The sequence below is a fragment of the Neovison vison genome, chromosome X, assembly GCF_020171115.1.
Source record: "Neovison vison isolate M4711 chromosome X, ASM_NN_V1, whole genome shotgun sequence".
NCBI classification, from domain to species: Eukaryota; Metazoa; Chordata; class Mammalia; order Carnivora; family Mustelidae; genus Neogale; species Neogale vison.
This window is the reverse complement of record NC_058105.1, coordinates 130,783,913-130,923,749: the sequence shown is the minus strand read 5'-3', so window position 1 is coordinate 130,923,749 and position 139,837 is coordinate 130,783,913. Positions and strand designations below refer to the sequence as shown.

Below are 139,837 nucleotides of genomic sequence, written 5' to 3'. Positions count from 1 at the left end.
CAAAGTTGGGGCAAGGCCAGTGGGTAACATCCCTGGCCTTGCTGGCCCCACACTCCCTCTTTGTAGAACCTTTAGTGTAATTCCCAAAGAAATGGGTTGTTTATGGTACAACATAGGATGAATGAGACAGCCTGAGGGGACCTGGACCCAGTGTGGTTTTTTGGGAAGAGATTGCCCAATTTGTGAAGTATGGAGTCCTCTAGAAAATGGTAACTTTGCTATAGAAAGGAATGAAGCTCTAACACCTGGTACCATGTGGATGAACCTTGAAAACATCCCCAGGGAGAGCAGGCACACACAAAAACCCACATCATGTGTGATCCCCCTGATACGCAATGCCCAGAACAAACAAATCCGCACAGACAGAAACTGGATGAATGGGGTAGAAGTTGGTAACCACTGGGTGTACCAGTGGGGACGTGGGTGGGAAGTGACAGCTGATAAGGACAGGGTCCCCTCTTGGGAAGATGACATATTTATGGGCTGGTTGTGGCTGGACATCAGGAAAGCACTAAAGTCCACTAGATCACAATATACCTTAAAATAGTGCACGTTTGGGGGTACCTAGATGGCTTAGTCAGTAGAGCATGTGCGCTTGATCTCAGGGTCATGAGTTTGAGCCTACGTTGGGAATGGAGCCTATTTAAAATAAAAATTAAGAAATAAATTTATTAAATAAATTTAATAAATAAACTAAAACGGTACCTTTTTTTGTGATGAGAATTTCATGTCCATCCTTTAAAAAAAAAAAGAGATAATGTTGTACTCAAGTATACCTACAAAAACATGCCCATAACCTAAGGAAACAGTTTGATTGACCTTTGCAGATGGAGAATACGGCTGACAGAACCCAGGTCAAGTACCACAATCTGGCCAGCTCCCCAGTGCCTGGCTGCTTCCCCTATTTCATCCCAACACCCAATCGGCCGGGCCCCAATCCCATGACCTTTTTCAAAAGGTCAAGTCCCAGACAAAACCGTGAAACCCCTCAACAGACATAGCTCAGAATCCTAATAAGGAAATACTTAGGTCGATGTTGTTCCTTGTTTCTTGGTCACATGCTCTCCAGATAGAATCTGCTCCCTATGCTGTAACTCACAGGAGAAACTCCTACAGGTGATACGTAGACACTGTGGGCACAAGCCCAGGAAATTCATGAAGACCAGAAGAAGGCGTAGGGAGGGATCCTGCAGAAGCAGCTTTTCAGAAAAATTATTCTTTAGAGTGGTTTTAGGTTTATGGAAAATTCAAATGGAAAGTACAGGGAATTTCCATATATGCTCACACACACACACACGTTTCCCCTATTGTTAAGATGTTGCATTCGTGTGCTACATTTGTTACAGTGGATGAACCGGTAAGGGATACATTATCATTCAAACATTGACTTTTATCAGTGAACTTTTAATGTGATGTGATTATTACATTGACACTTAATTATTAACTAAGCAGTTCATAGTAATATTAGGGTTCTCTCTGGCAGTGTCCATTCTACGGGTTTCAACAAATGTGCAATGACGTGGATCCATCATGATAGTATCATACTATATGTCTTCACCACCCTAAAAATCCTCCGTGCTCCACTCACTCATCCGTCCCCCCACCAAACCCCTGGTGACCGCTGGTCTTTTTACTGTCTCCATGGTTTTGCCTTTTTCAGAACATCCGAGAGTTGGAGTCATACAGGATGGACACTTTGGCTTGGCTTCTTTCATTTAGTGATGTGCATTGAAGCTTCCTCCATGTTTTTTCTTCGCTTGAAAGCTCTTTTGGCTTTAGTGCAGAATAGGATTCCATTGTCTGGATGGGCCACCGTTTGTTAATCCATCCACCTGCTGAAGGAGAGTGTGGTTGCTTCCATGTTTTGGGAATCGTAAATGAAGCTGTTATAAACAGCCGTAGGTAGGAGATAGATTGATGGATGGATGGATGGATGGATAGATAGATAGATAGATAGATAGAATGGATAGATGATGGGTAGCTAGTTAGATAGATAGATGATAGTTGGATACATAGATATAAATGGATGGATGGATGGATGGATGGATGGATGGATGGATGGATGGATGGATAGATGGATGGATGGATGGATGGCTGAATAGATGGATGGATGGATAGATGGATGGATGGATGGATGGATGGATGGATGGATAGATGGATGGATGGATGGATGGATGGCTGAATAGATGGATGGATGGATAGATGGATGGATGGATGGATGGATGGATGGATGGATAGATGGATGGATGGATGGATGGCTGAATAGATGGATGGATGGATGGATGGATGGATGGATGGATGGATAGATGAATGGATGGATGGATGGATGGATGGATGGATGGATAGATGGATGGATGGATGGATAGATGAATGGATGGATGGATGGATGGATGGATGGATGGATGGATAGATGGATGGATGAATGGATGGATGGATGGATAGATGAATGGATGGATGGATGGATGGATGGATGGATGAATAGATGGATGGGTGGATGGATGAATAGATGGATGGATGGATGGATTGATGGATGGATAGATGAATGGATGGATGGATGGATGGATAGATGGATGGATGGATAGATGGATGGATGGATGGATGGATGGATGGATGGATAGATGGATGGATGGATGGATGAATAGACGGATGGATGGATGAATAGATGGATGGATGGATGGATGGATGGATGGATAGATGGATGGATGGATGATAAATTGGCATGCAGACAGGTACATAGATAAATGCGTGGATGGATGGATGGATAGGTAGACAGATGATAGATTAGATAGATAGATAGATAGATGATAGATAAATAGATAGATAGAGAGATAGAGTCTCTCATACTATGTTGGGACTTCTCAGTCTCAGCAGGGCCAATGTATTGGCCCTGATGTGGGGCATCCTGAGCACTGTAGGGTGCTAAGCAGCATCTCTTGTCTCCACCCACCACATGCCAATAGCGCCCTACCGTTGTGACAACCAAAAATATCCCCAGTCATTGCCAAGTGTCCCCTGATGTGAGGGGCAGAGGCTGGCCTACCTGGGCACAGGACAGGACAGACAGTGAGGCCAGGGGCCAGTGGTTGGAGGATCATATTGATTATAGGTATGGTTGACATCTACTACTGGTAGAGTTGAGGTGGATCATCCTCTATATGGTGGGTGGGCCTCATCCAGTAAGATAAAAGTCTCAGTTGCAAAAATAGAGGTGTCTAGATACAGATATTAATGCTTCTTCAAGGCTGCAAAACAAAAATCCTGCCCGAGTTTCCAGCCCGTCAGGTTACCCTAGCGATTTCAGACTTGCCAGACCCACAACTTTATGAACCAATTTCTTTAAACACACACACACACACATCTGTGTATTTACATGCATATATAAAATACATATATAAACATGTATATACATGTATGTATACACACACAGTTGATTCTCTGAACTCTTGCTTTCCTCTTGGCGTCTGAGTGACACAGATCAAACCACTTAGTTTGTATCTGCCTCAGTTTCCCCTCAAGTAACGGCGGCGTTGACAGTCATGCCGACACCCCAGGAACGTTAGCACTCAGCTTCAAGCACATGGAGATGTCTCACGGAGTCCTAGCTGTTGTTCTCTTTGTCCTTCCTCCTTCTAGAGAACTTCAGAGGCCATGGTGGGTGAAGCTGTCTTGGGTAGAGCATTCAGACAATAAATAAAATCCTCTTCTCCTTAGATCAGAGACCATCATTAGCAAATGAATTTTCAATTTTCTGGGATTTGCTGCAGAAACAGAAGAAGACGAGAGAAACCGATGACCTCTTTTCTTGGGGGAGTTTTAGCTGTTTCACGTCTACTCGCTGGGGAAGGAAACCATCCACCACACAGAAGCGATTGGTTCAACAAATCCAGAGATGTCACAAAATCTAGGATGCTCACCCACGCTGGGGCGGACAAGCAGCTTAGGGAAAGTACCAGCTGACTGCCTAAGCATGTCTTACCTGTGGACAGTATGCCCTCATGGGACAGAGAGATCGATGCCCAAAAGTACTCAACTGTGGGGGCTGCCCAACCTGACCCACTCATGCAGGAGAATCACAGGGGTGCCATCAGCAAAATACATGCAGGACCCTGTGGACGTGACCCATGCAGCACCACCTAGATGGGGAACTGCACACCCCTCCTAGCATGTGGACAGGAGAGAGTTGACCTCCGATGAGACTTAAAATAGCCCATTGAGTCAAAGACATGTTCTCTTTTAAGATAAGGTCTAGCAACTGCACGCCTAGGTGTAGATCTCCCCAGAATTGAAATTGGAGAGTCCAAGAGATGTTTGAAGCCCATATTCACAGCACCACTATCCACGGAACAACATAAATGTTCATCCACGAGTTCATGGGTAAACAGAACATGGTCCGTACACACAGTGGAATATGACACAGCTTTGAAGAAGGACGTTCTGCACCCGCTATAATGTGGATGGACCCAAGGACATGGTGCTGAGAGACATGAGCCAAACACAGAAGGACAAATTCTATGTGATTCCACATATGGGGGGTTCCTAGAGGAGTCCCATCCACAGAGACAGAGACAGAGTAGATGCTGGGGCCTGGGACTGGGGATGGGGTTGGGGAGATCGCGTTTCATGGGGACAGAGCTTCAGTTGGGGAAGATGGAAGGTTCTGAAGACGATGGTGGAGATGGCCACACAACAGTGCCACTGAGCTGTGCGCTTAAAAATGGTGAACATGGTAAATGTTATGCTTCCTATTTTATCACAACTAAAAATGAACGAATTTTTAACATACATTTTCTTCCTCTGAAATGGGAAGAGGGCTTTCTTTCGGGCAGAGGACCAAACGTGGGAAGGAAGGGACACCGACAATGGGAAGACCCACTACACCTTCTCAAAGTCACTCCCAAGGAGACATGCCTTCGCCAAAAAGGATACGCATCGTGGCCTCTAGGGACGGCCCTGGCAGTGACTTCAGACCATCCTCCTTGTAGTAATATTGGCCAAAATAAGACATTCCAACCCATTTTGCCATGATGTGTTTTCACGGCCACGTGTGCCCAACTTCTCCTTGTGTGTTTGGTGTGGCCCTTTGGGATGGGATTTGGGGGGAGCTGGTCTAGGGATAGGTTTTCAGGGGAGCTGGACTGGGGACAGGTAGGGTGGGTTGTTTGTACCATGTGTCAAGGCCACATTGAGCTCAGCGGTCACTGGTCATGCAGACAGTGTGAGTGTCTCAGAGGGATGTCCCCACCGGTGATGGTCCTAAGTCTGGTGCACAATAGGAAGGTGGACCGCAGGCTCTGGGTAAAATGTGGATCCAGAACGTGGATCCCGGTGGGTTGTGCCTTTCACCTGCCCCCAAACGCTGCTTCTCCAAGGACCCTCCCCCCAACAATTTTGGAAAAGTGAGGGCTTGTAGGGCTCTGAGATGGACAGGGAACCCCGCCGAGCCTAAATTCCCTTCTTCCTGGATATTTGGGGTCCTCAGTGGTAATCTCTGATTTCCGTTTTGACAACAGCAGCTTACAGGAAATATGGTTTTGTTTTCCACTGTTGGTCGTCCCCTGGAGCACCCCTAATTCTGTGTCCGTGCCTTTATGAGAACTTTGCAATGGAACCTGGAGTGTGCATGAAGGATGGAGATTTCCAGTGACCCTGAGGGTCTCTGCGGGGAGTGATGGAAATTGGGGCTGAGTTAGAGGTTTCTGGGCTCTGTGGGGAAGGAGATTTGGGGTGAGTCTGGGGTCTCCGGGGTGTCTGGGATGAATGATGGAAAATTGCGATGAGCCTGGGGTTCTTTGGGGTGAGTGATGGACATTCAGTGTGACTTAGAGGTTCTGGGCTCTGGGGGGAGGGGATTTGGGATGAGTCTGGGGTCTCTGGGGTGAGTGGTGGAATTCAGGGGGTTTCTGGGTTCCCTGGGGTGCGTGATGGAAATCCGGGGTGAGTCTAGGGGTTTCTGAAGTGGGCGGAGGGTACGGAGTAGTGGAAATGCAGGGGAACCCGTCCTGCCTCCCCGAGAGCTGCCTCTTCGCCCCGGGGAAGATCAGAGTCGTGATTTGCAAGAAAGTGCAGAGGTAGCCAGCCCGCTTGCCGGAAGCACAGGCTGCTAGAGATCTGTGCCCTGATAAGGAAATCTGCATGCGTGAGGGGGTCTCCCCCACCTGCCCCGGGGAGCAGGAAGTGGGGGGAGGGGTGTAAAGCCCAGAACCTTGCGGAGGACCCGCCCCACAGCTCCGAGCTGGCCCCTAGCTGGTCCCACACCCCCACCACCTGCCCATGTCCTCAGCCGGAAGGGACACATGGGGGGGGGCCGTGGCCACTTGGGGGGACGGCTGGTCACGCCCGTGGGTCTTCCGCGGTCTCTCCCGTGAGCACACGTCGTTATGAAACGTCCGTTCCCTTCTTTCTTGCTCATCCGCGTCCTGCCTGGTTCATTCTCCAGCTACAAAAACCTTAGACAGAACATTTTCCCTCCCCAGGAGGGAGACCTTTTTTTTGGGGGGGGGATGCAGGCGTGGGGAGCCAGCAGTGGGAATTTGGGGGTGATTCTGGGGTCTTCAGGGTGAGCGATGACCATTTGGGGTGAACCTGTGTGTCTCTGGGCTGAGTTATGGGAGGCCGGGGTGATCCTGGGGTGTCCGGGGAATGGGGTGAATTCGGGACGCGTGGGGGTTCTTGGGGGTAAGTGAGGACCCTGTCAGGGTGAATGATGGGGATTTGGGGTGAGCCTGTCCTGAGGGCCCCCCTGTGAAACCTTAGCTGAGGAGACCCCCCCCCTTCCCTCCGGACAGGGCTGGGGGACCGACGTGGACCGCAGCCCCGGAGGTCTTGCCGCGGTGGGGGCCGGGGCCGGGCGGTTTCCTCACAACCAGGGTCTCCTCGTACATCCCGATCTTGTCCCCACCCGAGGTTTTGCTCGGGACCTGCAGCACCGCCAAGGTGTGGGGCTTGGGGGTGATTTCCACTGGGAGATAAGGCCGGGAGATGAGAATGTTCATCTCCGATGTTTCAAAAAAGAAAACTTGCCGAAGAAGGTCTGCGCCTTCCAGGGGAGAAGAAAAACGATTTTATGGCCGAGAGCATCCCGCAGGGACGGGACCGGGTACAGGTGCATGTCAGGAAGGACGGGGGTCCGGGAGGTGTGCTCGGGCTCCAAGTTTGCACGGAACTTGTCCCCGGGTCTTGGGATGGGGTGGGGGTAATAAACGCCCCAGCCTCTTCCAGGAGGACTCAGGCTAAAGATCAGACCCCCCAGGACATCAGGGTCCCACCGTTTCTAGGCTCACATCCCAGGACAAACCCTGGGCATTGCCAGTGTCCTGAGACACCTTCCCGGTCCGGCGTGACCCCTGCTGTCCCCGTGATAGTTCGGGTTCAGTGAGCCGGACGCATCCCAGGTCTCCAAATCCCGGAAGGCTGCTTCCATTCCTGACCTTCCTGATGGGGCACCTGTGCTGTCCTTTGACAAGGACCTCACAGCTGCTGCAGGCAGAATGCCCCTTCCCCGGGGACCACAGCCCTGTCTGGGGCTGGACTGACCGGACGCAGAGAGAGCTACTGACCCCTAGTGACCGAAAGTTCCCAACGGACGCAAGGCCCTGAAGTCGAGGTGGACGGGCCCAGGTCGCTGCCCCCTGGTTGAGGAGCTCTGTGCACGGACAGGTCCTCCTGACTCTTGTCCACGACCTGACGGCAAAGTGTCTAGAACTCAGGACATGCCCAGGCAGCAGCTGCAGAAAACCCGGTGGTGGCTCTGGTGGCCGGGAGCCGAGCCATAAACGGCCCTCAACAATGTCCCCCCGGGGGCTTGAATTCTGTCCCCCAAATGGTGCCTTGGAATTTGAACCTGCGATACTTAGGAATGTGCTCTTATTTGCAGACGTGATGGAGTTAGCATGACATCGGGTGTGTCCCTAAATCTAAGGACAGGGGTCCTGATAAGGGACAGAAGTGGGGACACAGACACAGAGGAGAGGCCACGTGAGGACGGCGGCCACCGGCCCCGGGATGTCTGGAGCCCCAGAAGGTGGAAGAGGCAGGAAAGTCCCTCCCCAGAGGCCCGAGGAGGGAGCTCAGTCCTGCCCCGCCTGGATCTCAGACTCGGGTCCCCAGAGCTGGGGGAGGAAGCATTCCTGCGGGTTTATTTGTCTGGGGTCATGGTCCTTACGTGAAACATGCCCAAATCCCCCAACGTGCAGAGTCCCTGTCTTAGCTTCCGGACGCCTCTTGTCCGTGAGCACAAAGTATGACCATGAGGCGGCAGCAGAGCCTCCTGGAAAGAAGACAAGTGGGTCCCGGTGGCGTTTTTTTTGCCTCAAATGCGGCTGTTTAGGTGACGGAAGACACAGACCAGCCCCGGCCCGTGTTTGTCCCGCGGAGCATTTCACACAGTCTCGGGAAGAGGTTCTGACTGAGCAGGACGACTCTGGGGACGGATCTCATCTGCTAGAACCCGAACCCCAAACCTCTTTCTGGGGAGGGATGGGAGTGTCCAATTTCTCCCCCACAGACGCAGGGATCCGGCATTCAGTCCCGTGAACCTTTCCAAATTGGTGTCTTTCCAGCGTTTACCGCCGCTCGGGGGCAAACAGCATCGCAAGTGTGGAAGGAGGCTCTCGGGGGAGACCGAAACGTTCCCAGAGACCCACAACGCTGTTCCCCAAAGTGAGGGGAACCGTTCCACCTGTGGAGGGCACCAAAAAGAGGGTTTCGAGGTCAGTCACAGTGGGGTGTGAGCCGCCTACCTCTGAGTACAGGGGTGCAGAGGGAACCTCGGGAAGGGGATTTCGGGATCGGGGGTATTGGGGTTCTCTGTGCACTTCTGAAGACAGCCTGGCCTGAATCCCGGTCTTAGGAGCCCCGTCCCACCGGATGGAGGGCGCCCCCCCCCCATGACGTCCTCTTCACTCGTGACATCTGCAAAAACCCTCTTTCCATATAGGGTCACAGTCCTAGGGACCAGGGTGTAGGATTTCAGCAGGAACTCAGGGGTTATTACGAAACCCACACAGGGGAACGTCGGCCGGAGCATCCGTGAGGCCGCGTCCAGCGGCTGAAGGAGCCTAGAGCTTCTCCCCATCTCCTCCCCAACAACTGTGTGCTCCGAAGTAGAAAAGCCGCTGGCTGCCCCCCGTTCTACCTCCGAGCGGGACGGCCAGGCTGTCTTTGGGAACTTTTGGTCACTAGGGGTCAGTAGCTGCCTCTGAAAGTCTGGGGCAGGTCGGCTGAGTTCACCACGAAAATGAACGCTTAAATCGGAGGGGGTCCGGGGGGAAGAAGGCGTGAGTGTGGCAGGTCTGTCCCTGCAGCCGGGAGACCCTGCCGTGTGGAGGGGGCCTGGAGGCCTGCAGGTGAGCAGGTGCAGGAGCGGATTGCAAGCCAGGACAAGCCAAGGGAGCAGATGGACGAGCGGATGATGACCGCCAGCGGGAGGACGCACGACACCCAGGGAACCGTCCCAGCGGGGTCCCCAGGAGGCTCACGAGGAGACCTGGGGTCTAGCATGACCGGACAGGCTGAGCTGGGTCCCCGGGGCCGTCCCTCCTGGAGGGCCCCCCTTAGAGTCCAGGGGATGACCCCAGCAGGCTGTGACGTGCTTTCCCATCTTGCAGGATGTGGACAGTTAGAAGAAACCCTCAAAGAGCATCCTTGTCGCCTGGGACAGGCATTAACCTCCAGCTGGAAGGAACAACGTCCCCTTCTCCGCTGGGTGCTGCAGTGCATGGTGACAGCGTTTGGCTCCGTTTCAGGTTTCTGATGGCCCGGCTGGCTTGTCTGGGCCGCGAATGTGCACTCCACCTCCCGTCTGTCTTGGTTCCAAAATATGGTGGGCATCGCTGTGACCCGATTTCCCTGTGTCTGTGGATTCATCTCCTGGGTCTTCTCCCGGGGGCTGAGACGTCTCCGTGCCTTCTCTAAAATGTGACAGAGAAAGAGAAGGGAGGGTCACACAGGGGAAGGCTGAAGACCAGGAGAACTCATCCTTTCCCAGCTTGGTAGACCAGTGGTCTGAGATCCAGGCGGGGCACGACTGAGCTCCCTCCAGAAGCTCCACAGGAGGGTCCTTCCTGCCTCTTCCAGCCTCTGGAGCTCCAGGCGTCCCTGGGCTGGTGGCCGCACCCCTCCCATCTCTGCCTCCGTCCTCCCGTGGCTTGTCCTCTGCATCTGCGGGTCTCCTTCTGTGTCCTACAAGGACACTTGCCGTTGGACTCATCTCATCTCAGATCCTGCCTCCATCACATCTGCAAACCCCTGTCTCCAAAGAAGGCCCCCTTCCGAGGTTCGCAGGTGGACATGAATTTGGGGAGATGCTCCTCAACGCCCTGCGGAGACCCTGCTGGGTCTTCAACACACGGGACCCCCCAGCCCCTGCCGTCCGTTGGCTCCGGAGCTGATGCTGAAACAGCCCATCCACGGCTGCATCCACGGCTACGCAGAAGGTGTGTGTAAAAGCCTCTTGACACAGATCATGTTCCAATCTGGTGGTTTTCGGGGGACAGACAGCAGGCGCTTCCCCAGATTCTCTGTCTCGCGATGCTCCAGGGTACACGTTTTCCTTCTGCCTCCCGGTGTATCTTGGGCTCTGGAGGCTCTCCCAACCCACAGAAACTGGCCTCGGCTCACCTGCCTGTCATCATGCCAAGTAGTTTGTTATTAAAGATTCACTGATGTGGGCCGAAGGTGTGGCCTGGACGCAGATCCCAGGGACACCAAGGTCCCCCACGCTGCACCCGTTAGGGCTTCCTGTCTGCTCCCTCCCTGCCCTCTCTCCAGAAGCAGGGACCTGGGCTCTGTGCATACAGCGGCGATGGGACTCTGCTCGGCAGGGTCCCTCAGGCCGGTGGGAAAAGGGATAGCTCAGGAAAGAATGGGGCTCTCCGGTGGTCGATGCACCAGGGGCCACGTGTCTCTCCTCGGGCCCACAAAACACTTTGCAGGGCCATTCCTCCCAGCTCAGCAGACGGAGCCGCGGAAGTGGTAAGGAGGACTAAGGAGGGGAGACCCTCAGGGTAGAGGTGCAGGAGATGAAATTACGGGAAGCATCCAAGTCGGTGCAGGAGCTCAGGTGGTAACACTCCCTGCCTGGAAGGGGCGGCATGGACGGACGGACGGGCAGGGGGCTTGGGGCAGCCCAAGAGCGTAGGGCCCCCAGGGAGGACGAGGAGGATCTTGCAGACTCCACAAGGCTGACCCGCTGGAAACCACAGAAGCAACGGAGGGTTTCAGAGGGTTCCTGGCAGCCGTGGGAGATTTCCTGTACGACCGTGGGCAGCGACTGCATCAGCTCGGCCCAAGGAGAGATGCGAAGGGCAATCGGCCTGAGGACGGATCATCCGCGTCCACCCCCGGGGGGACTTCAGAAGAAGCCCGTGAGCCATGGACCGTGACTGAGAAGCACGAGAGAGCGCCGTCTTCTGAGGAACAAGCGTGTCAAAATCACACCCGGGGCGGGAACTGAGGCGCGGCCGCCCCAGATGAAGTCTTGTGAAACCTTGGAGCCCTGCCCTCCTCAAAGTTAACAAATTTCATGGCACAAAACGTAAAACATAAATAAATAAATAATAACAAAAGAGCACGTGTGAAACCATTTCATCCAGGCGGATTCAACGGGCTCCACGGTTCCCTACTCCCTAACGTTGCCGTCTGTATACACGGGACTATCTGAAGGGGGACTTCATGGGCAGCGACTCCTTGGACGATTGAACTGACCAAAGTTGCCAAGATCTGAGCCTAATTATCCTAAGTCTGCGTTTTAAATATAAAATACAATATAATATATATTATATAAAACATATGCATACATGTAATATTCAAAATACAGTATATTCAAGTATATATGATTGATTAAATCAATATATAAATATGTAATTCATTATATATCACTTAAAAGTATATATTTATATAATATACACATAATAAAAAATATACACATAATATATACTATATCATACATGTGATACACAAAATCTATGTTATATACAATGAATATTGAAGTGTGTTTCCTATGGCATAAACATATATGAATATACATGTATCCAATATATAAAATGTAATATGTATTACATATATGATACAAATATATACGTATGCGCAATATATGAAATATAATACACAAAAGTGCATATGACATTTAAAATAAATATATCACTATTAATTCATCATATATTGCATAAAAGCAAGTTGTGCATGATATATAATACATATATAATACATATACACATATATTGCATATATGTTATAGATAAATTTATATATAAATATATAATTTATAAAATTATATATAAATGTAACATATATTACATAAAATATATTTTATATATAGTTTATATATTTATATATACTTTTTGTATATATATACCTTACATATATTTTGTATATAACAAAAATGTGTGTAGAATATTAAATAAAACTGTTTCATAAAAGTATGTATTTTAGGGGCGCCTGGATGGCTCAGTGGGTTAAGCCCCTGCCTTCAGCTCAGGTCATGATCTCAGGGTCCTGGGATCGAGTCCCGCATCGGGCTCTCTGCTCAGCAGGGAACCTGCTTCCTCTTCTCTCTGCCTGCCTCTCTGCCTACTTGTGATCTCTATCTGTCAAATAAATAAATAAAATTTTTTTATAAAGTATTATTTTATAATATAAATATATGTAATATACACAAAATATATGTTTTGCATGAAAGTATGTGTGTACTATACATAATATAAATATAAATACTGGTAATATATAAAGTATAATATATGTTACATAAAAGTATCATTATGTAATATAAATATATAATATAAAATAAATATAAAAGTAATATATTTAATAATATATGATGTAATATAAATCATATATAATGTAATATATAATATATGATAATATAAATTATATAAATCATATATAATGGTGTAATATATAATATATAATAATATAAATTATATAATCTAATATAAATTATATATAAATACATAATTTAAGAAGAGCAATGTATCTATTACATAAAAGTATGCATTGTATGATATATATGAGCAATGTATATCGAATATAATACACACATTATATTAAAGTATCTAGTATGTATAATGTAAGTACATAATATAATATATAAAATACACAGTACACACTGGAATAATGTACACGTTATATATGTTGCATGAATACATCGGTAATATTTGTAACCCCATGATATAAGACACAAATGTGTATATGACAGCCTGGGTGTGTATTCATCAACTATCAGTTATAACGATGATATTTACTTGAAATACCTTTACTTGGTAATTATGATATTTACTTGAAACCCATACTCAATGGGATGTGAATCCCACCATGGGGTCCCCACCAACCTGATCTCATCTATACCTCACCCCCTCCCAAAGACGCCCTGTCTAGTGGCCCCCTTGGGGGTCAGGCTTCTGGGGGACACATTTTTGTCCACCCTGGAAGTACCGAGCAAGGGGGTACATCTTCCTTTGTAAGAAAGGGGCCAAGGAGGGGCAGGCTCTGCTCTGTACAATCTGAAGACGGAAACTGCCATTGCATCCAGCTTCCAGGGGTGGAGGTCCTCAGCTTGAGATGGGGGATAAGGAATCCGTCCGGCACAGAGCAACAGCTGGAAATCCAGCCTGGCACTCTCGTTCCCCTGAAGATAACCCTGAACCCAGTGCTCTCTGACCCCGCAGACATAGGGCTGCTGCAGGCCGCTCCAGGAAGTGTGGAGGCCCCCTTGCTAGCTCGTTAGCTGGCAGTCAGGAAGTTGAGAAATCCTGCCTGAGGCTATTTGGAAACTGGTCTCTATCTGCTTCTATTTCTGGGAAAAGAGAGTTCACAAGTAGCCAGAACTCTACGCTCTGTAGAAAGCTTCCTGAGGTCCTGCTTCTGAGTAGCCGTCCACCTCACCTCGGACTTGCTCTGAAGGAGTGACGAGGAATGCCCCTCCCTTCTTATCTGGAAGCACATATTGGGAGGGAGGGGCCAAGTGACCATGGGCGAGGGGAAGGAAGCCGGCAAGGACCCAAGGGGCTAAAGATTTCAACAAGCACCTAGAGCCAGTCTCAGCCTCAGCAGCATGGACGTCTGGGGCTGGATGACTCTCTGAGGTGGGGCGTCCTGGGCACTGCAGGGTGTTGGGCAGTGTCTCTGGTCCCTGCCAACCCCAGTTGTCAGTGGCACCCTGTCCCCAGTTCAGACAATCAAAAATGTCCCAGACATTGTCCAATGTCCCCTAAAGGACAAAATCACCCTCAGTTTAGAAACAGTGCCATAGACAGACAAATAAATGATAGCTTGTTAGATGGATGGCTGGCTGACTGGATGGATGGATGGATGGTTGGATGGATGGATGGATGGATGGATGGTTGGATGGATGGATGGATGGTTGGATAGATGGATGGATGGCTGACTGGATGGATGGATGGATGGATGGATGGATGGTTGGATGGATGGTTGGATGGATGGATGGATGGATGGTTGGATGGATGGATGGCTGGCTGGATGGATGGATGGTTGGATGGCTGGCTGGCTGGCTGGCTGGATGGATGGTTGGATGGATGGATGGTGGATGGTGGATGGATGGATTGTTGGATGGATGGATGGATAGATGGATGGATGGATGGCTGACTGGATGGATGGATGGATGGATGGTTGGATGGATGGATGTATGGTTGGATGGATGGATGGATGGATGGTTGGATGTATGGATGGATGGTTGGATGGATGGATGGATGGATGGATGGTTGGATAGATGGCTGGCTGACTGGATGGATGGATGGATGGATGGATGGTTGGGTAGATAATAGTTAGAATGGATGGATAGATGGATGGATGGATGAACAGACGGATGGACGGATGGCTAGTTGGCTGGCTGGCTGGCTGGATGATGGATGGAGAGAAGGAAGGGGTTGGCGTACACATTTCCACAAGAAATACCCCGCAGCTGTGTCTGTTCAGGGCAAAGCACAATGCGTCATTGTTCTGCAGAGACTTTCCGTGGAGTAACTGTGTGCCTCCCACCAGACTGTGCAGGGATGGAGGCAGGAGATGACACAGGATTTGAGGGCAGAGCCCGTCATGCCCCAGGTCAGACTTTGCTGTGTTTTGTGGGCTGTACGCCCAGGGATGGGCCCCACTTCCCTATTTAGCAATTGATATCAGGGGCACTGCTATTTCCACTTATTTCAGCCAAAACCATCACAATGTGGACACCTCACTTTTTAATATTTGCATGGATATCCCCACTTTCAGGGATGCCACACCAAATATGGGTAAGGAGAGCTGCTCTTTCAAAAGAATTCAAGGTGCACTGAAAGGTGTTTCTACTTGTCTTACAGGCACTGGCATTTCCTAAATGTCCCTCCTGGCTTTCTTAAATGACCTTTTATTTGGCATATGTATGGAGGCCCTGCCTGCCCCTATCAGGACTTCCTTGAAAAGAAACCTGCATCCTGTATTCCTTCCAATGGGACACGCACAAGAACACATGCATTTTTTCTCTTGAGGAAGAAAGGAAAGGTAACATTTCCTTCTTTTTAACTTACATGTAAGTTTTCCAGTATGTAAAATGATGTGGAAAATAGCGCCAACGTCACGCAAACACCCCCTACTTGGACTTCCCAATGGTTGGTAACATGCCCTATTACAACCATTAATTCACACATTCATTCATTCATTCTCCGTGTCTGTTCACTCATTCGTCAGAGAGGTACCGGGTATCAGGTGGCTACCCACGCTCCAGCTGCTGCAAGATGGTGTTGTGTATGAGCTGTGGGGGAAATGAGCTGGTGAAGGGCATTAGGACCGGGATGCGGTGGTGGATTCTGCATGGCTGTGAATGTTGGCCTCATTCAAAAGACCCAGGGAAGATGGAGAGGAGAAGGGAGTTGAGGGAAATTGGAAGGGGAGGTGAACCATGAGAGACTATGGACTCTGAAAAACAATCTGAGGGGTTTGAAGGGGCAGGGGGGTGGGATGTTGGGGAACCAGGTGGTGGGTATTCAAGAGGGCACGTATTGCATGGAGCACTGGGTGTGGTGCATAAACAATGAATACTGTTACGCTGAAAAGAAATAAAAATAAATAAATAAATAATAAAATAATGATGCCAGCAAAAAAAAAAAAAAAAAAGACCCAGGGAAGCTGAGTGGGGTCCCTGTGGGCAGGAACAGTGAATGCAAACCCAAGACTTTTGTGCTGCATGGAATCAGTCAACAAACTACAAGGAGGGGGTGGCCTTTCTCATCCTCTTAAATATCATCAATGGACCACCTGTAGCTCACCTCATACTCACTAGTGGAAGACTAAACACTTTCTCCGTAAGATCAGGAACGAGACAAGGACGTCTCTTATGGCCACAGACATTCAACGTGGTGCTGGAGGGGGTAGCATAGGCATTTACAGTAAAAGTTTAAAAAAAAATGTAAGCATACAGATCAGAAGGAAGTAAAACTAAACCTATTTGCAGATGACTTACACATAGGAAATCTTCAGCAAGGCACTAAGCCAACGATTAAAACTAATCATGGATTCCACGCACAAGCACACACGTGCCATCCAAAATGAAATTAATTTTTTTTTAAGATTTTATTTATTTATCTGATGGAGAGAGCAAGAGAGCACTAGCAGGGGGACAATGGAGAGAGAGAGGGAGAAGCAGACTCCCCGCCCAAGCAGGGAGCCGGATGCGGGACTCCATCCCAGGACCATGGGATCATGACCTGAGCCGAAGGCAGATGCCTAACCATCTGAGCCACCCAGGCGTCCCTGAAATTAATTTTTTTAGAAGCTCATTTACAATAGCATCAAAAAGAATCCAAAATGTGGGGACAGCTTAATGAAGGGAATGCATGGCGTGTACGCTGGAAAGTACCAGACGTTGCCGGAGACTGAAGTAAATCAAAAGGCGTCCTCTGTTCGATTAGATGCCTTACCTTTGTTAAAAAGGCAGCGCCTCCCAAATCTTGAGATTGGCCTTCAGATTCAGCACAAGGTCTATGAGAATCCCAGCTGCCTTGGTTGTTTTGTTTTTGTTTTGTTTTTGTTTTTTGTGTTTTTTTGCAGATATTCACAAGCTGATTCTAAAATGCAAATGGAAATGCAAGGGATCCAAGCAACCCACAGAATCTTGAAAAAAGAAGAACAATGGTTTCAGGACTCACACTTCCCGATTTCAAAACTTTCCACAATGCCTACAGGCACCGAGAGAGTGTTGCCGTTGGATACCTCACGGGAGACGTAACAGTGGCATAGAATTGTGAGTCCAGAAATAGACCCAACCCCGGATGGCCAGTTGATTTTCTGTGAGGCTGTCAAGGCCATTCACTGGGGAGAGAAAAGTCATTTCATCAAAACAAAGAAGCAAAAATAAGAGCAAGAGAGAGTCAATCCAAGAAACAGAATCTTAAGGACAGAGAACAAACTGACAGTTATCAGAAGGGAGGCTGGGGGAGGGGTTTCCTTGAAACAGGCAATGGGGATTCAAGAATACACCTGTCTTGAAGAATACCGAGTAATGTTGGGGGCCTGGGTGGCTCCGTGGGTTAAGAATACCGAGTAATGTGTAGAATTGCTGAATCACTCAATTGTACACCGGAAACTGACATGGTGTGTTGACTAACTGGAATTAAGAAACAAATTTAATTAAAAAAAAAAAAAGACGGTGAACTTCATTAGTCTCGGAACACGTAAATGGAAACCACAATGAGACATCACTTCATGATGATGGCTGTTGATTTCTTTCTAAAAAAAGAACAGGAAAAGAACAGACATTGGCGAGATTGTGGACAAATTGGAACTTCCTACTGCAAAAATGGTCTGGTTTCTTTGGAAAATAGCCTGGCGATTTGCCAAAACATTACACATGGAGTCACCCCCTGTCTTAGCAGCCCAACTGCTAGGTCTGTGGCTCAGAGAAATGGAAACAGAGGTCCTCACAAAAACCCAAACATCGTCAGCAGCTGCACTATTCCCAACAGCCGATGGGGAGAAACAAGCCAACGGTCCATCAGCAGATGAATGGAAGGATAAAATGTGGTCCATGCACATGGGGAAATATTACTTAGCCATGAAAAGGAGAGATGATCTGACACCTGCTACCCGGTGGGTGAGCCTTGGAAACATCATGCTCAGTGAGAGTAGCCAGACCAAAAAAAAAAACCTCATAGTGTGTGATCCCATGAGTATGAAACAGGCAGAACAGGTGTTCTGGAGAAACCATGGAGACAGGAAGTGGGTTCGAGTTTGCTGGGGGCTAGGGCAGGAGGAGGCAGAGCACCTGCTGATGGTCTTTGTTTGGCAGGGGTGGGGGCAATGACAAAATATTCTAAAATTAAGGAGTCGTGGAGAGCCTATGTGGCTCACTCTGTGGAACGTGTGACTCTTGATCTCAAGGTCTTGAGTTTGAGTCCGATGCTGAATGTAGAGATTACTTAAAAATTAGTAAAAATAAAATAATAAATAAATAAAATCTTTTAAAAAAAAGTAGTGATGGTTGCATCCTTACACGAATAGACTAAAAACAAACGCTTCGTTTGTTTCCCTTAATAGGGTATTATTTAAAAACTAGTTGGTGGGACAGTGACCAGAAGCTAGGATGCTCTTGAGTACAGCTTTGTATCTCCTTCGTGATCTGGACACTGACCACAAAAGTGTGGTTAAAAACTCCTGGAACGGGACACTTAGTATTTGTTCATTTTTCTGCATATGGGATTATACGCAAATAAAAATGTGGGTGGAAATGTTGGGAAAATGTGTTTATCCATAATGACAATGCAGTTTGCACATTTGGAAAACGTTTTGCATTGGAGAAAGTTTTGCATACGTTACCTCAAACATATGTCCCACTTTGCAGTTTTTTTCACGAGGGATTTTATTTATAGAAAATGGTGGGTGCAAAATAGTGTACTTTGTTTCTCATTGGCCAGGCGACTGTAGCTCCTTTGTGTTAGCGACCCTGCCATGCTTCTCAGCGTGTCTAGACCACAGCCTCCTAATTATTTCAAAATTGTTGGTATTAAGACTACTGTGAGGTCTTGGACACGTCTCCCGGTGTTCAAAGCTGAGCTTCCGGAATAAACGTGCAGAAGTGGGGGCTGAATTGAGCAGAATGGGCATCATTTCGGCATTGCCAAATCCCTCTCCAAAGGGGGTATAACCGTCCTCGCTGTCAGCAGCAGGAGTCTAACGCCCTCTCCTCATCCTTGTTATTATGATCAGACTTTGAATTCGCATCCATCTGTCCAATGGCTTAAGGCATCTCCTGCCTATTTAAATTTCTGCTTCTCCACTGAGGGTCAGACCTTTTGTTTTTGTCGTCCGTTTGGGGGAGTCTTTTAAAATGTGCTTCCTTGGTTGAATTGATAAATCCCACACATAGAACTAACACAACACGGAACGTTAACCCTACAGGAATTTAAACGTTAAAAACGTAATAAACAAACAAACAAACAGACAAACGAAAAATAAAATGTGCCTATTTGTAGTCGCATATGTTTTTCTTTTGTGGTGTTGGTCTTCAAATCTATTTACATTGTTCTTTCCTGGACGCATGCGTGGCTACCCTTTGTTGTATGCTAGGAGAGAACATTTTCCTACTAATTGGCTCTTTCTTTTCAATGGTTGATAGTGTCTTTGCTGAAATGAGTATTTTATATTAAAATGGAGTCAAATATATTCATCCTTACGTTGTGGCTTCTTTTCCCGCACGTCGATAAAGAAATAATTCTCTACAAACGTGAGACACGTCCCTGCATTTTTGTTTTCTTGACCCTATAGTCTTCAATGAGAATTTTAGAATCAACTTGCCAAGATTGAAGAAAAACCCTGTTGGGATTTTGAGATTAAATTGAACGTGTGCCTTTATCGGGAAGAAACCATCAACTTCTCATAGTATGGGTTCCTGTCCAGTGACGCAGTATAACGTTCATAGATCTGTGTCCTCATTCATGCTCTTCAATATATTCTTGTGATTTTCCATATGAAATCTATGCTTTTTTTTTCTTCTTCTTCAGGGTTTTCCTAGAAGATTGATAGATTTTGGTGCAATTAGAAATAAATGGTTTTCTTTTTTAATTCCTCCCACTTTGTCAGGTTTTAGCTGAGCCAGAGTGTCACCATTTTTTTTTTTTTTTTTTGAAATCATTATTAATCCTGTAGCAGACAGGTTAGCCAACCTACCTTACACTTTGGGATTTTTTTTTTTTAATTTTCTTCTTTTCTTTAATATTTTAAATTGTCTCCATGCCCAACATGGGCAACCCTGACATCAAAAGTCGTGTGCTCTACTGAGCCAACCAGGCACCCCTGTCTGTCTGGGATTTTTCTGCATAAACAATCAATCATACCACCTTTCGATTGCAGGCATTTTCTCCCTTGTCTTTGCTATTTATCTTATTGTGTGTGTGTGTGTGTGTGAGCTGACCAAGACCTCAGACCCAATGCTGAATAGCTCTGATGACAACAGACACCCTTGACGTGTTCCTGACCAATGTCTGAGTGTTCACCCACCAGCCTTCTCATGGATGTCATCATTTACTATATCACTATATCATTACAGGTTTTCAAAAGGTCTTTTAAAATGCGTCTTTCTCTGCAATCTCTGTTCTTTATTTCCCCTTTTTAATCTGTTGGCTTTCTAAGGAAAACGAATGTGCTTCACAAAACTCTGAAAAAAACCTCAAATATGAAGACTATTTTAATAATGAAGCTGCCGTCCTCCTAAGGAATTAGAATTTTGTCATTATGTGGTCAAACGGTGGCTGGTTGGATCATCTCCAATGAGTCGCCCTATAGCTGGCTTGTGAATTGATTGCCAAAAAAATCAAGTTCCCAGCACCACTTTGCTTATCGCCTCTTGAAAATGAGAGAAAACAACACAAATTCCGGAAGCCCAGATTCTCACCATGCATGACCCAGGCACAGCAGAGAACCCCTTGGATTCCTGTAGGGCAGTCTTGGTCCTACAAGATACTCGGTGGCTGCTTGGTGGTGTATGCTGGGTAGAGAACTACAGCTGGTTTTCCATCTCTGGGTGGGTGAGCATGAGCTTTTGAAGCTGAGGACAAGGACGGGAGCTACTCACTCTATAGGACTACAAAGGAAAGAGGGTCAGCAGGCAAAGTCATTAAACCCCTGGCTTCAGGACACCCAGTATGCCAACGACCCACCACGTTTCCTATAGTCTTTTCTCATTGATCCTAGACCTTGTGGAATAAGAGCATTTATTGTAATTTTGGGGACAACATTGATAAAACATGGTTCCCTTAGACCACCTGCAAGTTGTGGGAATAGCTTATGGTGCAGCATCCTCTTGTACGGGCAAGACTAGGTCCCAGCTCCCCTCTGGTTTCCCAAATGGACGTTACCTCTTTGTGGTTGACACAGAGTAACAACATAAGGTTTGTGCAGAAGAAGACTTTTTACTTTAGAATGTGTTCTCTCCATTTCATTCCTCACTCTGTTTAAGGAGATGTTGACAATACATCCATTTTTGTTATGACACAGTGATGGAAGTCATTTCTAGACACCCGTCCTAAGTCAGTGCCTGTATTTATCACTGTGTCCCTTTGTTAAGTGGCTGAATGGCTCACTCTATGATCCTGTCTCTCTCTGGGGTCTTGTACATCCCGATGTCACCTGTGGCATCAAATGGGCTTCTCCTCAACATGAGCTGTGACTTTGAGGGTGTCTTTCTCACTTCTGTCACCGAGCTTCTGGCCCCTTCCCACCCACCCTCTGATGCCTACTCCTGCCTCTAAGAAAAGGAACAGAAGGAGACTCAGGAACCACAGCTGCCGTCAGCTCAGAGGAACTATATTTCAGGAGAATGGAAAGCACCCTGCATGCTCATGACCCACACTGTGAAGGAGGAACCTGGGCTTCCTGGCCTGGAATGGGAGACAAAGTCAGGGAAGACTCACACCACTCAGACCATTGCTTCTTTTAAGTCAAGAAAATATGTCACCCTCACCATGTCCACAGGCCAGGGCAGATCCCTCTAGGATTGGGAAGCAGACTTGCAGATGCTCGGATTCTGGAGACCAGAGTCTAAGGTCCAGGTAAGGTTGCTGAGATCCAGGTAGGGCAGGGATGCTGAGATCCAGGTGGGGCAGGGCTGTCCTCCCTCCAGAGTCTCCAAGGGAGGGGACTTCTTGCCTCTTCCAGCTTCTGGGGCTCTAGGCATCCCTGGGCCTGGGGCCACGTCCCTCCCATCTCCGCCTTCATCGTCACATGGCTTCTCCTCTGTGTCTGTGTCTCTCCTCCTCTGTCCCTTGTAAGGACACCTGTCATTGGATTTAATACCACCTTAATCAAGAACGACATCATCTTTAACTAATTACAACTGCGAAGACCCTATTTCCAAAGAAGGTCCCACTGCAAGGTTCCCACTGGGTACAATTTTGGGGGAGACACCATTCAACCCTATGCAACATGAAACAATCATTTTGAAGTCATTGGAGTTCATGCAACATAGGACAGTGACCCCAAGAAATGGGAAGCAGGCAGGCGAGTGTTGTGGCTGCCCTAGCTGAAGACTTGGGAGAATTTCCAGGCATGACTTAGGGATGGGGACCCAAATGGGGACCAGGCAAAGCCCCTGATTTGAGATCTTGGGAGAAAGAACTAATGACCTATAAGGAGAAGAGGGTGAGAGACTGTGAGTCAAGGGAGTGGGGAGTGGGGAGGGGAGAGATAAACAGGAAAGAGAACCCATAGATCCAAGGAGGGTCCCCTGCAGTTTTCAGCAGAAATGACAGGGGGCCAGGAGCCCAGAGGGCCTGAGGATAAGAGGGGGAGGCAAGAGTCTGAGGGACACGTGGAGAATGAGAAGCAAAATGTGTGGGTCTGCCGGAAACGCCCATCGTCTGGAAAATGGAGCTGCCTTTACAAGCAAACATACACAACACAATGTGTTCAAGTATTTACTTTTAATGTGTGTGGTTTATCGGTGCCATCCCACGTCATAAAATTTGCCACCCAGTGAAACAGAGTTTCACCATCTGAACTGAATGGACCCTCACCATGCGTTGCAGAAAGGAGGAATAGTCTCCCATTTACCAATGAAGAGACTCGGGGTCAGAGTGGGTCCCTCATTTGTGAAGATCTTCCCTGGGAGACTGAGGCTTAATTAACCAAGTGGCCAGAAGCTACATGCTTCATGCTACATGCTCCCACGGTCCTAAACTGTCCTAATCTCTATTCCCTTCGCCTTCCCTCCCAGCTGACTTCTCACCACCACCATCACCATCTTCACCATGACCATGACCATCATCATCTTCATTTTCACTATCACCATCTTCACCATCACGACCGTCACCACCATCTCCATCCCCACCGCCATCCTTATCATTGTAGATGGATCCTCTAGCAAGTCTGCTTGATGAACTATCTTATTCTTCTTTTCAGAGAAAGGAGGCCTGGGTCTTCCCCTTAATTTCTTGTCCCACATCCTTCATGCCACAGTTGGAAGAGGAGCCCATGAACAGCAGTAGAGAGTCCAGAAGTGAGTCATTGACTGGCACACTACCAGAGACAAAGACACCTGCCAAGTGTCCACCTGCACCTCTAGGCACAAATGAGCTCTTCAGAGTGAATGACAGGCTCTGACTTTCCAGCAATACCACCCTTGGTGACCTGCCACCAGGCCCTTGGGTACATCCCACCAGGGACAACCATCTGGCTGGAGTGACAATGTGGAGGAGGGTTGCAGCTATAGGGAACACTTTAACCTTTTCTTCTCTAGGAGTTCCTAGAAGACCATGGTCTGCAAATCTACTTCCACATTAAATTCTCAGAATGTGACCTACAGCAAAGACTAAACTTAACCTTTAAACAAAAGTTAAAACCTGTTGCGTCAGTGAAAAATCCAAGTCCCAAATAAAGAAAGAAGAGAATAGTACATTTTGTTATACTTGCAGAGAGGCGAATTTCCAGCAGTCTAGTATGTGTGTAGCCACTGTTGACCTTGGCCTCCCGTTCCCCCGTTTGGTCTCTGTGCTCTCCCCAGGCAGTCCTAGAGGACCTTTGTGAGCCACCTCAAGGCAGACATGGTCCCTTTACTTTTTTTCTCCTTCTCCACATCCCGGTGGGAGCTTCAAGCAGATCTAAAAAGGCCAAGGCAAAAGCACTTGAAGCAAAGATGGAACAGAGGGGTCCCAAGAAACATCACGCTTTCATTCCTTCAGACCAGTCAGCACTTGTTAATCTTTTTCTGTGTGAGTCATGCCCAGCCAGACATGGTGGCCTTCATGACAGTGAAGAGGTATCATGTCGGGGTCCTTGAGAATCGACATGGGTACTGTGATTCAGTAGAAGGACTCACAGAATTCCACAAAGCTCTTACTCCCATGGCTCTGGTTTAATACAACAAAAAGATACAGATGAAAATCAGGAAGACCTACAGGTGCATGGGGCACAGTCCAAGAGAGATGGGGTCTGAACTCTTCCAGGTGTCCTCTCCCCATGGACTTGTGGATGTTACTTACGTCTTCCAGTGACCATGTATGACAACATGCATGAGGCAGTACCAACCAGGAATGTTCACCAAGCCTTGATGTCCAGGCATTTTCTTAGGGTCAGTCACATAGCATCGAGTGTCCACATGACTGTGCTGAGTCTTTCCATCACCAACCCCTCCAAAAGACTGGCTATGGCATAACCCCAAGCCCCATCTTAAATCACATCATAGCATAAACCCCATACTGTGGCTCCAGGCAAACAAAGACACTCATCAGACAGGACATTTCATGGGTTCATAGGTGAACTTCTAGGAGCTGATCAAGGGTTAGACCTTACCCTGGAAGGGGCAGGTGTAGACCATCCAGGCCTGCTGAGTTAAATCTCTACCATGGAGGTGTGTTGTGAGATTTTTCAAGCTTCAGAGACTCAGATTGTGTAAGAGTCTAGAACATGGCATCTCTTCCTCTGGCTACATGCCCTTTGCCAGTTTCTTCTATTTCTCCAGCTCAGATGAGACACCACCATTCCCACACCTCAGTCCTCAAGGTGTGCTGAGCGTGGGTACCTGCAGTTCCTTCCTCCAGTTCTGTCCTGGCCATTGTGCGTTCGTCATGGTGCTCACAGTGGTCTCCCCTTTGGGTGCTGCTTCTGCTCCTAGGTTTCCAGGACTGCTAACGAGGGAGGGTTCTCTGGTGATCACATTAATGGTGTCATTGGGAGAGATGCACCTGACCAGAGCTGGCTCATCCCACTCAACGAGAACTGACAGGCGACCTTCCCATCCAGCCTCCATCCATGCATCTCTACCCAAGACATGATGTCCCTCACTCCCTGAGATGCTCCATTGACCATGAGTACCATTATCCCAGTGGGCATTAGCGTGTCCTCCATGGTTCAGATGAAACACTTCCCACTCTCAAGCCCACTATGGTTCATCTCCTCATCCAAATGCCCCATGCTAAGAAATCCAGCCCCCATGGCCCTTCTACTCAACCTTGTCTTGCCATGAGCTGCAAACCTGCTCCCTACCCACTCCACTAGGTTATAATCAATAAAGGTGCCCAATAAAACTCTGATGAATTCAATGGCACAAAAGTGGCCCCATGCCAAAAGCCAGCAAGCTCATAGCATCCTGGACAGACTCAATGAGCCATTTGGTTAAACCTTGAGAAGATGAGGTTCTCCACATCAATGCTGAAGGGGAGTGGTTCCTTCAGGAAGGGAGAGCCCTGGACACATCATCTGCCTATCTGACTTTCATTGGCTGACATCTTCTCTGTGTTCTTCATAGACAGTGGCAGCCCATATCTCAACACCTCTCCTCTTGCGCTCGGCTTTGCTCAGCATATCCCAGCCAGCACGAGGGCTGTGTGTGGGGGTGTGCATGAGTGTGTGGGGGTCATATCCACGCTCTTCTGGGAGCTGAGAAGCTGACGGGCTCACTCACCATCCACAGGTTTCTCAAGTGTGTGTAATGAGAAAACATCACAGGAAGGGGGAGGGCGCTAAGGAGAAAAGGGAAGTCTAGGGTTGAAATGTCTTGACAAGGCAATCACTGTGCTCACTTTGTGACCAGGCAGAGAGCTGTCCAAGACGACAGCCAGATGTCGGAGCGCCGGGAAACTGAGAAAGAAAACAGGTGGCCAGAGCAGAGCCCGGTGCGGTGGGGTAAGGCAGCTCCCTTCATTCTCTGACTCTCAAATGTGCCTTGTCACTCGGGTAGCTATTTCTGCTCCTGTTGCTTCTGCTGGCAGCTCATGCTGCAGATCAAGGAGCACCTAGGGGTGGGAAGTGGGAATCTCTGAATGAAGGCACTCAACAGGGAGGCAGGCACTGAGCTCGTGGGCACTGCATTGAAAGGTCTGAGTTAGTCCCAGGGATTAGCCACCTTGCCCTGGGAGCAGGCTGAGCCCCTCTCGCAAGTCTGTGGATGTGAATATTAGAAGCCACTTTGGAATTACTACAGAGGCTTGGATGCATGCAGTCGTCCACACGGGGAACCAGTGGTCCCTGGATCCTAGGGAGACACTTTGCTGGCAGTCACTTATCTCAGATCCCCTAGCCACCAAGTGCAGAGCCTGGCCAACCTGGGGGACAGGTGTCTTTGGGGACCACAACCTTCCCTCCCCTGTGTTGTCTCAGCATGACGACTGATTGCATTCCCCCAAAGGGCAGGGATCTCAACATCCAAGCTCATCCAACGGACGCCCATAGATCGGCAGCACCTGCATGGTCCTGGGTCTTTGATCTGACCTAGCCTGACAGATGGAGCCGGTGTTTCTGTAGAACTTTAGGTTTATAGAAAGGGGAAGAAAACCCAGTCTGGGGAAAACTGAAAGGAGAAGGGAAAGTGGGTAGTCTGTGGACAAAAAAATAGCCAAGTGACATCTCAGTTTTCAGTCTTATGAAACAAAACCCCAGGCAAATCCACAGAGCAGGAGGGAAGAATGGGGAGCGCTGGCTTCATGGGGTCCTCTTTTGGTGGGGAATGAGAATGACCTGATTCAGGAAAAGGTGTTGGTTGAGCGTTCTGGATCCGTTGCATTTTGAGTTGTACGTTTCAAGGGATGAGCTCTATACTGTGTGAATTTCACCTCCGTTTTTAAAAATCAAGGCAAAAATGAGGTAAATGGACCATGAGAGTTCCCTGAACCTCCCTTTCTTACCCACTTGCATGAGGATATTAGGAATGGCCTCCTAGAATGAGGGAAAAACTAGGAGCCAAGTGGAACGTGCCTATGCGTGGTCAGCCCAGGCTGTGGAGAAATCACAACACTGATTACTTCATGCTGCTGCAGAATTATCCACTGTTGGCCAAGAGCCCCACGTTGTGACTAACCGTCTAATTAAAGCAGCAACCCTTGCTAGATCATCTTGCATGGTGCTGTTGGGTATGTGATAATGTCGCTATTTGGGTTTTATTAGGTTTTTTTTTTTTTTTCTTAGATCAAGTTTACTGAAGTTTATGCTTCTGCTCCATCACGATGAGAGGCGAGTGGAGTTCAGTTTAGAGGAAGCGGAATGGGGAACTGTCCAGCTAAGGGCGTTTTCCTATGCAGATTCCTTCTGATGGGGGGGATGGGTTGTGCATCTGTAGGCACCTACTTTATGTACAGACCCAAAGCTGATGCTGTGGGAGGCTTGAAAAAGGTGGAGGAAAGCAGATTCCAGAAGCTTACCAGGGATAAATAAGATGGGGACCCTCCCTGCCTTGCTGTCCTGTACCCCCCTCTCCTAATTAAGGGTGACTCTGCTCAAAGATTGCAGATGTGAAAAGCAGGGCAGAGAAAAGACAGGAATAGCTAAGGGGAATGGTAGAGTCAGCCCAGAGGGAGGAAGGGTCTTCCCCAGGATCCTCTCAGGTGCATGATAGAGGACCCCCAACCCCATGCCAAGAATCCTGGACAAGAAGGGCTGGGTGGAGCAGGGTTTAGCTTGCAGATGGAGGAAGCCAGGAACTTACCCCATAGCACTGGAGTATAAGGTGTGTGGGAGGCAGGGACATTAAGGAAGGTCTGCTCCATGGTTTTTATTTCCTCTTTTAGAGCAAGGGTGGTGCCCTAGGAGGGAGTGGGCTTGGGGAGGTTGGGAGGCAGGAACTCAAGGCTGTGTGCCACTCCCCAGGGGCACTCTGGCACAGGTGCGCACACCTGGCTTGGGGAACTGGCTGGACTCTGCATCGTTGGGCTCCAGCATGGGAAGCTGCTGCAGGGACAGGGGAGAAGGGGCTGTAGCTTCTGGACAAGCCTGTTGACCCTCAAGGGCAGGGAATTCATCACAGCAAAGGGTGGGTGGGAAAGGAGGCAGAGGTGAGGAAATGGAGAGAATGAGCCTCACAGCTCCGAGGTCTGTAGGTCCTACAGAGGGCAGACAAGCCCCCTGGGAGGGGCTGCACATCAAGGAAGGAGGTGCCAAAATGTGCTTGAAGTAGCCACGTGTGGGAGGGAGGCGCTGGGTCCTGGTGGGAGCCGAGCTTCAGGGGAGTCCGGGGGAAGAAGAAGAGAGTCTGTGAAGACGGGTGCCAGCTTGGAGGTGAGGACATGCTGGTCCACAGGGTGGGTGTTGGGGGTGTGATGGCTGGATCTCCAAAAAGGAGACACTGGAAAGAACGAAACAGAGAAGGAATCGGTGATGGAGATGTCTAAGAGGGAGGAGGAGAGGAGGAGAAGGGGGCAGAGAAGGAAGGAAGAAGGAAGAAGGGAAGGGAAGAAGGAAGGAAAATAGAAAGCAGGGAAGAGAAATGGGAAGGAAAGAAGGAAAGAGGGAAGAAATTTGTGGCCGTTCGGTCGGTCGGCCCCCAGGAAGGTAATACACCAAGAGCAAAGAGACAGTGTTGAGACCAATCGACTCTATAAACCCAAGGACATGACAGAGAGAATGACTGTGCCTGGTCAAAGAAGAGAGGAAGGAATCTCCAAGAGAAGGGAAGGCTTTGAAAGGATGAAGTCGCGGGGAACACAGAGAGATGAACAGCAGAGTCAGCGGCTGAGAGGAAGAGAAGTTGTAGAGATGGAAGGCCCCATGACAGGTCACAACAACAACAACAACCAAAGAGCAAACACCAGCAAAAATCCCACCAGGGCAATGGTGGGCAGAGCCCAAGATGCCATCCCAAACCCACGCAGACCATCAGATGTTCTTTGTCGAGTGCAGCTGTACGCGAACAGAGCCCTTTGCTTTTGTACTTACGTGTTGAAAAGTTTTTAATAGCCTTTTTTTTTTGCCTTTTCTTTTAAAGAGGAGTTTTAGATTGACAGAAAAATTCAAGTGGGAAATACAGGGGATTCCTACGTACGTACTTCCCCGTTCACCCAGTCTCCACACTTATTAATATTGGACATCAGTGGGGCACATCCGACATCACCAATGGGCCAATATTGATCCACTATTATTGATTAAAGCCCACAGTTTACATTAGAGTCAGTCTTGGTGTGGGACGTTCTATGGGTTTAGGCAGATATAGAGTGACACATACTCATCATCATAGAAATATACGGAGTAGTTTCACTGCCCTAAAAAATCCCCTGTGCCCTGCCTGCTCATCTGTCCCTCCCCCAAACCCTGGTGACGACTAATTTTTTTTTTTTCTGTCTCCATATTTTTTCCTTTTCCAGAATGTCATAGAATCTGAACCTTCCCGGATGTAGCATTTCAGACTGGCCTCTCTCATTTAGCAAATGTATTTTAACATCCCCTATACCTCTCAGTGTACTTACCCCTTTATATTTTCCTCTTTTCTTTTTTTTTTAACATATCGTTTTTGATTCTTGCGAAACTCACTTTTTAAAAAAGAGGAAAAAAATCTCAAAAAAAAAAAAAAAGCTGTTATTACCATCATGGAAACCTGAGCTATCATTCCTTTTTTCTCCCCCCCAAAAATCCATTCTAAAAACCTTCAGAGCATGTGTCAACCATACTCACATTAAAATTTCTTAAATAAAAATGTAAAAATTTTCATTATACAAACAAAATAAAAGAGAGTCAGAACAATGAGAAAATAATCAAAGTGGGTGTAATAGTCCCCCAAAAGCATCTTAAAGTCACTGTTCTGTGTCTTCCATGGTTTCAAGGCTCATCTGAACCATGAACCATGAAGACAGACGGGCTGGTTTGTAGGTAGATTTGCAGGGCCGCAGTAGTATATCTCCACGTTGTAGGAGATCTTTTTGCAAGCTGTCCCTCTCAGGACGCTGATCCTGGAGAAAAGAGAAGTCAGCAGTTCCTGTTTTGGATCTCTTGTGGGCTCTGGCATAGGTGGACAGCCCCAGAGGACCTAGAATCCCAGTCGCTGACAAATGAAGGCTTAGACTGGGGAAGGGCTTGGTGAGCTTGTGCTCCACCCCTGACCCTGGCTAGAGAGGGAGGGACATGTCCAGGAGGCCAGGTGTGTGGAGCCAGAGCCTGATTCATGGGTCCAGCAGCCTGGGAACAACCCAGCCTGACTATCTCCACTGTTCTTTTGTGGACTATATGTTCATAAAGGGGCTGCCAATCCTAGACTCGGCCATACATCTTAGGGAGTGGATCTTGGTACCTGTGGTAGACGGGCTAATGTCCCCAGAGATGTCCATATCCTGATCCCCATGTGGTGGACAGAATCATGGCCCCAGAGACATCCATGTCCTCCCCTAGGTTACAGACAGGAATGAAGCCACAGCTAGTGGGCAATTTGCCCCTGTGGCACAGAGTACGACGAGGTGGATTGGAGTCCAATTGTCCACGCTGAAGGACAGGCCCTTGGTTCTGCCCTACCCTGAAGCTGGTTGTAACCTAGAGACCCTCTGCAGCCAGCAGTGACCCCCGGCTGGCCAGGTCAGTAGGCTGACCATCAGACTGGGTTTAGTCCTGCACTCCCTAAGGAAACCTCACTGGGGCCCCCTTGCCAAGAATCCCCATGAGAGCTGATTTCCTCAAAGTGTGACTGTTTGTCCCTGCAGGTTTTCCTCATCCTTCGGGCAACCCCATGCGACTCCTGGCCATAACCATCCTGTTCTTCATGCTGCTGGACACAATGCTCCTCCAGACTCTGGCGCATCAGGGTAAGAGTGTGAACCTGTTTGATCCTTCTCTGCCTGTCTCATTCCTACGTCCTGTGTGTCTTGGGGATACATCCTGAGGCCTGAGTCCAATCGCATTTCATCTTCGTACTCATCGGTCAGCCAAGCGGCACAATCCAGGGTCACCAGAAGCTAAAGTGTTTTCTTGATGATGCTCTGAAAGCCCCTTCCTGCTCCAGGCTTATGACGAGGTCATCCACCCTAGATGCAAACGGTAGGTCATCAACCCCAGGTCTGAGCTACGGACGTGGAGGGTCTCGCCCTGGCAGGGACTAGTAAACATCTCGACTTAAACAGGTGGACAGAGGATACAAGGTGAGACCACACACACTCAAGTCCCACCCCATGGCTAAGGCAAAGTTGACGGACCAGGAGCATAGAGGCATGTGGCTGAGAGTTTCAGTAGACAAATGGACAATGGGCAAAACATCCTTAAGAAAAGAACTCTGGCCCATGACCTGCAGCAACCTGCCCAAGGGACCAGCCCTCATCAATGGGGACCAACCCGTAAAGCCATCCTGCTGTCTGCACATTAGATGTGGAAAAAGCCAGATGTCTATCCCCATGACAACCCAAGGAGCTAAATGATTACTTCTGGAACAACGGGCCCCCAGTGGCGAGCACTTGATCTGTAACCAATGGCTTCCCTACGTTTTGACTCCAGTTCCTATATGGGACCAACTAGAGAAAGCCAGATATGGTCCCCTAACCAGTCCCATGGGATGCCCTACTTGTAGTGAGCCACCTGCATTCCCACACCCACAGCCTCTGCTCAGGACACAGCTGAATATTCCCTTTTGCCCACTGTGAAACTTGCCCACTCCCCTGTCTCCCCTTGGTCTGTGACAAATGCCAGTGGGTGGCCAACTTCCTCACCATGGCAGGCTCTGAGTAAACAGCCTCTGGTGCTCTCACTTGGTAGGTCTTGGCTTACTGGCATGATAAGCATCTTAACATGGAGAAAAGGCATAGAGGTCCAGGTAGGAAGAAGAGATCCATCAGGGGGAGATTCCATGCATGTGTCAATGCCCTGGGGCCACCTGTGTGAATAAGGGAAAGGACACCATGTCCCAGTCTTGATCTTTGCTTACAAGACATGGGATGGGTCAGCAGGCAGTGGGTAGAGGCAGGAAAAGTGTAATTTCTGAAACTGGTGATCCTTTCTTTCAGATCTTCCAAGTGCGGAAAGGGTCCCCCGTCTAAATATGAAGTTTGATTCTTGGAGAATGAAACTGAGTTGGGACTGCGAAGAAAACACTACCTACCTCGAATGTGTGATGATTCACAAGGAGAATGGACCAATCACCATAATAGTAAGACAGATTCGTTATGGACGATTGCTGTCCTTTAAAAAGCTCTTGTCACATTAGAAACAAGGCAGCAACTGGTGGAAACAGAGAGCATGTGTGTGACCCTGAGACACACCTAGGAGACATGCTTCTGGGTGCACCAGGAAAGTTAAGTTCTGGCCTGTGTCCAAGAGGTGCACCCTTATTCTCTGGGGGTACAGAGGAAGTCCTTGGAAAATGTCTTATCCCAAAAGGAAATGGCGTTCAGGGCTCCCGGGTGAGGAGCCGCAGCCCAAAACTCCTATGAGATTAGCCCTGGTACAGGCTGCAGGGTGGGACCCTCAGGGATGCTCAACCACCCAAGGAAGGTGAAATGAGGTAGGCTTGTGGAATGGGGCTCCAGTGCAATACAGGTAGATTGCAATCGGGCACACAAATGCTCCTAGAATTTCCAGCAGTCACTTTCAGGGAAATGAAATAGCCAACGACAGTTCCCCCTTCAGGGGGAAGACAAATGGCTTATGCTGTGACTTTCAGTCTTCTGTACCCCTTCAAGGGGTGTTGCTTAGGGGATCTGCCCTCCTACCAACAAAAACAGCAGGCTTTTGCTTGACTGGTCCATCAAAAGTCATCCATGTGGCCGACTTAATCCTGAGAAAGAAATAGTTGGTCACCCGTGTTCCATGAAAACAAAGTTAGTGAATAGATGTGATGAAAACAAACAGATACATGAAATAGATGACGCATGATTCAATAGATGATACAAATAGATACATGAAATGAAAACAAATAGATACATGAAAACAAACTGAATAGGTACGATGTAAACATGAAGGCTGCGGGAGAAAGGGGTATGAGATAAGACAAGAAAACGGAAAAACATAAAAGAGTGTGCGTTAAGCTCCACGATGCTTAAAGTGATGAGAGATCTCGATGCTCAGAGCAGTGGTCCTCGGGTTAGCGTCACCTGAGAGCTTTGTTACAAATGCAGAATCCCCTGCCTACAATGGGCTGAACCAGAATCATTTTGACAAGATCCCCGGGGACTGAGGGCACACTCAAAGGGGACCTCGATTCTGACCTTCTAAACACTGGAGACTAGACCCACCAAGTCGAGGTGCCGCCTTCATGTGGGCAGGCTGACGTCCACCCACCGAGAATGTCCATGGGTGGTGGTGGCATCAAGGGGTCCGTGGAAGAGCGAACAACATGGAGAGGAGAAGAAGAAAAGACTTTCCTAATGTACTGGCTGGTTGCATCTTTTTAGCCCCAGGAGAAAGAATGTCATTGCGAGTTTTCGGATTATTCTCTCCATGATGGAGTCACGCTTATGGTTAAAGTAAATAGCACCCAAAGACCGATTCCAGAAACACTGGTCTACGCTAACTCAGGTAGGGAAAACATCGCAGTGACCCTTTTGAACATCACTAGCTTCAAGGTAGAGACCTTCCTTTTATTTCTCTTCAGTTTTATTGAGATACACTTGACAATAGGTATTATATATATTTAAGGTATATAACTTAAAGCTTTGATAGACATACAGGCTGAGAAATAATGATTGCAATTAAGCTATTATCCCTCCCTTCAGCCCCTGGAAAACACCATTTCCTTTCTGTGTCGATGCATCTGCCACGTGTTGGCTATTGTGAATAATACTGTGATGAACATGGGGGTGTATCTATCTTTTGGGGATCCAGATTTCATTTCCTTTGGAAATACACCCAAAAATAGGATTGCTGGGTGATATAGGAGTTCTGTGGTCAGTATTTAAAGAAAAGTTCATGTTTTCCACAGTGGCCACACCAACGTACATTCCCAACGACACTGCACAAGGGCTCTCTTCTATCCACATCCTCACCAGTATTCACCTCTTTTTTTTTCTTTTTCATAGTTGTTAAGTGACTATTAAAAGTGTCTGAGGTGATAGCTCAGCGTGGGTTTTATTTGCATTTTTTTGATGATGAGTGATCTTGAGCATCTTTCTGCATAGCTGTTGGCCATTTGTACGTATTCTCCTGAAAAATGTCTATTCAGGCCCTCTGCCTGTTCAGTTTAAGTTTTGTTTTGTTTTGTTTTCTAGTTTTTTGGCTTTGGGGGGCTTTGGGCTTTTTTTGCTGTTGAATTGTTTGAAGTCCTTATCTGTTTTAGATATTAAGCTTTTATCAGATAGATAGAGATTACAGATATTTTCTCCCACTCCATAGTTTACCTTGTCTCTCTGCTGATTGTTTCCTTCTCTGAGCTGAAGATTTACAGTTTGATGGAATCCCAGTTGTCAATTTTTGGTTTTGATGCCTGTGCTCTTGGTGTCATATCCAAAAAAATCTTTGCCAAGACCAATGCCAAGAATTTTTCCCTATGTTTTCTTCCAAATGTTGTATGGTTTCCGGTTCTGTGTTTAAGTCTCTAATTGATTTTGACTTGATTTCCATACACAGTGATGTAAGGAACAAGTTTCATTCTTCTACTTGTGGATGTCCATTTTTCCCAACCCCATTTAGTGAAGAGGGAATCCTTCATCCATTGTCTGTTCTTGGGACTCTCGATGAAGGTCAACCCTGTTGACCATAGATCTGTGGATTTATTTCTGGGCTCTCTGAGGTCCCATTGATCTATGTGTCTGTCTTTAGGCCAGTGCCATACTGTTTTGAGGACTATAGCTTTGCAATGTATTTTGAGATTAGGAAATGCGATGCTTCTAGCTTTGTCCTTGCTTAAGAGTGCTTTGGATCTTTGAAGTCTTTTGTTGAATTTTAGGGTTCTCTTTCTATTTCTGTAGAGAATGCCCTTGGGATTTTGATAGGGATTGAGTTGATCTACAGGTCACTTTGGGTAGTATGGACCTTTGGTCACCACTTGTTATCTCAATTCATAGCCACGGGATCTATTTCCATTTATCTGTGTGTTCTGAAATCTCTTAAATCTCTTTCATCTTAAATCTTAAATCTCTTTCATCAATGTTTTGTAATATTCATCAACATAATTTTATAATATTCCATTTACTTCCTTGGTTAAGTTTATTCCCAAGTATTTTACCCTTTTGGTTGCTATTATGAATGGGATTATTTTTTTTTTAATTTTATTTTTAAGTAATCTATACACTCAACGTGGGGCTTGAAGTCACAACCCCAGGATCAAGAGCTGCCTGTTCTACTGACTGAGCTGGCTGAGCATCCCGGGATTATTTTTTTTAGTTCCTTTCTCGAATAGGTTGTTATTAGTGTACACAAATGTTACTGATTTTTGTATGTTGATTTTATATCCTTCAACTTTATTACATTTATTTACTAGCTATAACAATGTCCTTCGTTTGGCCTTTAGTTTTTTCCTACACATATGGTCATGCTATCAGCAAACGGAGATAAGCTTACTTTTTAAAAAAAATTTGGATACTTTTATTTCTTTTTCTTATCTAATTGTTCTGGCTAGGACTTCCCATACTATGCTAAATAGAAGTGGGGAGACTGCTTACCTTGGCCTTGTTTCTTACCTTACAAGATAAGCTTTCAGTTCTGTTTTGTGTTTTTTTCTTCCTCATCGAGTGGTTTTTAGCCATGGGCTGTCCATATTTGTTCTTTATTGGGTTGAGGTAAATTTCATGTATACCTATTTTATGGAGAGTTTTTTATCATGAATGGATGCTGAATTTCCTCCTACATTTTGAATTTCCTACATTGTGTGTAGCTACTGAGATGACTCTGTGATGTTTTCTTTCATTCTATTAAAATGGTGTCGCACAGCGATTGATTTCCATACGTCTAATCATCTTGGCATGTGGGGATAAGTCTACTCGGTTCCAACGTGCAATCCTTTTAACGTGCCGTTGGATTTGCTTGTTAGTATTTTGTTAACGATTTTTTACATTTACGTTTATTAGGATATTGGGATGTGATTTTCTTTTCTCATCTCTTAGGGTTGTGATATCATGGTGATCCTGCCCTCATGAAATGAATTTGGAAGTGCTGCCTCTTCTTCTATTTTTTGGAACAGTTTAAGAAGGATTGGGGTGGGGGGGGGCGTGCCTGGGTGGCACAGTCTGTTGAGCATCCGACTCTTGGTTTCTGCTCAGGTCCTGATCTCAGTTCATGAGATTGAGCTCTGCATTGGCCTCCATGCTCAGAGGGAAATCTGTTTGGGATTCTCTCTCTCCCCCTCTGCTCCTCCCACTCATGCTCTCTCTTGCTCTCTCACTCAAATAAATCAATTAATCTTTAAAAAAAAGGGGGGGGTGGAATTAATTATTCTTTGAGTGTTTGGTAGACATTCCAACCATGAAACCATGTGGTCCATTTCCCACAAATTATTTTGTTTTTGTGTCTTCTCAGGTGGGAATGGCACAGCTGCCCAGAATTTCTCCTGCTTTATCTACAATGCAAACTTCATGAACTGCAGTTGGGCAAAGGGTCAGGCTGCCCCTGATGATGTCCAATATTTTTTGTATATAAGAGACTCGAGGTAAGTGTTGAGCTCAGGTAGACAATCCCAAGATGTACGGGCCGGAGGAAGCCCAGATTGTTCTCTGAACAATTTTGAATTTTATAGGAAAAGAAGGGAAAGAGAGTGTCCTCATTACATAGAAGACTCGGGAACCCATGTGGGATGTCACCTGGAAGACCTCTCGGGATTAACTAACTACAATTACTTCCTGGTGAACGGTACCAGCCAAAGGACGGGGGTCCAGTTCTTTGATTCGGTTCTGTCATGGAAGAAAATCGGTAAGAGCCACGTCCTATGGTGTAAACAGATGCTTCACAGGTGAACCAAAGGGAGTTTGTGGGTTAGTTTGGAAGGATGGAAATTTTTTCTTTCATGGTTCTGGAGGCCAGATACCCAGAATCAAGGGGTTAGCGTGGTTGCTTCCTTCTGGAAGGAGGCCAACCCATCCGTTTAGTCTGAATTAAACCAAGTGATAAGAAGTGGTTCCCCCCAGAAGAAGCAAGAGTCTTCCAATACCCTCATAGCCTCCAAGAGCTGGACAGCCCAGACAGGAAGGTGTTTTGCCTGAAGTCAGACTGTGAAGCCCCTTGAGGACCAAAGGCAGGATGTTCAGACCAGGAGATGGAGGTTAACTCTGACCCTTTTGTGGCCATCCCCCATGGGTAGCACGCACAGCCTTCTCTTGCTGTTTTGGGGGACACCATTGGCAAAGGGATGCCAACTCTCCAGGTAATCTACTTCACAGGCCATTGCCAACCCCCACTCTCTACCTCCCCTTCACCTGTTGGGGGAGCTCCAGGTGTGTGTACCCAGTCAGGTAGCAGCTGTGCTCTCCACCTCTCAGGGTCTGCATTTCCTGCTCCATGCTGCAAGACAAACGTCCTGTGGCCCTGACTCAGCCACCCTCCTCCCGAGGCAATCCCCATTTTTTCTTTTTCCCTCCTCATGTTTCTAACCTTTTTATTTAACTCAGGAAATCCCAATATTATTTCAAACTTCAATCCTGTGCCATTGTGACCGACAGTAAGAAATTGCATGTTTGGTCTCTGTCCTTTCAAGCACAGAATGGCCACAATCCTAGGAATTTCCCCAGGAGGAGAGCAGTAAGGTGTGCCTTTTGTTATGTTAAGGAGTTGACAGCTGAAAAGCCCCGAAGGATGGAGGTCGGTTGCCAGGGGAACCAACTGGGTGATTAAAGGATTGGAATGTTCAGTCCCCTCCTGTGACCTCCCGGACCAGGACTGGAAAGGAGCTGGGGGCTGACTTCAGTCCGCAATGGGCAATGATTTTAATCACCGTGTTTACATAACGAAGCCTCCCTAAAATCCCAAAAGGATGGGGTTTGGACCTGGGTTTGGTGGACATGTGGGGGTTTGGGAAGAGAGATACCCCTGACGAGCCCCTTCCCCACACGTGGCCCCATGCATACTTTTTCTGGCTGTTCCTGGATTACAGCCATTTATAATAAACCCGTGACCTAGTGAGTGACGTGTTTCCTTGGGCTCTGTGAGTCGCTATAGCAGATTAATAGAACCCGAAAAGGAGGTCCTGGGAACTTCTGTTCTGCAGCTGGTGGGTCAGAACCATGGGTGACACCCTGGATTTGTGACTGGTATCTGACCTAGGGGGTGTAGGGCAGTCTTGTAGGGCTGAGGCTTGGGAGATCTGACACCACGTCCGGGTAGGTAAGTCAGAATTGAGTTGAATTGTAGGACACCTCAGCAGCAGTCTGAGAATAGCTTGATGGTGGGAAGGGGGACCCCACGCATCAGAACTGGGTGCAGAGTCCTACATGCACATCACAAAATGAGCCCACCGTCCTCCGTGCACCGCTGAAACGGCACACATCTCAGGGGTCTGCTTCCCCAAGAGGCAACACTCAGACCCACACAGACTCCGGCCTCTGCGTAACTCCTGGGAGCTGCCTGCAGAACTGGGTCTGACCTCCGTGGCCCAGCAGATGCCCGCTGGTTCAGGGGAGTGTCCTGGGATCTCATTACAGAAATATATAGCCCACCCAACAACATCAGCGTGTTCTGCAATGCGTCCCACTGCCTGATCTATTGGGAAAAGCCCAAGACCCGATACAGGCTGTCCAACATGGAGTTCAAATACCAGCTGGACATTCAGAGAAAGGTGAGTGGACTCTGCCCCAAGCAGGACATTGTGCCTCAAGGAGCAGAGGGCAGCAGCCCCTGTGACTCGTGGTGAGGGCCCAGGTCATGGGAGATGGGCAGGGCCAGGTGATCCATGGGGAGGAACACAGGGGTGGCTGTGTGGACAGGATGCCCTGGGCGGGAAGGTCACCACCACAGCCAATCCAGGAGGGGTAGCCACACACCCAGCTGGATCCTGCAAGCCTTCAGAGGGCGCTGGAGATCTCCAAGCAGATGCAGAACAGAGAGGACCTTCTGCTACTTGTCCACTCAGACCCCACCTGGAGAAGAGGGATTTTCTCTACCACATCCACCTGGACCCTGTATAGATAAGGGGGAGCCTCTGCTCCAAGTCCAACTGGACCCAGTGTAGACAGGGACACTCTCGGCTCCACATACAACTGGAACTAGGGTAGACAAGGGGGACTCTGCTCCACATCTACCTGCATCCAGTGTAGACAAGGGGCACTCCCTGCTCCACGTCCACACGGCCCCAGAGTACACAAGGGGGAGCCTCTGCTCCACATCCACCTGCACCCAGTGTAGACAGGAAGACTCTCTGCTCCACGTCCAACTGGACCCAGTGTAGACAGGAAGACTCTCTGCTCCACATCCACCTGCACCCAGTGTAGACAGGAAGACTCTCTGCTCCACATCCACCTGGACCCAGTGTAGACAGAGAGAGCCTCAGCTCCACGTCCAACTGGACCCAGTGTAGACAGGAAGACTCTCTGCTCCACATCCACCTGGACCCACTGTAGACGAGGGGAACCCTCTGCTCCACACCCACACGGATCCAGTGTAGACAAGGGGGACTCTGCTCCCCACCCACATAGACTCAATATAGACAAGGGGAACTCTCTTCTCCACATCTACCTGGACCCAGTGTAGACAAGAGGAAGTCTGTACGCCACATCCACATGGACCCAGTGTAGACAGGGGGACCCTCTGCTCCACGTCCACTTGGACCCTTAGCTGGACCCATCAGTAGCTGGGGTTCAAGGACGAGGCATGATCAGGGCCATCCTCAGTTGGCCAAGTCCATACCCCCGTCTGCGTGACTTGAGGAGAAGAACGTACAGAGGGAGCTCAGCCCTTCCCATGGCCCCAACTCTTGGGGTTACCCCCTGACTACACTCAAAGGAGACAATGAACAGATCCTATAAAAATCTTCAAAATGGAGAAAAGTAAACCTAGGTCTTTTTTTTTTTTTCTTTTTCTAGAGCAATAAGGAAAACAGCGAGAATCAACTGGTAAGTTAAGACTCTGACCCAAAATACCATCCCGTCAGGCCACTGTCCAATGTTACTCAAGTGGACACGTGGCCAGGATGAGGTGGGAGCTGAATGAGAGGGTGGCCGCTCCCGAGAGGGCAGTCCTGTCAGTGATGTAGGGACGCTCCCAACAGTCCCGCTGTGGGAAAAGGGCTCATCTGGGCACACCTGCCCTGTCCCATGTGTTGAAATTAATGACCTCCCCCCGCGTGCATCTATGTTGGTCAAGAAAATACTCCTTTGGGTTTGAAGGAGATTGTTTCTTCCTTCAAAACGCCTCTAGCAGAAGATCCTCCAAGCCCTTTATGGTGGCGTGTCCTAAGTCCCAGCAGGACGGTGACCTCAGTGTCCTCTGCTGTCCATCTGGGGGCTTTTGCTCAGTTAACGTCCTTCCTGGGACGTTACCCATCGGTGGCTCTGCTCCTGTCCCGTGTACCTCCTGAACGTTTTCTGCATCTGTGTTGATGAGCACCCAAGAAGTGTCCCATGGTGAATGGGGGACTTGCCCTTGATGCTGTTTCACACGGTGAGGACACGGCTCTCCTTGCCCTCTTTCTGTGGTGCATGTTCCACGCCTGGATCAGGAAAGCTTGGACACTGTCATACATCCCGGTGGTGGGAAAAGACATTCTAGCCCCTCTTTTTGGAAGGCGGGACACCCTGCTCTCACACTTTTTCTTTTGTCCAAAGATTGAGGTGCCTGGTAATTTGGAGAATAGCTACAACTTCCCAAGTCCGGAGCCCAGACCCAAGCATACTGTGAAAATAAGGACCTCGGACGCACGGATCCAGAAGTGGGGTGCCTGGAGCCAGCCCATTGAGTTTGGTATATGTCCTGGGCACGTCCCTCCATCCATCCCTGAGAACTTCCCATTTCTGTCCCCATCCCAGGCCCTGCCACCGTACCCGTCTCCAGCTCAGTCCCCATTCCCACCCTTGTCCCAAAGACTCCCGGATGGAGGAATTCCCATCTACGGGTCTCCAAGGGGCTCTGTTCCTTCAAAGAATGGACAACCCACCCAGCCTCCCGAAGGGGCTGCCTCAGCTAGAAAAGATGAATCACTCCTGGTCCCCACCAACCTTGTTCACGTCATGGTCCCAGCCAGGGGAACAGAGACATCCACGTTGGGCGTGTTTTCTCCTCATCAAGAGGGAGCTGTTCATTCCAGGGAACTCGATTACCAACACCTCCCGCCATTTTCCTCCCTGGAACCTTGAAGGGTTGGCAAGAATTTAATGGTTTGGACCCAAAGCCCGTAAAAGCCCGTAGAGTCCTCAAGAAATCTGCATTTCCGCAGTACCTCTCCCTCCCGAATATTTTCAAAGTGTTTCAGTAAGCCTTTGATGCATGCAATTTTGTGGGTTGGTTTTTTTTTTCCCCCTGATCCAAAAGCAAATCAAAAAAATAAGGGCTCATATAAAATGTATGTGAAATATTCATCCAGAGGTAAAACATTGTAAGTTCGAAGAGATGAGACAGTGGCTTCTTAACTATGACTCCAAAATGAGGAACAACAAATTTTAAAAAATAATAATAATAATAGGTCAATGGGCATTCATCAAAATTAAAAACCTTTGTATCACCTGGAATGGGCACTTTTTAAGTAAAATTGTTATTATTATTATTGTTATTATTTTGTAAGAGGGCACATTTCATCTATTAATATGGAAAACTCTCAAGACGCCATTCAATTTGGTTATGGCCATCCTCACCGGACTGGGTTTCTTTTCTTTTCTTTTTTTTTTTTTTAAAATATATCACTTATTTTTTTTGAGAGAGAACCAGAGAGGGAACACAAGCAGGGGGAGCAGGAGAGGGAGAAGCAGACTCCCCGCTGAGCAGGGAGCCCGATGTGGGCTCCATCCCAGGACCCCAGGATCATGACCTGAGCTGAAGGCAGACGCTTAAGTGTCTGAGCCCCCCCCAGGCACTCCCAAGGGAGTGGGTTTTTCAATTAGATTTCTTTAAAAATAGTAATATAAGACGTGCTTTGTTCGAAAAATAACCAATTGTAAAAAGTGCCCGTTGCAGATGGTAAGCAACCCAGAAGATCTCCTACAAAGTTGGGAGGCAACTTTGTTCAAACCTGGAAATGGATATTTTGGGGGGTGGGGTCCATTGTTAATTCATTTCGTTATTTTTACTTTTTTTTTTTTTTTTTTTACTGATTTATGTTTGGGTCCATTTTTACACCGTGTCGTGGTGCCACGCAAGCACATTACCGTTGGGAGGGTCGTGAGGCTGCTTTGCCTCGTGGACGGCTCTGTGGGACGGGTTCGGGGTGGGCACGTGGGGGTAGATTTTTCCCGCTCTGAGCCTTTCTGGGAAGCCTTGATCCGGCGAGGGAAGGAGCCGGCTATGATCTGACCGTCCACCCGAAGGGGTACATGGTGTGTCCCCCTCTGTCTGCAGGCTCCGAGGAAACCGCGCCCAGCCTTGTGCCCATCTACGCCCTGGTGGTCCTGGGGACCCTCATCACGGTCCTGACCCTCGGCTGCCTGTTGAAAAGGTAAAGGCCGCTGACGGGTTGACGTCATCCTTGCAGACGGGCGAGACGGACAAGGCGCTCGTTGGGAGGGAACTCAGAGAACCCACTGCTGTGACGGCCCTCCGGGGAGGTGTAGCTGGCAGCCAAGGGGGGCCTTGCCCTGACCCTCGAGGGGCAGCACCGGACTCAAGTTCTCCGATGCTTCCAGGCCCCTGGGCTGCGCTGAGCCCACCCGTGAGCCCTGTCCCTCCAGCTGGACGTGGACCCGCACCAAGCTCAGCTGTGCTCACGGATGGGCTGCATTCAGCCTCATGGGAAGGACATTCCTCCTTCTGGAACGTTTCTCCACAACTCCTCTTCCAGCCCTTCATGTCCCCCCATAAGTCTTGCAGAGTCCTAGGGGCCCACCTAAGGCCACTCCTTCTACACCCTGTCGGGACCCAGGAGGTGTCCTCCGGTGCCCACCCCTCAATGCCCCCAATCCTACTCTAGCGTCCCCTGTGCACTTCCCTGAGCACTGACAGGCGAGCTAACGGCACAGGAATGTAGCCTAGGGACAAGGACAGGACTCTGCCCGGCCTGCTGGACGGGAGCTGACCCAGCACCAGCCTGTGCTCTAGGGAGCCTGGACCCGAGGGCAAAGGGGAACAGGGGCAGCCCCGCAACCCGCTGCCGGAACGGGGACGGAGCTCGTGCTTTACATGAGAACAGTTATCTTCATGAAAAGCTGTTTGAGTTTCCTGTGGCCGCAGGGAAAAAAATGACCACAACCAGAAGGTTTGAAACAACAGAAATGAATCATCCCCCAGGTCTGGAGACCAGAAGTCTGAGATCCAGGGGGGGCAGGACCACTGAGATCCAGGCGGGGCAGGGCTGTGCTTGCTCCTGAGGCTCCAGGGGAGGGTCCTTCTTGCCTCTTCTAGCTTCTGAGGCTCCAGGTGTCCCCGGGCTGGTGGCCGCGTCCCTCTCATCTCTGCCTCTGTCCTCACATGGCTTCTTCTCTGCGTCTGTGTCTCCCCTTCTGTGTCTTGCGAGGACCCCTGTCCTTAGATTTAGGGTCACCCTGATCCAGGATGAACTTATGCTCCCTTGATTACAACGACAAAGACCTGATCTCCCAACATGGTCCCGTTGCCAGATTCTGGGGTTCAGGACTCGAATATACATTTTGGGGGGGACAGTACGGAGCTCAGCAGAAGCACCTTCAGGTGTCACGGAATCGGGGGTGCTGTCCCTTTGGTAAGAGAGAAAGCAACTGCCCCTTTGAAAATGGAGCAAGACTCCAATGTTGGGCAAGGACGAAGTCCGCTGTTTTAAGTACAAACACTAGGATTCGGGGCAAACCTTTAACCCAGCACATAGAAACCTGCCACACCGGGAACCACTGTTCATCATGGTGTGGATTTAGAAGGGACACGCGCCGCGTGATCTGCAGGGACCCTGGGCTGCCCCGGCTGCCTGTGTCTGGCCACGTCCCCGACTCTCGTCCCTGTACCCAAGTGACTCAGCGCAGGTTCTAGAAACATCCTAACCCTATGCGTTCCTATAGCGTGTCTGGTTGGCTCACGGATCTCAAATTTGAGGGGTCCTGCCGTGACTCTTCTGTGGAACTGTTCTCCAGCTCGCGGCCCGCAGGATTCTGCCACCATGGGCAGGAGGACGCGTCCCTCCTCACGGCCAGAAGGACGTGTGTCCCCAGGCTCTGCCCCTCACACGCTTCCCGTCTCCCTAGGTTCCTCGCATCACAGACTTTATTCCCACCGATCCCGCGCATCAAAGACAAGTGGACGGACGGCCATCGGCCTGACCAGCAGGTGGGTGAGGCGGGGACAGAGCAGAGAACCAGGACGGGGAGGACGCCCCAGCGAAGGGCACCGCAGTGTCCTCGTGGGGTCTGGCTGGCATCCCGGTCCTGCTCGCCGGCTGACCTGACACCCCAACAGCCCCATGCTCCCTTTCCTCCTCAGGTCATCTGGGAGAACTTCACCTTGGACACGGAAAAAGGTGACAACGAGGAGATCCTAACGGTGCAAGAAGTCCCAGTGGCCCCGGCGAGGGTGGGAACGGCATAGACGCTTCCGGCCCGGGAACATTCTCGAAGCTGCTTTTTTTTTTTTTTTTTAATTATTATTATTGTTGTTTTGAGCATTTATTTATAGAGCATTCTTTCTTTTTTTTTTTTTTTTACCTGAAAAGAATGTGATTTTTTGCAAAGATGCCTGTCGTCGGAGGGCTCACTGAACGCGCTGGAACTCGATGCCGTGATACACCTGCCTCTCTCCCGGGAAACACAGAATGCTTCTTGCTTTACGGTGGCTCAGATACTCTCCTGGCAGCAGCCACCAGGGCTGACACGTGGGTCTCTGGCGTGTCTGTGGTCCCCATGGGAGCACGGCCCTCCCCTGTTTCTCCAATAGCTGCAGGCCAGCCCTGTATGGGGACCATCTGAGGGTCCTGACCAGTTATCTCCTCCGCAAAGTCCCGTTTGCCACCTAACGTGACACATTCCAAGGCTCTAGGAATCAGGGTGTGGACATCTTTGGGGACATTGTTCCCTCCACCACGTGAGGATCGGGACATGGACATATTTGGGACATGGTTCTGTCTACCACATGGGGATCGGGACGTGGACATCTTTGGGGACATGTTTCCATCCAGCACCTGGGGATAGGAATGTGGACATATTTGGGACATGGTTCCCTCTAGCACATGGAGATCGGAATGTGGACGTCTTTGGGGACATGGTTCCATCCACCAGTTGAGCACTGGGACATGGACGTCTTTGGGTACATTGTTCCTTCCATCATGTGGGGATTGGGACATAGACATCTTTGGGGACATGGTTCTGTCTACCACATGGGGATCAGCATGTGGACATCTTTGGGGACATTGTTCTGGGGATCGGGATGTGGACGTCTTTGGGGACATGGTCTGTCCACCACTTGAGCATTGGGATATGGACGTCTTTGGGGACATTGTTCCATCCACGATGTGGGAATTGGTACATGGACATATTTGGGACATGGTTCTGTCCACCATGTGGGGATCGGGATGTGGATGTCTTTGTGGATATGGTTCCGTTCACCACCTGGGGATCTGGACGTGGACGTCTTTGGGGACACGGTTCCATCCACCACTTGAGTATTGGGATATGGACGTCTTTGGGGACAATGTTCCTTCCACCATGTGGGGATCAGGATGTAGACATCTTTGAGGACATGGTTCTGTCTACCACGTGGGGATCAGAGTGTGGACATCTATGGGGACATTGTTCTGGGGATCGGGATGTGGACGTCTTTGGGACATGGTTCTGTCCACCATGTGGGGATTGGGATATGGACGTCTTTGGGGACATGGTTCCATCCACCAGACATGGATGGGGACGTGGACGCCTTCGTCTGCAGGCATGGGCGGGGATGGGAGGGGACTTCTCGCGAGGATCCCGAGACCAACTCTGCACCTTGACTTCTGAGACACGTGAATATGAAACCCTGCAGGCCGCCCGCCCGCCCAACCACATGAAGGTAAGAAGCAGGGAAGGGTCTAATACAGGTCTTGTTGAGACGAGAAGCAAGTCCCACGCAGGGTGTGAACGTGGCCGTGAAGGGCCACAAGCGCACATGCAGCGGGGACCTGCGGAAAGTCTTAGAAGCCAAGGAGAGTGTCTTGTGAAAACCACAGCTCACGTGGTGTTGTGTTTGTTGATGAGGACAAAGCTCACAAGGAGCGCAGATGTATCTGAAAATATGGATACATATAGATACAGAGACAGGTATATCCACTTAGAAAGATACATGCAAGAGAGGAAACAATGTATGTGGACGGATACACCGAGGGAGAGACAGATACATATTCGGAGAGAAATGGATACTCATACATACCAAAAATGCACATGAACATGATAGATCGGAAGCAAGTGGCTCATACGATGGTGGGGCTGGTCTGTGTGACACCTGTAGGGCTGGTTCGTGACCTCGAGGTGACAGGTGACAGTACAGACCTGAAGCAGAATTACTTCTCTGAAAACCATCACCTGATTGGACGAGGCCCACCACCCTCGAAGTAGACTGTGTTCAAGTTAGTGGCTTGTGGACTTTTTCTTTTTCTTTTTCTGTCTGTGAACTTTTTTTTTTTTTTTTTTTGGTCCCACCTGCAAAACAGCGCTAGGAGAGTGTCTGATTGCATAACAGGGGGCTTGTCCCCTGTCTGGGTGAACACACGAACGGATCATCCTGGAACCCTTTAAAATGGGAATGCATTGTGATGGGGCTTGCAGTGGGTGCCCTGGGCATTTCCAGGAGACTTCTGCCAAGTGGATGGACCCCTGGTCCCAGTGCCACCTGTGCCTTCCCATGGGCTCCTGTAGGATCAGGCAGGACCCAGGGTGCGGCTCCTGACAAAGTTTCAGAGAGCAAAATCATATGCCCGGGGGCCTGAAGGGATCCCCCAGCTGCTAAACCTGACTTCAGAGGTGTCGGGGCCCGTCTCAGTCAGCTCCCCAGGAAATGAAAAGCAAAACGAAACAAAACCAAAAAGAAAAGGTTGATTTATAGCATTTGCTGCGTTTTGCTGTAGGTCGTCCGGCCCAGCCTCCTTGGAGTTACCAGTGGCTTGACATCAGCACGAAATCCTCTCAGATATTCGACGTGGACGCCTCAGGGTGTGTACGAGGTGGCCCTCGCTTGCCCCTGCCTCGAGGATTCCAACAAGCACTTCATGTGAGTCCTGTCCTTCTGTTTGTCCGTCCGTAAGATGATGCCCAGGATGCCGGAAACCCGCCTCCCTCCCTTCATCTCTGAGAAACACCATCACCCTCCCATGATGACTCCTGGCACCTAACGTCCCTTCAGACCAAGACTTGTCCTTGGAAAGTAAATGCTGCTCAGACTCCAGAGGGACCAAACTGGCCTCCAGGATGACAGATGCTCTCCCAGTGGAGGCCGTCCGTCGAGGACAGGACCTCTGTGTTCCAGGCGTGTGACTGGTCGCCCAAGACACCCACGCAGGAGTGTCAGGGGTAAAATCATGGACGGCACCAAAAGCATGCCCCTTGCACTTTGAAATTTTGCCCTGGAATAGCCCAGATGGGACTAACATACTCTATGCACAGAAAAGAACAACCACAAAAAGGTGGTTTCTTTGAACAACTACCTTGGGCAAAATACGGATATAGGAAAATCTAAATCCTGTTGTGAAAGAGAGATATTTTACATGTAGGCTTTCCGCTTGCTGTTCCTGCTTTCCCTCTCCATTCTGCCTCCTGTGACACCCTCTCCACTCACCCGTAACTTCGATAAAAGACTGAGTTCCTGCACGTGTACATGGAGGTGATATCAGTCATTATCACTTTAGTATGAATTAGCAATTACTCTCCCAGGCTGGTTCCATTTCATTCTCAGATGTAAGGGTTGATGGTTTGGTGAGGTTTCATGGAATTTAATCTCAGGGGAGCAGGAGTGCTGGAAAGACTTCTTTTGTTCAGTAGACATATTCAGTGGCCCTGGAAGAACCCCGTAGGAAAGATGCCCTGGGGAAGCCCTCCACTACAAGACAAGGACAGTGTTGGGACACGAGGAAGCTCCAGGAGAAGCAATTCCAGGTGCAGAGGGACCCCGGGACCGCACGCCACGCTGGGTCCGCTGGAAATGCCTCTCCATCTGGATACTGAAGGAGTCTCATCCCAGTTCAGGGACTGACCCCAGACGGCGCCCAAGAGAACTGGGGTCAGCGGACCCCCCTGGGTAGGAGTTCTGTCCCCAGGGTTAGGGTTAGGGTTAGGTCATGCCCCACACCTGGCAGGGACAGCCGGTTGTGAGGACGGGTGGCAACCTGGGGATCAGATGGAACAGAATGGGGGCAGCGACCAGGACCCAGACACTGGGGTTCGTCCTTGGAGCCCTTTCTTCTCAGAAGGAGGCCGGCTTCTGGGGAAAAGTCTCCCTGAAGCGTGTGTTACTGAGATGAACAGTCTGGGGTCCCACTTGGCTTCCCCATACTCAGTGTCAAGAACATTAGGGGAAGGGACACAACGGGGTGAAGAGCCCACAGTTCGGGGGAACGGAGTCGGGCTGGGCCCCATATTCTTGCAGATGCTGCCCCGCGGTGGGAGGAGCTCTCCTCCAGGAAACCAGACAACTGGGCAGGCCCTGGGCTTCCCAGGAGGCCGGGGAGGCGAGTACGGCTGCTTCCACTGCACAGGCATGGGGAGAGGGGCCAGGAGAGCCGGGGCAGGGCTGGCCACGTGTCGGGGACACGGGGACCCTGTGGAAGACAACGTCAGTCTAGATACGCAGGCAGGGCAGCCGGGGGTCGGGCAGGAGTGTTTGGACAAGTTTCCAAGGTGCTCACAATAAAGCAACACCATCCAGGGGGTGTCAGGACTCGACCCTTCCCACATAAACCCTCCCCAGCACCGGAGGCCAGATCCGTGTGGAGACGCCATCCGTATTTCTGGGATTTATAAAACAGCACGTTGGCCGAGGCGTCCAGAGCCCCATGCTTCCCGCCCCCCGTAGTTCCCGACGGCCCGTTCAGCTCTGGGACCCCCGGCGTGGGGGTCTTGCTTCCCCACCGGCCGGAGTCGCGCCGAAGACGGGGCCATATTGAATCCAGCCCTGCGGCGCGTCCCCTTCCAAACCGAAGCAAAGAGACAACCTTCCCGCCAGCTCTCCCACTGTTCTAGAAACTTCCCACCGGCTTCTGGGTTTGGGAGGGGGAGATTCACCGGCTCCTGACATAAACAGCAGGAGCCTAACTACTGCCTCATGCCTGGGAGACGTGTCCCCCATCAAACGGTAACCCATTCTCTACCCAAGGCATGGTTTGGAGTTTGGAGACCCAAGGGGGCAAGGGGTTCTCCAGAGGATACGCATCCCAAGAGCTGGATTCCCATGCGTGCACCCCCTTCATGGGGCGCCTGGGATCCCTCTTGTCTACACTGCGGGGTAGAATAGCCTTTGAGAAGAGCAAACGAGGGGATACGGTCCATCTCATGAGAAGAGCCTTCCAAGGACACCATTTCTGTGGGAGGAGACAGGCCGGGAACGGTCGTCCGCATTCTGGAGAGTGCTGGGTACGTAATTACCCCGCTGGGACGCGGAAGCCAGTGCTTCCCGAGCTCCCCCACCGGATCCGTCCATCCAGGCGTCATAGAATGGGGTCCTTGTGGAAGAGGGAAGACACGGGCTCCCATAGCGACGAGGATCCGTCCCATCGTGGGGAAGCGATGGGGAGGCAGAGAAGCCCCGGGGACCTAAACCAGGATGGGAATCCTGCCCAACTTGGAGAGCTGAGTTGGAGGAAGCATGACACACAGCCCCGAAACCCCGATGCACCCCAGAGGGAGCAGGTGGGAAACAGGCCAGAGGGATTCTGCTGCAGAAAAAAAAAGAGGAACTCGGAGATGCTGATAAAAGCAGGGGCCCGGCTTTGAGCTTGAGACCGACGCTGCCTGGTCTGGAAAGCTTCCTGTCCGGCGGGGAGATAACGGGGACCCAGCCGCCCGCCGAGAAGGAGGACCCCGCGGAGAGCAGACAGGGCGTTTCTGCAGACGCCGACCTGAGCGTGAATCGCGGGCCGGTGTCTGCACAGAAGCCTGTTGACCCGGCTTTGTGCTCGGGCCCTCGGGCACCGCCGGTCTCCGTCACCCCGCGGACCACGGCCTCACGGGCGGCCCATCAACCGGGCAGGTCAGCGCCTTCCAAACGGGCGGAGAACATTCCAGAAAACTCGCGAACGAGTAAGTCTGAGGCTTCTCGCGTCTGTGGGGCAGTGGCTTTGGTGTGATGCTACGGCAGGGCAGGCTGGGAATGGGAGGGAAACACGGTGCCGGCTCCGTGTGTCCCTCTTGGGACGGCTGGGGGGTGGGCCGGTGGGCTGAGCACCCCCACGGCACCGAAACCAGAAGCCGCCGCGGGATCGTGGCTTTCCCAGACGGGGTGCTCTAATGGTCGCGGCATCCGGCCAGTGCGCACAAGGCCTGGACGTCCCTCTTTGGGGCGTTTTTAAGGATCAAAGTCACCGAGGGTCGGGCTTTGCATGTTGATCGCTCAGGTCTTTCCACGTGGAAGCAGAAACCACTGAACCCAAGAGCAACGTTGAGACGCAGGCAAAGTTGTGGGGTGGGGGGGGTGGTCTGCAGCCTGAGGCAAAGCAGCGTCTCCGGGAAGAAGCTGGGTACCCTTGGTAACCCCCTGCCGGGGGTCGGGCGATCTCGCCGGAATGCCGGAAAGAAAGCAGACCGGTGCCCAGTTCAGGACTAAACGCATCGAACCCCTTTGAATTACGTTCTCGTATTTTCAGTGTGATAAGGACCCCGGGGTTAATTTTGGAAACGCCCCGGTGCTAGGGACACACGGCGAGATATTTTTCATTGAGACGGGAGCTGAGGATCTCGCCTCAAGAATCCCATGGGAGGGAGGAAAGCGAGCAGGAAGGCCCAGGGGACAAATGAGGGGCACGTTGACGAGCGCCAGAGAGAAAAGAGGGTCCCGCCTGCCCATGCATCCCCCCCTCCGAAAGGTCATGGAAGCCAGCGGGGACACGTCTCCCAAGTCCCGCAGTTTGCACGAGGTTCAGGGAGAAGAGTCGTCTTATCAAGGACGGTCGTGGGCGTGCAGACCCGAGGAAGAAGGAATCCTGTTTGTTCATAAAAGGTGTAGAAGAAACGGGGCGTCCGGAAGGCTTAACGGGTACCTCCTTGGGTCGACGCCATGAGAAGGGCAAAGGGAGACTCTGAAAAATGCAGAAGTCCCAGGCCTGGCGCTCAGCCCCTCATCGCTCCCGCGGGGGCGCCTTCCCATCCCCCGGCCTGCACAACGGCGCGTCCCTCCGTCGGTCGCCGAGCCCCGTGCGAAAGGCAGAAACACCCACGTTTTCTTTCCGCCACTGTGCCTCGGGGACACAGCCTGTACGCCGTGGCTCCTGTCGGTCTCCTGCGAGAAGAGGTTTGAAGAGAATACACGCAGCAGTTTCACGACCCATCGGGAGTTTGCGGAGGGGACAGCTCATTCCCAGCAGGTGCCTGGGTCCTGGATTCTGATTCTGTCCCCACGGCTGGATGTCCCAAGATGACAGGACTCCATGTCCGCAGGCCGACCTGTTCCAAGGAGGGTTGGTACCCACAGAGACTCACACCTGCCCCCAGCTCCCACCTCCGGAGTCATCAGGAATCCGTGCCTGTCTGGACCCCACTCTTGGGCCCTGAATACGACACACACGGACCCCTATCCTCTGGCCCTAAGACTCACAGTGCAGACACCATGGATGGTGGGGACAGCCTTAAACACTCAGCACCATCGGTTTTCCTGGCGATTCTGCCGTAGGATCTTTTCCCTCTAACCTCTTAGATTCTGTTCCCGACACCCGCAAATTAAGCAGATAAAGGATTAACCGAAAAACCTGCCTTAACTTCATATATAGGCACTGGGGTTCACAGAGAAAAATGCGGCTCATGGAGACAGCCGGATGACCAGGATGGCCTTACAAATAGCCCAGATATGCCGATTTCAACAACAGATATTTATTGATCTCAGTCCAGGAGGCTGAGAATCCGAGATCCAGGAGGGCTGGTTCCTCCTAAGGCCCCTCTCCTTGGTGCGTTGACCCCGTGCCCTCCCTGTGTCCTTCCGTGGTCATCTGTGTGCATGTCTGTGTCCTCATCTCCTCTTCCTATAAGGACCCCCATCCTATGAGACCAGGGTCCATTCAATGGCCTCATTTTACCTTAATCTCTTTAAAGACTCCATCTCCAAGTACAGCCTCATCCTGAGGTCCTGGGAGCAAGGGCTTCTACATGTGAATTTTAGGGGGTCACAACTCAGCCCCCAGGACTCCCCTTTTGTGGAGAAGGGACACGTCCACCTCACTGCTCACAAGCCCCCTTAGGCCAGCACCACAGCTCCTGATCCTGAAGATGACTCTTTTCCCTCAAAGCATTTTCTCCTCTATGGGCTTCACACGTCCCTCTGGAACTTTATCGCTGGGGCCTGGCTCTGTCCCCTCTGAGTTTCTCTGGCAGCCGACCCTGAGGTTCTGTGAGGCCCTTCCGTGGTCTGTGTTCACACGGCTCCTGACCCAGCATGGGCCCTTCCCCAAAGGGTTCACTTCCCCTGGCCCGGCCACGTCGGTCCTTCCTGTCCTGAACAGACCTCGGACTTCCCTTTGTGGCCCACGTATGTCACTGTGTTTCCTTCCTTGTGGGGAACATTTCAGCAATGATCCCAGAGTGGCCGATGGATATCAGTGGCGTGGCAGGGCCACAGGGGAAGGTGAGAAGCTGTGAGCCGGAAGGTGCCTGAGACCTGCCACCAGCAGGCACAGGCAGGTCAGGCCCTGCCTCAGGGCTGACCCACAACAGGTGCATTGAGAACGCCTTCCAGTTGGGCTGGTCTTTGCTGGGCTGGTCCAGAGCAACTACCTCTCACCCTCTGCTCTGGTATATGGAGCCCTGCACCCCAAGCCGAGGGGCTAAGGTCAGTCTTGAAGGGCACCATGCCACACTGCCCTCCAATGTACCTCTTACGGATACAACAGGCCACGGAGAACCAGCAGAAGCAGGAAAATCTCTGTGTGTCGCCCTAACTACCAGAAGACAGAGAACATAAAGTTCCCCGTCATGAAGGAAAATTACATTTGTAAATAAAATTTCTAACGGCATAAACGTTTCTATACCAGGAAGATGACTACACCCAGAGATTTCTTATCATCTGAGAGATTCTTAAGAACAAGAGCCTGTATTTATCACTCATTTCCTGCTTTCCCTTTCCCCATAATTTCCCTTCCCCATTCGAAACCCAGAAACCCTCTTTCCAATGTTGAATTGAAGATGGTGTATAAGCCGTGATCATCTGACTGTCTCCCTGAGCTGCATTTTCCTTCGAGCGCCCCCATGCATATATAGTGTAGTTAAGGCTGGTTTTCCTGTTAATTGTTTATCTGCTTAATTTGCGGGTGTCGTGAACCGAATCTAAGAGGTTAGAGGGAATCGATTTTTCCTCCGCTACAACCTCTACTCTCTGAATCTCTCATTTCCTCGCCTCCGTCCTAGGTCTGTCCTATGTAGGAAGACTTCTCACTCACTAATGAGACACAGAGCAGAAAGGAGTAGACCTGCTTCCCCCGGGTAGGGAGATAAACATCTCTCATCCCTGGAGGTTGGAAAGAGGCTAAAACACTCTGATGTCCTGAGGGGTTTGTGCACTCTGAGTCTCTGGTGGCCTCCAGGCCCATATGGGTTCTTTCTACAAAGACACTTTATCCTTGGAGCACTTGGGCAGCTCAGTTGATGAAACATCCTGCTCCTGATTTCAGCTCAGGTTGTGATCTCAGGGTCATGAGATGGAGCCCTTCACTGGGCTCTGTGCTCAGCAAAGAAAGGCCTTCCACCAGAAAATCCCATCACTGTTTTTGGCCTCTGCAACACAGCCAGCTCCCAGGTCCCTGCCCACTTCCAAATGGCTTTTTAAGTCAGTACTCATCACATGGACTCCAAGGCACGTGAGCTCCCTGTGAACCATGGTCAGTCCCTAACGATGCTGCCATGAATGTTCCTGCCTGCTGGGACCTTTGTTGTATAGGGAAATGGTAGCCGCAGGGGCTTGGCTCAGGGCCAGACAGAGTTGCCTCATACCCCAAAGTGGCTGCTGGGGACCAGTATCCTCACCACACATTCCTTCTTCTTTACTGCAGACCATTTCTGCCCTCAGCCACCCTGCACAAGAGAAGCAGCCTAAAATAATCCCGACAGTAGCTCAGGGGTTTGGAATGGTTCTGCACACAAGCATCTCAGCAGCAGGAATGTGGGCTGGACCAGCAATGGGCAGTGACAGTGGGGTGAGGAAAATCACGCCTGGTGGGGAAAGTTGGTTCACTACCAGCTTGCAGAAAGTGGTCATCAAGGAAGCATGTTGAACGTACTGATGCCCTGGGGGGAATTCCAGCAGAGTTTCAGAGGTGCCGTGATTTTGCAGGGAACCAGGGGTGTGGGAATAGGATGGTGGCCCCACACAGTACTGGGATGGGGCACTGCTGGCCAAATAAGGCCACGGGATGCGCCCCAAGAGCTCCTGCATGTTCTGGAAAGGCTCATTACAGCTGACTCCCCTGAGGGCATGAAGGGGTGCCAATAAGGAAGGGTTCCAGCTCGGAATCTGACCTCTGACCTGGGTTCTCCTCCTGTGTAGGTGCAGTGTTTGGGCTGGTGCATGGCGACCATGCTGGGTCTTGTGAGCTTTCTGGTGCTCCTGAACTTGGCCTGCTGCGGACGAGCACAGCTGGGTAGGTACAGGCAGGGGCTCCAACGTCAGGGTCTGGGTGGGGTGAAACTACCATACCCCCATGCCAGCAGGGGACAAACATCTCTCCCCCAGACCTGAGGTTTCTCCCCCCCAACCCTCCACCCTGGTAGGGGAAGAGGTCCTTTTGCAAATCAACCTATAAGTGGTTGTTTAACCTCTGGCAGAATCAGGGAATGAAAGGTCAGTCAAGCTCAGGTGTCAGAACTTCTGCCTGTCCTGGGGGAAAAAAGCTTATTAAAATGCAAAAATTTTGGACGCCTGGGTGGCTCGGTCAGTGAAGCGTCCAACTTTTGATTTGGGCTCAGGTCATGATCCCAGGGTCCTGGGATGGAGTCCCACATGGGTCTCCTTGCTCAGCGGGGAGCCTGCTTCTCCCTCTGCCTCTGCCTCTGCTGCTCCCCCTACTTGTGCTCTCTTTCTTTCTCTCTGACAAATAAATAAAATTGTAAAAAGAAAAGAAAAGAAAGAAAGAAAAAATCTTTAAAAGTATATGTTTTAAAAACAAAAAAAAAAATCTGCCAATCCACAAAACCTGTCCCCAAAGGTGCAAGAAAATGTAGAAATCGTAGGCAGGTGGCCCAGTAAAGATGGCTCAGACACAGGGAGGAAAAACATCCCCTGGTTGGGAGCTAGGGTCCTGGGGACGTTGGGCATCTCTCCTCCGCGGAGGCTGAGGACCGGCGTCCACCTCTCGGACGACCACATTTCACAGATGCTCCAGATCCGAGCCCAGACATTCTGGAATTTTGATGCTTGCAAAGCCCCTCTGGGAAGGGCCATGTTCTACTTTGTACTTTTGTGGCCTTTGCTTTTGGGGTCAAGTAAAAAAAAAAAACCAAAAACCAAAAAACAAAAAAACATATTGCTTAGACGGCCGTCAAGATAGTTTCCAACTTGGCTTTACGTTTTTATTTTTTTTTTCTTGCCTAGGAGTTTTGTGGTTTCAGGTTGTACTTTCAAGACTTTAATCCAGTTTGAGTTAATTTTTTTGGTGAATCTGGTGAGTGGTGTGGTTTCACTCTTTGGCAAGTGACTGACGGCTTTTCCCAGCAGTCAGACTGCTTTTCCCACCATTTTTTGGAGAGACTCTGCATTCCCCCCTTTCTGTATTCTTGGCTCTGATGTTGCCAATTGGTTCTTCGTGCTTTCCCCCCCACCCCAACAGGGAGAATTAAAGTCCTCATGGTTAGTTTCTACTTGTCCTCCCCTGTGGCAGGTTCCTTCCTGGTCCAGGTGACGCATCAGGGTCCCCCACTCCCCGCCCCACCCCAAGAGTCAAAGCCCACCCAGAAGGCATGGGACAGAAGCTCCTCAATTAGATTGACACAGGAAGGCCCCACTTTGCATTCCCTCCCAGAAGGTTTAGAGGGTCCTAATGTCTCCACAACCTACCCTTTGACTTTAAATAGTTTCTGTAATTTTTTTTTCTGTATTAAAAGTTTTCTTCCTGTATTTAAACCTTTTTCTGTATTTAAGATTTTTAAATGTTTATTTCTTTATATTTTAAGAATGAGTTTCTGTATTTTTCAAATTATTATTCCTATAGCTAACGTGTCTGTATTTTTCAAATTATTTTCTGTACTTTTCAAATTATTGCTACTGTAGCTACGTTGTCTGTATTTTTTCTTTTTTCTTTTTTTTAAGATTTTATTTATTTATTTGACACAGAGAGATCACAAGTAGGCGGAGAGGCAGGCGGAGAGAGAGGAGGAAGCAGAATCCCCCCCTGAGCAGAGAGCCCAATGCGGGGCTTGATCCCAGGGCCCTGAGATCATGACCTGAACTGAAGGCAGAGGCTCAACCCACTGAGTCACCCAGGCACCCCATTTCTGTATTTTTTCAAATTATTATTGCTATACCTAACTTGTCTATATTGTTTAAGTTATTTTCTGTATTGTTCAAGTTATTTTCTGTATTTTTCAGATTTTACTACTATAGCTAAGTTGTCTGTATTTTTCAAATTATTATTGCTATAGCTAACGTGTCTGTATTTTTCAAATTATTTTCTGTATTTTTCAAGCTATTTTCTTTTTCACATTGTTACTTAGCTAACTTGTACTTTTCAAATTATTTTGTGTATTTTTCAAATTACTGTTGCTATAGCTAACTTGTCTATATTGTTCAAATTATTTTCTGCATCATCTCTGTTTTTCAAAATATTATTACTACAGTTAACTTTTGTGTATTTTTCAAATCATTTTTGTTTTTCAAATTATTGTTGCTATAGCTAACTTTCCCGTACTTTTCAAATTATTTTCTTTATTTTTCACGTTATTGTCAGAGTGAACTTGTACTTTTCAAACTATTTTGTATATTTTCCTAATCATTACTATACTTAACTTGTGTATTTCTCAAATCGTTTTCTTTATTTTTCAAATTATGACAATAGCTGGCTTGTATTTTCCTTTATTTTTTAAAAACATTTTATTTATTATACTGTATTTATTTTATTTATTTATCATATTTTATTTATTTATTATATACTATATATTATATATAATATATATTATATTAATTAATTTATTTATTTATTTTAGAGAGGGAGCAAGAGAGAGAGAGCGAGCGCACAGGCCATTGGGGAGAGGCAGAGGGAGAGGAAGAGTCCCCGTTGAACAGAGAGCCCAATGTGGGACTCGATCCCTGGACCCTGGGATCATGACCTGAGGTGAAGGCAGACGCTTAACCAATGAGCCACCCAGGCCAACTACCTCGTATTTTTCACATTATTTTCTGTGTTTTTCAAATTATTATCACGAAAGCTAAGTTGACGGGAAGGAAGCGACTTCTCATTAGGGTTTTGTTATCCCTTCCCCTGATACCTAATGGTTCTGAGCGTCTTTTCACGGGCTCATAGATGTCCCTGAATTGTTCACTTTGAAATGGTTTATTTTGGCGTGATTTTCGGCCTCAGTAAACAAACAAACGTAACAATCCATGCCTGGTGTTTGCAGATTATCTCCCCTGACCTGTAACTATGACAGGGTCATTAGTTTAGAACCCCTGGGGAGGGGGTTCTAATTCCTACTAAGTGGTTGGTTTGTTTGTTTCTAATTACAGCAGGGGACAATAGATCGCCTATTACCAACATGCAGCTAGATTCACGGAAAAGAATGTTAACCTGGAATTACATAAGGAATGTGAGTCAGCAGGAATGCACGATATCTACCCCTCCCAACTCTCCCACCATGCCCAGCTTCTCCACCACACAAGCCCCAGAGGTGAGTGCTCATGGCTCAGGCCTTACAGCTTTGCTCCTTGTAAATCTAGAATTTTCTTGTGAACTGACTCTTGAGTCCCCTGCCTGCTCTTGATTTCCATTCTTATTGCTCTCGTCAGGGAAGGAAAACGTTTCCTCCATCCTCTTAGATTCTGGGATAGGGACACGCAAATTAAAGTGACCAATGCCAGATTTTTCAGGGGAAAAGACGTACAGATTTGTTCTTAGTTCAATTTTTTACATACATGAAGAGTCACAGAAGCAACGTAAACACCCCAAGAAGTGGTCGGACTAGGAAGATTTCCTGCCATTTTTTTAAAGGAGTGAAAAATCGAGGAGATTTCATGATGAAGGAATGGGGATTTTGGCTTCTGGGGCCACTAAATTGTGGGGACGTGACAAGGAATCAGTAGGTGAACTAATGGCCAGTACGGGTTATTTTAGTAAGGTCTGTCTGTGCAGTGTCCTCTCTGTGCTGGTGGTCCCTCTCCAGTAATTAGGGTCACTCTCATCTTCCTGGCACAGGAGAAGGTAGGAAAACCCTTTGTGAAAAGGTCTTTTGTGTTCTGCTTTTATGTAGATACGGAGGCAGAGAAGCCCCCTTGTATCTGTCTATTTGTCAGGTGCCCCCTGCTCAAAATGATCCGTATGCCCAAGTGTTCTATTTGGGACTGGGGCAAATCCCATATATAGGATGACCTCCTTCACTCTGCTTCTATATGGTGGGAATAAAACTTACACACTACGTCTCACATATGAGGGACAAAATAATAGCTGGTTTTTTTGGTGTATGCCTTCATTTGATTTCTCCCTGTAGTGAGGGAGGAGGGGGAAAGATGTGAATTTGCCCATTAAATGGGCTCCATCCCCTTCATGTTAAAACAGCTCCTCTGGATTCAGTTTGTGTTTTGGGGTGATGTTTATTCATTCATCACCTAGTTCACACACTCCCTTAGTTTCATTCTAAGGATGTCAGGAAGGGAAAACCTCGTCATCCACCCTCTTAGGTTCTGTCCCCAGAGGCTTGTGAATTAACATGTTGAGAGATAGATAAAGAGGAGGGAGAAAAATATATTCCCATGCATATGGAGCTAATAAAAAACAGCTCAATAGATAGCTAAAGTAAAGGATTTATGTACCATTTAATCAGTATGAAAAAGGAAGAAGACAATAAAACTCTTTACGGTTAGAAGAAGGAGTTTTCCAGAAAAAGAAAAAAAAAAAAAAAAAAACAAGAGATAAAGTTTGGAATCATGCTTGTTCATGTAAGTTTGAGAAGTTTTTCTGACTTTTTAGTGGCCCTAAAGCTTTGCCCAAAGAGGGCATTCATGGTAGGTTTACCCTCGATGTCCTTCCTGGAAGTTAAATTTACTCCAAAGAGGGAATTTATGGTAGCCTCATTTTCCAGAACTTTCTGCTTTTAGTCAGACAAAACAAAACAAAACCTCTCCTCAAAAATGTTGCTTTCTGCATCTCTTGAATCCAAACATATTCAGCTTAAAATGATCTTTATAATAATTTGGGGATTCCTGGGGATAGAGTGAGGGTCCCCACAACGGGTGGGGATGTGCCCCAGACAGGAGGCTGCAAGGAATCCATGTCCTCTGCCCCGAACCCTGCCCCTGGGGCACTTCCATCCCTCCATGGGACCACAGTACCTTGAGACACCCGCTGGCATCCCCCCATAAACCGATTCTAGAATGAAAAGGGAATCCAGGCTTCCCCGGGGAAAAGCCAAAACCCAGAATGAGCAGGTGGGCTGTGCTCCTGTACCCCTGACTGTGGGGAGTAAGACCCCTGTACCATTACGGCTGTTTCTAGCAGAAATTAAAAAAAAAAAAAAAAAAAAAAAGATTTATGGATTTATTTTGGGGGCAGGGAGGCCCAGAGAGAGGGGGAGAGAATCCCAAGCAGATTCCATGCTGACTGTGGGGCCCAGCACAGGGCTGTTTCTCCTGACCCTGAGATCAGGACCTGAGCTGAGAGGGAGACCCAAGGTCAGCCCACTGTCCACCAGGTTCCCCTTTAGGATTTTTTATATGGGTTCCTCTGGCGCCATCTGCAGGCTGAGGGAGGTATTGCATTGTCTCCGGAGATGCAAGTCCTGGGGAGCAAAGGACACCTTCCCAGGTATGTCCTGCTTTCAGGCCAGTGACCTGCACCGGGGGTGTCTTCTATCTGGTCTTTGCACTTGCCTTCAGCTCAAAAGCATCCTTGTACCGAGGTGGTTTATTGGGAGGTGATACAGTCTGCTACGGTCACCCCTTAGGAGCAGGGATTTATGGCCCCCCGGGTGGGAGCAGTAGGATGGAGAAAGAGTTTCCCCATAGGGGGTCGCAGAGACCCAGCTGTGGGCATCGTCATGTACCTGTGCTTTTAAAAAGTAATAAAATTAAATTTTAACATAGTGCAGCAGATGGAAATGGGTCGCGGACCTTCCTTTATGAGTGGGTCATTTCTAAGCATTGTATTGCTTTCTGTGACTTGCCTGATTTTTTGTTTTTTTTCCCGATTTTAAGTGTTGGCTGTTGGTGCACGGAAGGCATTAATTTAATGGCTTTCCTGTCCAGGGTTATTTGTTTTGTTTTATAATTATTATTAATATTATTATTGTATTTTTTTTACAAATTCAATATGTTTGGCGGAAGCATCTGGTTTTCTGAATGTCGTCCTGTGATTTAGGAACAATGCGAGCGTGCCCCTCCCCTCTGTAATGGTCTTGGCTTTCTGTTTCATCTCATTTTTCCTCGCAAATTCAAGAAAACGTTCCTACGTTTAGTGTTTCCGTATGAATTACAACACGGCCTGCTGGTGAAAAAGAAGGGACATCAACAACCACAAAACCCCAAAGCAAAAACCATCTTTGTCCTCTTGAAGAGATTCATTTAAGTGCCTGCTGTGCTCAGTGTTGTTTTTGTCTAGCACAGATTTGGGAACTTCTTGAAAATGGGTGTTTGGACCTCTGCCGAGATTATCCCTTTGGTTCCCCTCCTGTATGGACCTCATGAAAACAGATCGAGCACAATCTTGATGGGATTTAAAAAAAAAAACTAATGCTGAGTTTAGTGCATGGCCATGACATGTTGGGGGTTATTTTTTTTTATATATAGCTTTACATTTCTTTAAAAAAAAAAAGTGTTTTATTTTTAAGTAAGTCTGCACCCAGTGTGGGGCTTGAACTCACGACCCCACGATCCAAGAGTTGCACAGTCCACTGACTGAGCCAGACTGCTGCCTTGTTTTTTTTTTTTTTAATTTTTATTTTTAAATGAAACTGGCTCTTTCTTTCTTTCTTTCTTTCTTTCTTTCTTTCTTTCTTTTTTTCAAATATCCTGTGAGGGACACCTGGGGGGCTCACTTAGTTAAGCAAGTGCCTTTGACTCAGGTCATGGTCTCAGGATCCTGGGATCGAGTCCGGCATCGGGCTCTCTGCTCAGTGGGGAATCTGCATCTCCCTCTGCCTCTCCCCCTGCTTGCGTCCATTCACACGCTCTCTCTCTCAAATACATAAATAAAATCTTTAAAAAAATAAAATAAAATATCCTCCAGATAGTCTTAGATCCCAGCTCTGCCAGCAACATAAAACCGAGTCCCTCTACATGTTCTTCAAGGCCGTCCGTTTTTTGCCTGTGTGTGTTTTCCGTGTTACTAATCTTTGGTTCATTTCCTTCCGCCTGCTCTGAGCAGATTTGTTTTGAGGGTTTTCTGCAGAAAGGGAAAAAAATATGCTAGCTCTTTTGCAGACAGGGGTTCTAATGTCTTAGATTAACTGAGGGGCGGGCCAACTCCTTCCTGCTGGTTGGAAAGTGAAGGTGCTGGAACCAGGGCCCTTGAGGGCTGCCTCCTGGGGTCACTTTTGATTTAAACGCCTGCGTGGTGCTTCTAATTCACAATTGTCTCAAGACGTCCTTTGGGAAAACATAATTCATTATTTTTTTTTTTTAATAGGGGTCCTATTTTCTTCTCCTCCTCCTCCTCTGCCTCCTCCTCTTCCTCCTTCTTAGTTGGGAGCTAGTTGACTGGATTTTGGGGTTTTATTATTTTGCAGACTCAGAAAACATGACTGCAGACTTGGTCACTGGGATTTCTGTGAGGCTGCCCAGAGATGCTTGCAGGGAAGACAGGTTAGATGTGGGTTCAGTCAACCCTTGAAGGCATCTCTGGACTGTGGGTTTTATTCCCTCCTTAGCAGACCCCACTGAGGGAAACCCAGCTCCGGGTCAGGATGAGGGTCTCTCTGCAGCGTGAAGACCTCCCAGGAACCCCCGGGGCTCTGCCTCTGGCTTTTAGCACGAGATCGGGCACAGATAAACAGATGTCAGGGATGCTCTGAGTCTGTGTTCCTACGTTTTGAAGTTGAGGAAATCGGGGTGTATATAAGGACCTTCCTGGTCAGACCCCACCCGACCGGCCCCGTGGGCAGTAAATGCCCACGATTCCTTGTTGGCCGGGCTACCCTGCACCCACGGAATCCGGGATTTCACAAACAGGATGCTGCTGTACTCAATTTTTTTTTCTTTTTTTCCACGTGCTCTGTTTTTCCTTTCAAGTTCTTTTTAAATCTCGTGACCTCATGGGTCACCATGCTTAGGCTCCGAATTTAGCACGGGACGCCGTGTGGGGCTGCTTGCCATCACAGCCCCGGCGGACGCTGCTTTGCCCGTTTTTTCCAGTTCCTCATTTTGGCCCCATAGGAGTGTTCAGCGGTGATGCCACGGTAAGGGGAAAAGGATTAAAAATACATACTCCCACGCAGTTGTGAAAGGGAAGCAGCTGGATCCTTGCTACAATGTATACAAACCTTGCTACAATGTATACGACCCTTGCTACAATGTATACAAACCTTGCTACAATGTATACGACCCTTGCTACGATGTATACAAACCTTGCTACAATGTGCACAAACCTTGCTAGAATGTGTGCAGACCTTGCTACAATGTATATGAACCTTGCAACTGTGTCTGGGAATGCAGACCCAAAAGGCTCCATCAGCCCAGCTCTGTGAAGCTGCACAAATAGACAAATCCTGGTAAAAGAAAGTACGTTAGTGTTTGCCAGGAGCTGGGGAAAGGGGGTGAATGAGGCCTAGTCAGGGGGCACCGGGGGGGGGGGTGATGATATTCTGGAACTAGACGTAAGGTTTCCACCACATAGCAAAGGTGCCCCACGCCGCTGACGTGCACGCCTAAGAGGGAAGGACACGGTCCATTTCGTGGTTATGCCTACTTCTCTGCGATAAGAAATTAAAATTTAAAAAATGGTCAAAAGCTAAAGTGCAGAGCAAAACAGAAATATGTGTATGAATATGTAAATGAGTCAGACAAAATCTCCTGCCCGGCTAGAAGGCCAACACGGGTTGAGGAGCAAAAACGCTGTCTATGGTTGAAATCAGCAGGAAACTGGGATGCAAGGGGCTCCCGGGCATCCTGCTCGGTCATGGCAGAGACAGGAGGGACCTCACCTTTTCTGCCTTTTCTGCCTTTTCTGCCAGACACAACCTGTGACGCACCTGTTCTCTGTCCTGATGCAAAGGAAGCATCCAAGTCCCATCTTTTATTTCTATTTTTTTTATTATTGCTATGATTTTCCTTGTATTAAAAGTCCCATCTTTTCAACAAGTGGGAAATTGTATGTTGGAGCAAATTTCCTGCAGAGACAGGAGGCAGGAGCCCCTTATGGGACACTTCACATGCAGAGGCTTCCGGGCCCCTGACAGACCCCGCTGGGACCCAGAACCCCAGAACCCAGCTGCATCCCCTTCAGCTGTGAAAGAGACTCACACACGTGTCCAGGAGACCCGTGCTGTTGCCTGTTTTCTAATGGAAGCTAATAAAGAGGCAGGAGGTGTATTTTATCCTTTTTGGAACTAGGGGAAATATATATATATATATTATATATATATATATTTGTGAGCCCTTGATGATTGAAGAAGGTGCTTTTCTCCTATCTTGCTCACAAACCGGTCCCGATGTATTAAAACTTCTTTTCAACCATTTTCCCCCCAAAAAACCTCAGAATGGGTCCCCTGCAGGTGGCCTCCTGGTTGGCCTTTTAAGGCCGTCAATCACCCGATTTTTATGTAAATCTGAGATTTTCCTGCCTGGATGTTTTAAAGGGGCTCTTTGTTCTCTGTATAATTCCTAGGCTGTTCCCCTTACGAGGAGCTTGGGGGGAACCCTTCCCCCCTCCCCAGCCCTAGGTCATTGCTGATCATCCTTTTTCAAAATACGTGTGTGTTTTAGGGTTCCCGAGCAACCGTTTCTGTTTGTTTGTTTCGTGCAGGAAAACCTCTCCGCGATAAAGGGTTTCTGTAGACAGAAATGGCGCGTGTCCTATTGTCATATCTAGGAAAAAAAATAATAAATCATCCTGTTATTTCCTATGGCAGAATCATTTCACGATTTGGGTCCTCATTGATTTTCTTTACACAAGGGCAACCCCCTCCCTGTCCCGGGCCTGGGGGGCCTGGTAAGTGCCAGGTCACCCGAGTGTCTCCAGAACCCCCTCCCCCATTGTCACCTGGCCTTGCTTCCAGAATCCTGGATGCTTCCTGAATCCCCTTCCAGAAGCTGTGCTGGAGGGAAGGCCTGACTGGATTCTCAGGGATATTCATGCCACTGACCTCCCCCCACCATCCCTCCCCGACCCGCAGGGTACTGTGGCCACTCACCTCCCCCTGCATCCCCAGTAACACTTCTTGGGGAATCTTAATCAAACACAAAATCCAACCCCCAAACCCGGAAAGCCTCCCCCACGAAGACAAAACAGCCGTATTACTACAGGAGCATTAATAAAATGCGTTCACAATTGATCACATCAACCAAGACACCCCCCCCCAAATGAGGACAAAGGAGGCTCCAGCCAGGGTGCCGGCCACCAGCTCTGACCTTTGGCAGAGCCTCAGAGTCACGCAGAGGACTGGGAAAACTGTATCGTGGTGCAGGCGCGCAACACCACTTTTGTCCACCCTCTTAAGTTCGGTCCACGAGGCTCTGCAAATTAAAATGACAGAAGAAAGCCGAACTGAGAAAAGGCACGCACATTCTGTGTGCTGTTAAAAATTTTAGGTGGCGCGAAAATGCCCTCAAAGGAGCAGTTAGACCTGAGAGTTTGTATATGGTTTTTCACGAAGAGCAGATACATCGTGCAGATGTGACAAGCGGCAGGAGGAGCGTTGGAGGCTGCTAAGGGCAGCAAATTGTGGGGGAAGATAGATATTTGAAGGACACTCTTGGAAGACAAGGTTCATGTCAGTAGGCTGGTTTGTACGGGTCCGTCTTGGTGCTGATTTTCTGCCTTCTTCATGGTCCTAAAACTTCCCCCAGAGAGAGAGCGGGGATCCGTGTCATGTGTGTTTCTACAGGTTTCTGCCGTTAGTCCGATCAGGGAAGCTCCAGGAAGGTTTCTTTCTGTATCTGCTGGTTCTCGGTTGCTTCTGGGTCAGAATAATCCTTACGCAGCACTGGACGCAAAGACAGAATCAGGGACACTGTTGGTGTGACTCAGACCCTGGCCATTCTGGGCCAGCTGTGAGCTCATTGCATTACTGCAGGGCGAGCGGTTTCCCGGGCATCTCACTTAGCAGGACCCGTGGGCTGGTTATTATCGGCAAGCGGTGGGTTTCCGCAGGTCTTGGGGCAGGTGATCATTTGGGGGAACCAGTGGAAGGGTTTGGCAAAGTTTGTCCTGCAGATTGGGATCTATTTCCAGGTTGTTGGGTGTCTGCAATCGTCTCTGCCAGTGAGATTCACTCTGCCCTTCCGGGTCACACCCGCGGGGTGGGGACGCCTTCTGAAAAGGAAACGTGTGCCCGGGTTTTAGGCACAGAGGAGGGCAGCAAGTTTTCGTGTGTGTGTGTGTGTGTGTGTGTGCACCTTGCTTTCAGCTCAAAATTGTTGCGCCCAAGTGGCCTCTTTGGGGTGACCTGTTCCCAGCATCAGAGGACCAGAGGTGGGGGAAGGATTCTCAATAATCATTTGAGCGGGATTCTTGGCCGAAACCGGGCTCGGTAGGTCAGGCACGAGACCTAGCGTGCAACAGGCTTGGGAAAGGGGTCCGAGGGGTACTCGATCCGGGATGGGGCCGCCCGGCCGTGGACCCCTCCCGGGGCTGAGTCGGGTCCGGGGGAGCCCAGAGTGCGTGTGTGACGTGTGGGTCCTCGATGGTTCCCGTTCCAGGTCAGCGAGGACAGCACGTACTTCTGCATCTTCCGTAACGACGTGCTGCATAGGGGAGCCAACCTGACCGTGAGGGTCACCTGTGACGGGGCCAAATTCCAGGAAGTCTTGCTTTTTGCGAACCCAGGTGAGGTCTCCTGAGCGGGTGGGTGTCCGGCTCCTACCCGCTCACGTCACCCCCCCGGGGCTGCTGGTGGCAGTGCCGCCTCCGAGAGCGTCGCTGGGTGTCTTCCCAGGCAGGGAAGGTTCCGGCGCCGTGAACTTCTCCTGCTTCATCTACAACGTCCGTCTCATGAACTGCAGCTGGGCGCCCGGCCCCCGAGCCCCCGCCGACGTCTGCTACCGCCTCTTCTGGTGGGCCTCCCTGTAAGCTGGACGCCGTCCCTGCACCACCGGGCACCAATGCGGGGATCATAGCGGGAGAGGCCCAGAGAGCCGGGGCACCCCAAGGGGCTCCTCCCGGAAATGTCACAAAATCACAGAACCCCGGGAAAGGAGACGCAGCGCCTTTGCGGCCGCCTAGCTCTGAGTTGCAAGCCCCCGTCCCGTCCTAAAGACAGGACGAAAGCCACAATTTCGTGATGTTTATCGGGCACGGATGGTTGCGATGGCTTCGCCCTGCGAAGGGCAGGATCCGTCCCTGTCTGTGCTACGTCTTGGCCGATTCCCTAGGACGCATATCCCGTTCTGGTTTTGTGCTTATTTGGGGACGAATTTGTATCAGTTTGAGGGTTTTTTTTGTTTGTTTGTTTTGGTTTGCGGTTTTTTGGAGGCTTTTCTGGGTTGGGGAGATCTCCTTGCTGATAATATCAGGCTTTTCCCGCATCCCTTTTGCAAATGACAGGCACGAGGACGAGGCGGAGTGCGTGCATTACGTCACAGGCCCCACGGGGACCCGCGTGGGCTGCCATTTCGATGAACTCGGTGAACCCCAGGGTATGGATAATTACTTCTTCCTACTGAATGGGACCAGCCGTGAGTCCGCAATCCCGTTTTTGGACTTTGTTCCGTTTAAAGCCCGTAACATCGGTAAGAGGCTCCCGTGACCTGTGTTCTCCCCTACATGCCCCTGAACCAGGAGAGCGGGCTTCCCGCATCTGGGCTCGCACCCCCGCCGTGTGGGACGCGGCCCTGGGTTCAGGACCAGCCTGAGCAAGGTCCAAGGTTGGCACTCGACATCGGGGAAACAGGGAGAGACAGACGGGCACGGTGGCCCTGACTGTCCCCTTGCGGTGGGTTGCAGGAAAGGCATGTGTTCATGCCACATACCCATTTTTGCTAATTTATGTAAATTCCTTGCAAATCCTGAATTTGCAAAACTCAACTTATTACGGCTGCCAGGGTGGAAATACAGGGTCCGTCGTGTGATAGCTGTGTTTCTGTTTAAAGACATCCTACATAATGTACATTGCTGATGAATTGATGGTGCACCCGATGCCCACAGCCCTATACCTCAAGACCGAGCAATGCTTATCTCCTGTGTGTATTTTCTCCAACAGTCACATCGTGACCTTCTTGTGTGTAGGGATGCAAAAGAAGAAAAAAGTTTTCCTCTACCCTCTTAGGTTCTGTGGACAGGGCTTGCAAATTAAACTGACAGACGCTCTATTAATGGGAGAAAAGCTCACAAATATTAATTTAAGTTTGATAATTTTAAGGTTTTTTTTATTTTAATTTTAAGTTTTAAGTTTACTTAATTTTAATTTTAATTCTTAAGTTTGACATGCATGGGGGAGGGCTTCACAGAAAATAAAGGAAGTGGTTAGATTCAGAGACTTAGAAATATATATTTTAAATATTTTACTTATAGACCATTTTAATAAAACTCAATTAACTGCGGATTTAAACAAAAATGGATTTGTGCTTTTAGAAGTGGTAAATATATACAGAAAGTAATGGGAGAGAGGGTTGTATTAGTAAAGTTTTTTGGTGCAGATACGATTTGGTGCTGACTTTCATGGACAGAAAACTTCCCCAGAGACAGGATCTGGGGTAATCTTACTTTCTCAGAAGTTTTTGGTTTTAGTGCAATAAGGAAAGCTCCAGAAAGTCTTTTTTCTGTATCCATGACTCTCGGTTGCCTGCGGTTCCACATAACCCTTGTGCCAAAGTGTCCTGTTTTGGAGATGACGTTCCATTCTCCTTTGTGCAAATCAGACAACACCCCAAATGCACGCTTGGGGGCCGTTTCAAACAGTGACATCGCCAACCCAAAGCACAAAAGCGGGAACGACACCGCACTCCACAGGCCACAGAACAGGCGCTGGTTTGCAATCCGGGAGCAGAAACCAGAACACAGAGCTTGGCCGTGCTCGGCATCATACAGGTGTATGCCCGTGGGGTGACCCCCATTTGTATTTTAATTTTCGCCCACTCTGCGGATTTCTGCAAATAACCTGGAGCATCATCTGTGTCTTGTGGCGAAGGAAGGGGGTCCTGAAGCCATGTCCGTACGGCGTCTGGTTCTACACAAACCGTCTGGTGGGTTGGTTGGCATGTTTGACGCAGCCGAGAGCTTGGATGCTTTTAAGATGACAAACGGTCAACCTGCTTGGGTGTGTGCACGCAGATCCTGGGTGACTGAGGTCCCCAGAGTTGTAGGGTGTCCCAGAGATGAGGCACAGAGAAGCAGGACATGCTTGTCTGCTGGCGTCCTTACCTGGGGTCCCGGCAATCTGCAGCAGGGACACGGAGGGTAGGTACTCAACCAGGAGGGGTGGCCGGCAGCGTGGAGGGCCACCGCCCCTTCATGCACCGTCAGCTGGCTTGAGCCCTCCCTTTCCAAGCCCAGTTCACCTTCTGTTTGTGTTTTTTTTTTTTTTTCCCCTGCAGAAAAAGAAATATAGGACAATTTCCTACAGAGGTGCAATCCGCCGGAGCCCCCTCTCCACAACCGACCCCTGGGTGTTTGCGAGGATTTTTGTTGTTGTTTCTGTTTTATTTTCCGTAGAAAAGTACGACCCCCCAACGAACATCACGATCGCCCACAACACATCGCATCACATGATCCGGTGGGAGAACCCCGAGATGCGATACGAGCTTTCGACTCAAGTCTTGTATTATGAGCTGGACATCCAAAGACCGGTCAGAGCCCCCGACCTCGGCGCGGGAACTACAAACCGGGCTCGGTCCCGTCTGCTCGTGCAGAGCTCAATCCCGGCTCACAGAGCAGAGACTCTGCTCCTGACAGTTGTTCTCTTGGACCTCCTGTGCCCTGTACCCTACACCGGTGGTTCATTCCTTTTTTTTTCCCTCCATGAAATCCGCTTCTTTATTTTTATTTTTTTGAAACTAATCTCTATGCAAAATGTGGGACTTGAAGTCGGGATCCCAAGACCAAGGGTTGCACGGTCCTCTGCCTGAGCTAGCCTGGGCGCCCTGAAATAGCTTATTTTTTTGAGTCACTATAGCTTTGTAACAGAATTGAGGGGGAGGTCAAGGGGCATCCCCCACACCTCCCCTGTCCACACGTGCACACTCCGCCCATCACCGTTCCCATTAGCTGCCTTTTCTAGAATATCAGAGTTGAGACCCTAACAGGACGCAGCCCCTTTCTCGGCCTTTTTGGAAACAAAAGGTGAAAATGGGTTGCGAATGGGTGTCTCACGACAGGTGCATTGAGAGCTCCCCTGAATCTTCAACTTGCCCACCTTCTCCCGGACCCCTCAGCACACCTGTGCCAAGGGAGCTTCTGCAGCCTGAGACCTGGACGTGTCCCCGAATCCTGGAAATCGGGGACTTCCCAGAGGACACTCAGCATCTCTGTTTCCCCGTGCCCTGGGGCCTCAACATGCACCCCAAGCTAGAGCCGGGGCAAAAGGCGACTCCGGGATTCAGTCCCAAGCACCTCAGACCTCAGACCTCAGACCTTTGCACATACCTCACAGAGGCAGGTTCCGTGAACACGAGGATGCTGTCATTATGTGTATGGCAATGGCAGAGCTGGGTGTTCTGGGCACACAGTAGGTGCGCAATAAATGTCGCTGGCCCCGTCCCACACACGCGTGGTCCTTCACATCACAGTTTCTGCGGGCTTGAGGGCTCTGCAGGTGACCCCCAGGCCCTGCCCAGATGTGAGCCACTCCGTGGTGGGCTTCTTTCAGACCGGAAATGAGGTCGTGTCCCTTCTGTCCTTGCAACCCTTGCGAGGTTGGGTGTGGGTCTTGGGTTAGAGTCGGAATCCTGCAGGAAACCGGCCAGGAGTCTGTGGCTTCTGGTCCTGCCTGCCCACATCTTCCTCCCCGGGGCTCCTGTGAGTGACGTCCCATAAGGGACCTCCCGTAAGTGACCTCTCACAGATGACCTGACACAGGGAACTATGCCCAGCTGACCTCCCACTGGTTCCAGGCAGGAGATCTCAGGCAGGTGGTAACACAGGTGACCTCACACAGCTGTGCAGGCCTGAGCGTCCCGTGCGTGTGAAGCCCCAGGTGGGCAGCGAGCTCCCCTCTGGCTTTCTGCCCAGAGCCTGGCAGGTGCACTCAGTCAGTGCTGGATGAGGCAGGGGGTCTCTGGGAGGGTCAGTCCTTAATAGACATTTGAACATCCAGTGATGCAGAAAAAAAGCTACTGTAGATGTTGCCTTCTCCTTCCCTGTTAATACCCTGGAGCAAAGTCACCAGCCAGAGACAAATTCACAATAAGGAAACTTTGTGTTGAGGAGGAAAACCTGTTCCTCCACCCTCTTACGTCCTGAACCTGAGGGCAGTAAATTAAATAAAGGAGGGGGGCAAAGGCATTCCTATGCATATAAGAGCTCACAAAAGATGTGGCTCTTGAATAGCTCAAGTAAGGAGCTTACTACCTACCTAACCAGGGGATAGGGAGAGGGAAAGAAAAAAAAAACTTCCAGAAGAGGGACAAACGGGTTTCTAGAAGAAATAAGGGATAAGAACAATAGTGATGATGCTTGTTGAGGCAGGTACCAGTGGTCTTGTTTGTCTTCTTCTGGGCGTGAAAGTCCCCGGGAGATGGAATTTAGGACACCTTCCCCGTCCATCCTGGAAGGGATGTCTCCCCAAAGTGGGAACTGATGGCATGCCTCTTCCCGGTTGTCTGCTCTTTGGCAGATAAGGGAAGCTCGGAGAAGGGTTCTTCATACCAGTTCTGGGGGTCCAGGTGGGTTCCCACATTTGCATATAATGCTGAAACCCCAGAGGCTAACCGTCCTTCCTTTTGTTACAGGACAGCGCTTCCAAGACAAACCCCGTAAGTATCTCTTCTTTCTCGATGCCTCCTTTGCTTGGGTCCAAAGACCCATCAAGCATCAGTGTTCACAGAGCACCTCGGCGGTGGGGTCCCCATTAGCCTCTTCGTGGCCATCAGGCTGAGCCTGAGAAGCTGTGTTTTCTGGAAAGCCTCTGACTCAGCTCAAGTCACGGGTCATCGTCTGCCCCGTGGACAGAGCAACGGTCTTCTTCCAGACGCGACGCCTCGAGCCTTTTCCGTTGCAAGTTCGTCGTGCATTGAACACCACCCTGCAAAAACTCGTGTCTGCCCCAATGCTCAGAACAGGGTCTGGTTTAGAACCAGCGTCTTTGCAAAGAAAAGGGAAGGATCTTAGATGAGGGTGGCCCTCAATCCAAGACAAGTGTCCTTGTAAGAGACAGAAGAGGAGACACAGATGCAGGGGAGAAGCCACGGGAAGACGGAGGCAGAGATGGGCGGGACGCGGCCACCAGCCCAGGGACGCCTGGAGCCCCAGAAGCTGGAAGTGACAGGAAGGAGCCTCCCCCTGGAGCCTCAGGAGGGAGCACAGCCCTGCCCTGCTTGCATCTCAATGGCCCTGCCCTGCCTAGATCTCCATGGGGCTTCTGGACTCCAGAGCTGGGGGAGGAGAGTTGTCTGTGGTTTTGAGCTGTGGCGGATGTGGTCGTTGGTCCCTGTCGCCCCAGGGCACTCACACAGAGACGAGCATCCCCGTGTACCCTCTCAAGGGCAGCAGGAACCCCCCCACCTCTCAGAATCTGTCTCATCCTTCACCTGGGTTCCTGCAGGCATCACCTGCTCCCACGTGGTGCCGGGATGCTGCCCGTGGACCACACTGGCAGCGGCCAGGACAAGGGCAAAGAGGGATGGGTGCAGTCCGAGGTGTCCCTGGAGGCCGGCCTTGGGGAGACAAGTGTCCTGTGTGGGCCCCATCGGTGACTCGGATGACTTAGGAGACCTGGTGTCCCACGGACATTGGACAAGCCACGCGTACGGCTTCTCGCTGCCTCGGGGGCTCTCCTTGGGGACTGGGGAAATCCCTGCTGTTGCCCTCAGCTTTTGTCTGCATGGGCTGGCCTGGAAGCTCCCTGAGTCCATGCTGGGGCCCGTCCAGTGCCTGCCCCAGGGCTGTTGTGGCTGAGGGGGCGAGGAGCATGGGATGCTCAGGGTCCAAAAGGAGCCGCACAGCTGATGAAGGCAAGAGACTTCATCATGGACGCGTGAGAAGAAACTGGGTTCTTCCAGGCAACAGGAACAGTGAAGAACATGTCCTGGGGTTTCCGGGGTGTGCAAACTTGGGTCACTGTCCATCTTCTAATCGACGCTACAAAGAAACACCAGGGCCCCTGGAGCAAGCAGCAGGCGAGGACTCTGTGCCTTCCACTCCACTCCAGCCCCAGGACGGGGCTGGACGACACAGGCAGGGATTTGCCGGGGGTCATGGCGGGTGAGGAGACGCATCCCTGCCCCCGTGGGCCTGCAGGCTGGGCCTCCTTCTCCCCGCTGACCGCCTAGTGTTCCGGTCAGTCTTACTCTGCTGCTCTCTCCAGAGCGGCACATGCTCTGTGCGGTGGACGCAGAGGTGGTCGTCATGCAGAGGGACACGCGAGCCGAATCTCAGAACTGGCCTCATTTTGGCCCCAGGGAAGGGCAGGAGGGGATGGCAGACCCCTGGAGCCCGGCCAGCGCTGTCGCATTCAGAGTCCAGCTGTGCCCCCAGAAACCGCGAGGCCAGGTGGGGGCCCTGTCCACGCACCCACCCTCGGCTGTCAGTGTGTAGACTTGTAGTGACCGCAGGTCAGGCCCTGAGGGCGCGGGGACTCTGCGCCAGCGGTGGGCGCAGCTCGGGGAGTCGTGCGTCACAGGCGTGGAGTCCACCTTCCCACGGGAGAGCCCCTTAGGGTCCCTGCTTGAGGCTAGAGAGATGTGCGGATGTCCTGAGCCTCAGGCACGGACCCCAACGCTCAGCCTCCAGGGGACCCTCCCGCGTCACCAACGCTGGTCCCAAACGGTGCCCTCTTCTCTTCAAGGTTTTCCAGAGGGGGCAAGATTCGAATGTGTACGTGGTGCCACGTTCTGCCGTCAGGCCGGACAGCACGCTCCGGCTGAGGGTACGCTATCTGCACAACGAGCTCTGGAGCGAGTGGAGCCCGACGCTGCGTCTCGGTGAGCGCCCGACGCCCCGTGCGCCGCGGACGGATATTGGATGGGGTCCCCCTGCACGGCTCCTCTTCCGGGTCTTACCCGGACACCTGCCGTGCGTCCAGGGCGGGCTCATCTGGGACCCTTCACTTCGCCACTCCTGAGATGGTCCTGTTCCCATAAGATCCCGTTGCCAGGTTTTGGGGACAGGGCGCACGCATCTTTTCAGGGATGCTTTGAGCGCACAGGCGCCCCTCCCAGCGGAGGGGGCTCCGGGCAGACCCTACTAGCTCTCTGCCGAAACACACCATCTTTAGTGTGACCTGCTGCTGTGCGCCCCCTCCCGTGTTCCTGGGGTCACCCTAGGAGGGCGACCCCAAGAATGAACCACAGGACACCAGCCCCCGTGAACTACTGTTCCCTTAGCCCCGGTCAGGTTCTGGAAAGCCCCAGATGCCGGCCATGCCCCAACCCAGCAGTGTCCCCTTCCCCAGAAGGGTCAGCCAGGGTCCGGGGGAGCTCTACCCGTCCCCCTGGGCGCCCTATCACTCGCTCTCCTTTATGGGGTCAGCGAGGGGTATCCCTGAGCTTGTGGTTTGCACCGTGACTGCTCTCATCTTGCGGTAGCGCTGGCGGCAGGAAACGGAAATGGAGCTCTGGCGGCGCCGTGGGGGCCTGGCAGGAGTGTGCGGGGGTGTCCCTCACCCGGCCTCTCAGCGTACTTCCTTGCATGGGTGGCGGAAACCCCATTATACAGGGGTCCGTGGGGACATCCTTCGAGGAGTCCCACACATCCGTTCTAGGGAGCGACAGGGCAGGAGCTCAGAGTATGCTCCAGCTGGATGCCCTCTCCCAGAGGACCCCGGACGCAAGTGTGGGGTTCCTTCTTTCCAGAGAACAGGTTCACGGCTCTCCAGAAGCTGCACAGACCACCCAGGTCATATCAGGGTTCCCCAAGGAGAGCCTCCAGGGCAATAGAGGACACACGCCTGTCCCATCCTGGAGTTTCACAGTTAGGCATTCATTCCTTTGGCTACGTAGCACCATGTTGAAAGTCAACATCCACCAGAAGGAATGCGTTGCGTGGTACTAGTTGTGTCCTTGCGCAAATGTCTATGGTGGACGGTCTCTCAGGAGTAGGGCGTGGAGGAGACGGGCGGGGACCGCTGGGGTGGGGGACGGCGTGGGCACAGGACCTGAGGGAGGGCCCATACCCCCCCCCCACGGCCTTCCGCCTCCTCTAGAAGCCCTGTCTTTCTCCGCTATAGCCCTGCCTCCCCCAGCAACCCCGATCCTTAATCCTCTGGTAACGAGGTCGAGGGTGGGGGGCGCGCGTGCGCGCAAAGCTGACCACCCACTCCCGCATGCGCCCTCCTGACCCTCTGTCTCTGTCCCCCACCAGGCCTCCCGGAGGAGGACTTCCCCAGTGCCCTGATCGGGGTGCTGGTGGCGGCCACGGCAGTGCCCGTGCTGGTCCTCATGTGCTTCTGCAAATGGTGAGCCCCCAGCCCTGGACCCAGGACCGCCCGTCCCCCCGCCCTTCCCACCCGGGTGCACGACCCCAGAGCGCGAGGGACGGCCAGGGGAGGGCGAATGCAGAGTCCAGGCTCGGATTGCAGGTTGCCGAGGGCTGGCGAGAAAGGCGGAGTCACTGTCCTTCGGGAGCTGGTGGGGCGTCTCCTGCTGCGCCAGCCACGTCTGTCCCTGTGGGACCACATGGCCACAGCGGCGAGGTCGATCCGGACGGTGCAAAGCGGGTCTGGCTGCTGCAGTGCGCGCAGGGTTTCTGTAGGAGGGGTTAGGGGGCCGGGGCTCCAGGGTGCGCGCCCAGCTCGCCCAGCTCGCTGGGTCCTTCACGGTATCCCCCTCCTCGGCAGGTACAGTCTGTTCCCCCGCATCCCGCAGGTGAAGAAGGAACTCACCGGGACCCTATTCTCCCCAGAGGTAGGTGCGGCCGTTCCCGGTTCCCAGTCCGGAGGCCGGGGCTGCTCCGAGGGGTGCGGCGTGGTTGGGCAGGGGTCTCCTGCGCTCCCCAACGCTGGCGTGCAATTCCGAGGGAGGCGAAAGGCATGGGGGTCCAGCTGCCTTCAGCACAAAGTCCATCCTCTTGGGAAGGGAACCTCAACCACAAAAGCCACAACTTGGGGCTTAAGACAGTAGCCGCCCCTGGAGCAGGGGAAGTGGGGTGACCCTTTTTCCCTGCCGGAAATGCCAGGCCGGTGCTCAGGCACGGGGAGAGCTGGTATCCCTCTCCCGGGTCAGACAGCCTCATCAGGAGACCCCGAACCTATTACATGGGTACAGATCTTATTTCCACACAGAGCTATCTCTCGGGGTTCTGGATGGACGTGGGATCTGGGGGGCCAGTACTCAACCCCTGACCGTGGTTCCCTGGGGTTGCCGCTGGCTCTCGGGTGAGGGACCCTCCCCAGGTTGGAACCGCTGCCCCTTCTGACCCTCCTGGTGCATCAGCCCCACATGCTGCCCCACGATGAGCACAGGGACTCTAGTTCGGGCTGGAGGCTGTTTCCTTGGGAAGCCCACCCCCTGGGGCTCCCCCTGGGGCTTCCATGAGGCCTGGGTGCCCTCCCGGCGGGGTTGAGGGTTCATGGAAAATATTGGGGTGAGGTTGTGGCTTTTGCAGGGGGATTTGCCGTGGGTCTCAACGTTCCAGTGGGAAGGCCTTGTTGAGTTAGGGGACCAGCCCGACTTCTCGGGGTCCCGACCACAGCCCACACTGTGCCTGGCACAGGTGGTCCTCGGACCCCTTGCAGGACCCCGTCCTGTAACACATGGTCCAGGAAATGGTGCTCATCTGAGAGCCCAGAGCAGCCGGCAGGTGGCTGTCAGGATTCCTATTTCATAGTCGGCACAAAGGGACCCCCCCCCTCCATAAGGTCTGGGCTAGAAACATGATTTTCAGGCTCAGGCTGGCTGGGGTCACCCCCTCTTATATTGGGGGGGCCTCCCTGAGTCCTGAAGCTGTCATTCAACGGCCAGCACCGTCCAGGCTGGAAGGAGCCGTGTTCTCCAAGGGGGACTCTGACGCCCCCTCTGTTGGTCCCCTGAGCCTTTGCACCTCCCAGAGGAGACCCCGTCCCCGTGATGGGTCCCCTCCCCAGTCCCAGCAAGAATGCGTCCACGTTCTGCCTGTGGATTTGCCTGTCCTGGACAATTTGGATCTGGAGGGTCCCATGATACGGGTTCTGGCCTGTCTGTTCTCACCCAGAGCATCGCGCTTCCAGGGTCCGTGCACGGGGCAGCAGGTGTCAGAGCTCTGCTGCGTTCGTGGCTTAGTGACCTTCCCCCACATGCACTGGAGGGAGAAGGTGTCCACCCTTCGGCCACGGGGAATCATGCCGCTCCGCACGCGCGCTTTCCGGGCGGCACAACGAGGGTCTCGCGCGTGGGTGCCCTCAGCGCCGTCCGTCTTCTGTCTCCCAGGTGTCCTGGGACAAGGGTCACCGGCCGCCGAACTCCCAGGAGCCCGAGGACGTCCTCATCGTGGAGGACCTGTCGTGACCGGCGTGGCTTCGGCCTCTCCCCGCGCCCCCCCCCTCCCGCCTCCCCGGAAAATGTCGCGCAGGAGGGCCGCACGCTCACGTCGGGGGACAACGTCTCCTCCGACCCTCACCACCGCCACCCAAAACCCAGGCTTTCGGGCTTCATGCTGGCGTCCACACCGGGGCCGCTGTCCGCGTCTCACCGGCGTTTCCTTCCTGATTTCTGTATTTCTGACTCCGGGGGAAATAAAACAGTTCTTCGGTGAGACACGGGTGGGCACATTTGGGGGGACAAAGTCGTGGGTCAGGAGCAGGTTTTGAGGGGAGAAGTCGGTGTCCCGGCCGGCATGCTCTGATTCTGCAAACGGCCAGGAACGAGCAGGTATTTCTCCCTACACTGTGCGGTTTGGTGTGAATCCCGTCGCTGGTGAATAAAGGTTCACCCCAAGACTCCCCGTCCTTAAACAGACTCTGCGCAGCCCGGCCGTCTACACAGGTCGCTGGGGTCGAGGGCACGAGGTTGTTTGGGGAAGCGGGAAGTGAAACCGAAAGTGTGGCAGGTGGGCGTCCTCGGAATACAGGAGTCCTGCCGGGCAGGCCCCGGGGCACGGACGGGCTGTGGTTCTCCGTGGGACACACGCCCACGGCATCACGTGGCAGGTGGGGGGGGTGTCCGTCTCCAGAGACGTGGGGAGATCCGACCCAGCCCCCCAGAGAAGCAGGGGTCTCTGTCCTCCAGTCATGGACGCACGCATGCGGTTCTGCCCTATCGGGGGGCTTTGCTCAGATCTTGCGAGGGGCACGTGGCCGGGCCAGGAGAGGAGTGGCTGATGCCGGACGTGCCCCCTCGGGCCGTCTCTGTTAGGGGTCGGGCTCAGGAGGAGCGGCACCCGCAGGGGAGGGTTCAGCGTCCTGTGGACCCTCGGGTCTCCCAGCAGCTGCCTGGAAGCCTCCCATCGAGCTTCCCCAGCCCTCCGCTCCTTCCTCGCACCCCTCCTGGCGGCTACACGGGCCGCCTGCACGGTCGAGCCCCAGCTGCCCCGAGGGATCCAGTCTCCGACCCCCAGGCCGCCTCTGACCCAGGGGGACACTTGCAGAGGACCAGACTCCCTGGACAGGGCCCCCGACCGCCACGCAGCCTCCGAGCTGCACTGAACACGCGACATGTCGCGACAACCCCAGAAACACGGACTCGGCTGCTAAACAATAAAAGCAGGCTGGTGGGGAGGCCGGTGGGCGCGTGATGGCGGCCGGACTGGGATTCCAGCAGCGGCCGCGGACAGACCCCGGAGCTCCCAGGACCGGTTCCTGGGGACGGCGGCTGCCTCGGGACGGCCCCGCAGCTTCTCAGCCGTTAACAGAACGTCTCCAAGGATCCCACTGGCGGCGCCTTCCGGACGCTGGGCAGACGCGTTGCCCGTTTGGGAAGTCTGCGGAGTGGGGACGTGGAAACGCGTGTCCACAGTTATGGGAACGCAGTCGGGGGGCAAGGGATGGGGAAACACGGCCGCTGGATGGCCTCCTGGAGGGGCAGATGCCATCCTCATGCTCTCTGTGTCTCTCTCCTGCAAATAAATAAATAAAAACCTTAAAAAAAGGAAAAAAAAAAAAAAAGTCTGCACCGTGAAGAAACGTGTTTCACAAGAGGCCATGATGCCCGATAACGAGGAAATGGTTGAAAAACCTCCATGGTGTGTGTCGGGGCTTGAATACACGGAAGAGGGGTCGGCGTCTTTCGAAACACGTCCACGCGCCGAGAAAGAAGACCGAGGCCTTCCGGCAGAGGAAGCGGCCGCTTGCTATCGGCTGTCACCGCGGTCCCCGTGGCCGGCTGTCGCGGCGGCCGAGATATCCGGGGGGGCCGCGTCAAGGAGCCGCTCCGTCAAGGTGTCCGGTGTGATAAGCACACGGCGCCCCGAGATTACGCAAAGGACCCTGCAACCAGGGGGGTACGGCGGGCGTGGGAGCCAAGGAGGGAAGTGTCCGTCGTAAACACCCGTTCTGCTTCTGCCGATGACCGCGACCCTCGACCCGGGAGCCTCCAGTGTGGTGCACGGATTTGAGTTAAAATCTGGAACCGGGGAATCTGGCGTTTGTCAGGCCGGGCGCCCACGGGTTCTGGAGTGGACGGGTCATTTGCGTGCGCCTCTGTGGGTTTGGGACGCCATGGGGTGGCCAGGCAGGGCTTCCTGGGACTCAGGGCCAGAGTGAGGAGCCAGGGGTGACTGTTTAGGGTTAAGGGAAGAATAAGGAAGACCATTGTTAGGGTGGCACCTTAAAGCCACGGGGTTCATCCTCCCCCGGCTCCGGACACCAGAGTCTGACATCCCGGTGGGGCAGGGATGCTGAGATGCAGGTGGGGCAGGTCCGCGCTCCCTCCTGTCTCCAGAGGACGGTCCTTCTTGTGTCTTGCAGCTTCTGGGGCTCCCGGCGTCCCTGGGCTGGTGGCCACGTCCCGCCCATCTCTGCCTCCGTCCTCCCGTGGCTTCTCCTCTGTGCCTCTGTAACCTCTTCTGTCTCTTACGAGGACCCCTGTCCTTGCATTCAGGGCCACCCTGAGCCAAGACAAGCTCACATCAGGTCCTTTATCATATGTGCAAAGACCCTATTTCCAAACAAGGCCCCCTTCACAGCGTCCAACGGGTGTATAGTTGGGGAGGCACCATCCGACCCAGCACGGTGACGGAAACTGCCTATTTTCGGGGGCGCCTGGGTGGACCGTCAGTTAAGCTTCCGCCTCTTGGTTCTGGCTCAGGTCATGATCTAAAGTGGTGAGGTCGAGCCTCGTATCTCACACCGGGGGCCTGGAACCTGCTGGAGATTCTCTTTCCTTCTGCCCGACAACGTGTAAGACAAAAATACAGGTAAAGGAAGAGAAAACAGAGTTTCTTTTGCTTGGTGAGCCAATTGCAGAAGAAACTGCGGACAATTGGAGAACACATTGGCGTCTCCTCAGGACCGCGTGCTGGTGGAGGGGACGCCCACGGCCTCCGGAGGAGAACCAGTCTCTGCACGGAGCAGAGGGCAAGCCTCAAGGACGTGGGCAAGGTTGTCCCAGAGCAGATGCCCGGACACCTCAGAGCAAGGAGCACCTTCCCCTCCGGGGTAAGGGGCAGAGCGTCTCACGGTTCTGTTTTTAGCTGGGAAAGTGCACCCGCGGAGCCCTTTATCTTGGGGGAACCCCCTCGATGAGGACTGGGCTCCTGCAGCGGGCCCACCGGGTCCCAGGGCAAGGCCGACGTCAAAGCAGAAAGTGGCCCTGAAGCTCCCCACGGACGCCCAGGGGTCCTCGCGGCTGGGTGTCTGCGTGACTCAGAGCTGACAAGGTGTTTCGGGTGAACATTTCGCCTCTGCTCCCGCGCTGGGCTCTTGGAGCAGCAGGACTGGGGGGGGTCTTCTCCCGACCCCAGCACCGGGCGCGGAAGGGACGCCTCCATGCTGGGTCCCGGGTCCTGCTGCAGCTCCGAGGCACCAGGACCACCTGCTTCTCTCTGAGTTGCAGACCGTGACCCACGTGGGTACATGGAAGGGTGCGTCGCGGGGGTGGGGCAGCCAGGAGTCCAAGACCTCCCCCTCCCCCAGGCCGAGTCCTCCCTCCCTAAGAAGCCCTCACGGTGCCCCCTTACATCCCGAATCGGGCTTCACGATAGTCCTGCGGGCCAGGACTCGGCCAGACCCCCCACATAACGGGAGTTCTTAATTCGGAGGTAGGCGGTGCAGACGAAGGAGGCATTGTCTTCCCCTCATCTGCAGGGAAGACGGGGTAAAATTCTCCTGCTCCCTCCAAGAATGAGGCTCCGGCAACGCTCCTGAGCACCAGGGGCAGCTGCTGTGTCTGTAACAGCGTCCGTGTGAACAAGGTCTGGGGTTGCCTCAGAAGGGCTCACCTCCCGCCCCCCGGACGGAGCAAGTGAACTCACAAGAGTCCACGCAGCTGGGCTACGGGGGACAACGCTCCGACGATCCTACTCCTTCCGCTTCCCCCGCCCGCACTGGGAGCACGTGCCTGGCCCCAGCACCGCAGGATGGGCAGACAAAAATCCTTCCCGCCTCAATAAGCACGTCGGCAATACCCACGGGCGTGAATACACCGGTCCATGCATGTGAATTCATAACATCCTTAAGAAATTAAAATAAAATGCTAACGTTTATCGATGAATGAATAGACATTCGTCCATCTCCACGTTAATGTGTCCCAATCATATGGTAATAATGTACTACATGTCACACAGGGTTGACGGTAGCTAGAATACAGTTTAGCATAATGCAATAATATATAATGTAACAATACCCTCTCAGGATATACAATGTCATGCAATAATATATCACATGATAATATAGAATAATAGAATGTCATGCCATGGAATGCAACATAATGTAACATAATATCGGCGCACCTGCCACCTGCATGGACCCCCAGAGGCCCCCATCGGCCCACTAATAAGGGAGGGACGACTCTGGGCTCCCGCGTGCAGGGGCTCCGTGCACAGGTGCGTCGTGCTGGGTGACAGGCTCTACCCCGGGCTCCTGGGGGCATCTCGCTGGGTGGAGAAGGTCTATTCTGGGTCTGCCTCAGCAGGCGTTGGTACCGCCTGCCTCACGCACTTTCCCTTCCCGCTTCCCGTCTTCTGTTCCTCTCTTCCCCCAGGTGCAGACCCTGCCCTTGCAGGGGTGCCGTCTGTGCTCACGATGGAAGCTCCCCGGAACCCCACCCCGCACCCCCATTGCTTGCTTTTGTCCTGCTTTTCCACTTCTTGAAATCTGGAAGTTTTTTGTTGTCTGGCCATATGCCCGCCTGGGGGGGGGAACAGGCGAGGTGTTTGGGAAGCGTAGAGCAGGCAGGTGGTGCAGAAGCCAGAGGAAAGAGGTCTTGCATTCACGTGGACAGATGCCTTCCCGGCTGGTTTCTGGAAGGGACCACCGTCCTCAGCCCTGCCAGGATCCCCGGTCCAGGGGACCGTAAATGTGCAGTTTTGTTACAGGTTAGGGCGGACACTAGCCTGGCCGCCGGCCGTGGGGAGGGCAGGAGGGAGGGAGAAGCAAACCGAGAAGCGGCCCCAAAGCCCTGCTCCGATTGTGGGAGGCGACATCTGGCCCCTGCGGAAGGGTCTGAGTCCCTCCCTGGTTGTGGCCATCGCTGATCAGAGTCCGGATCCGCAAGGAGGTCAGGGTGTTGTGATTCAGGGTACAAACTCCTGATGCCGGCTTTGCCTCTTTACGAACCTTGGGCAGCGTCCCACTCCTGCCCACGGAGAACGCTTCTTCCCAAATACTCTCAGGTCCCCACGGACGCGGACGTTCCCCCATCCCAGCCCTGTCTTTCTCTGGCCGCTCTCCGCCGCTGGCCCTGGGCCTCTCTGCCACTCCTCTCCGTGCCCTAGACACCTGCCCAGCACATGCCGTGTGGGGCATCCTGGGGAGCTAGCTTGAGATGCCCATGCCCAGACCTGTGCATTTTTAAAAATACACATCTATATAATTTTTTTATTTGACAGAGAGGGAGAGAGAGCACAAGCAGGGGGAGCAGCAGGCAGAGGGAAAAGCATAGCAGGCTCCTCGTGGAGTAGGGAGCCTGATGCAGGACTCGATCCCACGACCTTGGGATCGTGACCTGAGCCGAAGGCAGAGGCTTACTGGACCGAGCCTCCGAGGCACCCCGTGCAGACCGGTGCATCTTAGCTCCGTGCCCAGGACATCCGGGTGCCTGCGGCCCTGGGAAGGGGTCCACCCTGGGGCTCAGCGGGGTGACGGTGGCCGTCCTGTCCTCTGCGTCTGTGCGTCTCTTCTGTCTCCTGTCAGCACACTGGTCATTGCATTTAGGTCCCCACCCCGATCCAGGATGGGATCATCTCACATCCTTCGTTTCCGGAGACCTACAAAGACCCTTTTCCAACGTCAAGTCGACGTCAGGGATCAGAGTGGGGTCGCGCCTGCCGCAGCTCCCTTATGGCGGAATCCTGCACCGCGAGGGAGCTGCCGTGTTGTCACAGGTGTGAGTGGGGTGACGCCAAGGGGTCAGTCCCTGTCCCCGAACGGGGTCCTTCCAGCAGGGGCTGAGCTCAGGTCCACTGCAGCAGGAGACCGAGCTGGAGGCCACTTGCCCCCCTGGAGGGCTGCGTTTGACCCTGGGCGGCGTCCTCCGCGGGGACCCAGGGTCCTCTCCAGGGTCTGTGCCCCGGGGGCACGGAGGAGAGCGTGTCCCTGGGACCCGGGATGAAGACGGCGGAGACGCCCTGCACCCGGCCCGCGGCTGTGCGCGGCGTATCAGCAACGGGGCCAGGAAGTTGCCCAAGCCCGCCCTGGACCACGAGCCGAGCCGCAATCTGGGCTCGAACAAAGAGGAACACGTGAGGAGGAATGACAACAGGAAAAGAGCAATTTTAAAAGAAAAGGGAGTCATTCCAGGGAAACTACAGGTTGGCTGACCCCGGCTTCACGGGAAGACCCGCAGGCAGACGCGGGGCACGGGGTTCTCGCCTGGGTCGCTGACCTCTCCCTCCCGGTCCCCCCCCCACCCCTCAGCCTCATTGGGTCTGGGTTGTAGGGGCGGGGCCCCTGGCCGGGCCCATAAAAGTCCTGAGAAGGGAGCGGCAGCTTTGGTTTCTCTTTGGGGAGCACTTCCTGGAGCACAGCTGGGAACAGGACTCGGAGAGAGGAGTCTGGGGTCCTGATCCCTCCAAGAGCCGGGTGCCTCTCCCAGGTGGGACCTTCATCGACACCCAGGTAAGACCCCCGGCCCCCGGGAGGGTCGAGGGGCATTGGAGTGGGGCTCGTTCCCGGCGCGGTGCATCTGCCTTGGGCACGGCACCCGAATCCGGAGGGTTTAGGGCATGGGACGGATGCTGGGGACGGCTCCAGGAGCCCGCAGGGACTGTGAGGCCAGGCTCGCACGCTGATGGTCTGGACGGGCTGGGCCGTAGAGGTCAAGAGATGAGAGTGGCCTTCTACCACGCCGTCCCCGTTTTTTGTTTTGTTTTTGTTTTTGTTTTTTTTTGGAAAAGCGTAAGCACACGCATGAGGCTGCCGTGCCGAGTGTTGCCCAGAAGCTCGGGTCCGAGGTGAGCACGGCGGCTCGTTCCCCACGTCCAGCGAGTCCTGGCGGGGGGAGCTGCTGGGGGCTCGGACGGACCATGAAGCGCCAACCCCTTGGAGGTGCCTGATGCCCACGGGCCGGATGTGCAGAACACGTGGTCCGTGCGCGCAGGGGACTAGGACTCAGCCCCGTAAAGGAGCTGGAGGGACACCATGCGCGGGGACAGAAGCAGGCCCACGAGGACTCATCGTGCGTGATCCCGTTTCTGGGAAAAAATGGGCACAGCCGGGAAATGCATGGACGGAACGTGGGTTAGGGGCTGTCCGGTGGCGGGGAGGGGACGGGGAGTGAGCGCTCGTGCTGATGGGGTTTCCTTGCGCTGGATGGAACGTTCTGGAGCCAGAGAGCGGTGGAGAATGTCCTAGATGGTCCCTGAGTTACGTTTTATTTTATTTTAAGATTCTACTTATTTATCTGAGAGAGACACAGAGCGAGTACGATCAGGGCCGGGGGGAGAGGGAGAAGCAGGCTCTCGGCAGAGCCGGGAGCTCAATGCGGGGCTCGATCCCAGGACCCCGGGATCGTGACCTAAACCGAAAGCAGACGCCCAACGGACTCAGCCACCCAGGCGCCCCTCAGTTACGTTTTTAAAAAGTAATTTTTTTTTTTAAGATTTTATTACTTTAACTCTCAGAGAGAGACAGAGCAGAAGGCGGGGACAAGGGCAGAAGGAGAAGCAGGTTCCCCCCGCTGGGCACGGAGCGAAAAAGCGCGACTTTCATGGAACGTGCATTTCGTCTCCGCACAGAATTAATGAACCGATACATTATATGTTTATTTAAAAATACAATAAAATAATGCAGATGCCTGAGCGTCTGCCCAGGACCCCCTCTGGGCAGGTCCTGCCGAGACCACGATCTTACAGGGGATGCCGCCAGGCAGGACGCACGCCTCGCCCCCTCCTCTGGGCCAGCTGTGGGCTCCAGCCGAATGGGGGCTCCAGACCCCTGGACATTGGCGTCCACGTTGGCGCCCACCGTGTCCGACCCCTGCAGTCCCATATCTCCTGTCCTCAGTAAGTAGCGGCGAGTTCCGGTCCGCTCTGTTTAACACGCCGATCCTGGATTTCCTGCTCTGACCTCTGGGGTGCATGGTGTATGGTGCATATGGGTTGGGTCGGGGGGGGGGACCCCCAGCAAAGCTTGAGCCTCCCGCCTCCCTGTCCTCCCCGGCGTCCCTGCATTAGGACGAGGAGACCCCTGTCCCCGGGCGCCGCCCACCCAAAGGCGATCCTGGATCTTTCCATCCCCCTGTCCTGGGGAAGGGGGTCTCTCGGGCGTGTTCCCCGATGTTGGCCAAGAGCCACTTTCACAGTCCGATTGTGCAAAAGGGCACATCTGCTGGAAATCGCCCTCGGCCCTGTTGTCCAGACGGGAAATCCGCTTGGAGCCCCACGGCTGAACCAGGGGAGCAGGAGAGACCCCCGGTGGGGTACTCATTGTGGGCGCTCCGTGCTGGGGGCTGTGAATGCCCAAGACAAGACGGGGGAAATCTGAGGTCGCACTCCTCAATCCCGGCTGAGATTTTCCAGACGGGATGGTGTGAAGGAGGCACGTTTTGTGGACAGTTCTGAGGGGCACGGAGTGCTGACCCCAGACCACGAATGCTGCTTGTCAACGCAGACACGGTGGGGAGGAGGGGGGCCCGTTAGGACACCGAGTTGCTGACGGTCCCGGTGGGGGAAGGAGGCTGACCACGCAGGGGAGGGTCCTGTAGAACCAGCCTGAAGACGGGGCTTCCTGCACACCCTGAGAAGGTCCTGGCTGGGGCGCTGGGACCATGCAGGGTTCAGTTACCGTAACTCGGCCCGTTCAGGAAATTCGATGTGTGTCGGCTTCGTACTTTTAATTACACTTCCTTCCCACGCTTGGTCATGGCAGCGTTTCCCGGCACCGTGTGTGGCGTGTGCTTTTCCTGACTTCTGCCTCTGGCTGGAGCCAAGAGCACGCTCCGACCCGAGGACACACGGGGACGCCCACACACGCACACAGAGGACACCCGTGGACACGCAGACGTGCACGCGCACGCTCACACGTGTGTGCCGCCGGAACCTGCGCTCACACACACATGTGCGTGCAGAAGCACAGACGTGGGCACGAATGCACACGCCTGCACATACCCAGACCCTAACCCTCCTCCGTCCCCCACGCTAAGCGTCCCTTCTTTCCCAGCGCGCGGCCCGACGTGGGAGCTGCCTCGCTATGGCCTTGCTGGGGCTCGCCGTGCTTCTGACGTCTGCGTCCGGCCTGCCGCAGTCACAGGAAGGTAGGACCGATCCCCTGGTGCGTTCTGAGGCTGTGTCTGCCGTTCTGCTGTTCCCGTTACACTCGACGTCCAGATCGTTACAAACCCAGCAGCAGCGGGGAGCAGGGATCCGGAGACTGTCCGTGTGCCCCCCCCCCCACCCCGATGCTGCCCACGGGATCATTGGGCAGCCCGGTCACGGCACAACCTCACGGCCAGGACGCGGGGTCGGGGAGGGCCGGGGTGCTGAATGTAAGGACCCATCACCTACTTGGGTTCTGCGTCATTTTCCCAGGGAGAAACTGCATTGACCTGTACGTCCCTTTCCTGGGTAGGGTCGTGGGCAAGGCGGTGGTTATGGGCTGACTTGGGTCCCCACTACACTCCTCCCTGGAAGCCCTCGCACCCAGACCCTGTAAATGTGACTGTGTTTGCAGACGGAGTTTGCTGAGATGAGCCCATCCGGGCTGGCTCCTAACGCAGCAGCACTGGCGACCTTATAGGGAGGGGACGTGTGGCCACGGATGTGAGCCCACGGGGAAGGCCACGTGCGGCGAGTGCGCTCTCCGTGCCCTCCGTGTGGCTCGTAGGATACTGCGTCACAACGGTGGGGAATGAGATCCCGTAGGAACCAGGATCAATGAGAGGAGAAGAGGCTGGTAACGAGTCTCCCGGCGCGTCTGCCCCGAAGCCACTCGCCGTCAGGAATTTTCTGAGGAATCAGCAGACCCCCAAGAGGGCCATCTGCGTGTTTTCCACGTCAGGGTCCCATGGCACAGGGTCGTGGGGCGAAGGCCAGGCGTGACGGGTCCCGCAGGAGCGCCGGAGCCTACGCACCTGGGGGTTGCATCCGTCCGAAGTCGGCTGCGGTGACACCCACAGGATTTCACAACCCGCTAGATGTTGATTCCTTCCTCAAATAGGGGCGGGATTCAGATGTTTTTGTGGGGGAGGGAGAGGGAGGTTTGGGTCTCCTGAAGGCTGCTGCTTGAGTCTGCGTGGGCAGACAGAACCAAATACCGTCACCTGGGGGGCTCCGTCTATCTCTCCCAGCTCTGGAGACCAGACCTCTGAGATCCAGGGGGGCAAGGATGCTGTTCCACGAGGGGCAGGACCGCTGAGATCCAGGCGGGGCAGGACCTCTGAGATCCAGGCAAAAAGGGCAGGGCTGTGCTCCCTCCTGAGGCTCCAGGAGAAGGTCCTTCCTGCCTCTTCCAACTTCTGGAGCTCCAGGCATCCCTGGGCTCATGGCGACGTCCCTCCCTCCCATCCCTGCCTCTGTCCTCACCTGTAGCCTTTTCTGTGTCTATTCATGTCCAAACGTCCTCTCCTAATAAGGACACCAGCCACATGGCGTTCGGGTCCGCACTATTCAAGAATAACCCCATCTCAATAACATCTGCCGTGACCCCATTTCCAGGTCCCATTGTAAGGTCCTGGGCGTTGGGACTCCATCATGAATTTTGATGGGACAGTGTGGGGTTCATGACAGGTGGATCTGCCCCCAAATACTGATCCCGAGATCCAGGGTCCTTCGGATCCCCCAAGAGCGTTTATGGGTGAGAACTGGAAGTACCACCACGTGTCGTGTTGAATTTCATGGACTAGAACCCAGACGTGTGGCCACACACACCCCCGTCCAGGGGACTGGGAGATGGCAGGATATCAGGAAAGGGAAGGTGCCTCATCCACTTCGGCCTGCCACCCCCAGGTCTGAGCACGATCTGGGCTCTTCTCCCAACTTCCCGCCTTTGGTTTGCCCGTCTCGGCCGGGGACAAAGGCTGCCGCCACCTTTGTGGTCACTTCAGGCCTGAGGGTGCTCTAGGATGGCTGACCACAGGTTGGAAGTGAGCGGCTGACGCAATCCAAAATGTTCACATCTTCGCTCGTAAGGGGGACGCCCCCTAAGACTCCAGCGTTGGCCAGACTGCATTAAGAAGGGCCGTTGGTGCAGCACACGGTGGAATAGAAGTGTTGAAACCAGACACCTTGTCTTGTTCTGGTCTTAAGGAGAAGTGGTTAGTCTTTCACCATTGAGTCTGAATTAGCGCAAAGATTTTCATAGGTTTATCGGGGTAAGGAAAATCTCTTCCTTTGCTAGTTTATTAAGATTTTTTTAAAATTCCAAATGGGTGTAAGTTGGTCAATTTCTTTTTTTCCCACTTCTATAGAGATTAATAGTTTTTTGTCAATGGGGGTGAATTACATCGACGGTTAAAGAAAACTTGCCTTCCCAGAGTAAACCTCTTGGGTCATGAGATATTACCAGGTTTATGTATATTCCTGGATGTTGTTAACTAATATTTCCTGAAGGGATTTTGTGTCGGTGTTTATAAGGGATGTTGGCCTCTCAAGTTTACTTTTAATATCTTTGATTTTGATATTGGGATAACGCTGGCCTCCTAAAGGGAATCGGGAAATATTTCCTGTCGCCCCACCCCCCGCTTTCTTTTTTGAACTTTTGTGCCCATGATACTATTTCTTCCTTCAATATCTGATAATTTATATATATTATTAGTTATAAAAATAAGATATGATAAAATATGTTAACATTAGTCTTTCCTACTTCATCTTTCATATCTGCTTTAATGATATTTAATGTTGTGTTGGCAGAACTGAGTGCAGATTTTGAGGCATAAGAATCTGTTAAGAGGGGGACGTCTGGGTGGCTCAGTCAGTTAAGCATCTGCCTTCAGCTCAGGTGCTGCGATCGAGTCCCGCATCGGGCTCCCTGCTCAGTGTGGAGCCTGCTTCTCCCTCTCTCTCTGCTGCTCCCCCTGCTTGACCTCTCGTTCTCTCTCTGGCAAATAAATAACTATAATCTTTAAAAAAAGAATTTATTAAGAGAATGTCCGTAAATTATTGCACAGTACCTCTAAAACCAATGATGTAGTATATGTTGGCTAATTGAATTTAAATTTAAAAAATCTATTAAGAATTACATGTTCAATGTATAAGAAGTTTGCCTCAATGAATTTTTTTTTGTTGTTATTACCATAAAGGAATACATTGTCCTTATATGGTAGAAAAAAATAATGGCAGAAACCAAGGTGTTGCTACGGTTTGGTCTTGCTTATGAAACTAAGGCTGTTGACCTTGATAAGTAATCACGATACTGACAGCTTATCAACTCGGTGAACATTTATTAAAGTCACATCCTGTAAGTCCTTGAAAAGGGTCACAGATAAAATCTCACCAAGTGTCCGTTGTAGCTTTACAGACGGGCGTTATTGGAAAACGTGACTCGGTAGCACCTTGTACCTGGGCAAGCAAGTCTTGGATGAGATATGCTGAGCCCTGTGGTCTGCCGCTGGAGAACCCCTTACCCAGCAACTTGTAGCGGGAATGCGTGAGCTTTGATTCCGTCTCAAAACAGAACCCGATGTACTTGGGGAGCTTCTCCAGTGATGTCAGACCAGCTCCAACAGCCTATGAGCCGTGAAAGGCCATGCATATCATTCTAATGATCATGCCTTGTATTTTCAAAATAAAGCAAAAAAAAAAAAAAAAAAAAAGCAAGTTTGATGGCCCATTGACAACCAGTCCCAGAAACCCAGACCTTGAGAGACGTATGCAAGCCAGATCTGTTCTCGGTTTCTCCATCATGGGGACGGCAGGCTAAGGAGAGGAACAGGGCGCTGTTGATCGAAGGTTTCTTCCAGCTCTCAGCAATTCCTCACCCGTGGACAATTCTGCTTCCCGGGGTCGTCGGTGACGGTGGCAGAGGAAGTGCCCACGGTGATAAGGGTTCAAGCTTCTGCAGTACTTCTCCTAACTCTGACCTCTACCCATTTCAGATCACTATTCACCGATTAAGAACCTAAGGATAGAGCCGGTGGAAAGGAGATTGACCTGGGACCTCCATGGAAATGTTTCTGAAATTATGTGTTTCATAAATTCAAAATTTATCACTAAGGTAAGCCATCTTCCCTGTGCTTGGCATAGTCAAGGTTTTCCTGACATTCGGGGACTTAAGCGCCAACAGAGCCCAAAGGCCAAGACGGGCTCTGGCATCACAGAAGCGGGAATTCTACTCTGGGGTTGGCTGTGGAAGGTGGGGTTAAAGACTACTGCAGACACCACAGCTCAGGGTTCACCTTCTGTACGATGTCCAAGATGGTGCCCCTGGAGAACCTTGGTGAGAACATGTCCTCAGGGATCTGGGTGGAGAACCAAGCCCAGCTGAAAATGAGCGCTTGCTTTCCCACCATCTCCTGCCCCTCATCCAAATCCTATACTGTGTCATCTTCTGAGCTTGAGAGGTCTTGAGAACTGTGACAGATCCCATGGGTAGGCCTTGATGAGAATATAACATGTTCACAGCTCAGAGTATCTCATCAGGAAGAGGCACCTGTCAACTTCCTTGACAATAAATTTGGTGTTTTAAGATTATTCTCGATTTAATACAATACAGTTCACAACCTGGGCCCCCATTACAAATATTCCTCCCAGTCCTGGAGGCTGGGAGTCTGAGATCCAGACGGGGCTGTGGCTGGTTCTCCCGAGCCCTGTCTCTTGGGCGTGTAGACACTGTGTTCTTTCTCTGTCCTCATGTGGTCATCCCTTGATGTGTGTCGGTGTCCTGATGTCCTCCTTTTCTAAGGACCCCAGTCCTATGGGATCAGGGTCCACCCTACTGACCTCATTTTACCTTAATGCCCTCTTGAAAGACCCAATGTCCAAATACAACCACTTTCTGCCGTGGTTTCACCATACGAATTTGGGGGGACACAGTCCAGTTCATGACAAGCCTAGGTGGGATTTCACTAGGACTTGTCTAGTTGACTCTAAACTCTATCTGGAACATGGCAGGCTACAAAAACAGCCAAGAAATGTCGATAAAGAGCACTAGTGATCAGGAATTTGCCTTTGCCATGATGTCTCCAAATGCAGCAAGAAGCTATGATTATCCAGGGTTGGGTTGATGGAATGCGTGCATAGATTAAAGAAATGGAACAATCCAGAAGTAGAAGCTTGCCTTGGTGGCCTGTTGGGTAGGGTGGGTTTTCTACACCAGTAAGGTGCTACTTCAAATCGGTGAAGAACGACGGTTGTACGCATGGAGTCAGCACCATTTCCAAAATGCACTAAAGATAAGTTGGATTCCTACTTCCCAACGTCCATGCCCATAAATCGCAATTAGGACCGATCTAGAGATTTTTCTGGATCCTGAAGATGTAGAAGGAATTGCCAGAAGGTCTAGTTCAAGATATTGGACCCTGTTGTCGTTCCCTCATCCGCTGTTGGTTTTCCTTAAATTGAATTCATTTCCATTTTGTTCATGGTCTTTGTGTGTGTGTCCCATTTTCCCATGTATCTATGCAACTTCAACATTATGCTCTTGGCCAAATGGGTAAATATTGGGTTGGGCCATCCAGTTTGGTGTGTTTGTCCTCAGCGGAGATGGGTTCTCCTCCTCAGTGGGTGAGTCTCTCCCTCACCTTGTTTCCATGGTCTGCCTACGTGACGACTCCCAACCTCGGGCTGCCTGTGGTGTTCCGAGGCAGCACTCACCGCAGCGATGGCGGGTTTGGGAAAACACCCATCAACCCCACATTCTATTGTTCTTTTAGAACTTCCTTTGAGAGGCACTTATGGAACTCGAGTTCCTCAAACGAGAGACAGTGACCAAGAAGATGAGACTCACCTGAATCACCCAAGGAAGCTTTAGATCAGTGTTCAAAAAATGCCTAAAGATGCACATCTTCCCAGATCCTTGAGATTTGTTGTGTTAACATGCATTTAACAACTAGTCTGGTTGAATCTGTTATAGACATGATTAATTGGATGCACGTCTTCTTCTTTTGTTAATTATAATTTCCACCAGTTGGGGACGCTGGCTGGCTCAGTGGTACAGAGTGAGAAAGTCTTGACATCAGGGTGTATGACTTTGAGCTCGATGTTGGGCATGGAGATGACTTAAAACCTTAAAAAAAAAAAGTCTTCTCCTTATTAAACCATTTGGGGCTCCACATTGTTAACTTATTATATAATGCAGGTAAAAAGGCAAAATTCATCATGAGCTTGATAAATATCTTCCTTTCCTTTGTGCCTTCACACTTTTATTTTCCCATTTTCCTAACTTTCCGGTCCCAATTTCTTTTACCACTCGATCCTCAGAAAAGGATTGATTTATTCCTAATGGAGTTCATAAATGGACGATTAGTTGAGTTATAAGCTGATTATTTATTTATTCATACATGGAATTATTTTATGTAAATGCTTGTATGGTTTCTAAAAATGAATAAATTTCACTTTTTTCCCGGAGCCGTGTGGGGTTCACAGCAAAATGGAGAGGAAGGTATAGGGATTTCCTGTATGGCCCGCAGTCCGCTGCCGCTGCACACGCACAGCCTTCCCACTGGGAGCCTCCCGACCAGGCGGCACAGGCCGTACCACGGATGAATGTGCTTGAACACGTCATCCTCACCCAGAGTGCACAGATGACCAGACAGGTCACTCTCGGTGTGTGTATTTGGTGACTTTCGACAGATGGAGAATGGTAAATGTAGTACACAGGACACAGTCCCTGCCCTAAAAAAAAAAATAATAATGAAAAAAATAAAAATGCTTAGTTTCTTCTGTTCCCCTATCCCTCCCTCTCCACCAACCAGTAATTTATACACCATCTCTGGTCTGTCGATTGCCACAAAATACGTTGTTGGGGTTTTGTTGAAGATTGCACGGACTCTATAGAGACTTACGGTTTTTTTGCCGTTGTTATGGTTATCATTGTTATTCAGTCTGGGTATCATCGCCGGGACCCTACGTGTGTTCTCTCGACCATGACTAAATGGTTCTTTCCCTCTCAGGCCGTCAACCAGAACCGTTACTGCCAGTTCCACGTCCTTCCCTCGTGTGAAGTGAAAAACTTCAGCATCTCCTTGACCAAAGGCCCGCCGTTCTTGACGGGGATTCAGTATCCTCTGCAAGGTGGAGGGAACGTGTTCCTCTTTGGGTTTGGTTTGCTCTCAGTCGCTGGCTGGTCGTGGGGATACGAAAACCATGACTTTTAGCTTGGGTGGACCTGCAGCAGTAGGGGAAAAAAAAATAAAAGCATAGGACCGTAGGACATCACATATGGAGGAGGATGTCATTCGTAAGACTGTCTTGAGTTGATGACGTCTGCAAATGCAGAACACATTAGTGCTTGGCAGGGGTGAGGAGAGAAAAGGAACATCTGGAGAGCTCTTGGGGGAGGAGACCGTGCTGTATCCTGACATTATGGGCGTTGACATCTGCAACTAGGTGTGAACCCACAAGGACTTGGAAATCCTAACGTCCCTCTTATAGGTGACTTGTTTTTCTTCTCGTCTCCTTTGCAAACGCAGAAGGAAACCCTCAGGCGGCCGCATGGGGTCTGGACTGCCAGGTGCACGACGTGGACGTCCTGACGTGCAGCTGGGAGGTGGGCAGGGAAGCCCCCCGGGACATCCAGTATCACCTGTACTGGCAGGAGCTGAGGTAGGTGTGTGGCTGCGGGCACCGCCGGGCTCTCCCCAGGCACCCGGGGCCGCTGGGTCATTGCTGGGTGCCCCCTCCTTGCCGCAGGACCCGCAGGGAGTATGAGTGCCCAAATTACGAAATGGACCCTCGGGGGAAACTCGTGCGGTGTCATTTCAATGATGTCTCCAGATTGCCGAAACACCTCCAGATCCTGGTGAGGGGCACAAGCCAAGGTGCCAGGATCCCCTGCTCCGACCGCACCGTCGAATTATCAGAAATTGGTGAGTACAGGTCGAGGACACGGCTCTCGGGCTGCACCCTGGGCTCTGGGATGCTGGTGTAGGATCGCAGGGGACCGTAAGAAAAGAGCCCCAAGCAGTCAGCTGAAATGACGCGCTGATTTCTCATGGTTCTGGAGGCTGGAAGCCTGACCTCAAGGGGCCAGCAGATCAGGTTCCTGGTGAGGGTCCCTTTTCCCGGCTTGCGCACGGCAGACTTCTCGCTGTGACCTCACCCACGGGGCGAGGGAGAGAAAGGGCACTCCATTCTCCTCTGGTGCTGTCTGAATCCCATCATGGGGCCTCACGTAATTACCGCGCACCCCCGAACGCCATCCCACTGGGGGTCAGGGCGTGTGCGTTTGCGGACGACATGCGTTCAGCTCCAAGTTCACCGCAGGTAAGGAAGTAACCCGCTTGCTTCTGGAGCATTCCGGCAACACACGGGGCACGTGGCTCCCTCATGAGTCTCGGGGAGGGGGTGAGAGTCGTGTCATGCCCGCAGCCCCCGTCAAGGCCCTGTGTCCTTACGCTGACGGGTTTCTGGAACACAGACCCCATTGTAGCAACGCTCTGTTCCCTTCGACTGGACCCCTCCCCTCCGGAAGCCTGGGCCTGCCCCGGCGGGTCCACGTGGCATAAGGAAGCACGGGGCCGGCGACGTGAATTGAGATGTGGTGCAGAGGGGAAAAATGCAAGACCTCTTGCTTGAAAAGTGGGGGGTCTCTTCCCTTGGGGCTTCCCCCTCCTGAGCTGACATGCTGTGTTTTATGGGCACTGCTTGGCCGCTGCTCCCTCAGACACGGGGCCCTCACTGGTACATCCAGGTCGTGTCCAAGGCCGCCTGCAACTCCGTGCACGCGGCCCCCTGGACCCCTCTGTCCTCAGCCCCAGTCCCAGCAGGGATAGGAGGACACAGCGGTCAGGACAGTGGAGTGGTGGCTGTCAGAGAGCCCACTGGGGATGCATGGAGGGGTCAAATGGGAACCGGGGGCTCTGTGCTCCCGGTGCGTGCTTCATGATCCCGTCAGGAACCCGAATTCAAAAACGCCTGCTGTGCCCCCAAAGATCTGTCCGCGTCTTGCACCTGTGAAGGCCACCTTGTGTGGAAACAAGGTCTTTGCACTTGTTGCAGGGAGGGCCCAATCCAGGGTGGTGGCTCCCTTAGAAGAAACGGAGGAGACGCAGAGGCCGACCCCGAGACAGACGGGAAGGCCGTGGGAGGCCATCGGGTGGTGTGTGTCCAGCCCAGGAAGGCCAGGGATGGCCGGCAGCCACCCGGACTGGGAGATGAATTCGACGGCATTACTGGCCGTTTCAACATGGCGCCGGGAGAGCAGGGACCCGAGCCTGGGGCCCTGTGCAAGGACATCCGTCCCACACAGCTCGGCGCTGGGACGGGCCGGGTTGAGGCGTGCAGGGGTGGCTGCTGGAGAGTGTCGGTGATGTGCCCCATGGGGGGCTTATTAGTTCCCAAGTGCCGTCTTAATAAGTGATCCTAAACCGTGAGGCTTGAAGCACAGGAATTCATCGTCCAGCCCTGGACAGCACTCTGAGATCCACGCGGGGCAGGACCAGGGATCCAGGTGCGGCAGGGATGCTGAGACCCAGGCAGGGCAGAGTCCTGGTCCTTCCCGAACCTCCAGAGGAGGGACCTTCCTGCCTCTTCCCGCTTCTGGGGCTCCAAGCACCCCTGGGCTTATGGCCGGGTCCTTCCTATGTCTGCCTGCATTTTCATGTGGCTGGTCTTCTATCTCTTGTAAGATAGGACACCTGTCATTGGATTTAGGGCCCCTCTGCGGTCAGACGACATCCTCTGAGGATCCTTTATGTATGATGCCTGTAAAAACCCCATTTTTAGAAAAGAGATTTTATTTATTTATTTGGCAGAGAGAGACAGCCGGGAGAGGAAACACAAGCAGGGGGAATGGGAGAGGGAGAAGCAGGCTTCCTGCAGACGTGGGGCTCCATCCCAGGACCCTGGGATCATGACCTGAGCCAGAGGCATACGCTGAAGGACTGAGCCACCCAGACGCCCCTAAAGACCCTATATTTCAACGAGATTCCATTCCCGTGTTTCAGAGATTTGACAGGGAGGGACCATTTGGGGGTGACCATTCCCGTCACTGCGGAGCTCTGTAGACCCCGGCCCGTCTTCCCAGGAGAAGCGTCTCCAAGGGGAGCCTGCCGGTGGGGGTTACGCTGTGACGGAACCTTTCCCATAGGCAGGCAGGACACAGGCTCTGCCCCAAGCTGGAGGGGCTGGTGGTAACCCTGTGTCCTTACCTGGGCCAGGTGGCTCCTAGCAGGCGGGTTTTGGGCTGTCTCCAGGGTTGTTGCCCAGCAGGTCTGACCCACTTGCCCCTCGGGATGACCCTGCCTTCGTGGCCTCACTCTCCAGCCCCTGAGGGGAGAAGGCCATTTGTGGGGTGTGGGTCCCGTGGCCCACAGGTGGGCAGGGTCTGGGTGGCTGCAGGGAGGAGGCAGTGGGCTAGTTTTGAGGGTATTTCTCAGGATGGAATTGTCGGTGGAGGTAGAGGCAGGGAGAGAGGGAGCCTGGGGGCAGGGTGAGGTCCCTGAGGGGGGACGGGGAGCAGGAAGGAGCAGGAGAAGAGGAGGGAGGAGACGGGAAGGACGCGGAGGAGGAGGAGACCCGGACAGAATGGGAGACTGCCAGCCAGGGGTCCCGGTGGAACACAGGGGCAGACAGGTGAGGACCCAGGGCTGGGCTCCCAGCGGAGGTCCGACCTGCGTGTCTGTTCAGACGTGGTCACACGCAAAGCTGGAGAAGCTACGGAGTCAGGCGACGCTGAATGCCCAGAGCGAGGGCAGAGGGCAGAGCACAGCCAGGAGGGTCCCAGCACCCAGAAGGGAGGACAGGAGGTCCGGGGAGGAGCTGGCTGCAGCAGGCAGGGTCTGGGGGAGGCGCGGAGGCAGGGGCAGATGTTTCCGGGAGTGCAGCTGGCCTGCCCAGAGCACTGGCGCTGGGACGGACCCTGTGCAGGGCGGGGAGCGGGCCCCGCTGCCGGGCCCCGAGACTGGCCCATGGGAAGGAGGGAGTCCACGGGCGCAGGACGCTTTCCTCCCTCTGCTGGAGGACGGCGGAATTAGGGCCCAGGGAAAACAGCAGGTCGTTGGCACAGACCTTGCTTTCCAGGAGCATCTCGGGGTGGGCGGGGGTCTGTCACCGGCTGGTGTCTGCGTCGCTAGACCTACAGCTGCTTCAAACCGACAGACATCACGGTGTATCTTGTCATTCATCTGTATGGATGCGCTGCCCATTGTCTCACCTTGGACTGACACGTTCCTCGGCTCCTTCCCACCTTACATCTCCATGAAGCCTGTTTTAAAGTATATTCTGGGGGGCGGGGGTGTTGATTGGTTTTACCCATAAAAGTGTTTTTTTTTTTTTCCCTGTCCTAGAAATATTAAATCCACCCAACATCACTGCAACGTGTAATAAATCCTATTTGATGATGGAGTGGGAAGCACGCAGCCATTTTAATAACAGATTTGAGTATGAACTTCAGCTGCAAAAGGTAAATGCTTGTCCTCGCTGGCAATTCCAAATTCTGGAGAATCTCTACCCCCAAGGCTTTGGAGGCAGATAAAACACACACACTCACAAATATGAATTTTGAAAAATGGGTTTTTTTTTTTTTTTACTCTTTTAAAAATAAACATCAATAAAGTAAAAAAAATACTAAAGTAAATTTTAAAATAAAAACATGAACTAAAGTCGACATAAAAATGAAGAATGTTAAAACACAAAAAAGTGAAAAAAAAAAAGAATGATCATTTAACCTTTTGTGTGTGAAAACTGTCAAGAGAAAATATACAAACCCTAAAAACAATATTTAGCCTTAACCAAAGTAACAGTGTTGGCTGCTCGAAAGAGAAGAGGTCAACTTGAAAAGACGGGCCACCGACGGAGGAAACCAGGTGCCCATTTGTCCGTCAAAGGACTCGTATTTGGGCTGGATGAGAAAGGTTTGCGAGTCAATAACAAAAAGACCAATAACTACGAAAAAAAAAAACAAAGGGCAAGAAGTTGAAACAGCCTTTTGCTCAAGGAAGACGTACGCATGCCCCGTAAGCGCATGGAAAGGTGCCACCGAAATGCAAACCAGAGGGAGAGGCCACTCCGCACCCCTGACATTGGCTAACGTGACAGTCTGGCCAAGCCGGTGTGGAGGGGAGGGGAGGCTGCCCCCCAGCTGATTGCAACCGTTGCTTGCGACTCCACTGGTGGCCGTTTAAAATGATACACGTGGCCCCTTCTTCTCCCTGATGTCCCTTGTGGATGAACCTGCTCCCGATGGTTGAGACCCAGGGTAAAATCGTATCTTTTTAAGGAAACACATGGCACTTTGGAGCCGGCTTTGGTAGTAGCTCATGGAGGCAGCCATGCCCGGGCTGGTCTGGCTCCGAGAATGAGGGAAACCTAAGTCCCATCAAGGCGGGGACCCGCGTGTTCATAGCAGCTGAGTTTGGGAACGGCCCCAACAAAACATATCCACGCTGCGGAATCGGGCCCCCCGGGGAAGGTCAGCCAGACTCAAGGTCTGGCTTGGACCCCATGTATGCACAGAAGCATAGAACATGCAGAACCATCTCTAGTGGGTGACCCGCGTGGGCCCTGGGTGTGGGCGGGGAGGAAAGTGTGGCGGAGGGCCACAAGGACTGTGCTTTCGAGGTGTGGTGTGCTCAAGCCAATGATGGCTGAATCCCTAGAAAATGAGCACGTGGGGGGTGCCTGGTGGGCTCGGTCAGAGCGTGCGACTCTTAATCTCAGGGCTGGGAGTTCAAGCCCAGTGCTGGGCACAGAAACCAAACAAATAGGTTTAAAAAAAAGAAAAAACACAAAAATGTAAGTCTATAAATTAAAAGAAAATGGCAAAGTGTTGAGAGCTGAGATAAAGGTTATTAATTCTATCTCCCCCACCAAAAAAAAAAAGACCAGGTGTTTTTTAGTTAATACCTCCTACATATGCAGTTTATTTATATATGATATGGGTCATTTAGGCTCAACCCCTGATTATTTTCTACTCAGTTTCTCTTATAAACCTAATAGGGCTTGAATAAGGGTCTGTCGGGGGACAGCAGCAGATACCCACCGCTTTCCCCTCTTGTTTTGTAGGGGAGTGATCCCGCCTACACGGAGAAGGTGAGCGTCCCCCACCCCCCCCGAACGGGGCACCACAAACCTGTTCCCTTCCTGTCCAGCCGCTCTGCGGTGCCCGACGCTGCTCGTGGGTCCCGCTCACCCACCCGGCGATCTGCAGGAGTCCGTGCTGAGGGGAAACAGCTCAGAGAGGATGCTCTGTCCTCCCGAGGCTTCTCCTCTGTGTGTGCGTCTCCTCTCCTGTCCCTTGTTAGGCCCCGGTCACTGGACGTAGGGCTACCCCGATCCAGGATAGATCCTTCAAGTAAGCCCATCGGCAAAGACCCTACTTTCAAAGAAGGTCCGGACCACAGAGTCCCGGGGGGCCGGGGGATGACATATCTTTCTTGGGGAGCAGAGAGAGGTCACATTCAAGAGTCTGTAGCACCCACACCCGGCACCATGAGCTTGTCCTCTTTGGGGGCGGCCGTGGCTTCTTTTCCTCCCAGTGCTTATTGTCTTGGACACCAGGAGCCTGGGCTGAGAAGGGTAGGGGGCTCCAGGATCCGGGCCCCTCTGAACAGGCATCTTCCCCGATGAAGGCTGGTTGGGTTCACATTCTTGGGGGGGGGGTCTTGTAGATACCGAGTGTCCCAGGTTGAGGGTTTTAAAACACAGCTCTGTCCTCTTGGGGTCCTGGAGACCACATGTCCAAGATAGAGATGGGGGAGAAGCTCATTCCCTTTGGAGGCTCCAGGGAACATCTGTCCCAGCTTCTGGGGCTCCTTGGCGTGTGACTGTCTCCCTCCATCATGCACATGGCCTTCCCCAAGTGTGTGTGTTCCCAAACTCCCCATTTTTGTAAGCCCACCAGTAGTAATGGATCACAGACCCTAACCCAAGCTGCCCTCTTCTTCCCTGACTGCATCTGCTCCAACCTCGTTTCCAGAGGAGGTCGGCTTCCGAGGCGCCGCGGGGCGAGGACGCTCACACACGCGTTTGGGGGAGGGTCCCCTCCACCCACGACGGGGCCCCACCGTCTCCCCGCCAACTGGGAACAGCCTTTCCTTCTTTCCTTGTCCACCACAGCTCCAGGAAAAGTTCTTTGAGCTGCACAATCCCAAAAACTACGTGGTGAGACTAAGGGCCAAAGGTTTCTACCGCAAAAGCTGGAGCGAGTGGAGTGCCCCCCAACGCTTCGGTGAGTGAGGCGCCCTTTTGTCTGTCCTCCGTATGTGCTGGACGCTACGGGCACCACCCCTGCTGGGGGAAGCACGGACCCCTCGCGCTCAGACGGGCTCTTCACCCCTGCTCTTGGGTGCTCTGCCACCGAAGGCTCTCCTTAGAATGTCCCATTTCAGGGGTGGCACGTAGGAAGCCTGGGTCACGAGGGTCCTGGGGCTGCTGCAATAAATGACCACACGTGGTGGGGGACGGGGCTTAAACCCACAGGAATCCACCCTCTCCCAGCTCTGGAGACCAGAGTCTGAGATCCAGGAGGGGCAGGGCTGGGCTCCCTCCTGGGGCTGCAGGGGAGGGTCCTTCTTGCCTCTTCAAGCGTCTGGGGCTCCAGGTGTCCCTGGGCTTCTGGCCGTGTCTCTGTCATGTCTGCCTCCGTCTTCATGTGGCTTCTCCTGTGTGTCTCCAAATTTCTTCTTTGTACAAAGACACTAGTCATTGGGTTAGGGCCCATCCTATTCCACTGGGACCTCACGTTTACCTAATTAGTTCTGCAAAGACCCTCTGCTGTGGCCTCAAATGTGTCCCCCAGATTCACATATTGAAGTCCTCACCCCCAGGACTTCAGAACGGGACTATATTTGGAGATGGGGTCGTTAAAGAGGGGATTAAAGTGAAATGCGGTCATTATGGCGGTTTTGATCCCATGAGAAGAGGGGGTGAGGACGCGGACAGGCACAGAAGGACGAGCATGTGGGGACACGCGGAGAACACAGCGTCAGCAGGCCCAGGGGAGGGGCTGCAGAACCGGGCTCAGCCCCATGTGCATCTCGGAGTTCCAGCCTCTAGGACCGTGAAGCCACAGTATCTGCGGTTTCAGCCACCCGGTCTGTGGGACTTGGTTGTGGCAGCCCCAGCAAACGCACACTCCCCACAGGGCCCCGCTGTCCCGAGGGCAGGCGGAGGTCTTTGCAGAGCAGCATGCCCGGTGCCCCCCCCTACCGGCCGGCTGCAGGGGAATGCCCGCCGTCTAGGACCCCCACATGGGCTCCACGAGGTGTTGGGCCTGCCGTGGGGGCCTCCGTCTTTGGGCGGCCGCCACTGTCCCCTCCGGGACGCGCCCGAGTGGCCGCTGCCTCTCCGGGGTCCGCTGGGCTGGGTGCCACCAGCACCCCGGGACCTGCTGATGTGCCCTGCCCGCCCTCTGCCGCAGAGTGCGATGTCGGGGACGACTCTCAGCGGCCCGACTGGCTGCTGGCGGCGCTGGTCTTGCTGGCCACACTGCTGGTCCTGGGGCTCGTGATCGCGCTGTGTGGAAGGTGAGTGCCACCCCCCTCGCCCCCGCTGGCCTCCTCCCTGCTGCGTGCTCCCCCCTGCCCCCACCCTCCCGCCCCTGCCTGCGGGACACCCCCAGGGATCGGGCCGCTGCCTCACGTGTCTGCCGCCGTGAAAATCCAGAAGGTCCCTCCCTCTTAGCTCGAGCCCCGGGGTACAGCCAGGCTCGCCTGCGTGTCCCCTTGTGTCCCTGCTGTTCCCGCTCACCCCTCGGGCAGATTCCCCATTTCCTGACATCCTTGGGCGGGGGTGACTGGGAGTCGCCCTCCTCCTCCTCTTTCCCCTCCCCTTTCCCCTTCCCCTTTCCAGCCTCCCCCTCCTTCCCCTCTCTGGACTCCTCCCTCTCTCCAGCCGGCAACAGGCCAGCGACAGGGTCATGCTGACCTTGCCCATCTGATAGCAAGTCCTGCCCTTGGGGTGTCTCCCAAATGTCTCAGTGCAGAGCCCCGCCAGGTCCTGCCCCGGGGGGCCTTGGGGTCTGTCCCTGGGGGCTCAGGCCTCTCTCTGGCTGCACCCACGCCCCTCCCAGCGCCTTCAGGCTGAGCCGCCCTGCCCAGGGGCTCGGCCTTGAGCATGGATGCGCCTGTGGCTCAGGTAGGGGACACTGGTCTGTAAGCCGTGGGGAGCGGCAGGGTCCGCGGTGGGTGCCGGGAGCCTGGGGGCCGCCTCCAGTCTGGCCGGGGCCTGTGGCAGGAGCCCAGGTGGGGTGCACGGGCCCCCGCAGCAGAAGCCGGGCTCTGCCCCTGCTTGCCAGGATTGCTGGGGTCTGTAGGGCTGGGCGCCGGGGGCCAGCCGTGGAGACCGGCTCCCCACCACCACCCGGGGACTGAGCTGGAGCTTGAACTCCATTCCGGCGTCCCCGAGTTCTGGATCCAGAGCCCGTGTCTCTGTCCTCCGAGGTACTCAGTGTTGCAGAAACTCTTCCCTCCCATCCCGCACATGAAAGACCCCATCACTGACAACCTTCAGAACAGCAAGTTGGTACGTCTGGGCTCTTGCTGGGGGTGGGGCTGGGACGGGGCGGACACCGCCCTGCCGGGGGAGCAGGATGCTCGCGTGTGGATCCGGGCGGGAGGCAGGGGAAGCTGCGGGGTGACGGTCACGCCAGGAGCTGCAGGGTCACCCCCAAGCGCTCCTGCAGGTGTGCAAGGCCTGGAGCCCCGGTGACCCAGGCGCCCAAGACTAGCCACACCCTTGCACGCCCTTGCACTCTCCCGCAAGTCAGCAGCTCTGCGGCTCAGCCTGACCCCCTTGTCGCCTGCAGGTGGCCTGGGAGGGCAGCAGAGCAAGCCGGGAAGACTGCCCGGTGGCAGAGGTGCAGGTTTTGGGGGAGACATGACAATGGACCTGAGACCTTCTCGACCGGCCCAGATGCCCACACAGCCTGGCTGCGGTTGGGCCGAGGGACGACCGGATGGGGTGGGGGTAGGGACACCTCGGCGCGTGCTCCATGGAGACGCCACCAGCAAGGAAGCAGGGCTGTGTCGGGCTCATTCAATAAATCAACGCTATTTCCACCAGTGCTTGTACGCGGTGGGTGGGGGGGTGAGGAGTGGGGATGCCTACGGCCCATCACACCGGACCCCGGGGCCCCCCTCTGGCCTCCCAAATCGGGCCACACCCAGGATGCTGCTGACACGTTGACCAGACGGGTTGACCCCTGCAGCAGCCACGCCAGGTTCTTGGGCATTGTCGATGCGTTCACACACAGGCCATCAGGCACCCCGAGATGGGGAGGTGGCATCTGGGAAATCCCGGGGCCCCCGCTGGTTCCCCACCACCATCCCCCGCAGGGCAGCGTGAGTGGGGCCGACATGGAGCCCCAGACAAGGACGCAGATCCGGAGACAGCCTGCCGCCCAGGGGCCAGGGTCTCCCAGGGGTGAGGGCTCTCGGAAACACCGGGCTCTGCCCGCCCACTCACAAAGGGACCTCTAGCCGTTTAAAACGTTCCATGCACGGTAGCAAGCCAGCACCCCACATCGCTGAACCGGCCGTGCTGAAAACCACCCCAGCGTCAGTACAAAAAACAGGGGACAAAGGTCTCCAAACCCAGCCATCGACAGGGCTCCAGGGAGCAGGCCGCGTCCACACGGTCATTGATTCAGAACACGAGGGCTCCCATGGGTCGAAGCGGAGGTTCCCAGTGCGACTCCTCCGGAGTTGGGCAGGGCTAACACGGGTACAAGGACCCATGCTTCTGTCCCCCCCTTCTAACCTGCCTGGGAGCCCTGGGCAGAGCCCAGACTCCAAGCTCTAAGTGGACCCCGCGTAAGGGCAGAAATGTACATTTACACCTGCGCAGTCTCTAAGCGGAAACCTGCTGCCCATGTGCAGGATGTCCCAGCCCCAGAAGGTAGAAAAACCCCGTTGGCCTTCCTAGCCCAGGTCACCGCCGAGCCAGGACCCAACATTCAGCCCCGAGTCTCTCCTGCAGTGCTGCCATTTGTGCAGAGGACGTGGACCTGTCCCGGGGCCTGCTCCTGTGGATTCTTGTGTGAGAGACCAGGGTTGATGCTGGTCACAGGATGTGGCCGGGTTGTCTTTCTCCAGCAGGAAAACTAGCTGCGCTGTACTGCTCAGATGGGGGGGGATGGGGGCCCCAGAAGCTCACAGCAGTTTAAAGAAGGTCTCCTATAAGACCCCCCCCGGAGCAGGGACACTCAGACGCCCCAAGGCTCGTTCAGGTTGGGTTCTCTTTCCCACCCAAGGGGGGTCTCCCCAAGCGGCAAATGAGCCGCCAGTGGGCTGGTCTGAACTTGCCTCCCTACCCTACAGGGCCTCAGGAGGACATGCCCTGTAGCCTCCCTGACCCCTCACGTCTCCTACCGTGCTGCCCACCGGCCCCAAACCCACAACGCCGTTCAGCTGAAAACAAACCACCAGTCTGTGTCCCGTTTTTTTATGGTTTTGCAGCAGAATGCCCGACATGAAACATAATTGCAAATATTCGGCTGTGCAAAAGAGAATAGTGCTTAAGTACAAATGTAGACATGATTTTTTTTTTTTTAAATAAATACTTAAACACACCTTGGGTCCCACAAGCACCTGGACTCTAAGGTCTGTGCCAGGGAGCTGCTGGCCTGTGGACCCACGAAACCTCGTGATTCCCCTCCCCCCCCATAATCAGTACATGGAATCTGGTGCCAATGGTAGATCACAATGAGCCCCTTTGGAACCTTCCCCAAGCCTCTACGCATGATCGGGCCGGGACAAGGACACTGGAATTTCTCGAAGATCAATGGTCCGTAACAGTTAAAAGTATTCTACAGGATTCCCTGGGTCCCCGCGTCTGGAGGAGGAACGTCTAGATGACCTTCTTCAGCTCGTCATACAAGACCAGCACGAACGCGCCGCCCATGCCCCTCAGGACGTTGGACCACGCGCCCTTGAAGAAGGCCTTGCCCCCTTCGTCTTTGAAGATCTTCCGCCAGCAATCGACGGTCCCCTTGTACATGATGTCCGCTGCAAGAGAGACAGGAGAGCTGACTGGGAGCTTTTCCCGGGCAGGGGCACAAAGGGAACCCCGAGAAACACAGCACACTGAAACTGGACGGTACTCTCCGGGGGAGCTGTGCTTCTGACCACAGGCACACCAAGAGCCCTGGCTCATGGCCCTTGCCCAGCCCACCGATGTGGGGGGTGGGCGGTTAGGGACCATACAACCAGAAACTCCCACCCCTCGCCTCCAGTCACCGAGGAGCACCACCTCTACCCCTGGGATCAAAGCAAGACCCCTGGCCACGCTAGAAAGACAAGAGCCAAGAAAAGGGCAGGACCAAGGGCTTGGGCAGGTACCTGGCCAAGCTGTGGGGGTCTAGAGCAGCCTTGAAAAGAACACAGTCGTTGACCTGGGAGTCCCCCACCCTGTGAAGTCAGCCCACAAAGCCTTGCCCCCAAGCTCGCTGGTAAGTATGTCATCTGCTGGCTCACAGCTCCCGAGGCTGAGGCCAGAGAACCACCCCCCCACCCCCAGAGATCTAGAAGGAGCCGCTGTCACCGGCACGGAGATACGATACCTCCTTTGCGCCCGGACTGCATCATCATCCGCCGCCGCACGGTGTCAAAGGGGTAGGAGACCACGCCCGCCACAGCCGTCACGGTCTGCGCGATCATCCAGCTCACCACGATGTGGGTGTTCTTGGGGTCCGGGAGCATGCCTGCGGGGCCACCAGCCAGCGTTAGGACCTGGTGCTGCACACACCGCGGTACAGGAACAGTCCTGCCCACCCTGGCTCCACGTGGAGCTCCCCACGCCCAGTACCGGTGGGCGGGCAGACAGACCACCCGCTGGCCAGAGGACCCGACTCAGTGCCAGGGAATAGCCTGTCCGTACAGCAGGGGTCAGACCAGCCCCGGGAAGTGGGCACAGCACATGCGAGCCCGTTCTGCTGCAGACATCCCAGTCCCGACGCTAGCAGGCCTATGGTTGCTTCCAGGGTGTGAACAGTGCAACCTAAAGTTCACACGAGACCCCAACCTCCAATATCTAATCGAAAGACTCTTAAAAAAGAACAAGTTAAAATGAACTCATCAGGCTCCCACCTAAGCCAACACCAACAATACCCTTTAAAAAAGACCCAGGACGGCTGCGTGGCTCGGTGGGTTAAAGGCTCTGCCTTCTACTGGGGTCATGATCCCAAGGTCCTGGGACTGCGCCCCCATCCGGCTCTCTACTCAGCGGGAAGGTGCTCCCCCGCCCCGCCCCCGCCTGTCTCTCTGCCTATTTGTGATCTCAATCCGTCAAATGAGTAAAAGTAAGCTGAAAAAAAAAAAAAAGAGAGAGACTGATACACACAGAAGACAGCCACGTGAGAATGCAGAGAGAAAACGGCTGCCCACGGTCCAAGGACACCTCAGGAACCGCAGCAACCCCGTGCACAGCTGGATCTCGCACTCCCGACCCGCCGGGAATGTGGAACCCCGGAGGTCCGTGACTGAACCCCCACCTGAGCACAGCCCCACACTCACTCGGCAGTCCCAGCGCAAGGACACACTCACCCTTGGCGGTGTCGTACACGCCAAAGTAGGCCGCGCGGTAGATGATGATGCCCTGCACCGACACGTTGAAACCCTGGTAGAGGCCCCGGATGCCGTCGGACTTGGTGATCTTCACCAGACAGTCTCCCAGGCCCTTGAACTCCCGCTCGGTGCCCGACTTGCCCACATCGGCAGCCAGACGGGTTCTGGCGAAATCCAGCGGGTAGACGAAGCAGAGCGAGGTGGCTCCGGCAGCGCCGCCCGAGGCCAGGTTCCCGGCGAAGTACCTCCAGAACTGCGTGTGCTTGTCCACGCCGCCCAGGAAGATCTGCTTGTACTTATCCTTGAAGGCGAAGTTGAGAGCTTGCGTGGGGAAGTAGCGGATGACGTTGGCCAGGTTGCCCCTCCAGAAGGACAGCACGCCCTGCTCCTTGGGGATCCGCACGATGCAGTCCACGATGCCCTTGTACTGCTTGTCCGCGGCGATCTGCTTGCTGGCGTGCTGCACCTGCAGGACGGACGGACGGACGGACAGGCTCGCAAAACGGGCTCCCCCCGCTCCGGCAGCCTCGCGGAGGCCAAGCGTGTCCTTAGGGAGCTCCCCGGCGTCTCTAAGCGCGCGGGCTCATCGCGAGAGTCGGGAAAGCGGTTTCGGGAGCTCGCGAACTGGAACGCGGTTGCAACAATGTTGCCACTAAAGGTTGCAACATTGTTGCCGCCGCCGCCGCAAGGGGCCTGCAAGCGCGTCCCCGCGGACCGCGGCGCCGTCCGGTCTGCAGCCGCACGGAGCGGAGACAAGACCGGCCGCGGCCAGGGGAGAACCCGCGGTCCGCTCGCCGCCCCCCACCCCGGGAGGGAGTCGGGGGCTTCCGACCCGGGCGCACGCGCCCAGGCTCCCCGCCAGCGCGGACGGCGCATGCGCGCCCGCGGCCCCGCCCACGTGACGCGCGGCCGGCCCCGATCCCGGCGGCGCGCGGACAAAGCGGCGCGGCCCCGCGCTTCCGGTGCACGCGGCCGACGCGGCCCGCTCTGCCCTCGGCGCCCCTGCAGCCCCCCTCGGCGGCCCCGGGCGCCCCCTCCCCGCCCCCGAGCGCGCGCGGCCCGCCCCGCACCTGCAGCAGCAGCTTGACCCGCTCGATCGGGGCCACGGCCGTCTTGGAGATGGCGGCGGCGATGCCCCCGGCCAGGAAGTCCTTGGCGAAGGAGATGGCCTGCTCCGTCATGGTGGCGGCGCGGCGGGCGGACGGCGCGGTGCGGGCGCGGGGAGCCGGAGGGTGGGCGCCGAGGGCTCAGCGCTGCCGCCGCCGGGACCGAAAGGACAGGGCGGCCAGCGCGCAGCCGCTAAGGGCCCCACGCCCCGCCCCGCGCCCCCGCCCGCCGCGCCCATTGGCTGCGCCGCGCCCCCGCGGGCTGCCGGGAGCCGCGCCGCGCCCCGCCCCGCGCCCGCCAGCGCCGCGCCCATTGGCCGCGTCCCCGCCGTGGCCCCGCCCCTTCCCGCGCGCCGCACCCCAGGGCATGGCGGGAGCGAGGCCCCGCCCCTGCGCCGTGCGGGCCGCGGGGGGTGGGGGTGGGTCTCGGCGGCCGCCGTGACCTTGTCAAGGTCACCGTGGGGCCCGGGCGCTCGCTGCGGACCGGCAAGGCCGCGGGTCGTCGGGTCCCTGCGCCCGGGCTCCTTCCAGACCGCAGGAAGGGCTCACCCCGCTGCCCTCCGAGGCTTGGCTGTCACGGCCGGGCCCGCCCCGCAGACCCCCGGTCTTTCTGTCTAACCGATGCCCGATCGCGACCCCCGGGCTCGCCCCGGAGACCCCCGACCCCAGCTCCTGGCCCTTCTGCTTGACCGACGCCCGATCGCGACCCCTGGGCTTGCCCCGGAGACCCCCAACCCCAGCCCCTGGCCCTGTGGCTGACCGACGCCCGACCGCGACCCCCGGGCCCGCCACGATGACCCCCGACCCCTGACCCCCGGCCCGTCTGCCTGACCGACACTTGACTGCTCCTCCCGGCCCGTGACCCGTCTGCCTGGCTGACTCCTGACTAAGACCCCCAGGCTCGCCCCAATGACCCCCGACCCCCAGCCCCCGGCCCTTGTGGCTGACTGACGCCCGACCGCGACCTCGTGACTTGCCCCGAACTCCACCCTCCACCTTCTCCCGACCACGACCACTTAACTCTCCCTGCTGACACCCCCGGCTCGCCCCGAAGACCCCTCCCCCCGTCCCGTGACCCTTCGGCTGCCCCTGCTCAACCCTGAGTTCACGTCGGCCTCGCCCCGAAGACCCCCCCCCAACCCCAGTCCCTGGCGCATTGTGGTGACCAGGGCCCGACCGTGACTCCCTAGCTCGCCCTGATCACCCCTACCCCCCTGCTGTCCCCAGCCGCGACCCTCTGGCTTTCCCTGCTGACTCTCGAGATCAGGTCCCCCCCACAAAGTGACACATCTCGAGACACGCCTCCTGCCCCAGAGACTCAGACCATCCCAGGCCTGGTCGCCCTGGGCCTCGGTGGCGGACCCCACCCCGACATGGGGTCCCAAAACCCATATGGGTTGGTGATCCATGGTGGCCCTCAGCGCACAGGGCCTGTGTTCACCCAACTGCTCACGTGTGCACATTTACACACGTGCACTTGCACGTACAGGTGAAAACCCACTCCTCACACAAGTGCACTTGCACACACATGTGCAAACCCACTCCTTCCACGCATGCATTTGTACACACGTGCACACCCACTCCGTGGACCCCCAGAACTGGTGAAACTCCCCAAGCCTGGAGGTTCGCATCCTGGACCTTTCACTGAGTTGTAACCAAATTGCAGGAGCAGTAAGTGTATCATTGGCTGCATTTTACAGCGGTGTAAACAGCGAGCTCAGAACTCCATCTTGAAGAGCAATCCTTAGCCACGGCTTCTTGGGGTTTCTCCCTCCCTGTCCCTTCTCCTCTTCCTTCCTTTTTTCCTCTGCGCCTGCCGCACTTCCGTGTGGTTTCCTGTGTCCACAGTAGCAGGTAGAAAACCCTTGTGCTGGATGGATGCCGGCAAAGCATCCAGGAGAGCCTCGAGCACCCCAAGTCCATGATTTCACCGGTCCCGGGTTGTCCTTGCGAATGCCTGCCTCCATGCTGTCCTGACCTCCAGGAGAGGCAGGGAAGGCTCTTGGCGCGTGTGAGGCTGGCAGGGCACCGAGGCTGATCAAGCTGTAGGGGAGAACGTTGCGGGGAGGCATTCAGAAGTCACTTAAATGCTTAGAGGGTCTGGGCTTACAAGGAGGGCTGTGGAGAGGGCCATGGAGGTTCTGGCACATTCCTGAGGCTTCACTGGGACAGGAAGAGGAGAAGGTCCCTGGAGGGTCCAGTCACACTCTGGCCGGAGCAGCCATGGGCTCTGCAGGAGAGGGCAGAGGGCCGCTCTGGGTGCTGGGTGGGGATGAGGAGCTCGCGCAGAGGCCCCCGTCTGGGCACTCCCAGGCGAGAACTGGATCAGCCTGTCTGGGCTGGAAGGGGCCCTCGAAAGGATGATCACCGCCCCGGGGTGGGGGTGGGTGGGTGGGGAGGAACCTCAGGGCCCAACCAGCTGCTCACTCGAGATGAAGCTGGTTGGGGTCTGCTCAGACTGGGACTCCCGGCCTAGGACTTGGAATGAGGGGCTTCCGCAGAGTGACCGCTTCTGTAGGTTGGGGACGGTTAACCTGGGAGTGGTCTGCTCTCCTTCCTGTGCTCCGAATTCCCAGTGGCCACCCTAGCAGCGGTCAGCATGGCACCCCCAGGGGCCCTGGAGAATGATTCTGAAAGGAAGGAAGAAAGGGAGGGAGGAAGGAAGTAACTCGTGTTAAGAAGACATTTTTCCATGGAGGTTAGACTGAGGCACCGACTTGTTCGTCCTTGGGGTGTGTGTGTGTTGAGGGGGGTGGGGAACATGGCCCCTGTGCTCCATAGGGGCTAACCAAGAGGGCAGCGGGGTCTCTCCAACCCAGACACTGGAAACCTCATGTACCTAGGAAAGGATGGCCCAGGCAGAGGACTCCCACCCCAAGACAGGAGAGGATGTCTGAAGGGGGTTGGCGAGGGGGGCGGTGGTAGGAGGGAAGGTGGATGGGATCCTCCAAAGGGTCAAGTTTCTAGCGCCCACGGGGACCATGAGAAGGATCCCATGTTCCTAAGACCCAAGACCGCAACTTGGGTGCCGCTAGAGGTCAGCGGCTACCTGGCCAGCAGGTGCTTAAACACGCATCCCCCGAATTTCTGAGAAATGGGGGTGTGAATTAATAAAGAGGTTGTCGTAAGAATCCGTTGTAAAACCTTGTGCATTTTAGCTAATGGCGGACAACAGGGCCGTGCAGTGAGGGGGCTGGACCACGGGGTAGGGTTGCCTGGTGGGTGAGTCCGTCCCTGGGGTGGGGGTGGTGACCTTCGCGGAGGCCCTGCCTTGGAGTAATCCGGTCTGGTTGGTGAGTGCTGAGGAGGCTGGCCAGGAGTGGCGCCAGATCCTCCCACACTCGACCTTGGGAGGGAACCTCGGGAGGGAGCCTGGGGATGTCTTCTTGGGTGTTCTCTTGACGGCTTCCTGTCCAACCCCTACCCTCGAATGTCTGGAGGACAGAGTTCATCCGGCGATGCGGTCAGACAGGGCAGACACCTGCGGAAGGAGAGCATGTGTGCATCGGGGAACGACCGTCCCCGGAGTAGGCAGGGGGCTTTGCTCAGGCACGGAATTGCAACCTGGGAAGCCCTCTTGGTTCCTCAAGAGTAAAGACCCTATATATTATTTGAGAGCACAAGCAGGGGGAGAAGCAGGCTCCCCAGCGAGCAGGGAGCCCAATGTGGGCCTCGAACCCAATCGTGACCAGCAACAGGTAACGACTGAGCCACCCAGGCGGCCAGAGTAAAAACCCTTTAAAGACATATACCCGTGTGTGCACGCACACCCTCTCCGTTCTTTCCCAGACTCTCCTAAAGACAGCTTGAGCAGCGTTCCTAATAAATGAAAAGTCAGGTCTTTAGAGTATAGAAATCCCATTTTCTCTTCTCATTTTTCTGAGGTTTGGCTACGGAAAGTTCCTGCGGACAGAAACGGGTCAGCGAGGGGTATAAGGAACCCACAGAACCTTTGTGGGATTCTCCAGTGGTATCTGGCGGCTGCTCTCCACCTTGGGTCTCCCTTGGGTGGATCCGGGGTTTCAGGGCACAGCTGTGGGTGTGCAAACTCAGGGTCAGCCCCTCCTGGGGTCCTGGGGTCGGGTCCCTGTGTGCAGGGGGCTTGGGTGTTCCAAGTCACGCCAGCAGGCACCAGCAGTGGTGAGACGCATGGTGGGTTCAAACAAAACCCATGTCCTTGAGACAGCTCACGGGCCAGCCCAGGGGCCGGACAACAGGTGTACAGGGAACACCCACTGCCGAGGCCACAGCTTTCCACCTATACAAAAGGTCCTGCAGGAAACGCCCTGTTCTCCCAGGTGGGGAAGGACGTGACCGGAGTGGCCCAAGGTGACCGTGTCAGTGTCACCCAGCTTCCCCCAGCTGGAGCCAGTTCGGGGCGGATGTGAGCCCTGGCCAGTGGGTGTGGGGACTGGATGGGGTGGAGGACGGGCCCCAGGGAGGGAGGAGCATCTTTCCTGGCGCCTCCCTGGGGCCAGGGGACGGAGGAGCCTTGAGCCCTTGACCTTTGTTCTTAGCACAGGGCAGCCGTGGGCACCCCGGAGGACAGCACAGCCCCTTAGGTCAGTGTCTCATTTCCTTCTCCCACTGCAGCCTCCTACGGAGATAAACCTTGTGATTCAAAAAAAAGAAAAAGAAAAGAAAGAAAAGAATTCGGACTTCCACCAAAAGTATGCATTTATGTTTGCGCGGAACAGATACATATAATTATAATACACAATATATAGAATTTGCATTATAAGTATATACCTCCAGAATTCCGTATAAAAGACACATACTGCATTGTTTTGTAAAATAGCTTCCTACACAGGGAGCGTTAATCTGCATAGATTTGTCTATGTTGAAGAAACGTACAGTGTTTTATTTTGACTCTTACTGGTTTTCAATATTAATTACTTTAAAAAGACTTGATTCACTTATGTGACACAGAGGGAGGCGGAAAGCGCCTGTACGGGACGGAGGGAGGCAGAGGGAGAAGCAGACGGCCTGCTGGGCGGAGAGCCCGAGGCGGGACCCGATCCCAGGACCCCAGGATCATGACCGGAGCTGGAGGCAGACGCTTCTCCGACAGAGCCCCTCTGGGCGCTCCTGTTATTATTACTCTTTAAAAAGATTTATTTGGGAGAGACAGAAAGAGAGAGAGAGAGCGCAGATGCCTGTCCTGGGGGAGGGGCAGGAGGGGAGGGACGGGATCGCAACAGCCTCCCCTTTGAGGACAGAGCCAGACACGAGGCTCGATCCCACGACCCTGAGATCGCGAGCTGAGTCGAAGGCGAGCGGAGTCGGCCACCCGAGCCCGCCCGGCGCCCCGGAAGGGGGCTGTGAGCCGGCAAGCACGGGCAGAGAACGCGGCCAGGCCGGCCTCGCCGAACGCGGCCCCTGTCGGACCCGCCGGGGTCGTTTCTCGAATCATCCCGTAACGTCAAGGACAGACGGCTGGCGGGTCGTACGCAGTTGCTGCTGCCCCCCACGAGAGAACAGGGACGCACCTGCCCTCTTTCAGACAACGAGGTAACTCAGGGAACATACTCGAGAGAGGTGAGTGAGAAACCGGACGCGGATTGGACGCCGTCCTCTTGCCCGGATCGACGCGGCGGCCCGCGGAGGCGAACCCGCTTCTTCAAGACGTGAGCTGGGCAAGGTCGCGGGGGGAGGCCGCGGCCCTGCTCCCAGCATCCGGGCGGAAAGGGTAGGAGACGGGGCGCCCCAGGAACCCGGCCCAGGGCAGGTGTCCCGCGGGGCCGAGCGGCCGGGAGTCACACGGACACACATGTCTAGAACAGGCGTGAAGCAGGTGGTGGCCGCAGGCTGACTCCTGCTGCAGAGCCAGCCATGTAGGTAGGTCCTGGGGTGGACGGGTCCTCGGGCGGTGTTGCCCACCTCCGGGCACGGCCTGCCCCATCTTGGGACCCACAAACGAGCGTGGAGCAGGTGCATTTTGCTGCTTTATTCTGTGTGGTTCCACGGTTGCTGAGACGCTGTCGGTCCTGGTGGTACCTGGTGGCCGACCCTGGGGACAGGAACCCGCGTCGGCCTCCTGGGAAAGCAGCGTCTCATGCCGGGGGCCTCAGGGTGGCGAGGCTCTGGTGCCCAGGATCACGTCCAGCCTGTCCCCCGCGTGTGCGAGCCGCACGTCCCCGAAGCCGTGGCGCTCCAGCAGCCCCCGGTACTCGGGAAGGCCGCGCTCCCTCCCCTGGGTCCGCACCAGCAGGTTCAAGGACGCCGGCAGGCTGCCCCGTGCCGCTGGCTTGTCCTCCAGGACCTTCTCAGCCACCAAGATGCCGCCGCCTGTGAAGAACACAGTTAGCCAGAGTCACGCGCAAGATTTCGGCGGGGAGCCCCGCGGGGGGGGCCGGTTTCGAGCGGGACGGGAGCTCGGGGGGAGGCTGAGGACACTACCCGCCAGCCTGGGGAACCAGAACCGCAGGGGGACAGACAGAGACTTGGAGGAGAGAACACAGAGATAGCGAGGGGTCTCACAGGCCAGCCGGGACGGGGGCTCAGTGCACACAGACGCAGCCCAGGGCTCCCCTGAGGGTTCCCCGTGTGGGGACACAAGCCAGAAATGCTGGGTGCAGGGTCCGGTGGTCCCAGCAGGGAGCACGCATTCACCCTGGAAATCCCATGAGCACACCCGGGACGGCACCTGCTTCGGGACACGGCTAGGACCTCGCACGCCAGACCCAGGAACCCTTGCATGACGGGTGCACAAGGCGTGAGAGCTTCAAGAACAAAGTGTGTGCATGTGTGTGTGTGTGTGCATGTGTGTGTGTGGACCTGCCCTGTCCGCGCCTGTCCGCGTCTCTCCGTGCAAAGCCCTTCACGAAGGACCGAGAAACCAAGCGGCGGGAGCTCAGCTCCCTCGGGACGCAAAGAAGCCGGGCAGGACGTAGTTCATGTCTGCGTTCTGTGGTCGTTGTCCTTCCCCGGAGATCCGCAGGCAAGGGGCAGATCCGCAGGCAAGGGCCTAGCGGTGGCCATTGCTGGGACAATTCTGGGGCGTCTTCTCTTGCTGGTTCCAGGCATGCAAGGGAACGCGGGGCTAACAGAACTGGGGTCGGAGCATTTCTCTAGCGTAGCATCAATCTTGGTGTTTGTCAAAGAAACGCACACGGGAGGCTAACACCACTGGCTCCAGAAGACTCAGGTTAAACCGGGCACTTTCGGCTCTGTCCTGCGGCCCCCAGGACCCTCCACTTTGCCCTGCGTGCGGCTAACCACCCAACTCCCAGCTCTGGGGGTGGACGGGAAGCCCCGGTTCCTAGCGGCCGCCACGGCCTGTGTTGTCAGGTCATCTGTCTCGAGGCCAAGTTCAAGCTAACAACTCGGCAGACACGGGCAGGATGGCAGCCTTCCAGCGGGTGGAGGCACTTTTACGATGGTTTCCCTCGCAGCTTTGTGGACATCCGCTCTGGGCTGGGCTCCGTTCCAGGGCTTAGGAACGCTGCAGCGAAGAAACAGGCGGAAACCCGTCTTCTCAGGGCCACGTTCTCTGCGCGGAGCAGCCCGTGTGCCCACGTGACCCGGGGAAGGCCGCGTGAACGCCTGCCTCTCCCTGACAGCGTGCGTGTCCTGGGGCTGTGGCAACAAGTGACCACAGACTGGTTATTTATTCTCTTCCAGCTCTGGAGGCCAGAGTCTCAGACCCAGGCGGGGCAGGGCCGCTGAGATCCAGGCGGGGCAGGGACTGCTTCCCGCCCAGAGGCTCCAGGGGAGGGTCTTTCCTGCGTCTTCCAGCTTCTGGGGCTCCAGGCATCCCTGGGCTGGTGGCCACGTCCCTCCCATCTCTGCTTCCATCTTCACGTGGCTGGTCCCCTGCGTCTGTCTCTCCTCTTCTGTCTCTTGCGAGGACCCCCGTCCTTGCATTCAGGACCACCCTGACCCAGGATGAGCTCATCCCACATCCTTCCCCTCACCACCTCTGCAAAGACCCTATTTCCCAACAAGGTCCGGTTCACACGTCCCCCGTGGACATGACTTCGGAGCGGCGGTGGGGGTTGGGGGGGCGGGCAAGTTGCACAAGCCATCCAGCCGCACGGACCAACAAGGATGCCCGAACGCCAGCGCCTTCCTTGGCACGGAACTTGGCTCATTTAAAAGCAGTTGCTCAGTTTCCTCTGCGGCGCTTGTGAACATGTCCCCAAACGCTCACGTCCCCAGATGCTCCGGGAGATTGGTCAACATGGGGCGATGCAGTTTCCAAACCCTCCGACGTGGGACATCCTGCACCTGTGTCCGTGTCTCTGCAAGTCCAGCCCACGGGACTCTCAACTCACCGTCCCCACCTGAACCATGACCTGAGGACCCTCAGGGTTGTCCCATGGTGGGAGCCCCGTCGTGTCTGGTTCCTGGGCAGCGTCTGTGTGTACTTCACTCCAGAACGTCTCCAGGAGCCTCTTCGGAATGGCGGCAGGGCGGGCAGTGCTCAGCGCTTTGAAGCCACAAACGCCTGTGGGACTTTCTGTCTACAGCTGTGAACTGGTAATTTGCTGTCCATGTTGCATTTTTTTAAAGATTTTATTTATTTATTTGACAGACAGAGATCACAAGTGGGCAGAGAGGCAGGCAGAGAGAGGGAAGCAGGCTTCCTGCCGAGCAGAGAGCCCGATGCGGGGCTCGATCCCAGGACCCTGAGATCATGACCTGAGCCGAAGGCAGAGGATTAACCCGCTGAGCCACCCAGGCGCCCCTACATTTTTTAAGATTTATTTATTCATCCTAGAGAGAGAGAGCAAGCAGGAGGGGCCCAGGGAGGGGGAGAGCCAGACTCTCAACCAAATTCCGCGCTGACCAGAGACCCCGATACGGGACTCGATCCCACAGCCCTGAGATCGTGACCTGAGTCGGATGCTCAGTGCCCCCCAGACGCCCTTCCCCGCTGAAGATACACCATGGCCTTGCTGTCCTCACTCTCCTTTTGGGGGACCCCGTGTGTTTCTGATGCCCATTCCTGGTGCGGGACTCCGTCTCCACGCAGGCTCACGTCTGGTCTCCGGGATCCTGAAACGTCTGCTTTGTGCCCAACGCGGGATGCTTCCCGGGGTCTGGCATGAGGGCTCCCAGCTAGAACCCTGAGTCGTCTCGTTTTCCTGGCCCGGCTGTCGGTCCGATCTGTCTCTGCCTTATTCCCTGTTTTACTTGTTAGAACTTCCCTGCTGTTTGCTCCTGCGGCCACGCTCTGCGCACAGAGCGGGGGACGGACTCTGCCCTCTGCCTTTTGCGAGCCTGTTAGTCCCACGGTCCCTAAGCGTGTCTTCCAGTCCTGGATGCCTGTTCGCCTGTGCGGAGCGGGGGCACCGCGTGGAGCTAGGAGATCCTCCGTGTTTCTCCCAGACTCTGCTCTGGAGGGTGGGCGTGGGGGGTACCCCGAGCGGCCAGCACGTGGAGGAGAAGGCAGACGGGAGGCATCGAAAATGCTAGCTGAACCTCATGCCGAATAAAATGTGCCCGTGTGCCCTCCACGGGGCCCTGTGTCTGAGCTGGGAGCTGTGGATAACCTGGCCTCGCCAGAGGGCCACTGGAGGTGATGTTTAATTGTACGGGTCATCTTAGCCGGGCCGCGGTGCCCAGATTCGTGGCCGAGGATCTCTCTGGGGGTTTCTAGGATGGTTCCTTGAGGATGAGATTCACGGTTCAGTCGGCAGAAGCAAGTGGTGCTCCACGGTGTGGGTGGGCCTCGTCTAATCAGTTGAAGATCTCGAGAGCAAAGAGACTGGCCTCCTGCAGGAAGAGGGAATTCTGCCTCCGGCCTCTGTGCAGACTTGAGCCTCAGCATGTGCCTGTCCTCAGGTCTCTCCGGCTGCCCGGTCCACCAGCAGACGTTGGACGTCCCAGGCTACAGGATCACATGAACTGATTCCTCGCAAGAGACTGGTCTCTCTCTCTTTCTCTATTTCTATCACACACACCCCGTTGCACTTCACCTTTGCGTTCTTTGTGTGAAAGAGGAGTTCAAACCCGCGGGGCGTTTCCTGGCCGCCGTGGAGCAGAAGGACCCGTGAACTGCTATGTTGTGTTTCTTCCCTAAGTGGACCAGGCACAGGACATGGGAGTGAGGGCTGTGCTTTGCGGGACTGGGGACCTCGAGAGCCTGGGAAGGGGCCCCGGAAGCTGGGCGTGCCCCTCTTTGTGGCCTAATGGGCCATGATGGCCCTGAGTGGTTGGACATGGTGGAGGGGACAAGGGGCGCCCAGGACAGCAATCGGAGAAGCATCCTGGAGACTTTGGGGCCTGAGAGCAAAGATGCGGTCAGTGGCTTTATCGGGACCGGATGAGGGGATCCAGGGAGACGTCCCCAAACCTTCCTCCACCCCCTTGTGGATCGAGCACATCGTCAGCGGGACGCGGTCAACGGCGCCGGGGGGCACGGCTCTCTGTACACATCTTTGTTTCTCTGTAAGTGGAAACGGCGTTTACGTTTGCAAGAAGGACCCGGTCGTGGCCCGGAACTCACCCGGCTTGCAGCGGCTGGAGACGCGGCTCAGCAACTCGCAGACTTTGTCGTCCGGCCACTCGTGCAGAATTCTGGAAAGGATGTACAGGTCTGCCTCCGGGAGGTCGTCCTTGAAAAAGTCACCTGGCGTGACAACAAGACGTCAGGAGTCCGTCAGGGACGCCGGGCCGGGTCCTGCCCCTGCTGGACCCCGGGGGTGTGTCGCTCTCCAGAGCTGCTGGAGCAGAAGGCACACTCTGCCTGTGGGGGGGAGAACTGTGTCCTGAACCCCACACCCTGCCGCGGGGAGCCCCGGGCCCGCCACCTCGTCTGCCCTGGGGCTGGGTGTTTCCCCAGATTCGGGGCGGGAACGGTTTCATTTCCAGCTGCCCCCACATCGATGGCTGCCCCTCCTGGAAGTTGTCCCTCACGTCGAACTCAAGGCCTTCCTGCTCTAGCTGTTGTGGAACTTGCTTTTGGGGTTTGGGTGGGTTGCAGACCTGGAGATGCTCCTGTCTGCCATTCCACGTCCCACCTGCCCTTCCACCGTGACGGCTTCCCATGCCCCTGCCGCTCGAACTCCTATTCGCGGGATTTGGAGATGCGTACGGGAGTGCACACACACACACACAGAGCCACGTGCACGCACACGGACAATACGCAGATCCGCGCAGAGACACGTACACATCTGCACGGACACGCAGACAACACACGCAGGGACGCACATGCACACACATATATGTAGACACGAACACACAGACCACACGCCCGTGTGTGCATGTGCACAGAGAACAAACGCACCACGCACACACGTGCAGAAACGCACGTGCACATACAACACCCGTGCGAGTCTGTGCACGCCCAGGCACACAAACACAGAGACACATACACAGGTGCACGTTTGTAGGCATCCAGACAAGAGGCATGTACATGGAGACACACATATGCACACACAGATGATGTACACGTGCACACACACGCAGAGACAGCACACACACGCAGAGACAGCACACACATCTGCACGCACACTCAGAGACACAGGCGGCACACACTGATATGCACATATGCAAACACACACAGACACACACAGACACAGTCACACACACAGACGCGCACCTGCCTCTGCACAAACAAACAAGGGCCGCCGAACAGTGGCTCACGGCAGACACCGAGACGCGTCTACCTGGCACGAAGCGGATCCGGTCCGTCCGCCGGCCTTCGGGCTGAACACACGTGACGTGCTCGATGACCTCCGGGAGGTCAAACACAGTCACCTTCAGACGCGGGTACTCCTGGGTGAGCGCTCGGGCCAGAGCGCCGGTGCAGCCTGCAGGAAATGCAAACGCACACTTTGTGACCCGACCCGCTGGCGCTGATGAAACCCTCGCCCGTCTCCCAAATTCAACTTTGCTAAAACCAAAATGATGCCTGAGCACACAGACTGAGGTCAGCACCGGGAAAGCAAGCCAGCCCGTGGCAGAGATCTGTGCGGTCTCATGCAGGCCTTGCGGCCTCTCGAGGTCAGGACCTCACTTGCTGGTGCCAGAGCCTGTGCGGGCCCAGCACTGGGCAGGGGTGGGCACAGACTCATGGAGGGAGAACAGAGCCCAACTGTGTGGTGGCCAGGGGGAGGCTGCACCTTATCTTCTTTCTGGTGCAAGATGGTAGGTGTGATGGCTGGCGCACCAGCAGCCACTCTGGGCCACCAGCAAGAAAGGTATGCGGCTGACAGGGAAATAAAACCTGGTCCTCTGGGACCCCAATCCCACTGGACCTCTTAGGCAGGCATCTGCTCGCCCCGCGTGCTGTCCCTGGGCTAGGGAGTGGGTTGGGATGGGCAGGACAGTGTATGAGGCTCAATGAGAGCCGATGGGATGGGGGCAGATGGGGTCGCGATCCTCTTCTCGTCACTCAGCATCCACCAGAAAGGGCCCTATAACCTCTGTGGGGGTCCTTGCCCGTCGCTAGAACCTCCCAGCACTTGGGGATTTCTGCCCAAGCCCCGGCTCCCGCCATGGCCAAATTCAGGCCTCAGATGCTTCCTCAAGAGGGAGATGCATCCTGGACATCTTAAGAGCACACGAGGTGAGCATGACTTCACACAAGAAACGCACAGAGCCCTTTGCTCCCGATTCCTGGCGGGAGCGGGCGGGGGGCGCTACGCACCTCCTAGGTCACAGGCGGAGGTGAACCGGGACAGGTCGAAGGCGGTGGCCACCTGGCGTGCCGTCAGCATGGCGAGGCCGTGCATGGCCCTCATGAACTGCAGCGTCTTGTGCTTGCTCTGAAAGCGAACGGGGCGTGAGGAGAGCCCCCATCGATGCCCGGGGAACTCCTGCTCTCTGGCTGGGGGCCACCGGGTGTTTCTGCAGGTGGGAACTCAGCGGGGCTCACGGGGATGGGAGCGTTAGGGCAGAGCTGCACCGGGGAAGGGGTCTGGTCAGGGAGCTGGGGGACCGGTGGGGCAGAGCTGGGTCGGGAGGGGGTTGGAGGGACACAGTGAGGCCTGGGTGCGGGTTTCCTTCAAGGCAGAGCTGGGCGAGGAGGGGGTTGGGTACAGCAGAGGGTGTAGGGAGGAGGTGGGTGGTGCAGAGCCGGCAGGGGAGGGGCAGAGCAGGGTTAGGGGCAGGAGGGTCCTGGGAGGCACAGCTGTCGGGGGAGGGCTGCTGGGGCAGGTGGGGGTTGGGTCAGGCAGGAAGCAGACTTGGGGGGGTCTGAGGGGGCAGCAACCCCTAAGGGGGTTGGGGGTCCAGCGGCACTGGAATCTCCCTTTCCCATCCTAACAGATGCCCACATGTAAGAATCTGAAGTCAGTCATTGGGGACGGTCACCCTGGAGGTCCCAGACCTCCAGGGTCTCTGGAGAAGCAGGAGGGGTACAGGGTGGGGTCCTCCAGTGGCCCCTACAGCTGGCACGGTGCTGCTGACTATCTGAGCAGTAGTTAGACCACAGCCCCTCGCCCAGCTCCCCTGTGGGGTCCCCGTGTGCTCCGGGCCTCTGCAGGGCAGGAGGGAGGATGGGGTCCCCCTGTGGGCAGGGTGCCTCCTGGAGCCCCCAGCGCTGCAGGGTACACCATGGTGAGGAGATGCAGGACGTGTCCCTGAATCCCACAGGGACAGACGGGGCCGCAGGCAGCCCACCTGAGCCAGCCCACCTCACAGGGGTCCCTCCCTTCCTCCCGGCCCTACAGCGCCCCACTCTGTTCCCAGGGACCCCCGTCGGTGGCTTCTCTTCTCTGTCTCCACCCGACTGTGGGTGTCTCTGCTGCGTCCACTTCCCCTCCACTTCCCATGTCAAAACCTAAGCCCCATGGGGATGGCGTTCGGCGGTGGGCATCTAGCAGGGGGGACGGGGTCATGAGGCTGCAGAGACCCCTGCCCCCGTCACTCCGTGAGGACCAGAGAGAAGACAGTCCAGTACGAGCCAAGAGACCCCGAGTCTGCAGGCGTCTTGACCTTGGACGCGACCTCCCGAACCCTGAGAAGGAAATGTCTGTTGTCCGTAAGCCCCCTGGCCCGCGCGCTCCCGAGACCGTCTGTCTCTGTCCCCGTTGCCCAGGCTGGGTACGAGCCCCGTGCTCTCACGGTCAGTTCTGGATCCCGCGGACAGCCTGGGTCACTGCCACAGGTCTCTGCCCTCGGCCAATGCTGCGCCCCAAACCCCCAAAGCGTTCTGGAAGGGGAAAGGGGAATGAGGGAGACACACCGTAGGAAGCCTCTGCAGACCGTGAGCTCGAAGGTCAGGGTCCCTCCGATTTAACCGTAAGAAGGAAACACAGTGCGTTAATTCTGTGCAGGCCCGAGTCCGGTCCTACAAGCACTGTCTCTTCTCGGGCACCGCCTGGCCCTGGGGGTCACGGGATCACCTGGCCCCCATCTCCCTGCCCTGCCCCCGCCCACGGGCCTCCCTGCACGGCTCCTGAGATCACACGAGCCAACTTTTGTGGGTTTCTAACAGGTCCCTGTTAAGCCACGGGCAGGGCAAGGGTTCTGCACCCGTCGGTCCTTTTGGAAGATACGCCCACGACGTGCCAACAAACGTTCCGAGTCTCGGTACCTGAACGGGCTCTTCCGTCTTCCTCCCAAAAGCCACGCTGGCTCCCTCCCGCACGGCGAGCTCCAGGTCCGTGAAGCGGCTCCAAAAGTGGTCGTGGCTGTGCATGGCCAAGCCGTGCAGGGAATACTCGCCGTCCGACGCCAGGTGCACGTCGGCCAGCTCCGTGTTGCGGTAACCTGACGTGACAAGGCGTCGTGGGGGCTCCTAGCAGGGACGCCGCAGCAGACCCTACAGCGGGGTTCTTGACATGGGGGCACAAACCTCATGTGCCTGACTGGGGCACAGGGCACCCGCTCAGGGGCGGCTCCATGGAGAGACAGCCCAGACCCAGCATGCAGGTGGACTCCTGTGTTAACCAAGCAGGTGGGCATTCCCAGGGGTGATGACCCCAAACCCCCTAGGACAGTCACTTGGCTGGACCATAGTCCCCGGTTCTTAGGTGCAAAGCCAGGAGGGACGCTGCTGTGCAGTGTTTTGACATCTATAACTACAGGCGACCTTGGGCAATGTGGGTGGGCCACATCTAATCAGGCGAAGGTGCCCAAAGCAGGGATGACATTTTGCTGAGCTAGAAGACACTGTGTCTCAAGACTTCAGGGTCAGTGTGTACTGATTTCCAACCACCCCACTAGCATAGCGGGATGAGCCATTTCCTTGCTATACACCTGCAGGTCTACAGACCACGGGTTCTGTTTCTCTGGAGAGCCTGGACGGGTGGTGAGTCTCTTCCTGTCTCCACCCTCTTCATGCCCAGCCGGGCTGTCTGTAAGACCTGGCCCGTAGGAGCCCCTCTAGGACACCTGCATCTGGAGAATGGGAGACTGCGGGTACAAGTGATGGTGGGGGAGACCCTATCTCTCCACGGAAGGTTGCACAGGCTGAGAAATGAAGAATTATGAGAAATAAAGAACAGCACCGAATCCCTTTTAACACCTCAGTGTCGTTCTTCTGAGGCCTTTGGAAGAGCAGCAGCGTCCCTTGTGCTCGTGGGGGAACGGTCCACGGGGTTTGCCTGCAGAACCCTGCAGGGCATCAGTGAAAACGTGCGGGAAGAAGGTCCCCGGGGATCAGAAATCTGGACACGTGAAACTTTCTCGAGGTTCAATCATTATCTTGGATAGAAGAGATCATCATTACAATGATCTGGGTGAGGACAAAGTTCTGCTTTCTAGGCTCCAGATCGCAATCACATGTCGGTATGACTTGTGTACAAAGGGCAGGTTCTGGGGCTTTGGCCAGGACCCCGCTTTCCTCCTTATCACAGAAGGGAAGCTGCCTCTCCTGCCCGGGGCCCTCGATCCCGCCTCCCCCGACCGTCAGTCCCAAGGTTTCCACAGACACCATCCGCAGGATCGTCTGCTCTGAGGCCGTGCTCAACAGTCTGGTTCATTTCAGCAAACAGTCACCCACACGTTCATCTGCCCACCCATCCATCCTCCTACCTACCCATCTAGCCCTCCTTCCACTCATCCATCTCCCTACTTATCTACCTATCCATGCACCCGTCCATTCACCTGTCCATCCACCCAACACTCCATCTACCCATCCATCTACCTACCTATCCATCCATCCATCCACCCATCCATCCGTCTATCCATCAAAATCGCCTCTTACCTACCTACATATTTTTCATCTCTATTACCAAGCTATTATCTGTCTAGGTGTATTCACCCATTCATCTCATTTGTCTAAATAAGCAAAAACAAACACGTATCTGTGTTCCGCACACACATATATTCCACTGGTTTTCTCTAATGAACGCTGATATAGGTCGTTTGAGAGCAGAGCCCATGGAGAAGTCACTCTCCTAATACCCTCCCACCCCAAAGAACACCTATGTCTCCTTTCTTCCATCCTCTGCTTCTCCCCTTCGGGACACGCCATGTTCCGACGGTCTCGTCCTCCCTGCCTTGGCTCAGAAACCACCTTCACTTGGTGACTAACTTCCCCCTGCAAGGATTCTCAGCAAGACACCTCGGATGTCCTCTTACCTCTGTCTGTCTTCTCCAGCAATCCCAGGGCCACACAGACATCCAGGAGCCGTTCAGTTCCACACACAGAGGCATCGATTTTGCCTGCGATATCCACGGCCTTCAGCGGGGCGTCCTCTTTTAGTACATCAAACACATTCAGCTTGCAAGCCACAAACAGGGCCTGTCCATTAGAAACAAGTACAGTTACAGTCACTTCGTGACTTGTGAAGGACTCTGGACTCCTGTGGACCCAAAACACGGAGGTCAAAGCTGTGAAACATATTTAACTTGTCCACGGAAACTCCTCCTCCAGAGACAGTAGATTTAGGCACCAGCTGATACGAGGTTTGCACAAGGCAAAAGCGCATCAGTGAATACCAAGCAGAAAAACGGTGCCATGGGAAAAAAAAACAGCGTGCTGCGGCTTTAGGCTGAATGGTGTTTCCACCCAAGATCTGTAGGCTGAAGCCAACTCCCAGGACCTCAGCACGTGACTGTATTTGGAGGCAAAGAGCTGTCCTCAGGTGCAGAGTTTCTACAAAGCTCAGAACAGATGCCCTCCGGTGACAGCGATAACCTTCGCTCACACTGCCCTCACCTCGTGATGCCAAAACCATCTGTGACAACTGATGCACGTTCCCAAGGGCCCGATGCAGAGCTGCTTCTAGAACGTACCGTGACGGCCCTGGCGAGGAGACACGCTCCCAGGCTCCCTCCTGCCCCTCAGCTTGGTCAGCTCACCCGACCACTGGGAGACCCTTGTTAAACACAGCGATGTAGTAAGCGGGCAGACAGACACACAGGTAGCTAGGCGGACAGAGAACAGATCAGACAGACGGACGAAAGACAGGCAGATAATTGATCTTTGATCACAGGTACATAGGTAGGTAGATACTCGCTGATCGTGTGATGAGAGCTAGAGAAGTAGGAAGATCCACAGGAAGAGAGGGAGGTACTAGGACGACGTCTACGTCCATCAGGTGATGGTCCAACGCACTATCATTTAACTATCATTTTGCAGAGAAACTTGGTATTTTGAGGTATAACACAGAACAACCACTTCTCCTAATCAGGAGAGCTTCTGCCCCAGACGAGGCCAGGGAAGTGGCCAGGGCTGCGGTGTGGGAAGGGCCAATCTCCAGTCCCCCACCCAGCACCTGAGAGCCACTGACGTGGTCCCTGCGGAGCCCAGGCACGGGGAGGGCCGCGTTCCAGCTCTCTCTGAAGCCCAGAGCTGCTCAGACGGCTGGACGGTCGGCCGAGTGGGACAGCAGAAGGTTGGAGAGATGGAACGGCCGTGCGGGGGCACGCATGGGTGGAGGGCAGGGACGGCCGCACCAGCCCTGTCCCTGACGGAGGTGGCGGAAGACGACCAGGTGGGCTTCTGCCTCAGAGGCCGTCCAGTGTGGCGTGGGCACCCGGGTGTTTCTGGGAAGTGTCTATAACCTCGCAGGAAGGACTGGGGAGGCCACAGCCACAGGCACCAGCTGGCTCCAGAGAGCACCCAGTGGCCTGCAGGTTCCCTCACTGCCTGCGACACCCTCTGGCTGGGACAGGTGTCTGGGATCCCAAAGCCACAGTACGATGAGGTCACAGATCCCTCCAGGCAGCTGGTGACCTAGTGCTAGAGTCCACCTGGCCAGGGGCATGCTGGGTTCCCCGAGGCTGCTGCATGGTCAGCAATCTGGCCTCGTCGTCCTGGGCTGGGGAGAGGCCGGTCAGCGATGCCCTGTGTGCCCTGTGCTGAGGTCATGAGACCGCTGCTCACCTTCAAGTCATCACAGACCGCTCGCCCCAGCTGGGCACCGGACTCGGCCACCACAGCCCTGAGCACGAGTCTCACATGCCACGGTCTGAGCCCCAGCAAATCAGGTCACGGCCTCTGTGACCCCCAAAGTCACTCTCTCTCTGGCAAGCCATTTCACGAAGGCAGGAAATTAGCTGGGGACACCTGTATGGGCTGAACACCGGCCCCAAAAAGATAGGCCAAAGTCGTGGCCCCTAGAACCTGCAAAGGGAGATCTTATTTGGAAATAGGGTCTTTGCAGATGTGATAAAGGGAAGGATCTGGAATGAGCTCGTCCTGGATCAGGGTGGTCCCGAATCCAAGGACGGGTATCCTCGTAAGAGACAGAAGGGGAGACACAGACACAGAGGAGAAGCCATGTGAGGACAGAGGCAGAGATGAGAGGGACGCGGCCACCAGCTCGGGGACACCTGGAGCCTCAGAAGCTAGAAGAGGCAGGAAGGACCCTCTGCAAGAGGTTCAGGAAGGAGCACAGCCCTGTCCTGCCTGGATCTCAGTGGTCCTGCCCCATCTGGATGTTAGATCCTGTCTCCAGAGTTGAGAAAGGATGAAACTGTGGGGTTTCCAGCCCGCAGTCTGCGGTCATCTGTTACGGCTGCCCCAGGACACTCAGACAGGTACCTTTGATGCTTTAAAGCCGTCTATGAGTTCCAGAAGGCCCGCTGGGAAGGGGGGCGGGCTCTCCCCTGTCCCGTTCGAGTCTGTTCCCTGCGTGCCAGCAGGAGCCGGTGTCCTGTCCCCGTCCGCCTCTGCCCTCCCGTGGCCGCCACGGTCATCGCCCTGAGCGGGGTCGGAGCCGCTCCCTTCCACGTCGCTCAGGTTCTCGAAGGTGTCGACGGGGGGGATGGAGTCGTGCTTGACCCGCTGCAGGTCCTCGCGCCGGGGCGGGGAGTACAGCTCCACCAGCTTCTTGCAGAAGTGGTTCAGGGGGAAGCCCACGACGTTGAGGAAGTCTCCGCGCACGTGCTCCACCAGCATGCCGCCCAGCGCCTGGATCCCGTAGCCACCGGCCTTGTCCCTGCGCGGGGAGGAAGGGGGCCGAACGGGCGGGGAGGAGGGGAGGGACGGTTATAGGAGGAGTCAAAGCCTGAAGGGTCCAAAGACGGGTGCCTGCTGGACGGCTTCACTCCACGTGATCAGACGGGATGGCGGGCAGGAGCCCAGCGATCACCCCGGGCTGCTTCAGTGCCGAGTCTAGTCCCATCCTGGGCCGTGACGTGGTGTCCCAGACGGTCCCTCGGGGTCACTGCCTCCCACACCAGGCCTGGGGCAGCAATCTCAGGGGCAGCGCAATGAGGACGCCCGACCCAGGCCATGCTTGTGTGCCCGCCTGCATCTCTGGTCCTGCAGCTTCTGCCGAGACCTCCTTCGGGACAGAAGGGGGCACTTCAAAGGCCCTTTCCTGGACCCTGACTTTAGCGCCTAGCACGTTCTACCTAACCCTCCATCATCTGCTTCCCCTCCCGACCGCGGTCCTTAAAATGGCAGGAGTCATCGGTTCGGGGCGTCCTCAGCACTTGGGACTGTCCCCTGGCGTCTGTACTCAAGCACCTGTCCCCCACCTGGCCCCGTTCCATGTGGGGAACGGAACCGGGAGCAGGTGAGCTCAGCCGTGTAGTCACCCGCTCACCGGACCGCAGCCCACGACCGCGTCTCACACTTCGGGTGATTCGCACTCGCTGTCCCAGCCCAGGGCAGCTCAGGTCCTGACAAGGGCCCAGCCAGCAGCTCCTGACCCCCGCTGTTCCTCCAGGAAGCCCATCACCCGGGTCCCTGCACTGCCCGCCTGAGCCCGGCCCCCGTCGTCATCAGGACAGCAACACGATGACCATGCACCAGATGTCTGTGTCCCCCGGACCCCGGATTCATATACTGAGATCCAACCTCCAAGTGGATGGTGTAAGGAGGTCGGGCGTTTGGAGGGGATCCCGTCCGGGGGCGGCCCGCCCACGCGCGGGTGTGAGTGTCCTCGTCTGAGGGACTCACATGGGCTCCCCGCTGTCGATGTATTCCCACAGGAGCTCCTCCGACAGCTCAGAGAACTTCACCGTGGTCTCCTCGTGGAACTCGGACACCTCCAAGTCGAGCTGCGCGTCTGCAACACAGGGCGGCCGGTCAGGGTGCGCAGCCTCAGGGCCCCACCGCCGGGCTCTGTGCACCTGGGGGACATGGGTCCGGGTTCTCAGTTCTTAATTAGGGGCGGGAGGGGGCTTCAGGCAGGAAAAAATAAATGGCAAACTCAAGCAAGCAAAACCATGGAGGAATAAAAAGTTGCAACCTGCAGGGGGTGGGGTTTGGGGGATAAAAAGTTGCAATCCAAGATCCAGAGCAGTGGGGGGCGGGGGAGGGTGGATAAGGAAGTTTGGGGGATAAAAAAGTTGCAACTTGCAGACCCAGACCTGGGGCTTGGGGAATGAACAATGTTGCAAGCCCAACTTGCAGACAAGCATTGAGCCTTGGGTTTTCCTGCAGAAACAGAACCTCGGGGTGGGGGTGGGGGTGGGGGTGTCGCCTGGGTGGCTCAGTCATTAACAGTCAGCCTTCAGCTCAGCTGATCCCAGGATCTTGGGATCGAGCCCCGCATTGGGCTCCCTGCTCAGAGGAAGCCTGCTTCTCCCTCTCCCACTCCCCCTGCTTGAATTCCCTCCCTCAATGCATCTCTCTGTCAAATAAATACAATCTTAAAAAAAGAAAAGAAACAGAACTTCGGGGCTGGCCCAGAGGCCTTGGCTGTGGGGCTGGAAAGCCCCCGCAACGCCCGCGGGGCACATTATGCAAAGCAGCTTTTGCAGACAATCCTGGGGTTTCGGTCCTTTTTAAAAAAAACCTTCTTTGTCCTGCTGTGATTTCCGGGTGGCCGGGCAGTGAGCCAGCCCTCTCTGTGTTCCGGACCAGAAGGTCTGGAGGGAAGCACCTGCGTGGGTCACACTGGGCGGGCGAGCCCAGCTCTGTCAGGTGCTCCGAGGCCTCTGTGCAGCCCCGACTTCCCGAGGCAGGAGGGAGGGCGCAGGTCTGCAGGGACACCGGCTCCGCCCGCGGTGGCCCAGGGCCTGGGGAGGAGGCCAGTGGGGCTGTACCTGTGGTACAACAGTGGACGATGGCGACGCCCGTGAAGACGCTGTGCTCCTTCCCGTTCAACCTGCAAGACGCAATCGGCATGACCGTGGCCCCCTCGCCAGAGCCGTGCTCCGAGGCACATTCCCGCCACCCTGCTCTCGGCCGTCCACCCGCTGTCCTGCAGCAGAGTGAAACATGGGTGCACCGAACACGGCACGGCCCCGGGGCTGAGACGCCCTGAGGTAGAGGCTGAGCACGTCCTGCCCGGAGGGAGACTGCCCGTCGGCCTGTTGCCCGAGCAGAGCTCGTGGGGAGAGCCGAGCACATGGAGGTGCACATGGGGAGACCACCACTCGGAAGTAGGACAGGAGACCAGGAATAAGAGCTCATGGACACACGGACAGCCGGGAGGGTGGCCAGGTAGGCTGTGCACAGACCCCTCCCCAGGCACAGACCCCACTGGACCTGAACTCTGCCGCAGATGCAGACTCTGCCCAGGGCCCTAACCTGGGGACCTGACCCCACTGTGGACATTGTCCCCACCCTAGGTGCTCTCCCTGCCTGGGACCCTAACCTGAGGACCTGATGCCACCCAGACATTATCCATTCCATCCTCAGCCCCAACCCCGTCCCAGGCCCTGACCCACCCCATGTACAGGCCCTGCCCCAGTCCTGCCCCAGTGCTGTTCCCAGGGGGATGACCGTCTGCACCCACCTGGAAAGCATCCTGTATGCGTCCTGCTTGTCCACCGGCTTCTCCAGAATCAGCCCCCCGATGGTCTGCGAGAGAACCAGGGAGGGATTCACTCTCTCTCAGCTGGCTCTCACCGTCCGCACCTTGACTTTGGTCACCAAGCACAGACAAACCAAACTGGAGGCCAGAACGGGGGCCCCGAGGTGGGGGGGACTCACCACAATGGTATCCGCTCCGATGACAACGTCGGGGGCCCGGAGGTCCTTCTGCAAGAAATCCGAACCTAGTTTTAGAAACGACGTCCCCGTGCGCCTTCCGCAAACACCCTGGTGGGGTGACGGGTGGGCAGGAGGCCACTCTCACTTCAGAAACTAAGACGTGGGTGTCCTCAATGTCCCCAACAAGGACACGAACGTGACTCCACATCCTCTCCAAGCTATCCTGAATTAAGGACAAAGCCGGTGTTTTCTGGCCCGCTCAACATGAAGTTGAAACTTGGTCAATACACTGGACAATAAAATAAATCCAAGTAGAAAATTCAGGCTTGGGGCTGAACACGGTCATCGGGGAATCTGGACGGAACCCTGAACTTAGCTTGTACGTAAATATTAACTTTTCCACTGTCGAAAATCAATTGATCAACACTTGCTTATTTCTATCAATACTTCTCCTAGCGTGCAGTACCGTGCATTTGTTATGTTCCATTAATGGCAACCGGGTATTACTGTAACACTTAGCAATAACAATCTACGTTAATTCTGAATCATAAACGATGCTGTTATGGTCAGCATATCACATAGTAACATATAGTAAGCGTTGAGATACGTCCATTCTATGTCGTAAGTGATACTGTTGTCATCATTGTAACAGTATATTATACAGTAACAGTAATAGTTCAGGTCTGTTCATTTTGTATCATAAAAAATGACATAACAGTCACTGCTGTTATATATAGTTTTATATAGTAATATTTTTTATTACCATATAGTAATATAGTTTTACATAGTATATATAGTTTTATATAGTAATATTTTAGGTCTGTTAATTCTGTACCATGAGTGATGCTCTTTTTTTTTTTTTTTTAAAAGATTTTATTTATTTGACAGAGAGAGATCACAAGTAGGCAGAGAGGCAGGCAGAGAGAGAGAGAGGAGGAAGCAGGCTCCCTGCTGAGCAGAGAGCCCGATGCGGGACTCGATCCCAGGACCCTGAGATCATGACCTGAGCCGAAGGCAGCGGCTTAACCCACTGAGCCACCCAGGCACCCAGTGATGCTCTTTATACTCATCGCAACAGTGTAGTACGTAGTAACGTATAAGAATAGTTCAGGTCTCTTCCTTTATTTTGAGGGATGCTGTTATGTTACCCACAAGATTCCTTGTATAGTAATACACAGTAGTAGATGATCTATATTCATTCTTTATTATAAATGATACTATTATGTTAATTATAATAGTATTTTACATAGTAGCCCATAGTAAAAGATGAGCTACATTAATTTTTTTTTAAGATTTTATTTATTTATGTGACAGAGAGAGATCACAAGTAGGCAGAGAGGGAGGCAGAGAGAGAGAGAGGAGGAAGCAGGCTCCCTGCTGAGCAGAGAGCCCGATGTGGGGCTCGATCCCAGGACCCTGAGACCATGACCTGAGCTGAAGGCAGTGGCTTAACCCACTGAGCCACCCAGGCGCCCCAAGCTATGTTTATTTTTTTTTAATGGTAAATGATACCACTCTGTTAATCCCAATAGCATGTTACAGAGTAACAGATGGATATGAACCATGTTATATCAAAGATACTGTTATATTAATTATAAGAGCAGGTTACATTGTAACACTCATTGGTAGATGAGCTACCATAATTGCATACGCTACAGTAAACGGCGTAACGGCGTTTATCGACGGCATGTCCACAGAGACCCCGAGACCGCCCTCCCAAGCAAGAGAATTCTGTGAAGACGCAGGAGCAGAGCCCCCTTGCCTGGTGCATCCTTCTGGCGACCTCCAGGGCCTTCTGCTTGGCTGTTTCGATGGCGTAGGCATAAGGCGTGGGGAAGGACGCTTTATCAAGCTTCTCTTTGAACCTGGAAGGAACCACCTCGAACCGGAGACCCTGGAAAAGGGGAGATCGGGGTCTTGAGGGTTGGCAGGAAGAACCCAAGGACGCAGAGCAGCAGGGCGCCCGACTTACAGTAAAGGTGGCCTTTGCCACGTGCTCGGAAGATGCCAAACGCTGACCAGTGCCAGCTCCCAGCCGGCTGGGGAGGCGCGGGGGGGCTGGTGGGGGCCCAGCTCACCTGCCGGGAAGACATCGGTACACAGAAGCCAGCAGGAAAGTCTGGTTAGGGCACTGGGTTGTGAGGCTCTGTGGGGTCAAAGGGCTCCCCGAGTGCCCCTGAGGCCAGCATTTCATCCCCACGGTGTACAAACAGCTAAAAACATCCACCTGCACAAAATGCCACAGAGGACTGACTGCAGTCCCCAAACATGTGTGGACAGGAGTGTGGGCCTTGAACGCAAAGGGTCAAACTCCCCCCACCTCTGGGCAGTGCCCCCCCCCCCATAGAGGTCCCCTGAGTGAGGCTCTGACCATCCCTACCACACCTCTCTGAGGGGCCCCCCTTGGTCCTTGGCCTCCTATACCCCGTTTTGCCTGGATCGCCTTGTGAGCCGTCTTCTGGTCTGTACCCACCCCAACCCCTCCTTCTATCTCCAGCACCCCTACCCCCAGACAGGCTGTCCTCACGGAGACCATGTCCCCTCCACTCTGGCTCTGTCCGTCCCCCACTACCACCTCCAGGATGAACACAGGGCAGGCACAGAGGCACAGACATGGCCTTGGCCCGGGAAAACCCCCGCCCCCCCCCCCCCCCCCGGCCAATAGGTCCTTGGCCACTCGGCCTGGCCCGAAGACTCTGTTCCCAGACCATGCAGACTGCTATTACCGTCAGTCCCTGGGACCCTCAATCACTATCCACAGCTCTGACAAAGACCCCCGTCTGCAGAGCCCTGTTCCCCCATTACACAGAGTCCCACTTTCCCCAGCCTGCAGCCCCCCAGCTCCCGGCCTGAGCCACAGGTCGCTAGACTCCAGTCAACGGGTCCCAGGGTCACCAGGACCCCTGGCACTAGCCCAGCGGGTCTGGTCAGTAAGCCCCCAGCAGCGGGCCCTCCTTGGCTCCAGGGACCAGTCACCAGACCACCTGCGTGGGTCACCAGGTCTCTGGTCACCATGAACCTGGACACCCGACCACCAGGCACCAGTCCCTTCCTTTCACGAGGCTCCTGGGAATAGGCCCCCAGTCACCAAGACCTCCCCCTTCCATACCGACCCCCACAGTTGCCCCCCTGACCTCCCCACCTCCCAGGTCTCCAGACCCCTGCCCCAAGCCCCGGGTCCCCAGGTCAATGGGTCTCCAGCTTCCCAACCCCTCTCCCACGCCTCCACAGGAGAACCAAAAGCCCCAGTCACCAGAGCTCCAATCACTAGGAGCCCCACTCCCCGAGATCACCAGAGTCCCGGGGCCCAGTTCCCCAGTGACTAGAGCCCCAGCTCACCAGATCCCAGCTCCAGACCCCCAGATCCACCGGTCCCCGGATCGCTGCGTCCCCGGATCACCAGATCCCCAGCTCCAGCCCCCCCCAGAACACCAGGTCCCGGGATCACCAGATCCCCAGCTCCAGACCCCCCCAGATGACCGGGTCCCCAGTGAGCAGAGCCCCAGGTCACCGGACTTCCCGGCGCAGGCCCCAGGTGCCCCAGAGCGCCAGGCCCTCAGGCTCCAGGCCCCCCAGGTCCCCAGGTCAGTAGGCGCCTGGCCCCAGCCCCCCCCCCACCCTCCTCCGCACGGCTCCAGTCCCCCAGGTCCGCAGACCCGGAGGCAGCAGACTCCCGGCCCCCGGCCCCGCCGCAGACCCCCCGCCCCAGGCCCGACGCAGGCCGCTCGCTCACCGCGTGGCTGAGGATCTCCCGGCGGCGCGGGGAGGCGCTGGCCAGCACCACGCGCTTCTGCAGCAGCTTCCCGATGACCGGGCTCAGCACCATGGCGCCCCGACCCCCGCGCCGCGCCCCCGGCCCGCAGCCGGACCCGCAGCCCGATGCCCCCGCCCGCGCCGCGCGCTCCGGACCCAGTGCGGCCCCGCCCCCAACGAGGCCCCGGCCGGCGCGACGCCCCGCCCAGGCCCCGCCCCGCCCAGCGGAGCCCCGCCCCGCGCTCGCTCGTCTGCAGAGTGAGGCTCCGCCCCCAACGCGGCCCAGGCCCGCGCGACGCCCCGCCCCGCCCGGCCCGCCGGAGCCCCGCCCTGCGCCGCACACGTCGGCCGAGTGATGCCCCGCCCCCAACGCGGCCGCGGCCCGCTCGACGCCCCGCCCAGGCCCCGCCCCGCCCCATCCGCCGGAGCCCCGCCCCTGCCTTCTGAGTCCGGACCCCAGGCTGCGCGTCCCCTCCGCCCCGCGCCCCAAAACCAGCTGCGCCGCCGAGGGGCTGGGGGGGAGGTCGTTGCGGACGATCTCCGAGAACCCGATGTCCCGGCACCCCTTGGGGAGCAGTGGGGGGCGGGCGCAGGGATGGGGGCGTCTCCGGAACGCAGTGGAGGGGGTGCGGAGATGGGGTTCCCGGAGCACCGCGGAGGGTGCGGAGATGGGGGTCCCTGACAGCGCGGCACGGGGTGCGGACATGGGGGTGCGGAGATGGGGTCCCAGGGGCACGGCGGAGGGGGGGAGATGGAGTCCCCGAGAGCACAGTGCGGCGTGGAGGTGAGGGTCCCTGAGAGACAGGTGTTCCCCGAGAGGCAGTGGGCAGAGATGGGGGTTCCCGGGGCGGGGGGCGTTGCAGACTGGCCCTCGGTGGACAGCCCCGCCGCATACAGTTGGATACACAGGTAAACAGGTAGTTGATAGGGACAGAGAGAGGGAGACTCTGTCCTGCCAACTGTGGGGGGCTTCTCAGCCTCCGCACTACTGACATTTGGGGGGCAGGTCGGTCGGGGCGACCTGCGCACACCATGGTGTCCAGCGGCAAGCCCAGTTTGCGCCGCTAGATGGCAGTGGCTTCCTTTCGAGTTGTGACCACCCCGGGTTCTCTCCAGACATTGCCGCGGGGTCCCCTGCGGACAGAATAGCCCTTAGTTGACAACCCTGACCACAGACGTGATAAGTAGATAGGTAGATAGATGACAGATAAATAGATAGATAGATAGGATGGATAGATACGGATGGATGGATGGATGGATGGACCGACGGATGGACAGGTAGATAGATGATAGGTGGGTATGGATAGATACATAAGATGGATCGATGGATTGATAGATGGTTGGATGTATGGTTAGATAGACGGATGGATGGATGGATAGATATGATGGATGGATGGATGGATGGTTGGATGGATGGTTGGATGGATGGATGGATGGATGGATAGAGAGATAGTTGGATGGATGGATGGGTGGAGAGATAGTTGGATGGATGGATGGATGGATAGATGGATGGATGGATAGAGAGATAGTTGGATGGATGGATAGAGAGATAGTTGGATGGATGGATGGATGGATGTGGGATGGATGGATGGATGGATGTGGGATGGTTGTGTAGATGGATAGAAGAATGGATGGATGGATCGATAGATGATGGACGGATACATGGTTGATAGATGGCTGGCTGGATGGATACGTGGTTGGATGGATGGATGGATGGATACGTGGTTGGATGGATGGATGGATGGATACGTGGTTGGATGGATGGATGGATGGATACGTGGTTGGATGGATGGATGGATGATAGATGGTTGGATGGATAGGTGGGTAGACAGATAGATAGTCTCTCATGCCTGGTCCAGGCTTCTCAGCCTGGGCACTGTTGACATCTTGGGCTGCATGACTCTCTGATATGGGGCTTCCTGGGCACTGCGGGTGCTACGCTGTAGGTGTCCCTGTCTCTTATCTCCCACATGCCAGTCGCACCCCCCCTATTGTGACCACCATAAGTGTCCCCAGAAGAGTATGTACACAGGCATAGAAACCCATATTGCACACCTATACATGTATGGATGTGCTGTGTCTGTATATATGTGGCACACACATACTTCAACGTGACAGCCTGTGATGTATTTTGACGGCATTGTTCCTTCTCCTGTTTCCCCCTTCGTGTTCTGTGCTGGCTGATCTCCCGTGAGGCATGGGATAGAGGCTCAAAGGAGGGTTAGATGTCCATAGTGTGTGTCGTGATATAGACACAAGGACCCAGAATCCCCAGTGGAGCTGGGGGCCAGGGTGGTGGGCATGGACCCAGACCCTTCTTTGTTGGGACTGCTGACGACTGAGTAGGGGGAACAGGCTGGCTGGTGTTTTGACGGTTTTTCACTTGCACGGAGGGTCATCTTCCCGCCAGAAGTGTGGATGCAAGGAAGAGTTGCTTGGGGGGAGGGGTACACTATGCCTTGGGTTAGGGACTTAGCCACGGACTCTCGATGGGAGTTACAAACCCAGCCTGGGCTCCCTCAGACGTGGGATGAGCCTCTGGGGACAGGTGCCATCTTCAAACCCGGGGTGTACCCCTTGCCAGCTCTGGGACCCCGGAAAAGTCCTTCTACCTCTATTTGCCTCAGTTTGCTCCTCTGCAAAATGGACTTTACACCTACCCCACTGCAGTGAGATGAATGAAGGAGCTCACGCATGTGACAAACTAGGGGACGCCCTGGTGTGGGGTTTATCCTCTGATGGCGGCCCATTGTGTGTGTGAGGGGGTTTATGCATGAGTCCCAGAAACTAGCGTACCCGTTACACGGCTTATCCTCTGGAAACCCTCTCCCTGGGCCCTCACTTGGATTGAATCCTACTCTAGAGGTATTTTCATGACAGTTAAAATAATAAATAAAAATAAATAAAAAACCCTTCATGGACATTTGCAGAATCGCACAGATTTCCAAAGAGGTCAGACTTTAAAAAAAAAAAAAGAGAAAGAGAGAGCGTCAAGGTCAAACAGTGAAGTTTTTTTTTACCAAGTCACTCTGAATCTGAATAATTTCTATGTTGACCAAATAACGATGACATTCTCAAGTCTTGGTTAACTGTGGGATGTGTTTTCTTGGTGGTCTTTTCCAGAAAGAGCAAAAAGGGCGGGGTAGAAGTAGGTTCCCAGCAATTCGTGACGGAGGCAGGGTTCTTGATGTCCTGGCTACTTCAGCCCCGTTGTTTTGGGTATTTCGATTGGACCCTTTGCTGGAGATTGAGGTCAAAATCTGCCTAAGGGGGGAGCTCTTTGGATTCTGTCTGCCATGATGGACATGAGGCGCTCCCCCAGGCCATGGAGCAAGTAGAGAAGAATAGGGTAAATATTACCAAACAGGATGAACCCCAAAGTGCCCTGTTGAGAAATAGACAGGATGGCAGCATCCTCATGTGCCCTTTGATCCCACTGATGTCACAGAGACAGGAAGGACAAGTCCAGAGAAGCAGAAACAGTCGTGGGCCCTGGTTTGGGGCTGGCCGTAGGGATGGGGAGAAAACGGGCATCGGGCATCTTTTGGGGGTGATGGAAATGTCCCATAGCTGTACTGTGGTGTCTCGAGAGGCCTCTACAAACGTACCGCGTGAACCGTGTGGGGGGCAAATGGTACCTTGATTCGGCGGTGACGTGGGCGCAGCTGGAGGACGTGATGGTTAGTGACGTAAGCCAGATACCAACGGACAAATGCTTTGGGATCTCACGTGTATAAGACGCCCCTGGAGGCATCAGCTTTGTAGGGACAGGGAGCAGGTGGTGGGGGATGGGAAGGGGCTTCCTTGTTTAGTGGGGTCAGAGCTCCCGTTGTCCTCGATGAAGGATTCCGGACACGGACATTGGGGATGGTGGCACAGCTCCGTGAAGGTGTCAGACACCCCTGACCTGCGCACTTAAACGTGGATAAAATGGTGAGTTTGGTGCATATATGTTTTACCGCAACATAATTGGGAGGAAAAGAAAAAAAAACAAAAAACAGAACAGCTGGGTTGGGAACGTTTGCTCCTCGTACGTTCCGCAGTTTGGAGAGGAGCCACTGGGCAGAAGTCGATGTCCCTCTGGGACATTTCCCGAGATGCCTCGTTTTGTTCAAGTACAGCTATGGTCACATATGCTTGAAGGACAGAGCGTTGTAGAATGGAAGTCCCGGCCCCTTCCCCCAGCTTCAGGCATGACCAGGGGTCAGCCTTCTCCCGTTTTCTCCCCCATGTACACATGCCCACGTGTGTACATGTGTACGTGTGTGTGTGTGTATACGCATAGACGCCCATATGTATTCATGTGTGCCTGTGGATACATCGTGTGCACGGAGGGGTGTGTGCCTGTGTGCACAGACGGACAGATGCCTACATGTGTGCATATGGGTACGTTGTGTGCCCTTTTGCATGCGTGTGTGCACACACGAATAGATGCACACAAACCTGCGTGCATATGGGTATATATGGTGCCTGCAAACATGTGTGTACCTCTGTTTGTTCCGGCATTTTAAGCAAAGCATCAGACTCCATATCATCAGACACACGAGTCTGTACACGCGTACGTCTTACAAAAAAAAAATTTTTTCTTTTCAAAAGCTCCATCATCTCAGGCAACAAATCCCTGATTCCACCGCACGCCCCGTCCGTGGCGTGCTGCCCCGATGCGTGCCGTGTGCCTCCCAGGAACCCGAATCCACACTCCGTGGAGAGTCTGGTCGTTGCGGACCCGGCGTCTGGCTGGAGGGCACGTGGGCTTCAAAGGGAGATGGTACGTGTCTTTGGAAAGCCGGGGTCTCGGAGGTCAGAACAAAACGTGCAGTTTCCCTTCTGCGTGGGGGAAAACTCAGGGTTGGCGTCCAGGGTCCTATGTCTCAGGCTGCCTCTGGCTCTCTGCATGCAACCAGAGGCTGAATCCCGGTGCCACAGCTTTTTAAAAAGTTCACACCTGGATGTACCCAGGCACGTGTCTACTTTTATTGGCTGCTTAACAGGAGAACAGGTCGGGTTTCTGGGGAACGCACATGCACACACACGCACAGAGGACACAGCATTATTTGCGTGTGGAACTAGAAGCCAGGCCAGCCCTGGGACTTCAGACGATAGGACAGACACGGCGGCATGAAGCAGGGACCCGTGCACGGGGATTCAGGGACCCGTGAACTGGGATTCCCAGCAACAAGAAGGGCCCGGTGTGATCGCACCCCCCACCTTCCCGCTAACACCCCACGCTGAGATCTGCCCGCTGGCTGGGCACTGACCCCGCTGACAGTCCCCTCGGTCCCCCGAGGGCTCCAGGGCCCTGACATCCCGCGGAGGAGGAAATCACGGAGACAGGCTTCCTCCAGAATCGGGGTGTGCGGCTTCTCACGGGCCGCCGGCGTGTTCTGTGCGGCTGGTTTGAGGTTTTCACAGCTTTGGTGCACCAGACGCACCGAGGCCCAGGCCCAGAGCGTGGCTGGGGGCGTCTTGCTGGCTCAGGATTTCCGACTCTGGACGCGGCCGCTGCCTCGACGTTGCTTTCTAGGGTTTGGGTTTGGGAGAGTCGAGAAGAGAGGCAGGTCGGGGCTCTGGCCCTGCAGAGTTCGGGTCCCTCGGGCCAGCCTTTTTGGAGCCACCTGTGTGTCCTCAGGTAAATACTTCTCCAGCTGAGTCTCAAGCGGCGTCTGGGAAGGCTCCTGTGGTGACTTTGAGTTCCACACATGCACCTGGGCATTCAGGACTCTTGTGCTCAGGTGCTGTCCCCTGTGGGGACATTCCTACTGCAAGGCGGTGGGCAATGACTACGTGTAATCCCAGAGTGTCGAGGGAACCCCGAAGGCTGACTCTCCGTTCCCAAGGGCGAGCGTAGCATGCACTCGCCTGCTTT

General features: G+C 54.0%; 5 protein-coding genes across 10 annotated transcripts; 3 read left to right on the top strand and 2 right to left on the bottom strand.

The window, feature by feature from the left end:
- The first annotated feature begins 25,974 nt into the window (after positions 1-25,974).
- LOC122897340 (granulocyte-macrophage colony-stimulating factor receptor subunit alpha-like) lies at positions 25,975-47,999 on the top strand. 4 transcript variants are annotated; one of them, XR_006382514.1, is made up of 14 exons: positions 25,975-26,097; positions 30,867-30,968; positions 32,157-32,299; positions 33,543-33,666; positions 36,601-36,730; positions 36,818-36,990; positions 38,715-38,848; positions 40,092-40,121; positions 40,833-40,968; positions 42,556-42,652; positions 44,364-44,445; positions 44,599-44,635; positions 44,828-46,155; positions 47,207-47,999. XR_006382514.1 is itself a non-coding variant. In XM_044235550.1 (12 exons), the coding sequence occupies exons 1-12, from the start codon at positions 26,034-26,036 to the stop codon at positions 44,701-44,703; spliced, it is 1,320 nt and encodes a 439-aa protein (XP_044091485.1). In that variant the 5' UTR covers positions 25,975-26,033; the 3' UTR covers positions 44,704-44,847. The 4 variants fall into 4 exon arrangements, 3 of the variants coding, with proteins under 3 accessions (XP_044091485.1, XP_044091486.1, XP_044091484.1); XM_044235550.1 differs by lacking the exon at positions 47,207-47,999 and having other exon boundaries at positions 44,599-44,847; XM_044235551.1 differs by lacking the exons at positions 44,828-46,155; positions 47,207-47,999 and having other exon boundaries at positions 40,833-40,936; positions 44,599-44,684.
- A 2,151-nt stretch (positions 48,000-50,150) lies between these two features.
- LOC122896429 (granulocyte-macrophage colony-stimulating factor receptor subunit alpha-like) lies at positions 50,151-77,305 on the top strand. Its single transcript, XM_044234623.1, has 12 exons — positions 50,151-50,369; positions 54,814-54,907; positions 57,985-58,145; positions 66,322-66,448; positions 66,558-66,687; positions 67,166-67,350; positions 69,272-69,405; positions 71,506-71,529; positions 73,560-73,695; positions 75,074-75,167; positions 75,549-75,615; positions 77,116-77,305. Exons 2-12 carry the CDS (start codon positions 54,835-54,837, stop codon positions 77,191-77,193), a joined length of 1,209 nt encoding a protein of 402 aa, XP_044090558.1. The 5' UTR covers positions 50,151-50,369; positions 54,814-54,834; the 3' UTR covers positions 77,194-77,305.
- A 6,464-nt stretch (positions 77,306-83,769) lies between these two features.
- On the top strand, positions 83,770-103,268 carry IL3RA (interleukin 3 receptor subunit alpha). Of its 2 annotated transcripts, none has more exons than XM_044234569.1 (12): positions 83,770-83,897; positions 86,439-86,532; positions 90,310-90,428; positions 93,325-93,445; positions 93,844-93,976; positions 94,064-94,239; positions 97,660-97,775; positions 99,377-99,403; positions 100,430-100,541; positions 101,733-101,838; positions 102,754-102,835; positions 103,119-103,268. In XM_044234569.1, exons 2-12 carry the CDS (start codon positions 86,469-86,471, stop codon positions 103,191-103,193), a joined length of 1,131 nt encoding a protein of 376 aa, XP_044090504.1. In that variant the 5' UTR covers positions 83,770-83,897; positions 86,439-86,468; the 3' UTR covers positions 103,194-103,268. The 2 variants fall into 2 exon arrangements, with proteins under 2 accessions (XP_044090504.1, XP_044090505.1); XM_044234570.1 differs by having other exon boundaries at positions 102,762-102,835; positions 103,119-103,210.
- A 1,471-nt stretch (positions 103,269-104,739) lies between these two features.
- Positions 104,740-108,148, bottom strand: SLC25A6 (solute carrier family 25 member 6). The gene is made up of 4 exons (XM_044235822.1): positions 107,946-108,148; positions 106,855-107,341; positions 105,873-106,013; positions 104,740-105,318 (listed from the first exon to the last, which is right to left on the bottom strand). Exons 1-4 carry the CDS (start codon positions 108,054-108,056, stop codon positions 105,161-105,163), a joined length of 897 nt encoding a protein of 298 aa, XP_044091757.1. The 5' UTR covers positions 108,057-108,148; the 3' UTR covers positions 104,740-105,160.
- A 2,958-nt stretch (positions 108,149-111,106) lies between these two features.
- ASMTL (acetylserotonin O-methyltransferase like) lies at positions 111,107-134,063 on the bottom strand. 2 transcript variants are annotated; one of them, XM_044235821.1, is made up of 13 exons: positions 133,952-134,063; positions 131,981-132,112; positions 130,219-130,266; positions 130,022-130,086; positions 129,327-129,388; positions 128,236-128,344; positions 126,871-127,267; positions 124,461-124,623; positions 122,470-122,645; positions 120,580-120,697; positions 119,597-119,740; positions 118,435-118,557; positions 111,107-111,462 (listed from the first exon to the last, which is right to left on the bottom strand). In XM_044235821.1, the coding sequence occupies exons 1-13, from the start codon at positions 134,042-134,044 to the stop codon at positions 111,446-111,448; spliced, it is 1,647 nt and encodes a 548-aa protein (XP_044091756.1). In that variant the 5' UTR covers positions 134,045-134,063; the 3' UTR covers positions 111,107-111,445. The 2 variants fall into 2 exon arrangements, with proteins under 2 accessions (XP_044091756.1, XP_044091755.1); XM_044235820.1 differs by lacking the exon at positions 111,107-111,462 and adding an exon at positions 112,641-114,269.
- Positions 134,064-139,837: the final 5,774 nt, after the last annotated feature.

Excerpts from the sequence above, each read along its gene's own strand:
- LOC122897340 (XM_044235549.1), top strand. The coding sequence starts at position 26,034 with ATGTCGGAGCGCCGGGAAACTGAGAAAGAAAACAGGTGGCCAGAGCAG. Across the intron at positions 32,300-33,542 it reads ATGGACCAATCACCATAATA|CCCCAGGAGAAAGAATGTCA; the intron begins GTAAGACAGATT and ends GCATCTTTTTAG. Across the intron at positions 38,849-40,091 it reads AGCTGGACATTCAGAGAAAG|AGCAATAAGGAAAACAGCGA; the intron begins GTGAGTGGACTC and ends TTCTTTTTCTAG.
- LOC122896429 (XM_044234623.1), top strand. The coding sequence starts at position 54,835 with ATGGCGACCATGCTGGGTCTTGTGAGCTTTCTGGTGCTCCTGAACTTG. Across the intron at positions 54,908-57,984 it reads CTGCGGACGAGCACAGCTGG|CAGGGGACAATAGATCGCCT; the intron begins GTAGGTACAGGC and ends TTCTAATTACAG. Across the intron at positions 75,616-77,115 it reads GGACCCTATTCTCCCCAGAG|GTGTCCTGGGACAAGGGTCA; the intron begins GTAGGTGCGGCC and ends TCTGTCTCCCAG.
- IL3RA (XM_044234569.1), top strand. The coding sequence starts at position 86,469 with ATGGCCTTGCTGGGGCTCGCCGTGCTTCTGACGTCTGCGTCCGGCCTG. Across the intron at positions 90,429-93,324 it reads ATTCAAAATTTATCACTAAG|GCCGTCAACCAGAACCGTTA; the intron begins GTAAGCCATCTT and ends TTTCCCTCTCAG. Across the intron at positions 93,446-93,843 it reads GATTCAGTATCCTCTGCAAG|AAGGAAACCCTCAGGCGGCC; the intron begins GTGGAGGGAACG and ends TTGCAAACGCAG.
- SLC25A6 (XM_044235822.1), bottom strand. The coding sequence starts at position 108,056 with ATGACGGAGCAGGCCATCTCCTTCGCCAAGGACTTCCTGGCCGGGGGC. Across the intron at positions 106,014-106,854 it reads CGTGTACGACACCGCCAAGG|GCATGCTCCCGGACCCCAAG; the intron begins GTGAGTGTGTCC and ends GTGGCCCCGCAG. Across the intron at positions 105,319-105,872 it reads GCAGTCCGGGCGCAAAGGAG|CGGACATCATGTACAAGGGG; the intron begins GTATCGTATCTC and ends TCTCTCTTGCAG.
- ASMTL (XM_044235820.1), bottom strand. The coding sequence starts at position 134,044 with ATGGTGCTGAGCCCGGTCATCGGGAAGCTGCTGCAGAAGCGCGTGGTG. Across the intron at positions 132,113-133,951 it reads GGGAGATCCTCAGCCACGCG|GGTCTCCGGTTCGAGGTGGT; the intron begins GTGAGCGAGCGG and ends CCCCTTTTCCAG. Across the intron at positions 128,345-129,326 it reads CGTCCACTGTTGTACCACAG|ACGCGCAGCTCGACTTGGAG; the intron begins GTACAGCCCCAC and ends CCTGTGTTGCAG.